The following is a 140,800-nucleotide window of genomic DNA, read 5'->3' as shown; positions in this document are numbered from 1 at the left end:
GCCGGGATGGTGCCGTTGAGGCTGTTGGCGGAGAGGTGGAGCTGCTGCAGCTTGGTGAGCTTGGTGAGGGACTCCGGGATGGGCCCGTCGAGGGAGTTGTGCGCGAGGCTGAGGAAGACGAGCTGGTAGCTCCCGGTGATGGCGTCCCTGTTGAGGCGCAGCTTCGAAGGCGAGCTGTAGGAGCCGGCGAAGGCGTCGGGGATGGGGCCCGAGAGGTTGTTGTAGGAGAGGTCGAGGAACATGAGCGAGGCGGAGGCGACGACCTCGACGGGTACTGCGTCGGAGAGCGCGTTCCGGCTGAGGTTGAGGCGCATGAGCCTGGTGGAGTTGGCGACGGCGGCGGGGACCGCGCCCGTGAGGCGGTTGTTGCTGGCGTCGAAGGCCTGCAGGGCGACGCACCCTCCGATGGAGGCGGGGAGGGTCCCGGAGAAGCGGTTGTTGAAGAGGTAGACGCCGCGGAGGTCCGGCAGGAAGCCGAGCGAGGACGGGACGGGGCCCGCGATGGCGTTGTCGTGGAGGCTGAGGCGGCGGAGGCGGACGAGCTGGCCGAGGCCGCGCGCGGAGAGCATGCCGCCGAGGCCGCGCCAGGGGAGCGTGATGGCCACGACGCTGCCTAGGACGCACTTGACGCCCGCCCACGCGCCCGAGCAGGCGGCGAGCCCGCTGTCGTTCCAGGAGCGCAGGAAGCCGTAGGGGTCCGAGAGGTCGTGCTTGATGGCTTGCAGGCCCTGGTAGTCGGCCTGGCTGATCACCACGCCGTCGCCCGTGGCGTGGTGGCGGTGGTGCTGGGCGATGGTAGGAGGAGCGGAGAGCAGCAGGAGGAGGAACAGGAGCGTGGACGCGGCGGCGATGCCACAGCGGCGGTGGGCGAGGCGCGGTGGAAGCCTCCGTGGCGGCGGCGGCATGGTGGGGGTGAAATGGAAGCGCAAAGCTTAGCTAATGAGCTAGGCGGCGATGGAGAGAGTGAGAGGAAGGGGAGCAGTAGAGATTGCTGCTTGCACGCAGTGAGAGTAGAGCTAAGTGTGCCTTTGCGAAGAAGATGAAGGAGGGAGCCGGGGAGGTGAAGGAATGGGCGCCAACGGCTAGTAGCAAGTGAAGAGCAGAAAAGGGAGGCACTGTCAGTCTCAGCGGTCAGCACTCACGGACGACGGGTGGTTTTAATTATTTGTTCTTCAACGGCTAGTTCCGAACCAGGCCAAGAGCGCTCTTGGACTGGCCCAATGATCCACTCCCAGGGTTGGGCTGGGTCGGGGAATGTCTCGGTCCGCAGGCCCACCTGGCCACTTCCGTGCTCCTCTCTCGGGAACCGCAACGGTTGCTAGACAACGTATTGCAAGTTTTGGCTTTGGATTATTACACGGCATCGAGCGAGCAGAAGTGAACCAGGAACCTTTTAGAACCCCATGATTTATAAAACTACAGAAATATATGGTAGATACTTACACGTACTGTAATTTTCAAAATGAACCAAATGAGTTTTTTTCATAATAAAATGGAGAGAGAGCAGTTGGAATGATCAATATTGCTCCTGTTGGCCATCTAGGATCCACAATGTTGCACTTAAATCAATACCAGCTGACATGCTGAATGGTTGCAATACTAAAAGTTGAAAGTTCAAAAACAAAAAAAAAGTTGTACATTTCAATCGAAAATGCTTAGGCCACAAGATGAATATGAGAGATGCACTACCTATCCATACTTTCAGATTTTAGCATTGCTAGATGTTAGTACAGACATCAGTTGCGCAACAGCTCTGGGCAATGTTTGATTAATCATACCTCACTGAAGCCATCTGACCATCACCATAAAGCAATTGCACTACAATATGCTTCAAACAAGTGACCCTTGATTAGGGTAGTCCGGTAGTAATGATACCTTTCTCGATCTTCCAATGGTGCAGAGAGAACTAGCATATTTCAAAAGCCAGCATGTATGGTCTGTTTTTACTAACTAGTAGCTCTGAGTAATAAACTACAAAGTCTGGTGCAATTTGGGCAACGGAAGAAGATCAGTGGAGATATATTGTATCACTGAGAGCACAGGATTGGTAACGAACAGCTCGAACCTTTCTCGCATCTCTTGATGATGCAGAGAAGGTATTAATCCTCTTTGCAGCCCTATTCAGCCCATCCAGCACATAATCCCTTCCAGTAGAATTTCCTCTTCATGGAACTGCATTGGCTTTTTGTCAGCTTAACTCCTCCAAGCCTCTTCAACAACATTAAGCCCCCCCCCCCCCCCCCCCCCCCCCCCCGAATTTCCAAGAAAATTCCTCACAGGACTGACTGTGGTGAAATATTAATCGAAGAAGTTGTTTCCTCAATTTTGACATCTCTTCCATCGTTTTCAGATGAAGTGAATTCACTCCACAGAATTCCACTGTATTTTCTGACAATTCAAACAACCACAGCGCATGAGCAACGGTTAGAGCATCACTGCTAGGATTGACAAATTGTGCACGGGAATCTCTAACCATTGCCTTGCGTTTCTTCGCCTGTCCCTTCCTTTCTTGTTGATCCTCATCATCAACACATCAGAAGACCAAGTGTTGTCGTACCCTTGCGTCATTACATGCAGTTAACAGATGCGAAAAGACAAAAATGTCCATGCAATTTATTATAATTTTATCCCTCATTTTATTATCTAATTGTGATTTTATCTCTGTTGGGGTTGCGCCCATATAGAATAGGAGGATAGTTCAAACCTTCCACCCATTTCTTTTCATATTTTTTTTATTTTAATCACTGATTCTGGTATTCACTAACGACGTTGAAGTTTTTTTTAAAACTTTTTTACATATACAGATTTTTTTGTTTTGTTTTTAATTTTTGTGTATACAAAACAATTATTTTTTGTTTGTAAACGTTTTTGCATATACAATGCATATTATAGCTTTTTGCATATACAAGATAATTGTTATTTTTAATCTTTTTGCATATACAAGATAATTATTTTTGTTTGAAAACCTTTTTGCATATACAACACATACTCACCTTTTTTTTCATTTACAAGACATGCTCTAGCTTTTTGCATATACAAGACAATATTTTTGTTTGACCTTTTTGCATATGCAAGACATACTCTGCCTTTTTCCATATACAAGACATGCTCTAGCTTAACTCCCTTTTCTGTTGCATTATTATGCTTCCAGAAACCTCCCTTTTTCTTGCACATATAAGGCATACTATTATCTTTTGGCAACAAAGCCAAAGACCAAATGCACACAAACGTTTTCTATGTTTTACATGTGTGAGCTGAAGCCGAATTCCGGGATGTTTACTGATTATTATCACAAGGGGTAATAAAAATACAAATATAATGCTACGAATAACAAGAATATATTTCTGCTCGATGATACATGGGAATAAACAAACTCCAGTTTACAGACGATGGCGCCTGTCCCTTCCTTTCTCGTTGATCCTCACTATCTGAATCCGATTATGATCTTTTGATGCACAACTGAATTCATTTTGCATGAGAAAAAGACATGGAAAACTCAAAGCAGATGCAGCAACAGATGCAAATCCCAATATGAAGTTAGGTCTGGTAAAGCATAGGGAAGGGAAATTTTAACTGCAACATGAACAGGAAAGGCAACACATCAGAAAACGATACAGTTAACAGATGCAAAAAGACAAAAATGTCCATACAATTTATTATGATTTTATCCCTTATTTTATTATGATTTTATCTATGTTAGGGTTGCGCCCATATAGAATAGGAGGATAGTTCAGACCTTCCACCCATTTCTTTTCCTATTTTTTTATTTTTTAATCACTGATTCTGGTATTCACTAACGACTTTGAAAGGGAGGGGTTTGTTAAAACGGAGGGGTAAAATCACAAAGTTAAAAAGAGAAGGGTAAATAACAATTGCAAGTCCAATCCCTTTTTAAAACTTTTTTACATATACAATTTTTTTTGTGTATACAAAACAATTATTTTTGTTTGTAAACATTTTTGCATATATAATGCATACTATAGCTTTTTGCATATACAAGATAATTGTTATTTTTAATCTTTTTTGCATATACAAGATAATTGTTATTTTTAATCTTTTTGCATATACAAGACAATTCCTTTTGTTTTTAAACCTTTTTGCATATACAAGACATACTCACCTTGTTCCATTTACAAGACACGCTCTAGCTTTTTGCATATACAAGACAATATTTTTTTTGTTTTTGTTTTTTGACCTTTTTGCATATGCAAGACATGCTCTACCTTTCTCCATGCACAAGACATGCTCTAGCTTAACGTACTCCCTTTTCTCCCGTTGCAATAATTTGCTTCCAGAAACCTCCTTTTTTTGCACATATAAGGTGGCATACTATTATCTTTTGGCAACAAAGCCAAAGACCAAATGCACACAAACGTTTTCTATGTTTTACATGTGTGAGCTGAAGCCGAATTCCGGGATGTTTACTGATTATTATCAAAACGTGTAATAAAATACAAATATAATGCTACGAATAACAAGAATATATTTCTGCTCGATGATACATAAACAAACTCCAGTATATGGTTTGATTTGTTGCTTTCCGTAGCTATATATAGTAGTATAATTTTTGAGCTGCATAAATAGTTCCGCGAAAATAATCGATCAAGAAAATGGCAGTGACCTCAAGCATAGCATCTATTACAGACTCATGATCAGACGCGGCCTCCGGTGGCGGAGGCGATGAGCGACAGCAGCGGGTTGCCGGTGCCGCCGGCAGCCTGGTCAACATCGTCGAGGAAGAGGTCCTCGGGCACGCGGCACGCGCCGTGCGCGCAGACGATGGCGGTCCCCAGCGCGAGCGCGGAGAAGATGAGCGAGCCCACCGACGTGAGGAAGACGACGAACGCGGAGGCGGCGGCGAGGCCTCCGAGCACCTCGCGGTCGGAGAAGGTGCGGCCGAACGCGGAGACGGGGGGCGCGTCGGCGGGGCGGAGCACGTAGAGGAGGCACCAGGCGGCGAGCAGCGCCAGCAGCGCGGCCAGGGAGAAGGGGTGCGCCAGGAGCGCCGCGGCGAGGCACAGCGCGGCCACGGCGGCGTAGTTGACGCGGAAGTAGGCCAGGTTCTTGCGCAAGCGGGACGTGGCCTCGGCGAGGGACTCCGGGCGGGAGAGAGCCGAGCGGTCCGCGAGCTCGGACCAGGGGCGGGCGCCCGACAGCGCGCGCCGGGTGGTGTCGAGGAGGCGGGAGAGGAAGGCCCGGATCGCCGCTGGGTTGGTGTCGGTGGCGTCCGCGGAGGATATGGCCGTGGGCGCGGGTGTCGGGGGTGCTGCGGCCGCCGGGACGACCGTGGTGGGGAGGAGCGGAGGCGATGCCGCGGCCATGGCGATCTCTCTGTCTCGGCGGGTTTGGCGGATCTGAGGAGGACCTGGACGACGCGGAGAGAGAGAGATCCGCGCGACGCGAATTAATAGAGAAATGGAGGTCCGCACCGCACCGACACAGCGGTCAACGGTTCACCACGGTGCACGTTTTCTTCTTGCCAAAAAAAAAAACCAGCACTAAAATCAGTTTTTTTTTGTTGGTTCCTGCAAGAGTTCCTCATTAGACTCAGAACTACAACCGGCTTATAATAATTGTGACAGCAGAAAAGAACGAGAGCAAATTGTGTACAAAATTCGTCGGTTATATTTGAGTACGTATAGTTTTTTTATACAAAAAATGCATACAGTTTGATATGGGATATGTGAACAATTTCAGCACTGTTGTGGGTTTTTTTAGACTAAAAAGCAATGGTTAGGTAGAGATGCAATGTTATTTTTGGTGTCATGCACGGGAAGAAATTCAATTCAATCAACAAGAAGCAGAAGGCCAGGATGCTGGGGAGCACTCCTTTTCCAGGTTAGGCAGCAACCAAGCCAACAAGAGTAGGTGCAGGTCTAATGTCACTACCTACAGCTAGCAGGTCTGCAAAGTTCTTGCAATTTGGATCTAGGAGAAGAAACATCCACATCCAGCACACCAACAAAGTTCTTGCATCATTCCTTGAATGTGGCCAAACCTACCTCGGTTCCTCCCCTTGCATCATTCCTTGAATGCATTCCACTACTACTAGGCCAGCAAATTTGTTTGAAACAACAAACAGTGTGGCTATGAAGAGGAATTTCAGTTAGCAGCCAATATCCCCTGTAACTGTAAGCCTATAGTAAAAACAACACTAGCTTTGGCAGATTTCCGCTAGGTTAACAGAGAACACACGGTTTGAAGATACAGTTACCAAACCCGAAGGACCAACCATAATAAATGATAATATAGACTGATATCAAGCCAATACCAATAACAAGATAGCACAGGCATGCTATGCTAGGTAGGAAGCAAGCACTCTGACACGCCAGCACCCCACTTCCAGTTCCACGACAACAGTTACTGTTTCTCAGTTCAGCACCGATTAAGACACATCTTATGACATTGTCCTTAATAGGCAATAGCCATGGGCATTAGGTACCATGATTCCACGAATTTCTTTTATTTCAGCTGCAGACCTCAAGTCTAGAAGGTGGAGCCGTTCCAACCGAAGTCCGAGCGCTGCATCATCAATCACAGAATTAATGTATCAGTGAGTGCTGACGAATAGCATGACACTGAGAATACCTAGCTAGCACCATCTAGGTAGGCAAGAAAGATGAAAAACTAAGAAGATGGGATGAAACAACAGGTGGTTATTTACATGATCTACTCTTGATGCAAAGCATGCAAACATTGAGCATTTTCTTGTGCAGGATGAGCCTAACAAACAGCAAAATTAATATGAGAACATTGGGGGAAGGTTCAAAATGAGCGAGATCACTCGAACAAGAAATACTGGCTGCGCTTACCTTCGAGTCATAGAACTTGAGGTAGAAGCGTGACTTGGGAACAGACAGCTTTGACTCCAGGATAGAAGCGATGCCAGCACTAAGCTTCTTGTTCACATCAGGGTTCAGGCCTCCGATGGAAACCAGCTCACCGTAAGCTGCTGGCTCCTGGGTACCTCCAAATGCCATAGGCACCGAACCCTTGAGAACAACCATCACGTACTGTGGGAGGATAACCGTTCAAGTTAGTTCCTCAAGAGGATAGTACTCAAAGAGAAACTGCTTTACCCAAATAGGTCAAGATCAGGGGAAACAATAAAAGCTCATGTGCAGTAATTTTGGCCTAGCACCACAGGTCAACAACCAGGAATTCAAACAGTGTTCATCGGTACCATGATTCCACGAATTTCTTTTGTACTTGGTAGTAGCAAAGCAGCTACCTGACTAACACTAAATGGGCTACACAGGTAACAGAAGATGAAAACATGTGACCTCTAGTACGGGGCATGAAAATTTGGGTACTGAACTACATAGCTAAGCAGCTGCCTGCGGAACACTAACACAAAGTACCGACGAACATGAGCAGCCAAATTTGATCTATATGTAAAATTGATGGATGTAGTACTAAGGTAACATAAAGGAAAAGCACATGCAGCCTATGGTCTACATATTTAACAGCCTACTTGATATTAGCGCTGAAGAATGTTATGCACTAGGGGTTGCTGGCTGATAGAAATCTAGTCCAGAAAAACTGTGAACATAAATTTTCATCAATGACTGAGCAAATTGTCAGGATAGTGTAGATGGTAGGTAAATGGTTTGGCATTTCTTGTACTGCATGGTTGCAATGGTCAGTATATCAGTTCTATATAGACAATAGGGATGCAGTCTCATACTTTGAGTTATCTAATTGTCTTCCTCAACGCTGAAACTATTAAAATGAAAAAAAATTACAGTTTAGTTATATACGAAGATATGAACTCAGTTTAAGCAATGGCTACTATGGTGCTGTTTGGTCGAGGACGGGCAACAGCAACGCTGTGAATGGATGGCGGGCTGTAAACGCTGAAATAAACAGCCTCTATATGCAGGAAACTGCGGTCCCATTCTAGGGACTGTAGGCTGTGCCATGTGAATATTAACAAGGGGTTAGGGATTGTAGGTAAAAATCCCCGTTGCAGTATTTTACCAAAACATGTGTACAGCTTATAGAGGTAAAAAAATCCTCATTGCAGTATTTACAGAAGACTAGAAATATTGGGAGATTTACTGATTCACACGAATTCTCTTTAAACTAACATCAACAGACACGATCAATTGATTGATAACGTGCAGAAAGGTGTCGTGGAGCGATGCACATCCTGCTCAAAACCCTAACAGATTGTCAAGTGCCAACTAAAAAAAGGAAGCATAATCTCCACCAACCAAATAGACCCACAGTCTACAAGAGCCTACACAAGCAACAAGATAAAAGGAACCAGCGGGGAAGAGAGAAGTCCGGGGGAAGGGGTCGTGGAAGGCGGAGGCTTACGGCCTCGGGCTTGCCGATGATGTTGGCGACGGACTTGGAGGCTTCGGCGAGGATGGCGGAGGTGTCCACCCCCTCCAGGTTCACGTTGGTCGACACGTTCAGGCACGGCATCCTCGCTCGCTGCCGCTTCTTCTTCCTCTTCCTCCTGTCCGCGACTGCCTTCTGCGCCTCTGGCCCTCTGCTATCTTCTGCTCCTCTCCCTCTCTATCCTGCTAACGGAAAGGGAAAGGAATCTCCTCTGCTGCTCTGCCTGCCTAGGCTAATAATGGGCCGTTTGGACCTGTTAGTTTCCCGTTCTCTATGGGCCCTAGCCCATTTTATGTCATATCCTCCTCTCTTTGCCCAGATCCCGTGGTTAAAAGTCATCATCACATCACGTCGTCGCAAATTTGCAACGTCCGATGATGATTCACTTGCACAATACTGGATCAGCCAAACACCATAGTAGACCCAAACGCAATAGCATTCACCGGCTCAGAAATAGTGACAAACTGCAAAAATTCAACAACTGTGACTATTCGATTTTACCAGAGTATTGTTCTCTAGTATTTTAACCTCCAGCCGTTTGCGAAAAGATGGGTGTTGACGCCTTTTCGCAGCGCCAAATACTCAAAAAGAATCGGCGGCGGTGCTCTCTGGTCAGGCGCGGACGGTCCGCGGCACAGGGCCGGACGGTCCGCGACCTGGCGTGAGGCGGCGGTGTTCTCTGGTCAGGCGCGGACGGTCCGCGGCACAGGGCCGGACGGTCCGCGACCTGGTGCAGGAGCTCGGGTTCCCTGCCTGACGGCCGGACGGTCCACGCCCTAGGGCCGGACGGTCAGCGCGTGCGCAGGGGCGGCGGAAGATCGCCGGCGGCGCCTAGATCTCGCTCCCGGGAGGGACCCGTCGGGGAGGAGAGATCCTAGGAGTTGTCTAGGCTCGGGCAGGCCGACCTAGACTCCTCTAATCGACGTAGAGTCGAGGAGAGGCGGAGAATTTGGGGATTGAGAGGCTAAACCTAAACTAGACTAGAACTACTCCTAGGATAAAAGGCGAAATAGAAGTGTTTGATTCGATTGATGATTACAAATCGGTCGTAGACCTCTCTTTTTATAGAGGAGGGGGGCTGGACCCTTTACACGACTGGATTCCGAGCTAATTCCGCAAATCTAGCCAACAAACATAGCACAAAACTCGGAACACTAAACTGTTCTGCGCATGCGCGGACTGTCTGGACCGCGGATCGTCCGGCCTTAGGGCCGGACCGTCCGCAAGGCTCAAAACGGTGCTCAACATATGTCCCCCTGCCTTTTGGTGGAGCTGAGCAAACCAAAAGCAACTAACTCGATGTGATTACATCGGTTCTCTTAGGCATCTTGCCACATACTAGGATGGTACTGTTTGAGGAAACGCCCATTCAAAGACTTAGGCAAATCCTTGCCTTGTAATGTTTGTAGCAAATAGGCGTTGCCAGACATCACATGTTTTACTTTATAAGGACCCTCCCAGCTTGGCGACCATTTCCCGAACCTCCGGTGTTTATTCCTTAGAGGCAGGATAGTCTTCCACACCAGGTCCCCTACTTGAAATGATTTTGCTTTGACCTTCTTGTTGTAGGCACTGGCTACCATGATCTTGTCCTTTTCTATTGCTCCCAAAGCTATCATCCTCTTGTCGGTCACCTCATCAATATTATCCATCATTGAATCATAATAATCAGTAGCAGTTAGATCATTTTGTCTGGCGAACCTGACAGCATTCAAACTTATTTCCACAGGCAACACTGCTTTCTGCCCATAGACAAGCTCAAAAGGAGACACTTTAGTAGCCCTATGTTTAGATATCCTATGAGCCCATAAAGCTTCAGACAAAATCTTATGCCAATTTTTAGGATTATCAGATATCTTCTTTTTTATCAAATTAATCAATGTCCTATTACTAGACTCGGTCTGTCCATTGTGTCGGGGACCATAATTAGGGGTACCCTCAAGACTCCTAATTCTCAGCTGGTAACCCCCATCAGCACAAAGCTGCAAAGGCCTGATGGGTGCGATTAAGTCAGGGATCGGTCCATTCGAGGGACTCGATCACGCCTCACCCGAGCCTAGCCTCGGACAAGGGCAGCCGACCCCGGAGGATCTCCGTCTCGCCCGAGGCCCCCCTCCAGCGACGAACATATTTCCGGCTCACCCGAGGCCCTGTCTTCGCCAAGAAGCAACCCTGACTAAATCGCTGTGCCGACCGACCAAATCGCAGGAGCATTTAATGCAAAGGTGGCCTGACACCTTTATCCTGACGCGCGCCCTTCAGTCGACAGAGCCGAAGTGACCACCGTCACTTCGCCGCTCCACTGACCGGCCTGACAGAAAGACAGCGCCGCCTGCGCCGCTCCGACTGCAGTGCCACTTGACAGAGTGAGGCTGACAGGCAGTTAGGCCCAGCCTCAGGCACCATAGGAAGCTCCGCTCCGCCCGACCCAGGGCTCGGACTCGGGCTAAGCCCCGAAAGACGGCGAACTCCGCTCCGCCCGACCCAGGGCTCGGACTCGGGCTAAGCCCCGGAAGACGGACCCAGGGCTCGGACTCGGGCTAAGCCCCGGAAGACGGCGAACTCCACTCCGCCCGACCCAGGGCTCGGACTCGGGCTAAGCCCCGGAAGACGGCGAACTCCGCTCCGCCCGACCCAGGGCTCGGACTCGGGCTAAGCCCCGGAAGACGGCGAACTCCGCTCCGCTCGACCCAGGGCTCGGACTAGGGCTCAGCCCCGGAAGATGATGAACTCCGCTTCGCCCGACCCCAGGGCTCGGATTCAGCCCTGGCCTCAGCCGACGGTCTCCGCCTCGCCCGACCCAGGGGCTCGGACTCGACCACGGCCACGGAAGACAGACTCGACCTCGACTTCGGAGGAGCTTCCACATCGCCCAACCTAGGGCGCGGACCGACCACGTCGACAGGAGGCGCCATCATCACCCTACCCCAAGCTGACTCAGGCTACGGGGAACAAGACCGGTGTCCCATCTGGCTCGCTCCACCAGATAGGCAATGATGGCGCCCCGCACGCTCCCTGACGACGGCGGCTCTCAGCCCCCTTACGGAAGCAAGAGGACGTCAGCAAGGACTCAACAGCCCCGACAGTTGTCCCTCCACCAGGCTCTAGCGCTCCTCCGACGGCCACGACACCATACGAACCGGGTGCCAAAACCTCTCCGGCTGCCACGATGGCATGTACTTAGGGCGCTAGCTCTCCTCCGCTAGACACGTTAGCACTCCGCTACACCCCAATTGTACACCTGGATCCTCTCCTTACGCCTATAAATGGAAGGACCAGGGCCCTCTTACAGAGCGTTGGCCGCGCGGGGATGAGGACGAGACAGGCGCTCGCGTGAGGCCGCTCGCTCCCTCTCCCGCGTGGACGCTTGTAACCCCCTACTGCAAGCGCACCCGACCTGGGCGCGGGACGAACACGAAGGCCGCGGGATTTCCACCTCGTTCACGCCCGTCTCCGGCCATCTTTCTCCCCCCTTCGCGCTTGGCCTCGCGCCGACCCATCTGGGCTGGGGCACGCAACGACATTTCACTCGTCGGCCCAGGGACCCCCCGGTCTCGAAACGCCAACAGTTGGCGCGCCAGGTAGGGGCCTGCTGCGTGTTGACGAACAGCTTCCCGTCAAGCTCTAGATGGGCAGTCTCCAGCAACCTCTCTAGCCCGGGACGGTGCTCCGTTTTGGGAGTCTTGAGTTCATGTCCCTCGACGGCGGCTACGACATGATACTCCTTCCCCTGCCGTGCGACAACAGCAATGGCGGCCGACAGCCCGCCCGCCGGCGGCGGAATCGACGACGTCTTCCCCGCATGGTGGAAGAACAACATTCAAGCTCACCCCGTCCTCTCCCCCGCCGACGGAGGAGGAGGCAGGGCAACCAAGGCCATGCAGGAGGCAGCGCCTCGTCGGTCGTCGAGCGAGTCGACAGCGCCAGCACCCCAACGGGGGGTGCGCCGGGCATCGACCTCGCGTTTGATACGAAGACAAGCGTCGTCTCCCCGCAACGCGCCAATTCCAAGCAAATGGACGACGCCAGCACGCTCGCGAAAGGCTTGCTGGGCGTCACCCTCGTACCAGAGACGACGGTGCAGTCAGTCCCTGACGTGACTTCATCACCGCCCGTCGACCAAGAGGTACCGACCGATTCTCATCTCACGCCCCCTGGATTCAGCCTCGACCCGCCAAGCGACCTCGCTTTGGTGGGCGCCCTCGTAGAGGCGAGTCCAAACCCTCTGGGGTTTCGTATGCGGTCACCTTGGGACCGGCTGAAGGACGTCTCGACCTACGGGCCCTCTAGGTCCGAGGAAGACGACGTGCCTGACTTCTGTTGGGATTTCTCCGGACTTGGCAACCCCAGTGCCATGCGGGACTTCATGACCGCATGCGACTACTGCCTTTCCGACTGTTCCAACGGTAGCCGCAGCCTTGGCGACGAGGACTGCGGCCCAAGCCGCGGATGTTTCCACGTCGATCTAGGGGGTCCCTCCGAAGGCGACCATCTTGGTATGCCGGAGGACGGTGATCTTCCTAGGCCGGTGCCTCGCGTTGACATCCTACGGGAGCTAGTTGTGGTCCCCGTTCAGGCGGGGGGTCATGACCCACAGCTCGAGCAAATCTGCGGGGTGCCGGCCAGGCTCGACGAGGGAGCAGGAGCACTTGAGCCGATCCGCCGGGACGTCGGGCAGGAATGGGCGGGCCAACCTCCGGCCGGGGAAATGCGTCATCTACCCCAGGGCTTCCAGCACCGCATCGTCGACGATGTCAGGATGAGGCCGCCGCCCGCTTCTAGTGGAGTCGGCCAGAACCTGGCTGCAGCAGCAATGCTTCTCCGCGCGATGCCGGAGCCATCAACCACCGAGGGACGGCGAATCCAGGGAGAGCTCAAGAATCTCCTGGAGGGCGCCGCGGTCCGATGGGCCGAAAGCTCCGCCTCCCGAAGGCAGGGGTACCCCTCGGAACATCGCGCCACGACTTCCCGATTCATGCGGGAAGCCTCGGTTCACACCAGGCGCACGCGCAACACAGCGCCTGCGGCCCCGGGTCGCCTCGGCAGCGAGCACCATCACCACGACCGTCAGGCCCACCTCGACGAGAGGGTGCGCTGAGGCTATCACCCCAGGCGTGGGGGGCGCTACGACAGCGGGGAGGATCAGAGTCCCTCGCCCGAACCACCCGGTCCGCAGGCTTTCAGCCGCGCCATACGACGGGCGCTGTTCCCAACCCGGTTCCGACCCCCGACTACTATCACAAAGTACTCGGGGGAGACGAGACCGGAACTATGGCTCGCGGACTACCGTCTGGCCTGCCAACTGGGTGGAACGGACAATGACAACCTCATCATCCGCAACTTCTCCCTGTTCCTCTCCGACACCGCTCGCGTCTGGTTGGAGCACCTGCCTCCGGGGCAGATCTCCAACTGGGACGACCTGGTCCAGGCCTTCGCCGGCAATTTCCAGGGCACGTACGCGCGCCCTGGAAACTCCTGGGACCTCCGAAGCTGCCGACAGCAGCTGGGAGAGTCTCTCCGGGACTACATTCGGCGATTCTCGAAGCAGCGCACCGAGCTGCCCAACATCACCGATTCAGATGTCATCGGCGCGTTCCTCGCCGACACCACCTGCCGCGACCTGGTGAGCAAGCTGGGTCGCAAGACCCCCACCAGGGCGAGCGAGCTGATGGACATCGCCACCAAGTTCGCCTCTGGCCAGGAGGCGGTCGAGGCTATCTTCCGGAAGGACAATGAAAGTCGCCTAGAGGGGGGGGGGGTGAATAGGGCGAAACTGAAATTTACAAATATAAACACAACTACAAGCCGGGTTAGCGTTAGTAATAAAGAAATAAGTCCGCGAGAGAGGGCGCAAAACAAATCGCAAGCAAATAAACAAGTGAGACACGCGGATTTGTTTTACCGAGGTTCGGTTCTCGCAAACCTACTCCCCGTTGAGGAGGCCACAAAGGCCGGGTCTCTTTCAACCCTTCCCTCTCTCAAACGATCCACGGATCGAGTGAGCTTTCTCTTCTCAATCACTTGGAACACAAAGTTCCCACAAGGACCACCACAAGTTTGGTGTCTCTTGCCTCAATTACAAGTGAGTTTGATCGCAAAGAAAGAATCAAGAAAGAAGAAAGCAATCCAAGCGCAAGAGCTCGAAAGAACACAAGCAAATCACTCTCTCTAGTCACTATGGCGTTGTGTGGAATTTGGAGAGGATTTGATCTCTTTGGTGTGTCTAGAATTGAATGCTAGAGCTCTTGTAGTAGTTGGGAAGTGGAAAACTTGGATGCAATGAATGGTGGGGTGGTTGGGGTATTTATAGCCCCAACCACCAAATGTGGCCGTTGGGAGGCTGTCTGTTCGATGGCGCACCGGACAGTCCGGTGCACACCGGACAGTCCGGTGCCCCTGCCACGTCATCACTGCCGTTGGATTCTGACCGTTGGAGCTTCTGTCTTGTGGGCCCGCCTGGGTGTCCGGTGCACACCGGACACGTACTGTTTACTGTCCGGTGTGCCAGTATGGGCGCGCCTGACCTCTGCGCGCACAGAGCGCGCATTAAATGCGCGGCAGAGAGCCGTTGGCGCGGAGATAGCCGTTGCTCCGGAGTCGCACCGGACAGTCCGGTGCACACCGGACAGTCCGGTGAATTTTAGCGGACTAGCCGTTGGCGTTTCCCGAAGCTGGCGAGTTCCTGAGGCCGCTCCTCCTTGGCGCACCGGACACTGTCCGGTGTACACCGGACAGTCCGGTGAATTATAGCGCGAGCCCCCCTAGAAATTCCCGAAGGTGGCGAGTTTGAGCTGGAGTCCTCTGGTCCACCGGACACTGTCCGGTGTACACCGGACAGTCCGGTGCTCTCAGACCAGAGGGCCTTCGGTTCCCACTATGCTCCTTTGTTGAATCCAAAACTTGGTCTTTTTATTGGCTGAGTGTGAACCTTTTACACCTGTATAATCTATACACTTGGGCAAACTAGTTAGTCCAATAAATTTGTGTTGGGCAATTCAACCACCAAAATTAATTAGGGACTAGGTGTAAGCCTAATTCCCTTTCAATCTCCCCCTTTTTGGTGATTGATGCCAACACAAACCAAAGCAAATATAGAAGTGCATAATTGAACTAGTTTGCATAATGTAAGTGTAAAGGTTGCTTGGAATTGAGCCAATATAAATACTTACAAGATATGCATGGATTGTTTCTTTCTTATATAACATTTTGGACCACGTTTGCACCACATGTTTTGTTTTTGCAAACTCTTTTGTAAATCCTTTTCAAAATTCTTTTGCAAATAGTCAAAGGTAGTGAATAAGAGTTTTGCAAAGCATTTTCAAGATTTGAAATTTTCTTACTCTGTTTCAAATGCTTTTCCTTTGACTGAACAAAACTCCCCTTAAAAGAGATCCTCCTCTTAGTGTTCAAGAGGGTTTTGATATATACTTTTGAAATACTATTTTTCTCCCCTTTTTGAGCACAATAGGATACCAATTGAAAATATTCAACACTAAGTTTTTGAAATTGAAATAGGTGGTGGTGCGGTCCTTTTGCTTTGGGCTCATTTCTCCCCCTTTTTGGCATGAATCGCCAAAAACGGAATCATTAAAGCCCTCGAAGTGCTATCTTCCCCTTTGGTCATGAAATAAATGAGTTAAGATTATACCAAAGACGAAGTTTGATCCTTTTGCTTTGGGCTCTTACTCTCTCCCCCAAAGACAAAGTCCTTTTGCTTGGAATTCTCCCCCTAAAGATGGAGAGAAACGCGGAGTGGCGGCGAAGGATGAGTTACGGAGTGGAAGCCTTTGTCTTCGCCGAAGACTCCAATTTCCTTTCAATATACCTATGACTTGGTTTGAGATAGGCTTGAAAACACATTAGTCATAGCACATGAAAGAGATATGATCAAAGGTATATAAATGAGCTATGTGTGCAATCTAGCAAAAGAAATTGCGTGAATCAAGAATATTGAGCTCATGCCTAAGTTTGGTAAAAGTTTGTTCATCAAGAGGTTTGGTAAAGATATCGGCTAATTGATCTTTGGTGTTAATGTAAGAAATCTCGATATCTCCCTTTTGTTGGTGATCCCTAAGAAAGTGACACCGAATGGCTATGTGCTTAGTGCGGCTATGCTCGACGGGATTGTCGGCCATTTTGATTGCACTCTCATTATCACATAGCTAAGGGACTTTAGTTAATTTGTAACCGTAGTCCCGCAGGGTTTGCCTCATCCAAAGCAATTGCGCGCAACAATGTCCTGCGGCAATGTACTCGGCTTCGGCGGTGGAAAGAGCGACCGAATTTTGCTTCTTTGAAGCCCAAGACACCAAGGATCTTCCCAAGAACTGGCAAGTCCCCGATGTGCTCTTCCTATTGATTTTGCACCCCGCCCAATCGGCATCTGAATAACCAATTAAATCAAATGTGGATCCCCGAGGGTACCAAAGCCCAAACTTAGGAGTATAAGCCAAATATCTCAAGATTCGTTTTACGGCCGTAAGGTGGGATTCCTTAGGGTCGGATTGGAATCTTGCACACATGCAAACGGAAAGCATAATTTCTGGTCGAGATGCACATAAATAGAGTAAAGAACCTATCATCGACCGATATACCTTTTGATCCACGGACTTACCTTCCGTGTCGAGGTCGAGATGCCCATTAGTTCCCATGGGTGTCTTGATGGGTTTGGCATCCTTCATTCCAAACTTGCTTAGAATATCTTGAGTGTACTTCGTTTGGCTTAGGAAGGTGCCTTCTTGGAGTTGCTTCACTTGGAATCCTAGAAAATACTTCAACTCCCCCATCATAGACATCTCGAATTTTTGTGTCATGATCCTACTAAACTCTTCACATGTAGACTCGTTAGTAGACCCAAATATAATATCATCAACATAAATTTGGCATACAAACAAGTCATTTTCAAGAGTTTTAGTAAAGAGTGTAGGATCGGCCTTTCCGACTTTGAAACCATTAGCAATAAGGAAATCTCTAAGGCATTCATACCATGCTCTTGGGGCTTGCTTGAGCCCATAAAGCGCCTTAGAGAGCTTATAGACATGGTTAGGATACTCACTGTCTTCAAAGCCGGGAGGTTGCTCAACATAGACCTCTTCCTTGATTGGTCCATTGAGGAAAGCACTTTTCACGTCCATTTGATAAAGCTTAAAGCCATGGTAAGTAGCATAGGCTAATAATATGCGAATTGACTCAAGCCTAGCTACGGGTGCATAGGTTTCACCGAAATCCAAACCTTCGACTTGGGAGTATCCCTTGGCCACAAGTCGAGCTTTGTTCCTTGTCACCACACCATGCTCATCTTGCTTGTTGTGGAAGACCCATTTGGTTCCTACAACATTTTGGTTAGGACGTGGAACTAAATGCCATACCTCATTCCTAGTGAAGTTGTTGAGCTCCTCTTGCATCGCCACCACCCAATCCGAATCTTGAAGTGCTTCCTCTACCTTGTGAGGCTCAATAGAGGAAACAAACGAGTAATGCTCACAAAAATGTGCAACACGAGATCTAGTAGTTACCCCCTTATGAATGTCGCCGAGGATGGTGTCGACGGGGTGATCTCGTTGGATTGCTTGGTGGACTCTTGGGTGTGGCGGCCTTTGCTCTTCATCCTCCTTGTCTTGATTATTTGCATCTCCCCCTTGATCTATGATGTTATCTTGAGGTGGTTCATTTGATTGATCTTCTTCTTCATCAACTTGAGCCTCTTCCTCATTTTGAGTTGGTGGAGATGCTTGCATGGAGGAGGACGGTTGATCTTGTGCATTTGGAGGCTCTTCGGATTCCTTAGGACACACATCCCCAATGGACATGTTCCTTAGCGCGATGCACGGAGCCTCTTCATCACCTATCTCATCAAGATAAACTTGCTCTACTTGAGAGCCGTTAGTTTCATCAAACACAACGTCACATGAGACTTCAACTAGTCCAGTGGACTTGTTAAAGACCCTATATGCCCTTGTGTTTGAGTCATAACCAAGTAAAAAGCCTTCTACAGTCTTAGGAGCAAATTTAGATTTTCTACCTCTTTTAACAAGAATAAAGCATTTGCTACCAAAGACTCTAAAATATGAAATGTTGGGCTTTTTACCGGTTAGGAGTTCATATGATGTCTTCTTGAGGATTCGGTGTAGATACAACCGGTTGATGGCGTAACAGGCGGTGTTGACCGCCTCAGCCCAAAACCGATCCGAAGTTTTGTACTCATCAAGCATGGTCCTTGCCATGTCCAGTAGAGTTCGATTCTTCCTTTCCACTACACCATTTTGTTGAGGGGTGTAGGGAGAAGAGAACTCATGCTTGATGCCTTCCTCCTCAAGGAAGCCTTCGATTTGAGAATTTTTGAACTCCGTCCCGTTGTCGCTTCTTATTTTCTTGATCCTTAAGCCGAACTCATTTTGAGCACGTCTCAAGAATCCCTTTAAGGTCTCTTGGGTTTGAGATTTTTCCTGTAAAAAGAATACCCAAGTGAAGCGAGAATAATCATCCACAATAACTAGACAGTACTTACTCCCGCCGATGCTTATGTAAGCGATCAGACCGAATAGATCCATGTGGAGTAGCTCAAGCGGCCTGTCGGTCGTCATGATGTTCTTGTGTGGATGATGAGTGCCAACTTGCTTTCCTGCCTGGCATGCGCTACAAATCCTGTCTTTCTCAAAATGAACATTTGTTAATCCTAAAATGTGTTCTCCTTTTAGAAGCTTGTGAAGATTCTTCATCCCAACATGGGCCAGTCGGCGGTGCCAGAGCCAACCCATGTTAGTCTTAGCAATTAAGCATGTGTCGAGTTCAGCTCTATCAAAATCTACTAAGTATAGCTGACCCTCTAACACACCCTTAAATGCTATTGAATCATCACTTCTTCTAAAGACAGTGACACCTATATCAGTGAAAAGACAGTTGTAGCCCATTTGACATAATTGTGAAACGGAAAGCAAATTGTAGTCTAAAGAATCTACAAGAAAAACATTTGAAATAGAATGGTCATGAGATATAGCAATTTTACCAAGACCTTTGACCAAACCTTGATTTCCATCCCCGAATGTGATCGCTCTTTGGGGATCTTGGTTTTTCTCATATGAGGAGAACATTCTTTTCTCCCCTGTCATGTGGTTTGTGCACCCGCTGTCGAGTATCCAACTTGAGCCCCCGGATGCATAAACCTACAAAACAAGTTTAGTTCTTGACTTTAGGTACCCAAATGGTTTTGGGTCCTTTGGCATTAGACACAAGAACTTTGGGTACCCAAACACAAGTCTTGGAGCCCTTGTGCTTGCCCCCAACATATTTGGCAACTACCTTGCCGGATTTGTTAGTCAAAACATAAGATGCATCAAAAGTTTTAAATGAAAGATTATGTTCATTTGATGCAGTAGAAGTTTTCTTAGGCAACTTTGCACGGGTTGGTTGCCTAGAGCTAGATGTCTCACCCTTATACATAAAAGCATGGTTAGGGCCAGAGTGAGACTTCCTAGAATGAATTCTCCTAATTTTGCTCTCAGGATAACCGGCAGGGTACAAAATGTAACCCTCGTTATCCTGAGGCATGGGAGCCTTGCCCTTAACAAAGTTGGACAATCTTTTAGGAGGGGCACTAAGTTTGACATTGTCTCCCCTTTGGAAGCCAATGCCATCCTTAATGCCCGGGCGTCTCCCATTATAGAGCATACTTCTAGCAAATTTAAACTTTTCATTTTCTAAGTTATGCTCGGCAATTTTGGCATCTAATTTAGCTATATGATCATTTTGTTGCTTAATTAAAGTCATGTGATCATGTATAGCATTGATATCAACATCTCTACATCTAGTACAAATAGTGATATGCTTAATGGTAGATGTAGTTGGTTTGCAAGAATTAAGTTCAACAATCTTAGCATGAAGAATATCATTTTTATCTCTAAGATCGGAAATTGTAGCTTTGCAAAAATCAAAATCTTTAGCCTTAGCAATCAAATTTTCATTCTCAATTTTAAGGCTAGCAAGAGAAATGTTTAATTCTTCAATCCTAGCAAGTAAATCATCATTATTATCTCTAGGATTGGGAATTGAAACATTACAAACATGAGTATCAACCTTAGCTAACAAATTAGCATTTTCATTTCTAAGGTTGTCTATAGTTTCATGGCAAGTGCTTAGCTCACTAGATAATTTTTGACACTTCTCAATTTCTAGAGCATAAGCATTTTTAACCTTAACATGCTTCTTATTTTCTTTAATGAGGAAGTCCTCTTGAGTATCCAAAAGGTCATCCTTTTCATGAATAGCACTAATCAATTCATTAAGTTTTTCCTTTTGTTGCATGTTGAGGTTGGCAAAAAGGGTACGTAAATTATCCTCCTCATCACTAGCATTATCATCACTAGAAGATTCATATTTAGTGGAGGAGTTAGATTTAACCTTCTTCTTTTTGCCGTCCTTTGCCATGAGGCACTTGTGGCCGACGTTGGGGAAGAGAAGTCCCTTGGTGACGGCGATGTTGGCGGCGTCCTCGTCGTCGGAGGAGTCGCTAGAGCTTTCGTCGGAGTCCCACTCCCGACAAACATGAGCATCGCCGCCCTTCTTCTTGTAGTACCTCTTCTTCTCCTTTCTTCTCCCCTTCTTGTCGTCGCCTCGGTCACTGTCACTTGATATAGGACATTTAGCAATAAAATGACCGGGCTTACCACATTTGTAGCAAACCTTCTTGGAGCGGGACTTGTAGTCTTTCCCTCTCCTTTGTTTGAGGATTTGGCGGAAGCTCTTGATGACGAGCGCCATTTCCTCATTGTCAAGCTTGGAGGCGTCTATTGGTTGTCGACTTGGGGTAGACTCCTCCTTCTTCTCTTCCGTCGCCTTGAATGCGATGGGTTGAGCTTCGGATGTAGATGGATCATCAAGCTCATTGATCTTCCTCGATCCTTCGATCATGCACTCAAAACTTACAAAATGCCCGATTACTTCCTCGGGGGTCATTTTAGTATATCTAGGATTACCACGAATTAATTGAACTTGAGTAGGGTTAAGGAAAATAAGTGATCTTAGAATAACCTTAACCACCTCGTGGTCGTCCCACTTTATGCTCCCGAGGTTGCGCACTTGGTTCACCAAGGTCTTGAGCCGGTTGTACATGTGTTGTGGCTCCTCCCCTTTGCAAAGCCGGAACCGACCGAGCTCCCCCTCGATCGTTTCCCGCTTGGTGATCTTGATGAGCTCGTCTCCCTCGTGCGCGGTTTTGAGTACATCCCAAACCTCCTTGGCGCTCTTCAACCCTTGTACTTTGTTATACTCCTCTCTACTTAGTGAGGCGAGGAGTATTGTTGTCGCTTGAGAGTTGAAGTGCTCGATTTGGGCCACCTCATCCTCATCATAATCCTTATCCCCTACCGATGGTACCTGTGCACCAAACTCAACAACATCCCATATACTTTTGTGGAGTGAGGTTAGATGAAATCGCATTAAATCACTCCACCTAGCATAATCTTCACCATCAAAAGTTGGTGGTTTGCCTAATGGGACGGAAAGTAAAGGTGCATGTTTAGAAATGCGAGGGTAGTGTAGGGGAATCTTACTAAACTTCTTACGCTCTTGGCGTTTAGAAGTTACGGAGGGTGCGTCGGAGCCGGAGGTTGATGTTGATGAAGTGTCGGTCTCGTAGTAGACCACTTTCCTCATCCTCTTTTGTTTGTCCCCACTCCGATGCGGCTTGTGGGAAGAAGATTTTTCCTTCTTCTCTTTGTGGTGAGAAGAAGATTTCTTCTCCTTCCCTTTGTTGGAAGAGCTCTTCTTCTTCTCCCTCCGTTTGGTGAGGGACTCTTCCGATGAAGTGCTCCCGTTGCTTGTAGTGGGCTTTTCGCCGGTCTCCATCTCCTTCTTGGCGTGATCTCCCGACATCACTTCGAGCGGTTAGGCTCTAATGAAGCACCGGGCTCTGATACCAATTGAAAGTCGCCTAGAGGGGGGGTGAATAGGGCGAAACTGAAATTTACAAATATAAACACAACTACAAGCCGGGTTAGCGTTAGTAATAAAGAAATAAGTCCGCGAGAGAGGGCGCAAAACAAATCGCAAGCAAATAAACAAGTGAGACACGCGGATTTGTTTTACCGAGGTTCGGTTCTCGCAAACCTACTCCCCGTTGAGGAGGCCACAAAGGCCGGGTCTCTTTCAACCCTTCCCTCTCTCAAACGATCCACGGATCGAGTGAGCTTTCTCTTCTCAATCACTTGGAACACAAAGTTCCCACAAGGACCACCACAAGTTTGGTGTCTCTTGCCTCAATTACAAGTGAGTTTGATCGCAAAGAAAGAATCAAGAAAGAAGAAAGCAATCCAAGCGCAAGAGCTCGAAAGAACACAAGCAAATCACTCTCTCTAGTCACTATGGCGTTGTGTGGAATTTGGAGAGGATTTGATCTCTTTGGTGTGTCTAAAATTGAATGCTAGAGCTCTTGTAGTAGTTGGGAAGTGGAAAACTTGGATGCAATGAATGGTGGGGTGGTTGGGGTATTTATAGCCCCAACCACCAAATGTGGCCGTTGGGAGGCTGTCTGTTCGATGGCGCACCGGACAGTCCGGTGCACACCGGACAGTCCGGTGCCCCTGCCACGTCATCACTGCCGTTGGATTCTGACCGTTGGAGCTTCTGTCTTGTGGGCCCGCTTGGGTGTCCGGTGCACACCGGACACGTACGGTTTACTGTCCGGTGTGCCAGTATGGGCGCGCCTGACCTCTGCGCGCGCAGAGCGCGCATTAAATGCGCGGCAGAGAGCCGTTGGCGCGGAGATAGCCGTTGCTCCGGAGTCGCACCGGACAGTCCGGTGCACACCAGACAGTCCGGTGAATTTTAGCGGACTAGCCGTTGGCGTTTCCCGAAGCTGGCGAGTTCCTGAGGCCGCTCCTCCTTGGCGCACCGGACAGTCCGGTGAATTATAGCGCGAGTCCCCCTGGAAATTCCTGAAGGTGGCGAGTTTGAGCTGGAGTCCTCTGGTCCACCGGACACTGTCCGGTGTACACCGGACAGTCCGGTGCTCTCAGACCAGAGGGCCTTCGGTTCCCACTATGCTCCTTTGTTGAATCCAAAACTTGGTCTTTTTATTGGCTGAGTGTGAACCTTTTACACCTGTATAATCTATACACTTGGGCAAACTAGTTAGTCCAATAAATTTGTGTTGGGCAATTCAACCACCAAAATTAATTAGGGACTAGGTGTAAGCCTAATTCCCTTTCAGACAAGCAGCCCCAGGGCCGCCCACTGGAAGATGCCCCCGAGGCGTCAACTCAGCGTGGCGCCAAGAAGAAGGGCAAGAAGAAGTCGCAAGCGAAACGCGACGCCGCCGACGCGGACCTTGTCGCCGCCGCCGAGTACAAGAACCCTCGGAAACCCCCCGGAGGTGCCAACCTCTTCGACAAGATGCTCAAGGAGCCGTGCCCCTATCACCAGGGGCCCGTCAAGCACACCCTTGAGGAGTGCGTCATGCTTCGGCGCCACTTCCACTGGGCCGGGCCACCCGCAGAGGGTGGCAGGGCCCGCGACGAAGACAAAAAGGAAGATCACCAGGCAGAAGAGTTCCCCGAGGTCCGCGACTGTTTCATGATCTACGGTGGGCAAGCGGCGAACGCCTCGGCTCGGCACCGCAAGCAAGAGCGCCGGGAGGTCTGTTCGGTGAAGGTGGCGGCGCCAGTCTACCTAGACTGGTCCGACAAGCATATCACCTTCGACCAAGCCGACCACCCCGACCACGTGCCGAGCCCGGGGAAATACCCGCTCGTCGTCGACCCCGTCATCGGCGACGTCAGGCTCACCAAGGTCCTCATGGACGGAGGCAGCAGCCTCAACATCATCTACGCCGAGACCCTCGGGCTCCTGCGTGTCGATCTGTCCTCGGTCCGGGCAGGCGCTCCGCCTTTTCATGGGATCATCCCCGGGAAGCGCGTCCAGCCCCTCGGACAACTCGACCTTCCCGTCTGCTTTGGAGCACCCTCCAACTTCCGAAGGGAGACCCTCACGTTCGAGGTGGTCGGGTTCCGAGGAACCTACCACGCGGTACTGGGGAGGCCATGCTACGCGAAGTTCATGGCCGTCCCCAACTACACCTACCTCAAGCTCAAGATGTCGGGCCCCAACGGGGTCATCACCGTCGGCCCCACGTACCGACACGCGTTCGAATGCGACGTCGAGTGCGTGGAGTACGCCGAGGCCATCGCCGAATCCGAGGCCCTCATCGCCGACCTGGAGAGCCTCTCTAAGGAGGTGCCAGGCGTGAAGCGTCACGCCGGCAACTTCGAGCCAGCGGAGACGGTTAAGTCCGTCCCCCTCGACCCCAGCGGCGACGCCTCCAAGCAGATCCGGATCGGCTCCGAGCTCGATCCCAAATAGGAAGCAGTGCTCGTCGACTTTCTCCGCGCAAACGCTGACGTTTTCGCGTGGAGTCCCTCGGACATGCTCGGCATACCGAGGGATGTCGCCGAGCACTCGCTGGATATCCGAGCCGGAGCCCGACCCGTCAAGCAGGCTCTGCGCCGATTCGACGAAGAAAAGCGCAGAGCCATAGGCGAGGAGATCTACAAGCTAATGGTGGCAGGGTTCATCAAAGAGGTATTCCATCCTGAATGGCTTGCCAACCCTGTGCTTGTGAGAAAGAAAGGAGGGAAATGGCGGATGTGTGTAGACTACACTGGTCTAAACAAAGCATGTCTGAAGGTTCCCTAACCTCTGCCTCGCATCGATCAAATCGTGGATTCCACTGTTGGGTGCGAAACCCTGTCTTTCCTCGATGCCTACTCAGAGTATCACCAAATCAGGATGAAAGAGTCCGACCAGCTCGCGACTTCTTTCATCACACCCTTTGGCATGTACTGTTATGTCACCATGCCGTTTGGCTTGAGGAATGCGGGTGCGATGTACCAGCGGTGCATGAACCATGTGTTCGGCGAACACATTGGCCGGACGGTCGAGGCCTACGTCGATGACATCGTAGTCAAGACGAGGAAAGCCTCTGACCTCCTTTCCGACCTTGAAGTGACATTCCGATGTCTCAAGGCGAAAGGCGTGAAGCTCAATCCCGAAAAGTGTGTCTTCGGGGTACCCCGAGGCATGCTCTTGGGGTTCATCGTCTCCGAGCGGGGCATCAAAGCCAACCCGGAGAAGATCACAGCCATCACCAGCATGGGGCCTATCAAGGACTTGAAGGGCGTATAGAGGGTCATGGGATGTCTTGTGGCTCTGAGCCGCTTCATCTCACGCCTCGGCGAAAGATGTCTGCCTCTGTACCGCCTCTTAAGGAAGGCCGAGTGCTTCACTTGGACCCCTTAGGCTGAGGAAGCCCTCGGGAACCTGAAGGCGCTCCTCACGAATGCGCCTATCTTGGTGCCGCCAGCTGCCGGAGAAGCCCTCTTGATCTACGTCGCCGCGACCACTCAGGTGGTTAGCGCCGCGATTGTGGTTGAGAGACGAGAAGAGGGGCATACATTGCCCGTCCAGAGGCCAGTCTACTTCATCAACGAGGTACTGTCCGATACCAAAACCCGCTACCCACAAGTTCAGAAGCTGCAGTACACGGTGATCCTGACGCGGCGGAAGTTGCGACACTACTTCGAGTCTCATCCGGTAACTGTGGTGTCATCCTTCCCCCTGGGGGAGATCATCCAGTGCCGAGAGGCCTCGGGTAGAATCGCAAAGTGGGCGGTGGAAATCATGGGCGAAACAATCTCGTTCGCCCCTCGGAAGGCCATCAAGTCCCAGGTCTTGGCGGACTTCGTGGATGAATGGGTCGACACCCAGCTCCCAACAGCTCCGATCCAGCCGGAACTCTGGACCATGTTCTTCGACGGGTCGCTGATGAAGACAGGAGCCGGTGCAGGCCTACTCTTCATCTCGCCCCTCGGGAAGCACCTACGCTACGTGCTACGCCTCCATTTTCCGGCGTCCAACAATATGGCCGAGTATGAGGCTCTGGTCAACGGGTTGCGGATCGCCATCGAGCTAGGGGTCTGACGCCTCGATGCTCGCGGTGACTCGCAGCTCGTCATCGACCAAGTCATGAAGAACTCCCACTGCCGCGACCCGAAGATGGAGGCCTACTGCGATGAGGTTTGGCGCCTGGAAGACAAGTTCTACGGGCTCGAGCTCAATCACATCGCCCGGCGCTACAACGAGACTGCGGACGAGCTGGCTAAGATAGCCTCGGGGCGAACAACGGTTCCCCCGGACGTCTTCTCCCGAGACCTGCATCAACCCTCCGTCAAGATCGACAACACGCCCGAGCCCGAGGCACCCTCAGCCCAGCCCGAGGTACCCTCGGCTCGGTCCGAGGTACCCTTGGCTCGGCCCGAGGCACCCTCCACCGGCCCGAGGCATCCTCGGTTCAGCCCAAGGTACCCTCGGCCCCCGAGGGTGAGGCACTGCGCGTCGAGGAGGAGCGAAGCGGGGTCACGCCTAATCAAAACTGGCAGACCTCGTACCTGCAATACCTCCACCAAGGAGAGCTCCCCCTCGACCGAGCCGAAGCTCGGCGGTTGGCGCGACGCGCCAAGTCGTTCGTCTTGCTGGGAGATGAGAAGGAGCTCTACCACCGTGGCCCCTCAGGTATCCTCCAGCGATGCATTTCAATCACCGAAGGTCGGGAACTCCTACGAGAGATACACTCGGGGGCTTGCGGCCATCACGCGGCACCTCGAGCCCTTGTCGGAAACGCCTTCCGGCAAGGTTTCTACTGGCCGACGGCGGTGGCCGACGCCGCTAGAATTGTCCGCACCTGCGAAGGGTGTCAATTCTACGCAAGGTAGACCCACCTGCCTGCTCAGGCTCTACAGACGATACCCATCACCTGGCCTTTTGCTGTGTGGGGTCTGGACCTCGTCGGCCCCTTGTAGAAGGCACCCGGGGGCTACACGCACCTGTTGGTCGCCATCGACAAATTCTCCAAGTGGATCGAGGTCCGACCCCTAAACAGCATCGGGTCCGAGCAGGCGGTGGCGTTCTTCACCAACATCATCCATCGTTTCGGGGTCCCAAACTCCATCATCACCAACAACGACACCCAGTTCACCGGCAGAAAGTTCCTGGACTTCTGCGAGGATCACCACATCCGGGTGGACTGGGCTGCCGTGGCTCACCCCATGACGAATGGGCAAGTAGAGCGTGCCAACGGCATGATTCTACAAGGACTCAAGCCTCGGATCTACAACGACCTCAACAAGTTCGGCAAGCGATGGATGAAGGAACTCCCCTCGGTGGTCTGGAGTCTGAGGACAACACCGAGCCGAGCCACGGGCTTCACGTCGTTCTTTCTAGTCTATGGGGCCGAGGCCATCTTGCCCACAGACTTAGAATACGGTTCCCCGAGGACGAAGGCCTACGCCGACCAAAGCAACCAAGCTAGTCGAGAAGACTCGCTGGACCAGCTGGAAGAGGCTCGGGACAAGGCCTTACTACACTCGGCACGGTACCAGCAGTCCCTGCGACGCTACCACGCCCGAGGGGTCCGGTCCTGAGACCTCTAGGTGGGAGACCTGGTGCTTCGGCTGCGACAGGACACCCAAGGGCGGCACAAGCTCACGCCTCCCTGGGAAGGGCCGTTCGTCATCGCCAAAGTTCTGAAGCCCGGAACGTACAAGCTGGCCAACAGCCAAGGCGAGGTCTACAGCAACGCTTGGAACATCCAACAGCTACGTCGCTTCTACCCTTAAGATGTTTTCAAGTTGTTCATATACCTCGCTCCCACGCAAAGTTTAGTCGTCAAGGAAGGGTCAGCCTTGCCTCGGCAAAGCCCGACCCTCCCTCGGGGGCTAAAAGGGGGGGAACCCCCTCTGCGTTGAATTTTTTCCTCGAAAAAAGATTCTTTCTGCCAGAATGTCTTTCGTGTTTTTCGACTACTTCGAAAGTGGAACCTGAAAACGACGGAGTACACATAAGCAGCCAAGGCTGACCGAGCCGAGGGACTCCTACGCCTCCGGGATACAGATACCTCACTCATCACCTTCTGCGATAAGTAACTCACGCTCGGATAAGTGATTCTGCGGACCGAACAAGTCTTCACGTTCGAAAGCTCCTCTGCCGAAGCGGTTCTTCGGGCCTTCTCGACTGCGTCGGTGACAGAACCCCATGGACAGGCAAGAGCGCGCGTAAGCGGCAAGGCCAACCGAGTCGAGGGATTCCTACGCCTCCGGGATACGGATACCTCACTCATCACCTTCCGTGAAAAGCAACTCTCGCTCACACAGACAATTCTGTTACCGACGAAAAAGTCCAGATACTCGAAACAAGAGGAAAAGAAGCGTAGCTTTACAACACGGCGAGGGTGTGTTTGGGCCTCGGCGGCCGCAGAAAACACACACTACAAGATAATCCGATCCTGCAGGCTCGGATCTTGACGGTTGAAGGGAGCAGCAGCACCCTCGGCGTCGGCTACACCTTCGGCGAGGTCCGACCTAGCCTCGGACGGCGACGCGGTCTGAGGATCTCCACTCTGAAGGACGACATCATCATCTCGCCCGGGCCATCGCCGCCAGGGTTTTCTTCGAGAATCCGTCCCGAGCAGGCGGCTCGGCTGTAACACCCTGAATTTGGGGGTATAAAATTTCTTTGCTCATATTCACAAATTCAGGTGTTACTTCCTTTTCTCATCCTTCCTAATTCTTTTCTCTCTCATTTCTATAGGAGCTAAGTACTTATTTTACTTGTAATTATAGTCTATTATGTTAAACCCTAGTGGAGTATGAATTGTTGCATCATGTTGAACCCTAGATTTCACTTTTGTTTGGTGCATAATTCTCAAAAGGTCTAATTTGAATTTGGGGCTCATTTGAGTTTGAATCAAATAGAATAAATAAAAGAAAAGGGAGAAACAATTCAGAATAAAAGAAAAAGGTAAAGCAGCCCAACCCAGCCGCCCCCTCGGCCTTTCGGCCCAGCCGGCCCATCTCTCGCGCGCGCGCCTCCCTCCCCTCCTCTCTCTGCGCAGCGGGCCCCACCTGTCGGCGCTCCCGCCTTCCGCGCACCCGCCCCCTTCTCTCTCTGCTCACCCGGTCCCACCTGTCGGCGCCCGCTTTCCTCGTGCGCGCTCGCTCCCTCGCTCTCTCTCTGCTCGCGGGCCCGGGGTGTCAGCCCCGTCTTCCTCGCGTAACCGCCGCCCGAGCTGCTCGCGCCCGCCTTCCCCGCGCCCACGTCGCGCGTGGAACTCGCCCCACCTCGCCCCTGGCCACTTGAGCCCCGAACCCCACTCGCCCTCACCCCCCTCCCCCATTTGCGCCCCAGCAGACTCTCTCTCCCCCTCGCTGCGCGCACGCAGAGCGCCGCCGCCACTAACCATCGCCGCCCGAGCCGTTTCCTCGTCGCCGGTGGAGCTCCGCCGCGCCCTTAGCCCCGGTGAGCTCCGCTCTGGCGTCCGCAACCCGGAACGCGCCCCAATTCCCTCTCCCCCTCCCTATTTCTCTCTGCCCGCGCTCACCCGTCGTTCGCCGTGCAGCCGCCACCGTCGACCCGAGTCTCCGTCGCGTCCCCGTCGCCGCCGAGGAGTCCCCGGAGCCCGCCTTGAGGTAACGGACCTCTCCCGCCCCTATCGCCCCTTGTTTTGCCCTCTGTTGCGCTTGATTGCTCGCCGGAGTAGAATAACCCCGCCGCCGAGCCGCCCCGCCGTGAACCGCCCCCCCTCCGGTGCCTCTGCCCCGACCCAAACCCTACCGGAGAACTCCCCGCGCCCTCCCCGACCTCCCCGACCACTCGGATGGCCCCAGAGCCCCGCCAGTCGCCCGTGCCCCTCGTCTCCGGCGAGCCCTCCGCCGCGGGGACGAGCGCCGCCGCCCCAGCTAGCCGTAGGGAAAGCCCAGGTCGGCCACCCGATCCCCACCGTCCATCCCAGATCGGGCGGCCTCGTTTTAATTTGGCCAGGCCCAATCCTGGCCGTCCGCCGGAGATCCAGCGGCCCAGGCCCGCTTCCCCCTCACCCCGTCTCTCTGCCGTTTGGGCCCAGCCTGTCAGCCCGCCCGCGCGCTCGCTCTGTCCGCCCGGCCCCGCCCGTCAGTCCGCCCGCGCGCTCTGCCCGCCCGGCCCCGCTTGCCAGTCGCCCGCGCGCTCGCTCTGTCCGCCCGGCCCCGCTTGTCAGTCGCCCGCGCGCCCGCGCTGTCCGCCCGGCCCCGCCTGTCAGCCGCTCCCGCCGCCGCGCGCTCGCGCGCCCGCCCGCAGGATCTAATCCTGGCCGTTCGCTTTAGATCTGACGGCCGTAGGAACCCGATACCCCTTCGCCCGCGCGTTTTCTTAAAGAGCCCCCCTGTTTTCTGGAAATTGCGCCCGCCGTCCCTGGTTTCTCGCAGTTAAGTCCCTGGCCCTTTTATTTAATTAAAAATAAGTCCTTAGGGCATAATTTTAACCCCTAAACTTGTAAAATTCATAACTTTGTCATATGAACTCCAAATTAGGTGCTTCAAATTGCAAAATGTTCATAATATTATTATCTATCTGTTTATGCAATGTTTCCCTGCTGTTTCCATGTATTAATTAATAGCTAATCACTAGGATAGGATTAAGACTATTGAAACCTTATTTAAGATAATTGGAAATGAGTAGTCTTTAATAATAGTTGGATTACTTATGTTTGTGGACTTAAACACTTAAGTTTAGAAACTCAAACCAGTTAATTATTTAATCCCACCACCAACTTAGGCCTGATTAGTGGTTAGTGAATCACTTTGTGTAACCCTCTACCCACAGACCTAGGGAACTTTAGAGTGCCTATCCCTTTTCTGTTATGAACTTGTGACCCCTCTCTGCTGCATACGTTTGGTATATTGTTTTTGTTTGTTATTTTCCCAAGTGCATAGTGTGAATGATTGCTTTGCGTAGACACCGAGCAGTCTGTGTTTCCCGAGGCAGTTGCAGAGGAAGTCCCTGATCAGCAGTTTGGTGAAGGCAAGTGTCCTCTGTCCCATTATGTCCTATTCATTTATAACTTACTACCCCGCATTACTTACTTGAAACCTAAGGATTGACTAGCTTTGCACTTTACTTTATCCTTGATGACCTTATGGGCTATTATGGTTAGCACTTTGCTACGGCTTTAACATAATCAATGAACATGATGTGGCTATTTATGATACTGTTATCCTGTTGATGTTGATGATCTTGTGATACTCTAGGGGGCTCAGGCTGTTTCCTGAGTACCTCTCCGTAAGGACTGGTTCGTTGAGAGACCACCCGGGATAACAGTGCAACCATGAGGGTGAAATGGGATGCCCTTAGCTGATTAATTAGATGAACTAGAGGTGTAGTTGCTTAGCCGTCGTGCCGTCAATGGGGTCCAGGCACAGTGCTTGCTCTGCCGAGGCGGAGTGCCGAGGTTCTTTCGTTTTGCTCTTTGTTAGTCACTCTCCTGCGGGGAGGGGTACTGTGTTTATCAAACTGGAGAAACCTAACGGGCAGCTACGATCTCTAGAGAATCTTTGTAAAGGCTACGTAGTGATACCCTGCCGGACCACCTAGGTAGTGGTCAATGGGGAGTAGCTCTCCCCGGGTAGAAAGGGAATCATGGCTCATGGGTAAAGTGTGCAACCTCTGCAGAGGGTAGTGAAACTGGTATATCAGCCGTGCTCACGGTTAAGAGCAGCCTTGGGATCCTCTTTGATTAGAGATACAGATGGTTCGAGATACAATGGTTATGATATGGTTTTGATTCGACTATGATGATGATGTTCCTCGATGAGGAAATGGTTTACGGATTGGTTAATGCTAAAATCTGGCTTCTACTAATGATAAATATTTGACCAACTAAAAGCAACTGCTGGAGCCTAACCCCACATAAAGCTAGTCCACTTCAGCCAAACGGGACATTTGCTGAGTACGTTGATGTGTACTCATCCTTGCTTTACCACAAAACACCAGGTTGTCCGCATTGTAACCACTGCTCAGGAGAAGGCGAAGCCGTGGAAGGAGACTTCCAGGAGTTCCAAGACTACGATGAATTCTAGGTGTGGGTTGGCGGCAACCCCCAGTCAGCTGCCTGTGAAGGCCTTATCTTTACTGCGTTTCGCTTAGCACTTTGATTTACTTGTTACGACAATGACTATGTGGATGTCTATGACTTTATGATGTAATAAGTACTCTTTTATGTTATTATTCGAGCATTGTGTGATGATGTTCATTTATGTAATCGCTGTGTACGTGAGTTCTGATCCTGGCACGTACATAGTTCGCATTCGGTTTGCCTTCCAAAACCGGGTGTGACATAAGTGGTATCAAAGCCCATGCTGACTGTAGGACCGCTGACCTAGAGTAGCACTGGTCGTACTAAGGACTATTGACCCTCCCCCTCACCTTGACATCTGATGTTACTTCAAAAAGTCGGTCACCTCGACCAACCCTATGTTTCACTATCTATCTATACTACACCTTGTTAAAATTTTTATCTTAGTCTGTCTTTGGTTTATTCACTTGTCATATTAGTTCTGCTCTTACTCTTTTGCTTACGGTGTCTTTTGTAGATGGCTCGTCTTAGACACACTGCACGTAAGTCGGTGATTCCTTTCCTGCCGTCTCGACTTGCGGAGCGTCCTCTGCACCGCACCGTGTCCGGACAGTCGAGTCACCTGGAGAGGCTGCACCACCGCCTGCGTGAGGAGCAGGAACGCCGGCGCCAGCACGGAGAGCAGCAGGGCTCTTCCTCCTCACCCCAGCAGGAGGTGGAGACCGTGAGGCCCCGTTCCTCTGTTGCCCAGCTGGAGGCGCCCCTTGTTCCACCGCGGGACGTCCCGGCTGTTGGAGGAGCTGTTGGAGGAGCTACTGGAGGAGACCCCGACGACGACGACTCAACCCACAGCACGGAGTCCTCTGAGCCGCAGGAGGCGGAAGGATGGGTCGCCCGACCCATCACCCGTGACGCCGCTCGCGGTTGTCACTTCCACGACGCGCTCGACACCTTGCTGCGCCAGGCTTTCGACCGGCACACCTGGTCGATCGAGTATCGTTGTGTAGTCTACCAGCACAGTCGCGGGAGGTACCCGGACCGCTGGGAGGCTACCTGCCTAGTTCGCCGTCCGGAGGATGACCTCCGGGGTGCGGAGGCCGTTTCGGAGCACTATTCCATCTCCGAGAGGGACACTGCAGAGGCGGCTATGCAGGATGCAGCACGACGTGCACTCTCTCAGTACTGTTCTTTGTTCGGTGGCGTGGCCGACGGTCTTAACCTTCGGTACTACCCTCGCCGCCCTACTGGCAGCACAGAGAGTGTGGTTGTTTCACCTGTTGGTGAGGCTAACCCTAGGTTGAGCAGCACAGTCAACCTAGTCGCAGTGCTTAACACGGAGCTGGATCACTCTCTGGACGAGCTAAGCAGGGCTCGAACGGAGATTGCGGAGTTGCGTGCTGAGTTGGCAGAGCGCCATCACCAGGAGGGTGGTTCTCCCGCACCTGTTGGGACTCAGCACCCATACCGCTCACCGCCACGTGGTCACCACACTTATGGTTCCCCTGTCTGTAAGACCAGGATAGATCTGGATCCTTAGGTCGTTAGCGTCGAAGTTTGTAATAATTCTTAAGTCAGATGTCTCAGTCTTAGGTAGTCAGTTTAGTTTGCTTATCAGTTGCTTCCATTTAGTTTAGTTTGCTTGTCAGTCGCTTGCATGCTTGTTATGATGAACTTGTGTTGGATTTGGATCTTTGTAATGACTGTAGCCAACATGTGGGTTTCCCCTGCAGTTTGGCTTAGCTAGTAATGTTAATGAAGTCAATTATTTAGTTGGGAAACCCTTTACTTCTACTTTCCTTTCTTATCCGAGAAGCTGTGTTGAATCATAAATGAGGATCAGTGAAGCTCTTTGTTCACTCAGTGTCATGAAGAATTCTGTATTCTCTTTTCTTATGCTGAAGGGTTGTAAGATCAATGCTGATGTATGAATGTATTCCACAGATGTCTAACAACAGGCGCCGATGCAACAGGCGTGCTCAGCAGGAGCAGCATGACCAGCAAGAGGAAAATCAGAGGCAGCCTCCCCCGCCACCCCCGATGTCAGTGGAGCAGATGTTCTTGATGCAAACCCAGGCAGTGCAGGCCATTGGACAGACTCTGGCAGCCATGCAGCAGGCTCAACAGCAGCCCCAACCCCAGTTGCAAGTGCAGATGCCCCAGATGCCACGAGATAAGCGTGGTGAGTTCATGAGAGGGCATCCTCCTACCTTCGCCCATTCTGCTGACCCCATGGATGCAGAAGACTGGTTGCGCGCAGTGGAGAGGGAGCTGCGCACCGCCCAATGCGACGACAGGGAGAAGGTTCTGTATGGTCCCCGCCAGCTGAGGGGAGCAGCCCAGTCCTGGTGGGAGTCCTACCTCGCCACCCATGCTGACCCCGAAGCCATCACCTGGGAGGAATTCAGCGAGAGTTTCCGTCGGTACCATGTGCCGGAGGGACTGATGATCGTGAAGAAGGAGGAGTTTCTGGCTCTGAAGCAGGGACCCATGTCTGTTAGTGAGTACAGAGACAAGTTTCTGCAGCTGTCTCGTTATGCACCCGAGGATGTCAACACTGATGCCAAGAGGCAGTACAGGTTCATGAGAGGTTTGGTGGATCCCCTACATTACCAGTTGATGAATCACACCTTCCCCACCTTCCAGCACCTGATCGATAGGGCAGTCATGACTGAGAAGAAGCGTAAGGATATGGAAGATCGGAAGCGCAAGATGAGTGGACCCCAGTCCGGAGGCATCAGCCGTCCACGTTTCTCAGGCAGTTCATCTCAGCAAGGCAGACCTGGTCACCCACAGGGATATCAGAATCAGAATCAGCGTCCGCATCAGCAGCAGTTTCAGAGGCAGTACCCGCAGCAGCAGCAGCAGTATCGTCAGCACAGCCAGCAAGGAGGTAATCAGTATCAGAAGCAGAACAACCAGGCACCTCGCCTTCCTGCCCCAGCAGCGAATGAGAGCAATCAAGCAGCCCCAGCACAAGGAGGAGGCAGAGGATGTTTCCACTGTGGAGATCAAGGCCACTGGGCGATGCAGTGCCCAAAGAAGATGGCTCAGCAGCAGACCAACCCCAATGCTCCAATAAGGCAAGGTGTACTGCAGCCGGCAGCAGGCAATCGTAACCAAGCGTACAACCATGGAAAGGTGAACCACTTGGAGGCCGAAGCGATCCAGGATGTACCAGATGTGGCAGTAGGTATGTTCTCAGTCGAATCTCATCCCGCAAAAGTGCTATTTGATACTGGTGCAACTCATTCTTTTGTCACTGCAACATGGGTAGAATTGCATAACATCTCAGTAGAGGCAATGGTGCCACCCATGAGGATTAATTCGGTTGGTGGCAAGGTGCAAACAGATAAAATATGTTCAAACATAATGGTGGAAATAAGGGGGATAGGATTCCCCAGTGACTTAATAGTAATAGGCACCCCTGGGATAGATGTCATTCTAGGGATGAACTGGTTGATGAAGTATGAAGCAAATGTTAGTTGTGACAAGAGGACCATAACATTGAAGTCCCCGTCAGGAGAAGAGGTAGTGGCCGAGCTAAGGATGCCTAAGTCAGAAGAAGGAGTCTGTCATCAGATTTCAGTTGATAGTAAGGAGCCCAACCCGCTCGAGGCTATCAAGGTTGTGTCGGACTTTCCGGATGTGTTTCCCGAGGAGCTAACGGGCATGCCACCCGAAAGGAAAGTCGAGTTTGCCATAGAGCTTATCCCTGGTACCGCCCCCATTTCAAAGAGAGCCTATCGAGTGTCTGGACCAGAATTGGTGGAACTCAAGAAGCAGATAGATGAGATGTTAGAGAAGGGTTACATCAGACCAAGTACCTCGCCTTGGGCCGCTCCAGTATTGTTTGTAGAGAAGAAAGATGGTACCAAAAGGATGTGCATAGACTACAGAGCCTTGAATGAAGTCACTGTCAAGAACAAGTACCCCCTGCCAAGGATAGAAGATTTGTTTGACCAGCTCAGAGGTGCCAGCGTATTCTCGAAGATAGATCTGAGATCTGGTTATCATCAACTCAGAATCCGACCCTCGGATATACCGAAGACGGCATTCATCACCAAGTACGGGTTATATGAGTTCACAGTTATGTCCTTTGGTTTGACAAATGCGCCAGCCTTCTTTATGTACCTGATGAACAGTGTGTTCATGGACTATCTAGACAAGTTTGTGGTAGTGTTCATCGACGACATTCTCATATACTCTCAAAGTGAGGAAGATCATGTAGAGCATTTGAAGATGGTATTGCAAAGGCTTCGAGAGCATCAGTTGTATGCCAAGCTGGGCAAATGCGAGTTCTGGATTCATGAAGTCTTGTTTCTGGGTCACATCATAAACCAAGATGGGTTGGCAGTGGATCCAAAGAAAGTAGCAGATATCCTGAACTGGAAAGCACCGAAGGATGTTCGTGGGATCAAGAGCTTCATTGGAATGGCTGGATACTATAGGCGTTTCATTGAAGGCTTCTCAAAGATTGCTAGACCAATGACAGCGTTACTAGCGAAGAAAGTTGAGTTTAAGTGGACTCAAAAGTGTCAGGAAGCATTTGAAGAACTGAAGAATAGACTGACTACAGCTCCTGTGCTAGTCCTGCCTGATGTTCACAAGTCATTCTCAGTGTATTGCGACGCTTCGTACACCGGATTGGGATGCGTGCTAATGCAAGAAGGAAGAGTTGTAGCATACTCGTCTCGACAGCTGAAGATCCATGAGAAGAATTATCCCACACATGACCTGGAATTGGCAGCAGTGGTTCATGCTTTGAAGACCTGGAGACATTACCTGTACGGGCAGAAGTGCGACATCTACACAGATCATAAGAGTCTGAAGTACATATTCACCCAGTCAGAGTTAAACATGAGGCAGCGAAGATGGTTGGAATTGATCAAAGACTATGAGTTGGAGATACATTACCATCCGGGCAAAGCCAATGTGGTTGCAGATGCTCTGAGCAGGAAGAGTCAAGTTAATATGTTGGCCTCGTACCCAATGCCATATGAGTTAGCCAAGGAATTTGACAGACTGAGTCTCGGTTTCCTGAATAGTACGCAAGGAGTGACAGTGGAATTAGAGCCCACCCTAGAGCGGGAGATCAAAGAAGGGCAGAAGGATGATGAAAACATCAACAAAATCCGGCAGCTGATCCTAGAAGGAAGAGGCAAAGACTTTCGAGAGGATGAAGAAGGGGTAATCTGGTTCAAGGACCGATTGTGTGTTCCCGACCTCAAACCTATTCGGGGACTGATCCTCAAGGAAGCTCATGAGACAGCCTACTCCATACACCCGGGAAGTGAGAAGATGTACCAGGATTTAAAAAGGAGGTTTTGGTGGTATGGTATGAAAAGGGAGATCGCAGAATATGTTGCCATCTGTGATAGCTGTCAGAGAACCAAAGCAGAGCATCAGAGGCCCGCCGGACTGTTGCAGCCATTGCGGATTCCTCAGTGGAAGTGGGATGAGATCGGGATGGATTTCATAGTTGGCCTACCTCGTACCCGGGCCGGTTATGATTCCATCTGGGTGGTCGTGGACCGCTTAACAAAGGTGGCCCACTTCATACCTGTGAAGACGACATACACCGGAGCAACGTTAGCTGAGTTATACATGTCACGGATAGTCTGCCTTCATGGTGTGCCGAAGAAGATAGTGTCAGATCGAGGAACGCAGTTCACCTCTCATTTTTGGCAGCAGCTACAAGAAGCTTTGGGCACACATTTGAACTTCAGCTCAGCTTATCACCCGCAGACAGACGGTCAGACTGAAAGAACTAATCAGATCCTAGAAGATATGTTGAGAGCCTGCGCGTTGCAAGACAAGTCAGGATGGGACAAAAGGTTACCTTATGCAGAATTCTCTTACAACAATAGTTACCAGGCCAGCTTGAAGATGTCACCGTTTCAGGCACTCTACGGACGGAGTTGTAGGACTCCGCTGCACTGGGACCAGCCTGGAGAGAGACAGGTGTTTGGCCCCGACATCTTGCGTGAAGCCGAAGAGAATATCAAAATGGTTCGGGAGAACCTGAAGACAGCCCAGTCAAGACAGCGAAGCTATGCTGACAGAAGGAGAAGGGAACTGAGTTTTGAAGTGGGAGACTACGTCTATCTGAAGGTGTCACCTATCAGGGGAGTCAGAAGGTTCGGAGTTAAAGGCAAGTTAGCACCCCGGTACGTCGGACCATATCAGATTCAAGCCAAGCGTGGAGAAGTGGCCTACCAGCTCGACCTACCAGAGAGTTTGTCAGCAGTGCACAATGTGTTCCATGTATCGCAATTGAAGAAGTGTCTGCGAGTACCAGAAGAACAGTTGCCAGTGGAGGGTTTGGAAGTCCAGGAGGATCTGACATACATAGAGAAGCCAACGCAGATTCTGGAGTTTGCAGACAGAGTCACCCGGAGGAACACCATCAGAATGTGCAAAGTCAGATGGGGTCACCACTCGGAGGATGAAGCAACCTGGGAACGAGAAGATGACCTGAAGGCCAAATACCCTGAACTCTTTGCTGACCAACCTTGAATCTCGGGGCGAGATTCTTTTAAGGGGGATAGGTTTGTAACACCCTGAATTTGGGGGTATAAAATTTCTTTGCTCATATTCACAAATTCAGGTGTTACTTCCTTTTCTCATCCTTCCTAATTCTTTTCTCTCTCATTTCTATAGGAGCTAAGTACTTATTTTACTTGTAATTATAGTCTATTATGTTAAACCCTAGTGGAGTATGAATTGTTGCATCATGTTGAACCCTAGATTTCACTTTTGTTTGGTGCATAATTCTCAAAAGGTCTAATTTGAATTTGGGGCTCATTTGAGTTTGAATCAAATAGAATAAATAAAAGAAAAGGGAGAAACAATTCAGAATAAAAGAAAAAGGTAAAGCAGCCCAACCCAGCCGCCCCTCGGCCTTTTGGCCCAGCCGGCCCATCTCTCGCGCGCGCGCCTCCCTCCCCTCCTCTCTCTGCGCAGCGGGCCCCACCTGTCGGCGCTCCCGCCTTCCGCGCACCCGCCCCCTTCTCTCTCTGCTCACCCGGTCCCACCTGTCGGCGCCCGCTTTCCTCGTGCGCGCTCGCTCCCTCGCTCTCTCTCTGCTCGCGGGCCCGGGGTGTCAGCCCCGTCTTCCTCGCGTAACCGCCGCCCGAGCTGCTCGCGCCCGCCTTCCCCGCGCCCACGTCGCGCGTGGAACTCGCCCCACCTCGCCCCTGGCCACTTGAGCCCCGAACCCCACTCGCCCTCACCCCCCTCCCCCATTTGCGCCCCAGCAGACTCTCTCTCCCCCTCGCTGCGCGCACGCAGAGCGCCGCCGCCACTAACCATCGCCGCCCGAGCCGTTTCCTCGTCGCCGGTGGAGCTCCGCCGCGCCCTTAGCCCCGGTGAGCTCCGCTCTGGCGTCCGCAACCCGGAACGCGCCCCAATTCCCTCTCCCCCTCCCTATTTCTCTCTGCCCGCGCTCACCCGTCGTTCGCCGTGCAGCCGCCACCGTCGACCCGAGTCTCCGTCGCGTCCCCGTCGCCGCCGAGGAGTCCCCGGAGCCCGCCTTGAGGTAACGGACCTCTCCCGCCCCTATCGCCCCTTGTTTTGCCCTCTGTTGCGCTTGATTGCTCGCCGGAGTAGAATAACCCCGCCGCCGAGCCGCCCCGCCGTGAACCGCCCCCCCTCCGGTGCCTCTGCCCCGACCCAAACCCTACCGGAGAACTCCCCGCGCCCTCCCCGACCTCCCCGACCACTCGGATGGCCCCAGAGCCCCGCCAGTCGCCCGTGCCCCTCGTCTCCGGCGAGCCCTCCGCCGCGGGGACGAGCGCCGCCGCCCCAGCTAGCCGTAGGGGAAGCCCAGGCCGGCCACCCGATCCCCACCGTCCATCCCAGATCGGGCGGCCTCGTTTTAATTTGGCCAGGCCCAATCCTGGCCGTCCGCCGGAGATCCAGCGGCCCAGGCCCGCTTCCCCCTCACCCCGTCTCTCTGCCGTTTGGGCCCAGCCTGTCAGCCCGCCCGCGCGCTCGCTCTGTCCGCCCGGCCCCGCCCGTCAGTCCGCCCGCGCGCTCTGCCCGCCCGGCCCCGCTTGCCAGTCGCCCGCGCGCTCGCTCTGTCCACCCGGCCCCGCTTGTCAGTCGCCCGCGCGCCCGCGCTGTCCGCCCGGCCCCGCCTGTCAGCCGCTCCCGCCGCCGCGCGCTCGCGCGCCCGCCCGCAGGATCTAATCCTGGCCGTTCGCTTTAGATCTGACGGCCGTAGGAACCCGATACCCCTTCGCCCGCGCGTTTTCTTAAAGAGCCCCCCTGTTTTCTGGAAATTGCGCCCGCCGTCCCTGGTTTCTCGCAGTTAAGTCCCTGGCCCTTTTATTTAATTAAAAATAAGTCCTTAGGGCATAATTTTAACCCCTAAACTTGTAAAATTCATAACTTTGTCATATGAACTCCAAATTAGGTGCTTCAAATTGCAAAATGTTCATAATATTATTATCTATCTGTTTATGCAATGTTTCCCTGCTGTTTCCATGTATTAATTAATAGCTAATCACTAGGATAGGATTAAGACTATTGAAACCTTATTTAAGATAATTGGAAATGAGTAGTCTTTAATAATAGTTGGATTACTTATGTTTGTGGACTTAAACACTTAAGTTTAGAAACTCAAACCAGTTAATTATTTAATCCCACCACCAACTTAGGCCTGATTAGTGGTTAGTGAATCACTTTGTGTAACCCTCTACCCCCAGACCTAGGGAACTTTAGAGTGCCTATCCCTTTTCTGTTATGAACTTGTGACCCCTCTCTGCTGCATACGTTTGGTATATTGTTTTTGTTTGTTATTTTCCCAAGTGCATAGTGTGAATGATTGCTTTGCGTAGACACCGAGCAGTCTGTGTTTCCCGAGGCAGTTGCAGAGGAAGTCCCTGATCAGCAGTTTGGTGAAGGCAAGTGTCCTCTGTCCCATTATGTCCTATTCATTTATAACTTACTACCCCGCATTACTTACTTGAAACCTAAGGATTGACTAGCTTTGCACTTTACTTTATCCTTGATGACCTTATGGGCTATTATGGTTAGCACTTTGCTACGGCTTTAACATAATCAATGAACATGATGTGGCTATTTATGATACTGTTATCCTGTTGATGTTGATGATCTTGTGATACTCTAGGGGGCTCAGGCTGTTTCCTGAGTACCTCTCCGTAAGGACTGGTTCGTTGAGAGACCACCCGGGATAAAAGTGCAACCATGAGGGTGAAATGGGATGCCCTTAGCTGATTAATTAGATGAACTAGAGGTGTAGTTGCTTAGCCGTCGTGCCGTCAATGGGGTCCAGGCACAGTGCTTGCTCTGCCGAGGCGGAGTGCCGAGGTTCTTTCGTTTTGCTCTTTGTTAGTCACTCTCCTGCGGGGAGGGGTACTGTGTTTATCAAACTGGAGAAACCTAACGGGCAGCTACGATCTCTAGAGAATCTTTGTAAAGGCTACGTAGTGATACCCTGCCGGACCACCTAGGTAGTGGTCAATGGGGAGTAGCTCTCCCCGGGTAGAAAGGGAATCATGGCTCATGGGTAAAGTGTGCAACCTCTGCAGAGGGTAGTGAAACTGGTATATCAGCCGTGCTCACGGTTAAGAGCAGCCTTGGGATCCTCTTTGATTAGAGATACAGATGGTTCGAGATACAATGGTTATGATATGGTTTTGATTCGACTATGATGATGATGTTCCTCGATGAGGAAATGGTTTACGGATTGGTTAATGCTAAAATCTGGCTTCTACTAATGATAAATATTTGACCAACTAAAAGCAACTGCTGGAGCCTAACCCCACATAAAGCTAGTCCACTTCAGCCAAACGGGACATTTGCTGAGTACGTTGATGTGTACTCATCCTTGCTTTACCACAAAACACCAGGTTGTCCGCATTGTAACCACTGCTCAGGAGAAGGCGAAGCCGTGGAAGGAGACTTCCAGGAGTTCCAAGACTACGATGAATTCTAGGTGTGGGTTGGCGGCAACCCCCAGTCAGCTGCCTATGAAGGCCTTATCTTTACTGCGTTTCGCTTAGCACTTTGATTTACTTGTTACGACAATGACTATGTGGATGTCTATGACTCTATGATGTAATAAGTACTCTTTTATGTTATTATTCGAGCATTGTGTGATGATGTTCATTTATGTAATCGCTGTGTACGTGAGTTCTGATCCTGGCACGTACATAGTTCGCATTCGGTTTGCCTTCCAAAACCGGGTGTGACATCGGCTGGTCACCCCGAGGCCTCGGCCAGCTGTCCCCCGAAGACATCAGCCCGGCCCGAGGCCTCGGCAGGTCAACTCCGGCGTCGGTCCCGCTAACGGACGACCCGGCCAGGCTCCGGCCGACCAAGTCTTCTTTTCGAGCCAACTCTGCCTTTGTCCATGCTGACACCGCTACCCCTGGCCTCCGCTCATCGAAGAGCGGCCGAGGGGTTCCTTTAACTAAGCAAGAGAAGCCTCGGACAACAAGGCTGACCGAGCTGAGGGACTCCTACGCCTCCGGGATACGGATACCTCACTCATCACCTTTACACGGGGCGACTCACGCTTGGTGAAGCGGTTCAGACAACCAACAGGCGAGTCTTAGTGCTCGAAAATGAGGAAAAAACACGGCTTCGTGCCAAAAATACATACATGTTCAGGCCTCGATAGCCACAACGAACAAAAACACTGGCATTCAAAGTGCCATTACAAATGGAACTCCGGTTCCACCTCCGCAGGTACGAACAACCCCACTTGATGGGGGGCCTGCGGAGCAACAGAAGACCGACGGGCGGCTCGCCGTCGCTCGTTCCGGCAGCAACGACAACGACCCCCGCTGACGTTGCTGCAGCGATAGCCTCAGAGCGGACGCTGCTGCAACCTTGCCCTCGCCCACGCCGACGCTCGAGGGGCGAGGACAAGTACAAAGAGCCGGAGGCCCGAAGCGCGGGTGGTGGCGGTGATCCCGTCGGCAACGGGGACTTCTCGAGCCGCCTCCACCTTGGCACCGACGACAGGGGCCATCAGCCCTCCGGCAGATCCCCACTCAGATCCTCTCGGACGAGTGGGGCAACGACCTCCGCGTGGAGGCGTCGTACCGGTGCAAAGGCAGGACCGCCCCAGAACACGAACGCCGCCCTGGCAGCACGCGATATCTTGGGCGGTCCTCCCGTGCACACGGCGCGGCAACCGCCTTCCGGCAGGAGGGGGCACCGGGAGCCAAGCCGACGAGCCCGACGCGCTGAGGCTGACGACGCCCGCCGTCGACCAGCCCCGCGTTGTCGAAGTCCGACCCGCCCGCAGGGCCAGTGAGCGCCCTCTCCCTCGAAAGCCGAAGGAGAGGCCGACCCACGGACCCGCGCGGGAGGTAGAGCTCCGGCTCAGCCCGGTCTCCACCCCAGCGAGGATGATGAACATCCTTGAAGCTGAGGGTGGGACCAAGATCGCAGCCCGGCTCGCTTCTCCCCACCCAGGGGCTGGTGGTCACCATCTCGGGTGACCGCCGGCGGAGGGGTGCAACCGGGCTGCATGATGAAAATCCTTGAAGCCGAACGATGGCTGAAAGGTACCAACTCCCACGGAGTTGCGTTCCCCCAACGACAAGGCGGAAGGGTTGCGGGCATCCCCCATCCGGGGGCTCGGAAGGTGGAAAGACACGATGCATAAGAGAGCACGAAGACATGGTCGCCTTTCAAGGGGGTCGCCCTCCTTTTAAAGGCGACTCTCCCTACTTGCGTCCCCAACCGTCGTGGGTTGAGTCTTCTCCAACACGCTCCAAGGTCCTCCCCTACGGCGCGGGGGTTGGGCCCCACGCGTCATGCAAGCCGGCCCAGGGCGGAAGAAGCCAAACCGCCGCGCGCGGTGCATGCAACCGTCCAGCGGTTACAAGCGTCCCTCCACTTTCGCCCAGACCAGCGGGTGAAAGGGCGGGCAGCCATGCAGGCGGCATGCAACCGCGCCAAGTGGGCGCACCTCTCCGACTTCCAGCGCGCCCAACATGGAGGCCCAGGCCCACGCGTCATGCAACCGGCGCGCCGGATGCTACGTGCGAGCAACTGCACCGCCACTCGCGCCACTGCCACGCCTCCTCGACTGCGGAACCAGTACCACGACTCGAGGCAACCCTACGCACGACCCAGCAGCGCCAGCCTGGCGCGACGGTCAATGCGGCCAAAAATGGGCCGGCAGTAATGGCGGTGGCAGGCGGGCAGGAGCAGCGGTCACGTCGTCAGCCAAGCTTACGTCCCATCCGGGGGCAGCGAGAGAACCCTCTCTCACGGCGTGAAGACGATGCGCCCGTGTTCCGTTCCTCGAACGGCTCGCGCACGCGCAACGGCCGCCCCACGAACCGCACGCCTCGTCGCATTAACTCCGCGGCGGGACAGGCGGCGCCCCTGGCAGGAGAAGCAAGCAACGCTTCGCCTTCGCCATAATGACCGCGTCAAAAAAGATACGCCGCGTCGTTCAATTTCGTATCCTTTTCCTCTTTCTCTCTCTTACAACAGGGACCGAGAAAGGGGGATACCCCGAAAAGGATCCTTCTCCGTGAAGGAACCAAGCTCCGAGCCTCCCTACTGATCAGAGGTTTGAAGGCTGGCCCCTCGGAAGGGTTCAACAGCCGCCTCAGAGCACGTGGGCTCCACACCCACTACTGGTCAGAGGTTCAAAGGCTGGCCCCTCGGAAGGGTTCAACAACCGCCTCAGGCTACTCGGGCTCCGCGCCCACTACTGATCAGGGGTTCGAAGGCTGGCCCTCGAAGGGTTCACAGCCGCCTCAGACACAGAGTGAGGGATGACCATGGGTACGTTCGATACAAAACCAAGGCTCGGGCTGCGCTCCCGAGGTACCCTAGGACATTTCCGAGACCAGCGGGAACGATCTTGTAACGGAATCCCATCAGAGGGAGGCATCGAGCCCTCGGACCCCGTCGACAGGGGACCAGGTCCGGCAGATCACCCGCAAGTACTTTTGGGCGCGCCTCTGGGCCTCTAGACGACCCCTAGCGAATGGGGCACGGACGTCCGCTCGGATTACCCGCCAGCAGCTCACCGGAGACACCATGTTCGGCGCCCTCCGAGGGCAACATGGCGCTTTCCCCCCTCCTCCTTGAGGAAAGGCGACGCAGGGGCGTATGTAAAAAAGTCGAGTCTGTCCCTGACCGTCCTCTCGCCCTGTGCAGAGGCTCGGGGGCTGCTCTCGCAAACCCGGCTCCAGCCAAACCGTTGACAGCGTCAACATACCAGCCCGAGAACTTGGGACCCGACCGTGCACCCGGGCTACGGCCAGTTCGCATGAGGGAACGACCAGACCAGCCAAAGCATTGCACGAGGCATTAAGACCTCGGAGGAGTCAAACCACTCCTCCGAGGCCTCGGGGGCTACACCCGGCGGGTGCGCTCGCGCGCACCCACCGGAACAAAACGCAACCGAGAAAGGCTGGTCCCCCTTGCAAAAAAGTGCGACAAAAGCCTCCAAGCGAGTGTTAACACTCCCTTCGAGGCTCGGGGGCTACTGTCGGGGACCATAATTAGGGGTACCCTCAAGACTCCTAATTCTCAGCTGGTAACCCCCATCAGCACAAAGCTGCAAAGGCCTGATGGGTGCGATTAAGTCAGGGATCGGTCCATTCGAGGGACTCGGTCACGCCTCGCCCGAGCCTAGCCTCGGACAAGGGTAGCCGACCCCGGAGGATCTCCGTCTCACCCGAGGCCCCCCTCCAGCGACGAACATATTTCCGGCTCACCCGAGGCCCTGTCTTCACCAAGAAGCAACCCTGACTAAATCGCCGCGCCGACCGACCAAATCGCAGGAGCATTTAATGCAAAGGTGGCCTGACACCTTTATCCTGACGCGCGCCCTTCAGTCGACAGAGCCGAAGTGACCACCGTCACTTCACCGCTCCACTGACCGGCCTGACAGAAAGACAGCGTCGCCTGCGCCGCTCCGACTGCAGTGCCACTTGACAGAGTGAGGCTGACAGGCAGTCAGGCCCAGCCTCAGGCACCATAGGAAGCTCCGCTCCGCCCGACCCAGGGCTCGGACTCGGGCTAAGCCCCGGAAGACGGCGAACTCCGCTCCGCCCGACCCAGGGCTCGGACTCGGGCTATGCCCCGGAAGACGGCGAACTCCGCTCCGCCCGACCCAGGGCTCGGACTCGGGCTAAGCCTCGAAAGACAGCGAACTCCGCTCCGCACGACCCAGGGCTCGGACTCGGGCTAAGCCCCAGAAGACGGTGAACTCCGCTCCGCCCGACCCAGGGCTCGGACTCGGGCTAAGCCCCGGAAGACGGCGAACTCCGCTCCGCCCGACCCAGGGCTCGGACTAGGGCTCAGCCCCGGAAGACGACGAACTTCGCTTCGCCCGACCCCAGGGCTCGGACTCAGCCCTGGCCTCAGCCGACGGTCTCCGCCTTGCCCGACCCAGGGGCTCGGACTCGACCACGGCCACGGAAGACAGACTCGACCTCGACTTCGGAGGAGCCTCCACATCGCCCAACCTAGGGCGCGGACCGACCACGTCGACAGGAGGCGCCATCATCACCCTACCCCAAGCTGACTCAGGCTACGGGGAACAAGACCGGCGTCCCATCTGGCTCGCTCCACCAGATAGGCAATGATGGCGCCTCGCACGCTCCCTGACGACGGCGGCTCTCAGCCCCCTTACGGAAGCAAGAGGACGTCAGCAAGGACTCAACAGCCCCGACAGCTGTCCCTCCACCAGGCTCCAGCGCTCCTCCGACGGCCACGATACCATACGAACCGGGTGCCAAAACCTCTCCGGCTGCCACGATGGCATGTACTTAGGGCGCTAGCTCTCCTCCGCTAGACACGTTAGCACTCTGCTACACCCCCATTGTACACCTGGATCCTCTCCTTACGCCTATAAAAGGAAGGATCAGGGCCCTCTTACATAGGGTTGGCCGCGCGGGGACGAGGACGAGACAGGCGCTCGCGTGAGGCCGCTCGCTCCCTCTCCCGCGTGGACGCTTGTAACCCCCTACTGCAAGCGCACCCGACCTGGGCGCGGGACGAACACGAAGGTCGCGGGATTTCCACCTCGTTCACGCCCGTCTCCGGCCATCTTTCTCCCCCCTTCGCGCTCGGCCTCGCGCCGACCCATCTGGGCTGGGGCACGCAGCGACATTTCACTCGTCGGCCCAGGGACCCCCCGGTCTCGAAACGCCGACACATTGGCCTGAGTATAATATGGAGATGAATTAAGCAGCTTAATTCTGTATAACTCAGCAAATTCACGTACCTCCTTTGACATAAAAGAAGTACCTTGATCTGTAGTCAAGGTCTGGGGAATGTTGAATCTATAAATAATATGCTCAGTTATGAACTCAATTATCTCCTTGTGTGTCATGTTCTTTAGAGCAACGGCTTCAGTCCATTTGGTGAAATAGTCAGTGGCAACTAACACAAACTGATGCCCCTTTGATGATGAAGGATGAATTTCTCCAATAAAGTCTAATCCCCATCCTTTGAACGGCCAAGGCTTTATGATAGGATGTAATTCGACTGCAGGGACTAACTGTAGGTCGCCGAATTTTTGACACACCTGGCAACCCTTGTAGTACTTGAAACAATCAGCTATCATACTAGGCCAATAAAAACCAGACCTTCGCAACAACCACTTCATCTTTGGAGCTGATTGATGAGTACCACAAATTCCTTCATGTACTTCGGTCATGGCTAATATAGCATCATCTGGGCCCAAGCACTTAAGCAGGACGTCATTAACTATTCGGCGGTAAAGTTCATCACTCATCAAAACATACTTGAAAGTTGTTCGCCGAATGTTCTTATCTGTCCTGATATTGGGATTTCGTAAATAATTAAGTATAGGTGTCCTCCAATCACCTGCATCGGCTTCATTGTCAGCCGAATCGATTAAGAGAACATTTCTGGTAACCCCGGACGGTCCGGCGTCATCACGCGGACGGTCCGCGACCTGGGAATTTGGCTCTGCACTGGTTATCAGATTTTTAGTTTTGTGAAATTTCCCTCTCTTTATCCGATAACCTGATGCATCTTGTGCCAAATTGTTAGCTCTATGATTCTCAACTCTAGAGATATGCCGAATACTGAATTCGTCAAAAGAATGGATTATGCTCCAACATTTCTCAAGGTAACTATTTAGAGTACCAGCAAAACATTGATATTCTTCTAACACTTGTTGGACAACCAGCTGAGAATCATCAAATACCTTCACATGTTTTACTCCCATACCATTTAAAAGTTCTAAGCCGAATAGGAGGGCCTCATATTCAGCTTGATTATTAGTGCAACAAGTTTTCAATCGGCTAGAGAAGTCAAAGGAGACATTACTTGGTGAAACAAGCACAATGCCAATTCCTTGCCCTTCATTGCAAACCGATCCATCAAAATATAAAGTCCAAGGGGTAATAGTGAGGTATGACATGTCTAGTTCATGAATATCATTAACCCGATGTTCTACAATGAAATCCGCTACGACTTGGCCTTTCATAGATTTCAATGGTTCATAGGCCAAGTCATATTCTATAAGTGCATAAGCCCACTTACCAATTCTACCACTCATAATTGGGTTATGCAACATGTATTTGATCACATTGGCTTGACCAGAAACAGTGCAATGACCAGACAATAAATAACATCTACATTTGGTGCATGCATAAAACAAGCATAAGCATAACTTTTCAATAAAAGTGTACCTTGTTTCAGCATCCACCAACCTTCGGCTTAGATATGTCACCACATGCTCCTTCCCCTCAGTTTCTTGTGTCAGAACATCCCCAATGACCTTATTCTCAGCTGCAATGTATAATCGGAATGGTACTCCTGCTCGTGGTGCTTTTAATACGGGAGCCGAAGATAAGTATTTTTTGATGAGATCAAATGCTTCTTGCTGTTTTGCCCCCCAAGCGAATTTGACATCATTCTTAAGCCGAAGAATAGGGGTGAACGCATCAATCTTCTCGGCTAGGTTAGAAATAAACCTTCGTAAATAATTCACCTTGCCGAGAAACCTCTGTACCTCGACCTTACAGGTCGGAGGTCCCACATTCCGAATAGACTTGATTCGGTCAGGGTCTATCTCTATACCATGTTCATGTATGACAAATCCTAAAAACTTACCAGCCGACACTCCAAAAGCACATTTACGTGGGTTCATTTTCAAACCATACTGACACATTTTATCAAAGGCTTTGCGCAAATCAGCTATATGAGAACTAAACTCAGCCGATTTGACTACAATATCATCAATGTAAACTTCCATAGCGTTTCCTAACAATTCATGGAAGATCAAATTCATAGCCCTCTGATAAGTAGCACCAGCATTTTTCAGACCAAATGTCATGACAACCCACTCAAATAAACCAATGAAGCCTGGACATATAAAAGTCGTTTTAGACGCATCTTCTTCGGCCATGAAAATCTGATTATATCCGGCATTACCATCAAGGAAGCTAATAATTCTATTTCCTGATGCATTATTGATTAATGTGTCGGCTATGGGCATGGGATATTCGTCTTTAGGAGTTGCTCTATTTAAATTGCGAAAATCAATGCATACTCTAAGTTTACCTGACTCCTCCTTCTCCACCGACACAATATTGGAGACCCATTCTGCGTATCTGCAAGGTCTGATAAAATCAGCTTCTAGCAGCCGGTGGATTTCGTCCTTGATGCGTGGGAGAAGATCTGGACGAAATGTTCTAGCTCTTTGCTTGAAAGGTCTGAAACCAGATTTAATAGGCAGTCGATGCTCTACGATCTCTCGGCTTAATCCAGACATCTCAGTGTAATTCCAAGCAAAGCAATCTGAATATTCCTTCAATAGACCGATCATCTCATCTCTAGGATCGGTCTCCCGGGTCTTGTTTACAAAAGTTGGCCTTGGAGTTTTACCATCTCCTATGTCAATCTCCTCCAAAGGATCGGTCGATGTAAACCCCTGTCCTAGTTTATCAAGATCTCTGAATTCCTCTATCATGTTCCCCATAGAGGAATTAGAAGATTTTTGTGTGACGGCGGACTTTCCGGTCTTGGGGACCGGATCATCCGTAATACTGTCCTTTTGTTGTGATATATGTTCGGTCTTAAAGTCCGAACCCTTTTGTGAAAGACCAGACCATCCGGCCTTGGAAGCCGAACTGTCCGTGACCAGAGACTCATGAACTTTGTGTGTATTCATCATTTAAACTTTATTTAGGATTTAGCCGATTCTCCATCGGCTCTAACATTACAGGAATGAAACCTTTCTTATCTATATTTATGAATTGATAATCAGAAAAATCTACTCCTGTGAGACATGTAGCAGTCTCATAAGTCCAGAGTACAGGGGCATCGGCCACAGCGATGCAGGCCGATACATCATCATGTACTTGTTCTATGTCATCGTCTACCCATTGTATTAGCATTTGATGTAATGTAGAAGGTATACATTGATTGGCGTGAATCCAATATTTGCCTAGGATTAAACTGTAATTTCCTTCTACATCAGCGACGAAAAATGCAGCAGCAAGGGTCTTAGTCCCGATGGTTAATTCAACGGACGTGACAACCCTGGCTTTGATTGAACTATCAGTTCCAACACCGCTGAGGGTCATGTTGGTCTTGACAAGTTCGTCATCTTGTTTACCTAATTTTCTGTACAATGAGTAAGGCATTAGATTTACAGCCGCCCCTCCATCTACCAACATCTTAGCAATCGGTATCCCATCAATGTGGCCGCGCACGAAGAGCGGCTTTAAATGATTTACCGACTCTTTTGGTTTAGTAAAGGCGGCTTATTTAGGACCAAAATCAAACTGGGCAACAACAGGTTCATCGTCGCCGATAATAGTACAATCGGCGGAAAATGTAATAATATTTACATCCATACCTGGGCGTTCTGGAGAAGCCTCGTAGTCGACCAGGTCTTCTCCCAGTAGGTCGTCCTCCTCCATTGATGTTGTCGTGTCGTTGGAGGCTTCCTGGTGAACGGCGGACGGTCCGCGTGCGGGGGCCAGACGGTTCGCGCCTGGTACATGTTGTCTAGACGCTTCCTGGTGAAGGCCGGACGGTCCGCGCGCAGAGGCCGGACGGTCCGCGCCTGGTGTAGATTGACCAGACGCTTCCTGGTGAAGGACGGACGATCCGCGCGCAGAAGCCGGACGGTCCGCGCCTGGTGCAGATTGTCCAGCCTTGCTGGTCGTGATATCTGCCATACCTGCAAGGTGTTGCGCAGGTGTTGTTTGATTTTCCATTTCTGTGGCTGTTTGTTTTTCCTCAACGGCCTTTGGTCTCCATTTCTTTTGCGGTGGCGGGTATAGTGGATGTGTGTCATTGAATATCTTTTCCGCCTCTTTCTCCTGGCTCTCCTTTACTCTTAGGCGCTGTAATTTTCTCTTTTGGGACCGTGTCAGTCCCGCTGGGCACCATCGAGGCATGGAGTATTTTGGATCGGCTGTTTTGATAGTGACCGTATCCTTTTTGGTTGTGTTGGCCGATTCACCAAAAATCATCGGCCCTTTATTGTTTCCCTGTATGACAACATCTGCAGTGCCTATTTTGATGATGTCCTTTTTTGTTGTTCTTTGAGTTTCTACAGGCATATGCCCCCTGCCGGATTGGTCGGCCTAGGAGGCCGAGTAGTCCGACAATCTTGTTGGGCCTGTGCCTGGTGACCGGATTCAGCAGCGCTCAATCGGTCTTGTACTGGCGGCGCCAACCTGTCAAAAACGGATGTTTGGGGTGCCCCCCAGGCGGGGTACTGTGGCATGCAAATGGATATGGTGGCATGCCCCATATTTGATTTGGAACATATGGTGGAGGTAAGTATGTGTATGGATATGGCATAGATGGATAAGGGGGTGGAGGTGTCCATGTCGGCATGTTAGGTCTCAATTGTACAATAGGACCTTTCATTTCTTCCGATTGGTGAGGTGGTCCAATCGGCCTGACCTGACGTTGCTCATGAATGGGTGAGCGGGGTCGCTTTGGTGGCCGGTCACTGGGGCCGGCCTTCTTTTTAACGTATTTAGAAAGCAATTGATCGAAAGTCGGGCCAGGCTTGATCAGCCGACCAGCTGCTTTAAATGTATTTGTTTTCCACGTACATATCTCTGGTCGTCGTGGTTTGAAGGTACGTGGCCGCTGCGAGTCCTGAGCATGGCCGGACCGTCCGCTGGAGTCCTCCGGACCGTCCGGAGAAGCGTCGGACCGTCCGCGCCTGGATGGCGGACTGTCCGTGATGCGCAGCACGGGTTCCTGCAACTGTCTCCCTGTCTGCGCTTGCCCCCTAGTGCTAGAGGCTGTGATGGTCACCTTCAGGGTCTCCCCTCCATCGGGAGTCTTCTCGGCCACCACTTTCCTGCAAGAAACTTTACAATCCCCATCGGCCTTTTTAGCATTGCCGATGATTGTTTCCTTGCCTTTGCCTTTATCGGCTGTATTTGGCCGAACCAGGACTTTCTTGCCCTCGAAGTCAATCATGTTCATCGGAAAGGGCTCTGTATCCACCTGCATTTCCTGAAATTTCAATCGTCCTTCGTTAATGGCCGATTGAATCTGTCGCCGAAATACATTACAATCATTAGTGGCATGAGAAAATGAGTTATGCCACTTGCAGTACGCACGACGTTTTAGCTCGTCGGCGGATGGAACAGTGTGATTTATTTTAATATTGCCATTTTTGAGTAATTCGTCAAATATTTTATCACACTTACCAACATTAAACGTAAACTTAACCTCCTCTTGTCGTTTCTTTTGAACCGGCTGTAAGGAGGAACAAGCCGAAGATTTGGTCTGTTTTGGCCAAACCATTTCAGCAGCGTACACTTCTGCTGATTCGTCATCTGAGCTACTTTGGTCGCATTCTACTATATGTACGTTGTGACACATTGTTTTAGCAGTTTCTTTGCTCCGGCTTTCGCAAGCCAAAGCTCTCTGGTGTAACTGTGCTAGTGTAAAAAATTGGATGCCTTCTAATCTTTCTTTTAAATAATATCGTAGACCATTAAAGGCTAATCCTACTAACTGTTTTTCTGCTAAATGAATTTGAAAGCATCGGTTTCTTGTATCTCGGAATCTCCGGATGTAATCATTAACCGATTCATCTTTTGTCTGTCGCAACGACACTAAATCTACCAAATCCAACTCATAGTCACCGGAGAAAAAATGATCATGAAATTTTTGTTCTAGATCCCCCATGATGAAATGGAATTAGGAGGTAAAGTGGCATACCATGCAAACACGGTTCCTATTAGAGATAATGAAAATAAACGCACGCGAAATGCCTCTGTGTCGGCCAATTCTCCCAATTGTGCTAAGAACTGGCCTATATGTTTGCGCGTGTTTTTCCCTTGATCACCCGAAAATTTTGCGAATTCGGGTATTCTAGTTCCCTGTGGGTACGGGTGGTGATCAAATCGGTTGTCATAAGGTTTCCGATATGATTGCCCCCCAGGGACCATGCTTACTCCGAGCTTATCTCGGAATGCCCTGGCTATTTCTTCCATCACTATATCAATGGCAGCCGGTGCAAGACCACCGGCTCTCTGGTCAAACATAGGTGGGGTTGGTTGTATGTTAGTATGTTGTCGTTCCCCCCATTGGTTTGAGCTACGTGGTGCATTTCCATTTGCCCTATATGGCTCATAGGTTTGATCGTTTCTTTCCGGCCTTCTAAGGTGGGGCCGGAAAGCTTTTCTGGGCTTTGGATCCTGAATTAATGGGCTGGTGCATTGCATAGTGTGATGGGAAGTGTTGCTGGGACGGGCGAGGATTTAGGTAATAATCCTCCTCAAAAGACTCATGCGCGGACTGTCCGGATACGTACCCGGACCGTCCGACTGGGTAGTTTGGGTTCTGTGTCATATGTGGTGGCTCGGGTGCGCGTCTGGGTACTTCATTAAAAATGGGCCCGGCCGTGACTGGCCCGGACATGTGCAGATCGGCTGTTTTGCTGCCGATTTGCGGTTGCTCAGGGTACGTGTCCATCGGCATCCCATAAAGGGGTGTGACTGGTCGTGGCAACCTACAGCCGATGTATTACGCATGTTACCCCCTAATTCTACCTCGTGTGATGGAAAATTTGCAATGCTAGATTTGTCAAATGCACGTGCTAATCTCCTATAGTCGTTTTGCATATCCCCTATGATGTTTTGCATTTATTCACGCTGTTTATCTACATAATTCTTAAGAGATTGCAGCTCGTTTGTATTACTTACATTAGGGATGTCTAGCGTGGGTCGCAGTGAAGCCGGATCTGTTGCCCGATGTCGGACGACCTTGTTGTTCCTGTCCACTTTGAAGTTGGCCAAGAACCTCGCTTTCGCCTCCTGGATCATCTGCTCCTTATGCTCCTCGAACTGGAGCTGTTCGTCAGCCGACAATGTATCCCAAGTCGGCTCTATGATGTTGCTTGGGGAAATATCAGAGCTATCCCTTGAACCGGCCATTGAGGGCCGATTTGATAGGTCTAAATATGTTGTCCCCAGCGGAGTCGCCAAAAAGTATGTTGACGCCTTTTCGAAGCGCCAAATACTCAAGAAGAACCGGCGGCGGTGCTCTCTAGTCAGGCGCGGATGGTCCGCGGCACAGGGCCGGACGGTCCGTGACCTGGCGTGAGGCGGCAGTGTTCTCTGGTCAGGCGCGGACGGTCCACGGCACAGGGTCGGACGGTCCGCGACCTGGTGCAGGAGCTCAGGTTCCCTGCCTGACGGCCGGACGGTCCGCGCGTGCGCAGAGGCGGCAGAAGATCGCCGGCGGCGCCTGGATCTCGCTCCCGGGAGGGACCCGTCGGGGAGGAGAGATCCTAGGAGTTGTCTAGGCTCGGGCAGGCCGACCTAGACTCCTCTAATCGACGTAGAGTCGAGGAGAGGCGGAGAATTTAGGGATTGAGAGGCTAAACCTAAACTAGACTAGAACTACTCCTAGGATAAAATGTGAAATAGAAGTGTTTGATTCGATTGATGATTACAAATCGGCTGTAGACCTCTCTTTTTATAGAGGAGGGGGGCTGGACCCTTTACACGACTGGATTCCGAGCTAATTCCGCAAATCTAGCCAACAAACATAGCACAAAACTCGAAACCCTAAACTGTTCTGCGCATGCGCGGACCGTCCGGCCCACAGGCGCGGACTGTCCGGACCGCGGACCGTCCGGCCTCAGGGCCCGGACCGTCCGCCAGGCTCAAAACGGTGCTCAACAATGGGTGAAAATGCGATGAATGACAGCAAAAAAAAACATCTGCAAATTTTGCCGGTGACACATTGAAACAGCGCCAGCTCTATTTAATACTGCTGACGACATCTGACGGCGAAATTGCCTACATAGCGCACATTGGTGGGGAACCACATTACATATTTAACAGGTAGGGATAAACCAAAAGAACACAAGGCGATGGTCACCCTGCGTGGTTCTCGTATGGGTTCTCACATGTTTTTGTTACATACTGAATGCTACTAGCAATTTTTTATGCTGATCTGAATTCTTGCAATGACAGCCTCATGGTCAGCATTTTTTTGTACTATACTTGAACATACAACAGCTTTGAACAGTATCAACTGTAAGGAAAAGATAAACTTGTTAGCAAAACACATCATACATACCAAAGGGCAAAGTAGTTCGGTGAAAGATATTAGCGAGGATGAGAGGTTAGGGAGGATACCATGTGTCAGTTTTAACCCAAAAGTTCAGAAGTCATATTTCGTCCGGCCACTTCTCAAGATTAGGCATAGCATATCAGACAGCTTAGAGGTTGAGCTGTAGAAATTCCATGCCTCAAGCATCAATCGCTTTCTGGAACCTTTGAAATGAACAACCTGAAAATGGTACAAGAATTACTCTGGATGTCACAGTAAATAGAAAGCATATACAACAATGTTACACAACATGCACATTTATTGAATTAGTATGATCCATATTTGCATGCTGACAAAGTGATCATCAATCGGAGCGGAGCATAGCTTATAACAAAAGAAAACATCATGGATCCACAATGCATGGCATTATCACAGTATCTAGAAATTTATTTGATTTTTTTTCCGAAAACGCAGGAGAGCTGCGTATCATTATATTAAGAGAAAAAAGGTGAGGATAGAAACCTCATACAAAGCCAAAACAAAACCCACACACCCACACACACTCTAGGATAGCTAGAAATTTATTTGAATTATAAATGACACATGCGAGAAAGGGTAGCGGTGAACCAATCTTCCTCGTTTTTACATCTATGTTAGCACCATGCATTCATGTGTAAGAAGCCTGCAGAATACTATTTTCTATTAACACTAGGCCATAATTTATTTCCATGAAGGAAAAGAGCAAAACACTGACCAATTAAGTTCTTTACAAGTAAGAAAAATGTTATACCTTAACATCCAAGGGTACACCATGAAACTGTCCAGCACCCTCAGGCGGGGTCCAATTATAAACAGCACAAGGCAAGAAGAGAACAGATGTTCCATTAACTTCACCAGTAAATGCTTCATTCTTAGAAAATTTTCCGAAAGCCGATGGTAGATGAGACTTGACAACCCATGCAAGTGCTAATTGGTCACCAAGCATACGAGAAGCCTTCATATATCTTAAACTGTAAGTTCCAAGGACTTGTTTCAAGAATTCCACAGCGCTGAAAAAACAGAGTTTATTTTGAAGTTTGCTGGTTGTGTATAATACGATCTATTCAATAGCTGTCAACTTACTTAGTGATGCCATCCCTGGTTCCCCTTACCGCAACAAACCCAGAATTCAACGGTTGCCCTTTGTTATTACGAAAAGTAACAGCCAGATGAAAATGAGGATATTTTTTGAATATATGTCCAAGATCACCAACCACTGCTATATCGGAATCAGTTAAAACAAAATGATTCAACCTCTCCATCCTATCAAATTCCACAAGCTTTTGCTCCAGAAATGCCTGGATATGAGGATAAGATAGATAAATATAATTCTTGCAGTTGAAAATAATGCATAAAGATGACGATAACAGTAATACATGAATCACATAAGTAATTTTGAGAAAGCATATGCACAAAATTTAATGATCTAAATGAAGCCGAATAGCCGATGGACTTACAATGTATGTCTTTATTCTCTGAAGCATCAAATTTCCTCGAGAATAGTTTCCTTCAACTGGCAATAGTGTAGCAGTCCCTTGATTTACTGAAATTTTTGAACCAGGATCAGTCAATATGATCAAGTCGCTTCTTGGCATTGATACCTGCAGGGTTCTACAGATATGATCAGGTAATAAACAACTCATGTCACAACTGTTGTTTTAAATAATGTAGCACACTGTATATTTTAAACTTCAAATAAGATGCAAAAGGGATATTTGTTATGGAGCATAGGTCACAACATCATGAACTCATAATCATTTCTAGAAAGGGTTATGATAGTGATGTTGGCATCCACATTCATTACATTACTTTCATGTTTTCCTACCACACAAAAAGGATAACAACCTCAACAATAGAAAGAAAGTACCAATTCTTTAGTAACTCCATAGCAACCACTCCCAACATGCAATAAGGCTATCTCCAGCAACGTCCTCTAAATTTCATCCTCTAAAAGAATATTCTCTGTCCTTTACAGACTACTCTAAAAGATTTCGTACTCTATATCTTTACTCTCTCCAGCAGTGTCATCTATATCTCATCCTCTATATTAAATAATCAATTAAAATCGCTATGCCAATGTCACCTCCACGTGGGTCCCTTATTTGTCTGGAGCCTGCGAAGAGCTATAGAGGAGCCTCCAAATGTAGAGGTCGTGGCGAGACTCCTGTATTTTACAGGTTCATTTAGCTTTTTCTCTGCTGGAGGCAAAAAGGTGCAAGTGAAACGCTATATTTAGGGTACAGGACCATTTACGGGTTGTTGCTGGAGTAAGCCTAATGCAAAACTTGGAACATCTTAGTTGAAATGCCGGATATGCTATCATAAATATAGGGATGGAACTAGAAATTCAACTGTAAGTCAAATATATGGGGTTCCTTGCAATCTATCATTCACAAGAGATAATTATTCAAGCCATCAAAATGTTAGTGTTAAACTTGCAACCAGTAAACAAAAGCCACATAAACTTAATAAAAAATGAAGAGGTACCTTTATGAAACTGATGAAAGTGTTCAGAATGGCCATGGATCTTTCTATTTTGCTATAAGAACTGTTTCCAACAGTTACAGAATCAGATGGAACATTGTCATCTCCAGCTGAGACAGAATTGTAGGTTGTGAATACAGTAGCAAAAGAAACATGTTCTCCAGAATAGTTCTCTTCACTTGATATGCCAATCTTGTTCAGAGCTCTAAGTCCTGAACAATGTGAGAGAAACACCATCAGTCATATGAACTCAATCACCAGGTTACATTGTGCCAACAAGGAGATACTGATTTGAGAAAGACAAAATGCACTCTACAATTATCAAGTTAAGATTACAGAACATCATCAGTAACTATAAGCAAATTAACAACTGTTTAAGATCTAAGTGGAACATCATTACATTAAGATTCTAGATTATCTAAAACACGCTGTTCAAGCAATGCATTACAGAAATTATTTTACTGCTCCTGATGGACTGATTTTTGCAAAAAACAACATTCGTATACTGATTTTGCCCTATGCATGTCACAGAAAAACAGAGGCTTCCAGTTTTTTAGGCAGTAAATCCAGCTCAACAATATCCAATATTACAATGGAAGAGCCACAATGGAGAATGAGCATGCAATCATGCCCCCATCATTTTCTCTCAGAAAGATAAATATTACCGTGTGATGGCATAGTAAAACGATTCCAGTGCACGATGAATAAACGAGCTCACTTTCAAAACTTTATTAGTTGGACATGGACTATCAAATGTTAAATTTGTACCCTCAGCACAAAACATTCCACTGCCACAATGGCATTGGTAACGGTTGCTGCATTTTCAAAGCAATCCTCCGTACCTAGACAGCCCGAAATGTCTCGAACTAAGATCTAAGCAGCTTCCATAAAGATCAGTAAATTCAGCATGGATGGAGCTTGCCAAAGCGAGAGTACTAACCTCGGCACTGTAGGCGGTCGGGGCGGTCCTGTCCGGCGGCGGGGCCGAGCACGAGATGGTCAGGCCGCTTCGGCGCGGTTGGGGGTGGCAGGCACACACCCTTTTCTGGAGCCCAGGGTTGCAGCCTGGACACTGGAGTGGATTGGATCGTCAGGGGGGCGTTTATTGCGAGGGGAACTGGACGAGAAAAAGGAGAGATTCGTACCAGAGTAGATGAGCGGGACAAGGAAGAGAAGCAGCGTGCCCCGACGTAGGGCACGGATTTGAGGCCTCGGGACCGCCATATAGGGGCGAAGAGGCGGCAGCGGAGCCCCGGTCCTGTCGGGGAATGAAATAGCGTCGGCTTCGCGCGACAACGGGGTGACCGGAGGGCAAATGATAAGCACTAGAAACTTGCCCGCGCTTTTAACATTATGATCAAATAGATGCTTTGATGAATATAGATAATAAGCAAAGCGATATAGCAGGTCTGTATAAACAGTTGGCAATAGATTAGATAAGTTTATAGCATTGGAAATTTGGAATATAAGAATGTAAAGCAGCAATCATGCTGCAGCTTACAGATGACAGATTAACAATATGATCAGCAATCATGTATATGTTTGTAGCAACATGGTTAGAATGTAAAGCACCAAGTATGGAGGGTTATACATTCTTATACATGATAGATTAACAACATGATCAGCAAGTATGCATATGTTTGTAGCATTGAAAAGTCGGAATATACAAACGTAGGACGATGGCCATATTAGATATTATATTACAATGGGTCGCAAACCAAAAGTACCTGACAATGTATTAGTCATATATACACATTTGTTGAAGCATCAAACTATCGGTCCTAAAGACTGTAAAAGATGGCAATTAGAAATCTAGAGATATGCCTTTTTGAGTACCTAGTTTGATTCTGCATAAAACATATATGCATCATGCATCAAAAGAGAGTTCAGAGGGACTTTGTCAGCAAAACGCGCTATACAGCTGATTACACCAAAGTTTACAAAAGATAGTGTGTTAAAAGTTCACAGCTGATTACGCCAAAGTTTACAGCTGAGGGGTAGCATGTAAGGTATGTGAATGTAGCTATAATGCATTGGTAGTAGCCGAGTATATTTATGTATGCATAGGTACAGGTATTTAGAAGTAGGCAAAATAGGAGTACTCAGTAAACAATCACAATACAAAAATAAATGAAGTTAAAGTAAGAGTTTGTTGTTTGCAAATTAAAGAAGTGACGATAATAGGAAACTAATGACGTCCTTATACATAAATAAGTATTCAGCATGTAAATGATGACATTTTTTGTTGACAGAGAAGAATGATATTATGTTGTATACTTGTATTCATTTGGAGAAAAGTGTACCTGTTTTTTGTCAGAAGTTGCACTTTTGTCAATTGATTTGCAACAATGGCAGTTACTAAGAGGAAGGTTATTAAAATGACGAAAACGTTGAAACGCTCAAACGCTCATGGGTGGAGTTTTGACTTTTAAACGTTTTAAACAAAGTTTAAGCGTACTTTTAAACAACATAGGAAAATTTCAATATATCATAATTTCAGACAATAACATAAAGTCAAATACCAAACAACCAACATAAGTTCAGTCATTCCCCCTCTAATTTACTCTACAAATATGTAATGCATATGCTCAAAACATCAAATCCTTCAACAGGCGAGCAACAGGGCCCTTTGGAGGTATGTTGGTAGGCAGTAGGATTACCAGATTACCACCGGTAGTCCAGGAATGAACCAGTAGAGGATTGTGCTATCGTGTGCTGTCCAGGAATCAACTCCTTCAACACGCGTGTGCAGACTGCACAGGAGATCAAACGACGTTGCAGAGGAGCAGTGGACGACACCAGCAAAGGAGCAGTGGACCATACGGTAGTGGTCTAGGATTTTGAGGCTGGGTATTAGAGATGTATAAGTGTATTAAACCAAAATTCACAAACAAAAGACTAATGTTGCACGACATAAATATAACATAAGATTGAGCATGACCATAAATTAAATCAGGAAACTAAGTAGTTTAGGGATAACCCAAACTGTGGCACTAAGTGATTCACAAATTGCTACTCCTATTCCTTAAGAAATTGAATCTGATTTATAAAACAAAACTACGGAAGCAGAGAACTAGAAGTTCGGCCTGACTCACGTCACGCTGCTGCTGCTGCTGTCTGGCTGTAGACCGACACCAGGTCCCGACCGCCTGCCCCCCGCCGGTTGCCGCTGGCCGCCGGATCCCGGCTGCAGTGGCGGTTGCCCTGCCCGCCGCCGCCTGCCCCTGCAAGCTGCGGCCTGGCGCTGCGCTTTGCCGGTGCGCGGTAGGGTAGTGGCAAATGGGGCGTTGGTGCTTACGGGTCGGAACTATTGGTGGCCGGAGATGGGAACTTGGACGACAGAGACCAAAGCGCCAGCGGGTTTCTGGCGAAGACGAGTGGGGGAAGTGGCACGTTGGCCCGTGGAATGGAGGCCTGGTACTATTAGAAAACCCACCACAGGAATGTTCATGCTTGTCGACACGTTTAGTTTTTTTCCCACATCAATCACTTTGAATATTTTGAATTAGCCTTAAAAATGATGGCACGGTATAAAAAATGGTACAATTAAAATATGTCGTCGTGGTACAACCAGAGTGTGTCCTTGAATGCTTTTTTTGGCTTTTCCTTTTTAGTCGAGATATGTATAAATAAATGATTAATATAAGAATAAATAAGTCGTAGTTGCATAGCACCAAAACAATAGAGTATTTATCATGTCCATAAGAGTTCGGGGTGATTATTTTTTCTTTATCCAAGTTTTAATCATCATCAGAGAATAATTTTTGGCAAACATAATTGTTAACTTCGGATTAAAACGATTGTTGGACTGCTGTAGTTGCACTATATAAAGACAAAAAAATGTAAAAGTAGAAATCGGTACTAAATTAAAGCTAAGTGAACATGCTAGTGTCAGAGTTGTATAAGCCATGTATGGTTTGCTACTCTGTTCTATTGGATATTGATTTCGGATTGCTCCGAAGTCGCCCTTGTCAACACCCGTAGGGAGTATCAGATTTTAGCTAGCATCACAAAACAGACGCTTTTATAGTGCTTTTGGTCGTAGAGTCAATTATAATGGACTGACTCCATTATAGTTTTTGAGAATAGAGCCATTTTATTCTGTGTTTGATAAGTAGAATAGAGTCACTCTAGCTTTTGTTTGAATAAAGAGTACAATAGAGCGGATCTTCTCCGTTATTTGTTTGGTTGGAGAGTCATATGAGTGTAGAGGGAAGAAGAGGAAGGAGAACTCACGTTCGGTCGTTTTGATGGAGCGAGAGCATCGCAACTATTTATGATAAATTTTTATATGAAGACCGGACAAGAGTCACTCCGCTTGGAAATAAAACATCCAGAAAATATGAATGAAGTCATTCAATTCTTCATTTCTCAACTAACCATACCCTTAGATTAGTTTGACATTGACTCTCATATTTATTGGTGGTAACGAACTTTAAATTTTACACCGTAAAATCAAAAGATTTTGTTCTATTTTTATTTTATTTTAAAATAAATTAATTAAGGGCTGAAACAAATCTGAATCGTGATCTATTACTGTTCATACTCATATTTTATATCTTCTGAGGCACGAGATGGCTATGCGCCTTTAGATTAGTTTAGCACTGACTCGACGACTCGTAGCCGCTACATAGTCCCTCGTCAAGAATTTGGTGAGTTGCTAGTTGATGACGATGGTAATGATTGCAAAATTAATGAAAACAAAGTTTGAAAATATATACTCCCATTTTTTTGCATATATTATTGGCAACACGAAATTACTGAGCTCTAACAATGTACTAGTGCATGACGCGCGCACGCGCGCGATGTACATAGAGAATAGAGTAGGTATCATTTCCTGCTTTAACAAAATATTTGAACGAATTGATGTTAGATGCACTTGCACTTGAAGATAGTTTTGATAAAAAATCATAGCTAACAGTAAAGATTATTTCGGTGTATATGAATTAAGGCATACATAGATGATCAAGAGGTAAAAAGACCTTTCCACATATCAAGCTAAGAACAACGAAACATATTTTATAATCACTCAATAGCAAGAGACTTGAATAGATGCACACATTTTTTTTCGAAAAGCACAGGAGAACTGCGCCCCACTATATTAAAGAGGAAGAATACAAAGGCCGAAAGATGCCTAGGGTACATACACTCCTTACGGAGGCCAACAACAGGAGCACATGAAAATATCCATGAAGGATCCAACCACCCTAAATTATATGGCTTGGAGCAACCAGAAAGGATAACCCCTTGGCTCCTGCATCTTGCCATTTCTCGATTTCCTCATTGGCAGACTCCAGAAGAAGAGTGAGGTTGGAAGAAACTCCATCGAACACCACTCTGTTTCTATGCTTCCAGACCATCCAGGCTCCTAGGATAATAAGAGAGTCCAAGTCATCATTTGGAGGGCCCGAAACAATAGTTGAAGATCTCTCCCACCATTGTAGACAATTGGAATCCCCATATTGGGGGGCTAAGCTGTGCACACATTATCATAAACATAAAGATCCATAGTTCGCTTAAAACATTTCTAAACTTTTGGGAAAAGAAAAATAATTGTGATTCTATAAATAATACAAAAGTGAAGGGATATAATTTTTTAATAGTAAAACACACATATTTTATGGCGCATTTTTAAATTAAATAGAACAACCAATGGAGTAAAAATGTTCATATGTCGAGAGCAAGGGGAGAAAAAGAACGAAACATAAATTTAGAATTAAGATTGAAATATGTACCTATCTTAAAGTGAGATCTTTTTTGTCAGAGTTAATAGGATGAGTAGTAGGGCAGTAAATTCTTCCTATGATAGAGAGGTGACGGGAAACACTTCCTGTCAGTTTTCAATTGTTTCTGGTGGGAAAAATACTAATCTAAGTGTCATACCTTTTCTTTTTTAAAAGAACAAATGGTATAAACTTACCTATTTTGTATATATAAATAAAGAAATATAAATCTAGAGGATTGAAATACATACCTGTCTTCAAGTGATATATATTTTTGTCAATGTTAATAGAATGAGCATTAGAGTAGTAAACTATTCCTATGACAGAGAGGTGATGTAAAACAGTAGTTTTCAATCGTCTGCACTGGAAAAATACTAATGGAAGTGGCACACCTTTGGGAAAATAAAGAAAACAATTAGTACAACATTACCTATTTTATATGAGACTGTAACTCTTCAAAGTTTTTCTGCGGTGTAGAAGATGCTTCAAGTACAACACAAATAGTTTTAAAGAAGTCAGTCACCAGTAGTTACTATTAAAATAAAAAACATCAGAAAATGTTCATTAGACGGTGTTGTCCAAACATTTCTACCTCTTGAGCATGATATTATTCTAATTTGGAAGTGAAAAGGTTTTAAAGATACCTGAATGTACCATTTTATTTGGTTAGTTGTATCATAGGAAAGGAACCGAGGGTAAGAAAAACAAGAATTTTTTTCTCGTCATTTCATTAAGTTATACCAACTGCTACCAAGAGCACCACCTGAATAACTGTGCTCTCTGCTATACTGTCTCAAGAATTCCACATGCCAATCTTTCTCCATCTGCATAATCTGTTGCATTCTTCCATAGTTACCAGCTCTGCCACATAGCAAGACTAATAAATAATCAGAATTCCAGGCAAATGTTCATTTCAATAAGAACTGGCAAGAATTCGAGATTATTATACCCTGTTGATCTCATTGATTTCATGGCACCATCCATGTTTGTTGGATTAAAAACTTCTTGAAATAGGTCAGCCATAGTTTGCTGGTTCTCATCTTTGTTCACCAAACTCAAGTGGTTTTGAGTAGCATCCTATTCCAGGATAAAAGAAAAATCTGTTGAGTATTTCAATTTTCAAGTAAATAATGACTAATATAAAGTGTCTGTGTTACCATACTTCCTCCTCGCTAGATGTTCCGTCAATTACATGCTCTAAGGGGTCCTCACTATCAATACTCCTGTCTCCTAGAATAGCTATTGTTTTCTTCTCGGAAGAAAGGAACTTTGGCTTCCAATGTTTAGCTCTGGTGTGTTGGTGTGACTGCAATAAATTATTTACAATATTCAGAGGCAAGCTATCTTGTCTCATAACCCCAAATCATGAAATGACATCACAAGAAACAAACCAAAGATGTTGTCTCAACATAAGAACCACTTCTACCCTGTAGGTCTTCTAGAAGTTCTGCAACTGAAAATTTTGGTCTCTTGATCGAGCAGGGGAGCTCTGATGGCAGTTCTTCAGTTTGTCCATTGACATTTTCAAATGGTTCATCCATCAAAGCTTGTGAAGCTTTAGTTGGTGGCACTCCGGATGAAACATTCTGCTCCCTGATTGATATGCTTGGAGCATGTTGGTGCAACTAGATTAAAATATTCAGAAGTAATATAAGTGTTATGTAAGAACTCCGATATGAAAAAAGAATGCAAGACAATACACACCAAAGATGGTGTCCTGACAAAAGAACCACCCCTACGCGTCGAGTAGAGTGTGCGCGGTGGCTACTGACTGGAGGAGATTCGACGCCGAGAGTTCAACTGAATAGCTAGCTATGTGTCGAAATGCAACGCCAAAAATTGCCACGACAGCTGACCTTCTGAAAACTATACGATGGCATCAAGCACAAACAATAGTTTTTGAGGCAATTTCCCCTCCCATTATGAGTTTTCGTGGATGCTTCGGTTGGGGCAGCTGCTGCCTCTGTCCGCGGTTTTGCTCATCATGCGCGACAGCGGAGGTGGCATCGCACCTCGGGCTGCTCGGCATGGATCATGCCTTCTTCGGCGTGATCCCGACGGTAACCCGAGCCTGTGGCACAAGAGTATGTGCAACGCGCCGATGATGATGTCGGAGCTGCTCACGGGCGATGGCGGCGTAGATGTCCCGCAGCAGACACAAGCATGGCGGTCTAGAGCCTCGGTGGGCGAGATGGGGCGGGCGCGCGCGCCCTAGCTAGCTTGTCCCCGACCACACCCCGGCATGGGTTGCAGATCTACCGCGTACCGACGTTTGAGAGGGAGATAGGACTCCAGCCCGCGACGGCACGATGACAGCGATGGTGTTTGAGAAGGAGAAGGGATGGGGTTTGTGGCCGTGGCCCACTCGCGCGCTCCTCCCCCTCCTCCTCTGGCCAGGACGACGCTTGGAAGAGAATGCCGCCGCGGTGGGCTGCACGCTTCTCTAGCGGCGCCACCACATGATACGCGGCCGCGCTGGCCAACACGTGCTTGCACGGGCGCATGGGTCGGTGTCACACCCGGATTTAAGGAACAAAGCCGGGTGCATCTCATACATGCGCCAAGAAGACAACATATATAATAACAGAGTGTATAGAGATAAATGTCATAAAACATCAGAGTATTTATTACATAGCGGAAGACTTATTACAAAATAAAATAATGAATATAAAACGAACTAAGGATCGTCGGCGCAAATGTCGACTGAGAAACGCCACCTAGATCAGATCATACTCCTCGCCTTGTGGCTCCTCCTAAACCACTTGTTCTTCTCCTGTGGGGGGGTGTGAGACAGCAAGAGTGAGCTCACATACGTTCATCGCTCAACAAGTTGTGGGGAATAATGTGACATGAACTCACCAAAGGTGGGAGTTCATGAAGTGTAAGGCTGATCAATGAAATAAAGGCTGAAGCTGAGCATTGCTTTTAGAAGTTGGTCAAAATTTTATTAGCAGTTACTAAGTGTAAGTGGATACCAATCCATAGTAATAATAAATAAAAGTAATAGTGAAATAATCCCAGATGCAATGAAATGACAAATTGAGTTTAAGTTCCATAATTTAATCATGTGAGTGTCCAAGCCGCTCATGACCGTGAGCACGGCTAGTATACCAGTTTTACACTCTGCAGAGGTTGCGCATCTTTACCCACAAGTCGTGTTACCCATTTGCCACGGAGTTGATCAGACTCCATACACCTCAACCGAGGAAGCGAGGCAGGGTACCACTACGAGGCCTTTACAAAGTTCCACTAGCTTCAGACTACCCGCTACAGTTTATAGGAAGCTCCAGTGCGGGGTTCTTGCCTGACCGCCATCGCAGCAAAATCAACCCAAGGACCTCCCTACACTGACCACTCCCCTACTGCCCTTGCCCCTTTCGGGTAAGGCAGCCCTCCACTAGCTTTCCTAGTTAATCAGCCAAGGGCGTCCCATTAAACACTTGTGGTAGCACTGTTTTCCCGGGTGGTTCTCCATGTTCCCATTAACATAATGATCTTATCATGAACATAAAATAATGAACAGATAATAGAAAGTGTAATCATGAGTCATAAATATCTTTATACCCAAATCCACATAAAGCAATAGCATGTACTACCCAAAAATTTAGTAAAACCAATGGTGAAACAAGGTATAAAGATAGTCAAATCTAGGGTAACCTATTGGGTCCCAGCAAAATTAACCTATGCAGATCATTATGATTAATAAGAATATGAATGGGTAAAAGAAGTGATCAAGGGCACAACTTGCCTGGCACTTGAGATTCCAGGTACCCACTTGCTTTTCAGATGACACGTGTCCTCGCGCTAGTCGTAGCAATACAAACAAACATGGTATAGATAAAATTAACATCACACCAAACATAAGAACAAACTGAGTAATAATAATCTACGTGTTGCTACGAGACTAACGCAACTTGAACGGATCAAATCGGAGTTAAAACGAAGGAATTATGATTTTCTGAAGATTCTATGTGTTTTGTACAAGATTAAATGGGATATAAATTTTAATGTGACTTTCATGTGAAAACACAGGTACTATGTGATAAAAATAATATTATAGAATTATAGAAACTAAAATGAATTAATTTGGAGCTATAATAGATTTTCTATGAATTAAATAAATTCTAGCTATTATTTTCATATTAAAATCCATTTCTAAATTAATTTCTCTAATTTCACAATTCCGTGGACTGCGCCTCAATTTCTATACAAGACAGGGGCCACGACACAATTAAACCCAAGACTCAGAGTGCTACGCGATGGATCGCGGGTTAATTCCCAAATTCTTCGAGGACTCTTAAGTAAAATGTCCGGTCAAAAGGGGTACGGGACGATACCCACCGTCCGATCCACAGTCGACGCCCCAGATTAGATCGGCGTTAGTTATAAACCCGCACACATTACCGGCCGTTGGATCGTCCACCAATGTCGCAGATTCATTCGTTCATAACCCTACACCAGTAAGCAACGCAGGCCATCGGATCAACGATCGGTGGCCAAGATTTAAAATTACCCGGTTGACTCTAGACCGCTTACTTTTAGATCAACGCTCTAGATCGGTTCACTTGAAACGCTACCATGACTTAATCCTATTCCTCCGTTGAAGATCTGACGGTCACCGAGGCAACCCCTCTAACTTCTAATCATGGCCGTTCGCCAACAGATCTACGCACCGGTTGCTTCTCCTCCGCCCGACATCGGCCAGCGGCAGCACCCAGGGCCACCACGGCGGTGACCATGGCTGGGGCACGGCGCAGAACGCAATTAGCGGCACGGTGGTAATCTCCCACGAATTCTAGGGCCTAACCGATGCGGCAGAGTCGACGAATGCCATAAAAGTGTCACATACCTGCGACTGGTAGTGGACGGCTCCGACCATGACCACACACGGTGCGCCGCCAACCCACGAAGTCCGGCGAGAAATCAACCGAGCTTTGGTCGCCAAACCCGCACGGGAGCGCGCCAAACACACACGACGCCACCATGCGGACACCCGAGGCTGGTTGAGGGGTTCAGAGCGCCGGTGGTAGGGTTTTCCACGACGCGGCGGACATTAATCCTCTGCCCGGTCTGGAGTAATGCGCAGCACGTGGTGCTTGTGTAATTCACGGATGAGATAATGATATGCGGAGGCGGGGAAGGGTGCGGACCGATTTATACGCGCCCGAAGTCAAGAATTCTGCGCGAGCTGTGGATCTGTACCGGATTGCAACGCATTGCGCGCGGTTTGTTGGAGCTTGCAGGTGCGGCTGAGGAAGACGACTAGTGGGTCCCGCGTTCAGGGGCACCGCGTGCCCATGCTCAGAGGCGTACATGGACCCGGTCGTGGATAGCTTGGCGAAAGGGCCGGGCGGTGGTCAAGTCTCCCACGCGAGATCCACGGCGCGCGCGAGATGCTCGGTGTTGACGCGTGAAGTCCGCCTGGGTTTGTTACGGGGAAGACGATTCTGACCAGCCGGGCCCACCCGACAGACACTCAAGGCGAATTATCTAAGCGCGCGAGGTAGGCTGCGCAGTGGAAGCAGGCCGGCGCGGGGGAGAAAAGAAGTTTGGGCCGCGGAGACAAGGGAAAAGGTGGGCCAAAATTTGGTTCTGCGGCCCAATACAGGGGTTTATCTCCTTTTTCTTTTTCCTTTTTATTTTCTTCTCCTTTGAATTTCAAATTTGAATCTTGTTATGAGCTTCACCTTTGAGTCAATGATACAAATTCAAACCCTAGTTTAGGAATCATTTATCTTTATTTACTTATTTTTCTCTACATAATATTTATTTTTTTCTTTTTTTTCTAAATTCTAGAATTTTTTTTAGATTCTAAATTCCACTTGGGCTTTAATATATTTCTTGTCCTTTTATGTTGTCACAAAATGCACACCAAAATGAAAACCAGCATGATACATATTTTTGTGGCTTTTAGGGTATTAATTATTTGTTTATACCTAGGGTGTACACATGTGATGATGCACAAAGGTTAAACTCACATAAGGAGAAATTGTTTTCTCCATTTGTATTATTTCTTACAATTTACAAATTGGGTATTACAAATCCTACCCCCCTTAAAAATAATCTCGTCCTCGAGATTTTAGGAAGGACTAGGGAAAAGATGAGGAAAATCTATGCGAAGCTCTTCTAATCTCTTCCAAGTAGCTTCATTTTCTCCGTGATCGCTCCATTTTACTCTGCTCATCTTTTATCACCTTATTTCTTGTAACTCGAGTCAGGGTGTCCAGAATCTTGATAGGGTACTCAGCATAAGTCAGATTATCTTGAATGCTAAGGTCTTCCATTGGTAGCTGCTCCTCAGGTACCCTGAGGCACTTCTTCAGCTGAGACACATGAAATACATCATGTACGTCTGATAGATGATCGGGTAACTTCAGTTGATATGCAACTTCTCCAACTCGTTTTAAGATCAAGAAAGGTCCAATGAAGCGAGGGGACAACTTTCCTTTAACTTTAAATCTCCTCATACCTCGGATCGGTGACACCTTCAGATACACGTGATCACCCTCCTTAAACTCCAGTAGTCTTCTTCTATTATCAGCATAGCTCTTCTGTCTTGATTGTGCAATTCTCAAATTTTCTCTTATCATTCGAACTTGTTCTTTTGCCTCTTGAATAAGCTCAGGCCCAAAGAACTGTCTCTCTCCAGTCTGATCCCAATACAAAGGAGTCCTGCACTTCCTCCCATATAAAGCTTCAAAAGGTGACATCTTCAGACTGGCCTGATAACTATTATTATATGAGAACTCAGCATAAGGTAGACTCTTGTCCCAACTGCTACTACGCTGAAGGGCACAAGCTCTCAACATATCTTCCAATACTTGGTTAGTCCTTTCAGTCAGTCCATCAGTCTGAGGTAGGCTGAACTAAAATTCAACTTTGTATCCAAGCTCTCATGCAACTTCTTCCAAAACCGAGAAGTAAATTGTGATCCTCGATCAGACACGATCTTCTTAGGCACTCCATGTAAACAAACTATCCGAGTCATATACAATTCTGCTAGCTTGGCTCCCGTGTAATTAGTCCTCACAGGTATGAAATGAGCCACTTTTGTCAATCTGTCTACAATTACCCAAATAGAGTCATATCCTGCTGGAGTGCGGGGTAGTCCAACAATAAAATCCATACCAATTTCTTCCCATTTCCACTCAGGAATCTTAAGCGGGTGCAATAGTCCGGCTGGTCTTTGATGTTCGGCCTTGACTCTTTGACACACATCACACTTAGCCACATGTGCAACAACATCTCTTTTCAGTCCATACCACCAGTACTTCTGCTTCAAATCTTGATACATCTTGGTACTCCCAGGATGAATAGAATAATCCGTGTCATGGGCTTCCTTTAAAATAGTCTCACGAAGGCTATCAATCTCTGGAACACATATCCGATCATTGAACCATATAGTACCTTGCTCATCTTACGTGAATTCCGGACCTCGACCATCCGTGATCAGATCCTTAATCTCTTGAATCTTAGCATCACCAACCTGACCTTTATGAATCTCTTGCTCCAAGGTAGGTTCCAACTCAATTGTAACTCCTTCAGTGTGAGTAACAACTCCCAAATTGAGTCTCTCGAAGTCTTTTGCTAATTCATCGGGTAGTTGGACGACAAAAGCGGAGTGAACATGCTCCTTCCGACTCAAGGCATCTGCAACCAAATTCGCCTTGCCCGGGTGATAGTGAATCTCCAAATCATAATCCTTAATGAGCTCCAACCAACGGCGTTGCCTAAGGTTGAGATCCTTCTGAGTGAATATATACTTCAAACTCTTATGATCCGTATATACTTGGCACTTAGTTCCCATAATGTAGTGTCTCCAAATCTTAAGTGCATGCACAACGACTGCCAGTTCTAAGTCATGAATGGGGTAGTTCAACTCTTGTTTCCGCAACTGTCGAGACGCGTAGTCGGTCACATGTCCTTCTTGCATGAGCACACATCTTAAGCCTTGGCAACATGCATCACAATAAATGTCAAATCCTTTCTGTAGATCTGGCATAACCAACATTGGTGGCGACATCAACCTCTTCTTTAATTGATCAAAGCTTTCTTGGCACTTCTCATCCCACTTAAATTCTCTTCCCTTCTCCAGAAGCGAGGTCATAGGCTTAGCGATCATAGAAAATCCTTCAATAAATCTCCGATAATATCCTGCGAGTCCCAAGAAACTCCGAATCTCAGTAACCGTAGTGGGCACTCTCCACTCCATTATCTCCTTCACTTTAGCAGGATCCACTGCTATTCCTCCATTAGAAATAATATGACCAAGGAATGGCACATTGTCAATCCAAAACTCGCACTTGCTGAACTTAGCATAGAGTTGATTATCTCGCAACTTCTGTAGCACCAACCTTAGATGTTGATCATGATCACTTTCATTCTTAGAATAGATAAGAATATCGTCGATGAACACCACGACGAATCTGTCCAAATACTCCATAAACACCTTATTCATCAAGTTCATGAAATAAGCCGGTGCATTGGTTAATCCAAATGACATAACAGTAAACTCATATAATCCATATCGAGTCGAGAAAGCCGTCTTGGGAATATCCGATGGCCTAATCTTCATTTGATGATAACTCGATCGGAGATCAATCTTCGAGAATACTCTTGCACCTCTTATCTGATCAAATAAATCTTCAATGCAGGGTAATGAATACTTGTTCTCCACAGTGACATTGTTAAGGGACCCATAATCCACGCACATCCCTTGCGATCCATCTTTCTTCTGTATAAATAGAACCAGCGCTCCACAAGGTGAAGAATTCGGACAAATGTACCCAGCCTCTTGTAATTCCATTAATTGCTTCTTAAGTTCCTTTAGTTCTTCTAAGAACGTCATGTATGGCCGTTTAGAAATAGGGGCAGTCTCAGGTAAGAGATTTATGACGAACTCAACTTCCCTATATGGTGGCATCCCTGGTAACTCTTCTGGGAAGACATCCGGAAAATCACTAACCACACGGATGTTGACACCAATAAACTTCCCACCTACTAAGAATGTCGCTAGTCTGGTGGCGGTAGTTACTGCAATTCCACTTCAGATCTTTCTCCTTTGGAACTGGTGAGTTATATGGTTCCTTTAGCACAGTGTACAAACTGCCTTTGTCTTTCTTAACCATGACATACCAAGGATCACATCTATAGTGCTCTCTTCTAACACTATAGGGGTAGCCCATCTGGGTTAGAAACACAGGGTAAGAAAGAAAGGATTGTAGACAAGGCATGTAATTACGAAGCATGTTATTGCGAGGGTTTTATTAGCTAAGTAGATTAGTGTGTCACCTACTAAAGCTAACACATTACCTTATGGTGGTACATGCTAAGATGCCCGTTTATACTATTTCAATCAATCAAAGAAGCAAATCAGACATTAATCATCAGAACAATCAACCAACATTTTTAAATAGAGAAAATAGTTTTGATTTTGTCTTAGGACTCCTATATCCTAAGAAGGTCATAAATGTAGGATTCCAAAGTGTGTAATCCATATTGTCTCAGAGTAGAGACGGTAAGAATAATCAGAATAGAACAGTAGAAGGTGAGAAAGGATCAAGATAAGTGTAGAGAAATCAGAGTAAGGTAAGTATAGAATGAATCAGAGTAAGGTAAGTAGGTAAGGGTTTTGTCCATTTCCATCTAGGTTTCGTCCTACAGTCAACATTTCCTCTGATACCACTTCTGTCACACCCGGATTTAAGGAACAAAGCCGGGTGCATCTCATACATGCGCCAAGAAGACAACATATATAATAACAGAGTGTATAGAGATAAATGTCATAAAACATCAGAGTATTTATTACATAGCGGAAGACTTATTACAAAATAAAATAATGAATATAAAACGAACTAAGGATCGTCGGCGCAAATGTCGACTGAGAAACGCCACCTAGATCAGATCATACTCCTCGCCTTGTGGCTCCTCCTAAACCACTTGTTCTTCTCCTGTGGGGGGGGGTGTGAGACAGCAAGAGTGAGCTCACATACGTTCATCGCTCAACAAGTTGTGGGGAATAATGTGACATGAACTCACCAAAGGTGGGAGTTCATGAAGTGTAAGGCTGATCAATGAAATAAAGGCTGAAGCTGAGCATTGCTTTTAGAAGTTGGTCAAAATTTTATTAGCAGTTACTAAGTGTAAGTGAATACCAATCCATAGTAATAATAAATAAAAGTAATAGTGAAATAATCCCAGATGCAATGAAATGACAAATTGAGTTTAAGTTCCATAATTTAATCATGTGAGTGTCCGAGCCGCTCATGACCGTGAGCACGGCTAGTATACCAGTTTTACACTCTGCAGAGGTTGCACATCTTTACCCACAAGTCGTGTTACCCATTTGCCACGGAGTTGATCAGACTCCATACACCTCAACCGAGGAAGCGAGGCAGGGTACCACTACGAGGCCTTTACAAAGTTCCACTAGCTTCAGACTACCCGCTACAGTTTATAGGAAGCTCCAGTGCAGGGTTCTTGCCTGACCGCCATCGCAGCAAAATCAACCCAAGGACCTCCCTACACTGACCACTCCCCTACTGCCCTTGCCCCTTTCGGGTAAGGCAGCCCTCCACTAGCTTTCCTAGTTAATCAGCCAAGGGCGTCCCATTAAACCCTTGTGGTAGCACTGTTTTCCCGGGTGGTTCTCCATGTTCCCATTAACATAATGATCTTATCATGAACATAAAATAATGAACAGATAATAGAAAGTGTAATCATGAGTCATAAATATCTTTATACCCAAATCCACATAAAGCAATAGCATGTACTACCCAAAAATTTAGTAAAACCAATGGTGAAACAAGGTATAAAGATAGTCAAATCTAGGGTAACCTATTGGGTCCCAGCAAAATTAACCTATGTAGATCATTATGATTAATAAGAACATGAATGAGTAAAAGAAGTGATCAAGGGCACAACTTGCCTGGCACTTGAGATTCCAGGTACCCACTTGCTTTTCAGATGACACGTGTCCTCGCGCTAGTCGTAGCAATACAAACAAACATGGTATAGATAAAATTAACATCACACCAAACATAAGAACAAACTGAGTAATAATAATCTACGTGTTGCTACGAGACTAACGCAACTTGAACGGATCAAATCGGAGTTAAAACGAAGGAATTATGATTTTCTGAAGATTCTATGTGTTTTGTACAAGATTAAATGGGATATAAATTTTAATGTGACTTTCATGTGAAAACACAGGTACTATGTGATAAAAAATAATATTATAGAATTATAGAAACTAAAATGAATTAATTTGGAGCTATAATAGATTTTCTATGAATTAAATAAATTCTAGCTATTATTTTCATATTAAAATCCATTTCTAAATTAATTTCTCTAATTTCACAATTCCGTGGACTGCGCCTCAATTTCTATACAAGACAGGGGCCACGACACAATTAAACCCAAGACTCAGAGTGCTACGCGATGGATCGCGGGTTAATTCCCAAATTCTTCGAGGACTCTTAAGTAAAATGTCCGGTCAAAAGGGGTACGGGACGATACCCACCGTCCGATCCACAGTCGACGCCCCAGATTAGATCGGCGTTAGTTATAAACCCGCACACATTACCGGCCGTTGGATCGTCCACCAATGTCGCAGATTCATTCGTTCATAACCCTGCACCAGTAAGCAACGCAGGCCATCGGATCAACGATCGGTGGCCAAGATTTAAAATTACCCGGTTGACTCTAGACCGCTTACTTTTAGATCAACGCTCTAGATCGGTTCACTTGAAACGCTACCATGACTTAATCCTATTCCTCCGTTGAAGATCTGACGGTCACCGAGGCTGAGAGCACCTAGAGGGGGGGTGAATAGGTGATCCTGTAAATCTTAAAAACTTAAGCCACAAAACTTTGATTAAGTGTTAGCACAGTTAATGCCAAGTGGCTAGAGCGAAGATCTTGCACAATATGATAGTCACAAGAAGATCAACACAGAGAGGACACGGTGATTTATCCCGTGGTTCGGCCAAGTACAAAACTTGCCTACTCCACGTTGTGGCGTCCCAACGGACGAGAGTTGCACTCAACTCCTCTCAAGCGGTCCAAAGACCCACTTGAATACCACGATGTTTTGCTTGCTTTTTCTCAATCCCGTTTGCGAGGAATCTCCACAACTTGGAGCCTCTCGCCCTTACACTTGAAGTTCACAAAGAAGCACAGAGCAAGGGGGGGAATGAGCAACGCACACAAGACTTCAAAAGATCAGAGCAACAACACGCACACAAGTAGCAACAAGAGCTCGCAACACAACTCAAAGAGTTCACAACTCCACAAGAGCTCTGTATGCTATCACAATGAAACGAATGCGCGAGATCGATGTCTTGGTGCTTAGGAATGTTGTAGGAATGCTTGGTATCCTCCTCCATGCGCCTAGGGGTCCCTTTTATAGCCCCAAGGCAGCTAGGAGCCGTTGAGAACAAATCTGGAAGGCCATCCTTGCCTTCTGTCGTCGGGCGCACCGGACAGTCCGGTGCACACCGGACACTGTCCGGTGCCCAATTTCCTTCCTTAAACAGCGCAGCCGACCGTTGCCGACCGTTGCAGATCTGGCGCACCGGACAATCCGGTGCCACTTCCCGACCGTTGGCCAGACCACGTGTCGCGCGCAGATTCCGCGGCCGACCGTTGGCTCGGGCCGACCGTTGGCTCACCAGACAGTCCGGTGCACACCGGACAGTCCGGTGCACACCGGACAGTCCGGTGAATTTTAGCCGTACGCCGTCGGCAAATTCCCGAGAGCAGCGTCTTCAGGTCGAGGCAGCCTGGCGCACCGGACACTGTCCGGTGCACCACCGGACAGTCCGGTGCCCCAGACCGAAACAGCCTGTTGGCTGTACACAGCCAACTCTTCTCTTCTTTTCTTCTTTCTGTTTCTAACACTTAGACAAGTATATTAGTACACAAAACCAATGTACTAAGGCTTAGAAACATACCTTTACTCATGATTTGCACTTTGTTCATCCATGGGCATAAATTCACATTTAAGCACTTGTGTTGACACTCAATCACCAAAATACTTAGAAATGGCCCAAGGGCACATTTCCCTTTCAATCTCCCCCTTTTTGGTGATTTATGCCAACATAACATAAAGCAACTAGAACAAGTGCAAAAACACTTCAAATAGAACTCAAATCTATTTTGATTCATTTTTGGCATATATGGATCATCCTTTGCCACCACTTGGTTTGTTTTTGTAAATCAAACTCAAATCTCTATTTCTAAGTCAAACACACATGTTGAAGCATAAAGAGAGTCATTCCAAAAGAGATTGATCAAAGATTTCAAAAACTCCCCCTTTTTCCCATAATCACTACTTCTCCCCACAAGAAGCCAACTTTTGACAAAAGAGACAATAAGAGAGTTTTGCCAAAACAAAAAGCTCTATTCTACTATTTTCAAAATCTCTCAAGTGGTAGCTGATCCATTTATTGCTTTGGCCTTTATTTTCTCCCCCTTTGGCATCAAGCACCAAAACGGGATCAACTTTGGCCCTATAACCCCATTGCCTCACCAAGATCTTCAATTAAGAGCAAATGGCAATAAGAGTTCATGAGATGGACTTGGAATAAGTTACCCTCTCATCGGAGTGCAGTGGAAGTCTTTCATGGTCCAAGTCCACCTTTTCCCTTTCAATTCTCCTTCGAGACTAAATCAAGCAAACTCAAGCATATGGTTAGTCTCAAAGGGTCAAGTTGTAACACAACTCCCCCTAAACATGTGCATCACTTTGCAACGGACTTGTGAAGTCCAGGGAGTGTCTGTACAACTTGAGCACCATAATAAGCAACAAAATGCAGAATGAACATGATCAAAGGCATAAACACATGTATGCTACAATTTAATCCAAGTTCCGCGAATCTATTACATTTAGCTCACTACGCAGCCTACAAAAGGTCTTCTCATCTAGAGGCTTGGTAAAGATATCGGCTAGCTGGTTCTCGGTGCTAACATGAAACACTTCGATATCCCCCTTTTGCTGGTGATCTCTCAAAAAGTGATGCCGGATGTCTATGTGCTTTGTGCGGCTGTGCTCAACAGGATTTTCCGCCATGCGGATAGCACTCTCATTATCACATAGGAGTGGGACTTTGCTCAGATTGTAGCCAAAGTCCCTGAGGGTTTGCCTCATCCAAAGTAGTTGCGCGCAACACTGTCCTGCGGCAACATACTCGGCCTCAGCGGTGGATAGGGCAACGGAGGTTTGTTTCTTAGAGTTCCATGACACCAGGGACCTTCCTAAGAATTGGCACGTCCCCGATGTACTCTTCCTATCGACCTTACATCCAGCATAGTCGGAATCTGAGTATCCAACCAAGTCAAAGGTAGACCCCTTTGGATACCAGAGCCCGAAGCAAGGCGTAGCAACTAAATATCTAAGGATTCGCTTCACCGCCACTAAGTGACATTCCTTAGGATCGGATTGAAATCTAGCACACATGCATACGCTAAGCATAATATCCGGTCTACTAGCACATAAATAAAGCAAAGATCCTATCATTGACCGGTATGCTTTTTGATCAACGGACTTACCTCCTTTGTTGAGGTCGGTGTGTCCGTCGGTTCCCATCGGAGTCTTTGCGGGCTTGGCGTCCTTCATCCCAAACCGCTTTAGCAGATCTTGAGTGTACTTCGTTTGGGAGATGAAGGTGCCTTCCTTGAGTTGCTTCACTTGAAACCCAAGGAAGTAGTTCAACTCGCCCATCATCGACATCTCGAATTTCTGCGTCATCACCCTGCTAAACTCTTCACAAGACTTTTGGTTAGTAGAACCAAATATTATGTCATCGACATAAATTTGGCACACAAACAAATCACCGTCACATGTCTTTGTAAAAAGAGTTGGATCGGCTTTCCCAACTTTGAACGCATTGACAATTAGAAAGTTTCTAAGGCATTCATACCATGCTCTTGGGGCTTGCTTAAGTCCATAGAGCGCCTTAGAGAGCTTACACACATGGTCGGGGTACCGATCATCCTCGAAGCCAGGGGGTTGCTCCACATACACCTCCTCCTTGATTGGCCCGTTGAGGAAAGCGCTCTTCACATCCATTTGGTACAATCTGAAAGAATGATGAGCGGCATATGCTAGCAAGATACGAATTGATTCTAGCCTAGCCACAGGAGCAAAAGTCTCCTCGAAATCCAAACCTGCGACTTGGGCATAACCTTTTGCCACAAGTCGAGCCTTGTTCCTCGTCACCACTCCGTGCTCGTCTTGTTTGTTGCGGAACACCCACTTGGTTCCCACAACATTTTGCTTAGGACGAGGCACCAGCGTCCAAACTTCATTCCTCTTGAAGTTATTGAGCTCCTCTTGCTTGGCCAACACCTAGTCCGGATCTAGCAAGGCCTCTTCTACCCTGAAAGGCTCAATAGAGGAGACAAAGGAGTAATGCTCACAAAAATTAACTAATCGAGATCGAGTAGTTACTCCCTTGCTAATGTCACCCAGAATTTGATCGACGGGATGATCCCTTTGAATCATCACTCGAACTTGGGTTGGAGGTACCGGTTGCGCTTCTTCCTCCATCACATGATCAACTTGTGCTCCCCCTTGATCACACGCTTCCTGTTGATGAACCTGTTCATCGTCTTGAGTTGGGGGATGCACCTTAGTTGAGGAAGAAAGTTGATCTTGCTCCAAGTGTTCATGTGGTCGCACATCACCAATCGCCGTGGTGCGCATAGCGGCCGTTGGAACATCTTCTCCATCTACATCATCAAGATCAACAACTTGCTCTCTTGGAGAGCCATTAGTCTCATCGAATACAACGTCGCTAGAGACTTCAACCAAACCCGATGATTTGTTGAAAACTCTATACGCCTTTGTACTTGAGTCATAACCTAATAAAAACCCTTCTACTGCTTTGGGAGCAAACTTAGAATTTCTACCTTTCTTCACTAGAATGTAGCACTTGCTCCCAAATACACGAAAGTAAGATACATTGGGTTTGTTACCGGTTAGCAGCTCATACGAAGTCTTCTTGAGAAGGCGGTGAAGGTAGACCCTGTTGATGGCATGGCAAGCCGTGTTCACGGCTTCCGACCAAAAGCACTCGGGGGTCTTGAATTCTCCAAGCATCGTCCTTGCCATATTGATTAGCGTCCTGTTCTTCCTCTCTACCACACCATTTTGCTGTGGTGTGTAGGGAGCGGAGAACTCGTGCTTGATCCCTTCCTCCTCAAGGTACTCCTTCACTTGAAGGTTCTTGAACTCGGACCCATTGTCGCTCCTTATCTTCTTTACTTTGAGCTCAAACTTATTTTGAGCCCTCCTGAGGAAGCGCTTGAGGGTCCCTTGGGTTTCAGACTTATCCTGCAAAAAGAACACCCAAGTGAAGCGGGAAAAATCATCTACAATAACCAGACCATACTTACTCCCTCCTATGCTCAGATAGGCGACGGGTCCGAAGAGGTCCATATGCAGCAGCTCCAGGGGTCTTGAAGTGGTCATCACATTCTTGCTGTGATGCGCTCCTCGCACTTGTTTACCTGCTTGACAAGCTGCACAAGGTCTATCCTTTTCGAATTGAACGTTAGTCAAACCTATCACGTGTTCTCCCTTTAGAAGCTTGTGAAGGTTCTTCATCCCCACATGTGCTAAGCGGCGATGCCACAGCCAGCCCATGCTGGTCTTAGCTATTAAGCATGCATCTAGACCGGCTTCTTCTTTTGCAAAATCAACTAAATAAAGTTTGTCGTCTAATACACCCTTAAAAGCTAGTGAACCATCACTTCTTCTAAAGACAGACACATCTACATTTGTAAATAGACAATTATATCCCATATTGCATAATTGACTGACCGATAGCAAATTATATCCTAGAGACTCTACTAAAAACACATTAGAGATAGAGTGCTCATTAGAAATTGCAATTTTACCTAACCCTTTTACCTTGCCTTGATTCCCATCACCGAATATAATTGAATCTTGGGAATCCTTATTCTTGACGTAGGAGGTGAACATCTTCTTCTCCCCCGTCATATGGTTTGTGCATCCGCTGTCGATAATCCAGCTTGAACCCCCGGATGCATAAACCTGCAAGGCAAATTTAGGCTTGGGTTTTAGGTACCCAACTCATGTTGGGTCCTACGAGGTTAGTCACAATTTCCTTAGGGACCCAAATGCAAGTTTTATCACCCTTGCATTTTGCCCCTAACTTCCTAGCAATTACCTTTCTATCCTTTCTACAAATTGCAAAGGAAGCATTCAAAGCATGATATATTGTAGAAGGCTCATTGACTTTCCTAGGAATATTAACAACATTTCTCCTAGGCATATTATAAACAACATCCTTTCTACCAATATTTCTATCATGCACATATGAAGAACTAGAAGCAAACATAGCATGAGAAAAATCATCGTACGCATTATAACTTCTATAAGCATTTCTAGTTTGTCTCCTATCATGATACAAAAGGCATGGTTCTTTTTAGCACTAGTAGCCATAGGAGCCTTCCCTTTCTCCTTAGCGGGAATGGGAGCCTTATGGCTTGTTAAGTTCTTGGCTTCCCTCTTGAAGCCAAGTCCATCCTTAATTGAGGGGTGTCTACCGATCGTGTAGGCATCCCTTGCAAATTTTAGTTTTTCAAATTCATTCTTGCTAGTCTTAAGTTGGGCATTAAGACTAGCCAATTCCTCAGTTAATTTGGAAATTGAAACTAAATGATCACTACAAGCATCAACATCGAAATCTTTACACCTAGTGCAAATCTCAACATGTTCTACACAAGAATTAGATTTACTAGCTACTTCTAGTTTAACATTTAAGTCATCATTAACACTCTTTAAAGTAGCAATGGTTTCATGACAAGAAGATAGTTCACTAGAAAGCACTTCATTTCTTTTAACTTCTAAAGCATAATATTTTTGTGCCTCTACAAATTTGTCATGCTCTTCATACAAAAGGTCCTCTTGTTTTTCTAAGAGTCTATCTTTTTTATTCAAGGCATCAATCAATTCATTAATTTTATCTACTTTAGTTCTATCCAATCCCTTGAACAAACTAGAGTAATCTATTTCATCATCACTAGACTCATCATCACTGGAAGAATCATAAGTGACATTGTTTTGATTACATACCTTCTTCTCCCTTGCCATAAGGCATGTGTGACGCTCGTTGGGGAAGAGGGATGACTTGTTGAAGGCAGTGGCGGCGAGTCCTTCATTGTCGGAGTCGGAGGAGGAGCAATCCGAATCCCACTCCTTTCCGATATGTGCCTCGCCCTTGGCCTTCTTGTAATGTTTCTTCTTTTCCCTCTTGCTCCCGTGTTCCTGGTCACTATCATTGTCGGGACAGTTAGCAATAAAATGACCAAGCTTACCGCATTTGAAGCATGATCGCTTTCCCTTGGTCTTAGTCTTGCTTGGCTGTCCCTTGCGACCCTTTAGTGCCGTCTTGAATCTTTTGATGATGAGGGCCATCTCTTCATCATTAAGACCGGCCGCCTCAATTTGCGCCACCTTGCTGGGTAGCGCCTCCTTGCTCCTTGTTGCCTTGAGAGCAATGGGTTGAGGCTCATGGATTGGGCCATTCAACGCGTCGTCCACGTACCTCGCCTCCTTGATCATCATTCGCCCGCTTACAAATTTTCCAAGAATTTCTTCGGGCGACATCTTGATGTACCTAGGATTTTCACGAATATTGTTTACCAAGTGAGGATCAAGAACGGTAAATGACCTTAGCATTAGGCGGACGACGTCGTGATCCGTCCATCGCGTGCTTCCGTAGCTCCTTATTTTGTTGATAAGGATCTTGAGCCGGTTGTATGTTTGCGTCGGCTCCTCGCCCCTTATCATCGCGAATCGTCCGAGCTCGCCCTCCACCAACTCCATCTTGGTGAGTAAGGTGACGTCATTCCCCTCATGAGAGATCTTGAGGGTGTCCCAAATCTGCTTGGCATTGTCCAAGCCGCTCACCTTGTGATACTCGTCCCTGCACAAAGAGGCTAGCAACACAGTAGTAGCTTGTGCATTTTTATGGATCTGTTCATTAATAAACGAAGGGCTATCCGAGCTATCAAATTTCATTCCACTTTCCACAATCTCCCAAATGCTTGGATGGAGAGAAAATAGGTGAGTACGCATTTTGTGACTCCAAAATCTGTAGTCCTCTCCATCAAAGTGAGGAGGCTTGCCAAGTGGAATGGGGAGCAAATGAGCATTTGAGCTATGCGGAATGCGCGAATAATCAAAAGAAAAGTTTGAGTTAACCGTCTTTTGTTTGTCATAGTCGTTGTCGTTGTTGTCCTTTTGGGAAGAGGAAGATTCGTCGCTGTCGTCGTAGTAGACGATCTCCTTGATGCGCCTTGTCTTCTTCTTCTTCCCTTCCTTCCGTCTATGGCCCGAACCGGAGTCGGTAGGCTTGTCATCTTTGGGCTCGTTGACGAAGGACTCCTTCTCCTTATCGTTGATCACGATTCCCTCCCCCTTAGGATCCATCTCTTCGGGCGGTTAGTCCCTTTCTTGAAGAGAACAACTCTGATACCAATTGAGAGCACCTAGAGGGGGGGGTGAATAGGTGATCCTGTAAATCTTAAAAACTTAAGCCACAAAACTTTGATTAAGTGTTAGCACAGTTAATGCCAAGTGGCTAGAGCGAAGATCTTGCACAATATGATAATCACAAGAAGATCAACACAGAGAGGACACGGTGATTTATCCCGTGGTTCGGCCAAGTACAAAACTTGCCTACTCCACGTTGTGGCGTCCAAACGGACGAGAGTTGCACTCAACTCCTCTCAAGCGGTCCAAAGACCCACTTGAATACCACGATGTTTTGCTTGCTTTTTCTCAATCCCGTTTGCGAGGAATCTCCACAACTTGGAGCCTCTCGCCCTTACACTTGAAGTTCACAAAGAAGCACAGAGCAAGGGGGGAATGAGCAACGCACACAAGACTTCAAAAGATCAGAGCAACAACACGCACACAAGTAGCAACAAGAGCTCGCAACACAACTCAAAGAGTTCACAACTCCACAAGAGCTCTGTATGTTATCACAATGAAACGAATGCGTGAGATCGATGTCTTGGTGCTTAGGAATGTTGTAGGAATGCTTGGTATCCTCCTCCATGCGCCTAGGGGTCCCTTTTATAGCCCCAAGGCAGCTAGGAGCCGTTGAGAACAAATCTGGAAGGCCATCCTTGCCTTCTGTCGTCGGGCGCACCGGACAGTCCGGTGCACACCGGACACTGTCCGGTGCCCGATTTCCTTCCTTAAACAGCGCAGCCGACCGTTGCCGACCGTTGCAGATCTGGCGCACCGGACAGTCCGATGCACACCGGACAGTCCGGTGCCACTTCCCGACCGTTGGCCAGACCACGTGTCGCGCGCAGATTCCGCGGCCGACCGTTGGCTCACCGGACAGTCCGGTGCACACCGGACAGTCCGGTGAATTTTAGCCGTACGCCGTCGGCAAATTCCCGAGAGCAGCGTCTTCAGGTCGAGGCAGCCTGGCGCACCGGACACTGTCCGGTGCACCACCGGACAGTCCGGTGCCCCAGACCGAAACAACCTGTTGGCTGTACACAGCCAACTCTTCTCTTGTTTTCTTCTTTCTGTTTCTAACACTTAGACAAGTATATTAGTACACAAAACCAATGTACTAAGGCTTAGAAACATACCTTTACTCATGATTTGCACTTTGTTCATCCATGGGCATAAATTCACATTTAAGCACTTGTGTTGACACTCAATCACCAAAATACTTAGAAATGGCCCAAGGGCACATTTCCCTTTCAGAGGCAACCCCTCTAACTTCTAATCATGGCCGTTCGCCAACAGATCTACGCACCGGTTGCTTCTCCTCCGCCCGACATCGGCCAGCGGCAGCACCCAGGGCCACCACGGCGGTGACCATGGCTGGGGCACGGCGCAGAACGCAATTAGCGGCACGGTGGTAATCTCCCACGAATTCTAGGGCCTAACCGATGCGGCAGAGACGACGAATGCCATAAAAGTGTCACATACCTGCGACTGGTAGTGGACGGCTCCGACCATGACCACACACGGTGCGCCGCCAACCCACGAAGTCCGGCGAGAAATCAACCGAGCTTTGGTCGCCAAACCCGCACGGGAGCGCGCCAAACACACACGACGCCACCATGCGGACACCCGAGGCTGGTTGAGGGGTTCAGAGCGCCGGTGGTAGGGTTTTCCACGACGCGGCGGACATTAATCCTCTGCTCGGTCTGGAGTAATGCGCGGCACGTGGTGCTTGTGTAATTCACGGATGAGATAATGATATGCGGAGGCGGGGAAGGGTGCGGACCGATTTATACGCGCCCGAAGTCAAGAATTCTGCGCGAGCTGTGGATCTGTACCGGATTGCAACGCATTGCGCGCGGTTTGTTGGAGCTTGCAGGTGCGGCTGAGGAAGACGACTAGTGGGTCCCGCGTTCAGGGGCACCGCGTGCCCATGCTCAGAGGCGTACATGGACCCGGTCGTGGATAGCTTGGCGAAAGGGCCGGGCGGTGGTCAAGTCTCCCACGCGAGATCCACGGCGCGCGCGAGATGCTCGGTGTTGACGCGTGAAGTCCGCCTGGGTTTGTTACGGGGAAGACGATTCTGACCAGCCGGGCCCACCCGACAGACACTCAAGGCGAATTATCTAAGCGCGCGAGGTAGGCTGCGCAGTGGAAGCAGGCCGGCGCGGGGGAGAAAAGAAGTTTGGGCCGCAGAGACAAGGGAAAAGGTGGGCCAAAATTTGGTTCTGCGGCCCAATACAGGGGTTTATCTCCTTTTTCTTTTTCCTTTTTATTTTCTTCTCCTTTGAATTTCAAATTTGAATCTTGTTATGAGCTTCACCTTTGAGTCAATGATACAAATTCAAACCCTAGTTTAGGAATCATTTATCTTTATTTACTTATTTTTCTCTACATAATATTTATTTTTTTCTTTTTTTTTTCTAAATTCTAGAATTTCTTTTAGATTCTAAATTCCACTTGGGCTTTAATATATTTCTTGTCCTTTTATGTTGTCACAAAATGCACACCAAAATGAAAACCAACATGATACATATTTTTGTGGCTTTTAGGGTATTAATTATTTGTTTATACCTAGGGTGTACACATGTGATGATGCACAAAGGTTAAACTCACATAAGGAGAAATTGTTTTCTCCATTTGTATTATTTCTTACAATTTACAAATTGGGTATTACAGTCGGCAAGCGCGAGACCGTGGCAGCCAAGATCTGTGGCGTAACACGGAGAAGCAGGTGGTCTCCGCCATCGCCGTCAGCTGCGGAGGAACTCCACTGGCTTAACATCGAAGCCGTAGGCCCGTAGCCTCGGGAGAGAGATGCCCAGAGGAAGGAAAGAAGAAGCGATTTCTGGAAACATCGTGTCATCTGTGGAGGATAGAAACGACATCGCGTTTGCTTGTCCTTCGATTGTGAATCTAACGGCTGAAAAAATAAAAGTCGACGTGGATAGCCCTAGAAGCCGTGTTTTGAACCGCGTTTCATATATAAGAAACTTGTACCATTTCGGTTATTCATAATTTTGGCAATGTGAGGCCTCTAAGCTTTGAGACCGTTAAACTTGGGCCGTTGTCGGGCCACATCATCCAAGTGTTACTGCATGGGCTGGGGCTGGCCTGGCCTTCCAGGTAGTAGCTGTAGCCTGTAACTGCGCGACGCGCCGGCGAGGGTGTCCGGTGGCCATGGCGGGGTGGTCCTGCACGCGGTGCGGCGGGCCGACGACAACTGGAACCTGTGGCGATAGCAGATTCAGGTTGCTCCTCTCTCCCTAACCTATATTACCCACCAATCAGATGTGGAATGTGCTTTTGTTGCCTGCCTGCCGGTATGACTGAATTGAATTGAACTGAACTGAATTTTAGGGGCATTCTTAAACTGTTCCTTTTTGCATGACAAATTTCTTCGAAAATTGCAAAATCATGTCGCCCTGTTAGATGTAAACAAATAGTACACTGATCCCATTAATAAGTGATGTACAGACAGACCCTTGCTTTTCTCCTTCTGTCTGTCTCTGCACTGCACGGGGTAAATGTAAGAGGTCCAACCATTCTCTGCACAAGAGAATGAGCGAGCATCCTAATCTAAATGGAGTATGCCATTTGTACATTATATATAAGGGGCAAAACGAACCTGACTGACAGTTTTGTACATCATTTTTGCACGAGGTAGCCATATAAAAACTCGTTCCAGACATCTGGAACTCCGGGGAGGCACCAGTGCGTGCAATCCGCGTAACTGGCTGGGTCTGCGATTTGCTCTTTCGTCAGAGGAGCAAACTGTTTCCTGTACACCGTAGGATGCCCGTCCTTGCGGTAGTCAGACAGCTCGGTGATGTTCAGTATCTGAACATGTATGCCTTTCGGCTCCAATGTTCGAAAGTAGTGCTTAGCTTTGGCCATCAAGCTGTAGTCTGTAGTTGCAGCTTTGTATCCGGTTTTGTAGATCGGCTCTGTTTCGTTAAGGCACTTGTTCTTGTCTTCTCCACCCCAGTTGCTAGCCCTGAAAGTAACATATGTGAACACTAGGATGTCATGTCATGGAGATGTTGGTACTGTAATATTCGTTCTGCAAACGATTCATGTGCTATCTGCCTATCTCTCTCTTACCAGGAATGTGTTGGTGACGATCCTGCGAAAAATATCCTAGTCTTGTTCTTGTCAATATTCTCCCCCAGCCATTCGGTTAGTTTCTTGAGAGCTATCTCGAAACCATCGACCATTTCCATCTCGTCTAACTTTGCATCACCATCTTCGAATGAACCATACCTGCACATGTATACAAGTGTTAATTACCTGTTCGCTGGTTGCATTTGGTAACTATGTTAGTGCATCTGAAATTACCAGTTCTGATATGCAAAACTGACGGTGCAATGTCTATGAGCTATATATGATTAGGAAGGGTAGAAATTGTACTTACATGACCTTCATCCTCATGTCATCCTTCTGCTTCCTCCACCACAGGTAAGAATTGAAGACAATGATGTCGGCATCCCTCCAGACACTGGCATGCTTCTCAATTCTGTCTGCCCTTATGATCCGGTACTCCACCCGGTGGATAATGGGGTTGTCGCTGTTAGATTCCACCAGTAGTGGTGACCAGTAGAAATCTATCGTTGCGTTGTATTCCTGAAAATGATTATATGTTCAAACAGGCTAACCAGATAAAACCGTTTTTTTTTTGTATCCTGCAGATCTGTGGAGGGAAGCATACCAATGCCTTGAAGGAGATGAGTGAGCCATTGAAGGTGCGTATCTTGAGCCTGTCGTCAGGTATTGAGGCCTCCACCATGCACACGAGAGAGACCCATTGGTTCCTGTTGACTGAGTCGCCCACAAACACCATTCTCTTGTTTCTCAGATTTTCAAGCAGCTTGATGGCATCAAATCTGTTTTGGAAAAAAGGTAAAATTCAGACATCACCTCAAAAGTTCCATGCAAAGCTTTGGTCTCCTTTCTACTCTTACATACAAGCTTTTGAGATGGTACAGATGGTAAAATAAAAGGTAGGAAGGGGCCTTTCACTGTCAATTAGTTGCCATGCATGTTTAATTAGTTTCTTGTTGGCCTCCAGCTAACAACTATGAATGAGACCAGTTTTGCAATCTCGGTACTGTTGTTTATTCCTCTCTGCTGTGCTATCCTGTGCTTTTATTCAGTTACAAATTATCTCTGTGTTTTTATGCTTCCATAGAACAAAAAACATCTACTACCCCTTGGAAAATTCTTGACTGATACTGACAGAGAGTTTATCATTCGAGAGCTACACCTTCAGATATGCTGGAATTCTTGGGCTTGGGCTGAAAATATATACTTGGGAAATCTGTAGTAATCATCATACCTTGGGAGGTCGCATCCATGACCATGAGGCTGCCATCTCCAGTGCTGGTACATGGCATCCTTCCTGCCATACTTGTCACAGGCCACCTCGGGGAAGATGAAGGAGCACTTGAGCCCGCTGTACAATGGGCGGGACACGTTGTCGTACACCCACCTTCCCCTGGACCAGTTGCACTCCTCGTTGCTGGCGTCCCCCTCTTGGGTTGTCCCTCTTATCGCCGGTTCTTGCAGCCCGGATTCCAGCTTCACCTGCACTTCTTGGCGTCCATGCTCGACTGCCACTTGCACTTGCTCTTCCTGGCCTCTGTCGAGGAGGAACACGATGGAGCTGGCTAGGATGAAGAAAGCCACCAAGGAGGTCACGATGCTCCTAACTCCAACCGGAGAGTGGAGCACCGTCATCTTGCCACCACCTGCTGCTATCGCCTTGTGACTGGCCTCTGTCTTCATCCTCTCTTCAGGCGCCATTGTGCTTATTGGCTCTCCTCTTTTATGGCCACCTATCGAGTCTGTAGTACACTGGCAGGGCTACTAGCAACACTCCTGCCTGCACATGGCTATGTGGCCCAGCTCTAGGAAAAGTAGTGATACTGAAGCAACCAACCTAGAACACTGACCCTTGCGCTAACCACAAAAAGTAGGGCAGTGTCGGAGTATTCGGATTGGAATGTCGTTGTACCCCTTGTACGGAAATCAGAAACGGAAAGTTTTTTTTTTGTGTGTGTATACAGTATACGTCGGTGCTACAGTTACTGTCTGAATTTGCAAAATCATCTATAGATGTGAGTATCATGAGTTCTCCAGATACTATCTACCTGTCACTAGTATTTTCTTTTTCAAAAAAGAAAGGACAAAAATGTTAGAATATCATAATGTAGAAGTGCTTGTTTCTGTCACCGACGGCTAGCTGTGCCAATCCACCCACACCAACCATTATAGATAGGACTGTAGCATGCCAATAAACAAAGGACTGAAACACTACTGGGTGTGTCACCTCCAAAAGACCACTGAGTGCATCTCAAGCAACGAGAAAAAAGGTGGTGGGCTGATGGCCAGCACCCTCGCCTAGCATGAATGATGATTAGCCTAAAGCTATTAAGCTCCTGAATGCAAAGAACACTAATGTTCGAATTCGAATAAGTCATAATAATCATCTATTTCTGGTTATGCTCTAGTAAACCATCTTTGTTTCCCTGAAAAATAAAACTTCGAGCTTTCCAGAATTCTTAAGAAGGGATTATCGCTGTGGATATGAATCCAACACAGTACATTAGTGAATAGTCTAAGTTTGTCATGGTCCCCTTCTGCGTACCTAAATATGAAGCATATATTGTTGCTAAGCCCATAATACGGTCTGTGGTCCTTTTTTTTTTTGTGTGTGTGTGGTAGGAACCATATTAAAAAGGGGAATTTGTCATGATGAATTTGGCCTTTCTGTTCATGTACTTAGATTAAATTGAGCATTCCATTGTAAGCTGCATAGTTACACTCTCTCTCTCTGCTTCTGTCTTCATCTTCTTTTAAGAATAAACTGGAAAGTCTACATGTTTTGCACAAGCCACATGTGTGCACACTTGAGATTAATTCAGTAAGTCAACCACGGGAGACTTGTGTCCAAATCTGTGCACATGGCATCATAGTGGCCTATATATCAGGGAATCAACACAGATAAGTGAGATACGATAGCAATGCGTTGCTTTTGAAGACAGTGCGCGGGTGGGAACTCCTTGAAAGCAAACCTGCTGAAAAAAACTTTGAGTTGTGCAAACACCTCCATCAATGATTAGCCTTGCCTTTTGTTTGCCTCCCCTTTCCGCCCAGAAAAAGGAGTAAGGTCGACCCTCACTATTATTGCAGTTGTTTGGGGTGGTTATTTAATCTGGGGGGGCAAGTGCCTAGAAGAGGTAGTACACCATAAATCAACATATTCTATCTTAAATTTGGTTCGGTATCTTAAAATGACCCTACTCGTTGCTAAACCACAGGCCCTTTTCTGCGTTATTATTCCTTATCTAAAAGCATACTAATTAACAAGAAATGAGTGGCTCCAAAGACTAGAAAGAAAGGGTTAGGTGAAAATCCCTGTGGGGGTCGTCACATTTGCTTTATGGCGTATTTCCTGTCTTCCTATCCCTGTGGGGTCTAAATGAGAGAATGCTTTTTGCGTTTTTGAAGGAAAACTATTCTGTCCGGTACGTACATCCAGTCTGAAAAGATTAGCAGAGAAGAAAGGATGCCGGCGGGGAGACGAGACATGCTGGAGAATGGGTACAATTATTACTGGAATGTGCACCAGCTGAAGCTGATTGATTGAGTCTTTAAATAAATAAATAAATAAAAAGGCTGGTAAAATTAAACCTGTATCAGTGGTTGCAATCGAATGGTGGTCCACGTGATTCCCTGCAGGATGAGGCACCTAGCTAGCTGTTGGATTCCTGCACGAGGCCAAGAAGAAGCCGTGCGGACGGTAAGTATATATTTGTTCGTTAATAGCAGCATGTTAGAGTGCAAGTCACGTAGTAGTAGTTGGAAGGGTTTGCGTACGTTCTAATTGCTTGCCATGCTAACGGCAGATCAGATGCACCGAACGAATGCTCGCATGAAATTGAATGAACGCACACACAGGGAATGAAGGAAGGAAGCTCCGGTATTGATCCGCCGGCCGACAGATGCTGGTAAGCAGTCTCTTCTTTCTGCAGTCACTCCTAGATTGAGGTTCTGAATGTCCTGGGCCGGATCTTATTATTTCTTTGCTTGCATGCATGATTCTTCATCAGTCTGATCAACACTACACTATGATGAGTCTATGACATGAGTGGAGTGGAGGGACGGTGCACATGCATCTTGGGCAGTCTGCAGTGTGCAAGGACGAGAGCATGCGGTTTGCTTTTGGCGGCTCTATTCTACCTGCAACTCATCAGCAGGGAGGGAAGGTAGAAGAGGAGCAACGTGTAGGAGGTACAGTAACAACAAGCTAGCATGCCAAGTAACACACTACTGTTCCTGTCGCGTACAGTACGTCCATTTTACGTACTGGGATCTGGGAATGGGATGCTGGTGCAGCAGTACGTAGCAGAGAGCCAGCAGCACCGGGGGTCCAGTCCAGGGGCCTGCCTACCCTCCTCTCTATACCGTCTGCATCAAGACGTGCATCTAAAGGTCAACAGAAAGAAAGGTACCCATGCTGTGCTAGCAGACACAACCACCGCACCACCAACCATGTTTTTTTTGTTTAGTCGATCCTAATGGCAAATCAAACCGTGGGGCTCAACGACATGCATGATGCAGATGCATGCAGCTAGCATCGTCGGGCCACCGACGGTTTGACAATGTGCTCCATGTTGGAGAGAGACTGATTAATAATGTATGCGTGCCTTCTCACCCTGACTTTATTATTCTTAGCATTTAAATCATGTACTGTAAAAAATCACCAATATATAGTACCCTTTTTATGTCAAGGCACACCTGTGATGATATGCAATGTCTGAGGGTTTTATTATAGGATTTGGAACGAAATTGACGTTTTACTACGACTGGTATATGCACCGAAAAAGAAGTTCATTTTCGTCCTAGTACGCGAGATATATATATGCTGGATTGTTCATCATTTCCCTCAGGTCAAAAGGTGAACAACACAACTGGGGAGGGGACCGACTACGACCTACAACACACACTGTGCAAGGATTCGGGGACAAGGAAAAAAAAAGGACCAAGCTTTAGATGCTGACGAGCGAGAACGTGTAATTTTAATCACTCTCTACACCGTACGTACATCTCAACAGCTAAAATCCCGATAAAAGAAGAGAAGCAACTTTCTCGTCCAAAACAAGTGATCAAATGAACTTGTTTGGGCTACATGCCTTTGGAGCTGCGGCCCGTTTATTTTTCGTCGGTTGTTAATTTTTTTTTTACTTTTTAAAAGGTCGAAATAAAAAAAATCTCCCCGGCCTGCCAGTGCTAGTGCCTCTGCCGTTTCCGTATACTCCAGCCCGGCCCATTCAGTTCAATTCCAATCAATCAGCCCACGCCCACCACAAACAAACAAACAAACAAAAAAATCCTCCCCATTTCCATCCCATTCATCTCCGCCAGAGGAGGGAGGCGAGCCGCGTTTTTCATTTCGAAATCAAACCACGACGATGCCGCAGGCGATGGCGGACGCCGCGACGCTCTCCGCCCTCGCTCTCTTTGCCTCCCGCCTCTCCTGTCGCAGGTACCACACCCCGTGGCCGCGCGCCTGCCCCAACCCACCCACCCACCTGCCCCCCCTCACTCGGTGCCAGTGCGCTGCAGGTTCGGGGACGAGGACCTCCGGGTGCTGGAGGCCGCGCTGTCCGCCGGCGCCGACGTCCCCGCGCTGCTCGCCACGCGCTCGGCGGCCCGGCGCCTGCTGCGATCGAGCGCGGCGGAGGCACTCGCGTTCACCGCGGCGGGTGCATCGCTGGATGGTGGGGATGAGAGACGGAGCCTCGCCGTCGCCGACTTCTTCTCACGCGCCTTCGCGCTTGTAGGCGATGTCGAGGTCAGCACGGCACCCCAGCGAAATTAGTTGTTGCCGCATATGGTTTCATGTGCTGCAGATTATGCACTGCTATAGTGCTAGTCAGTGCGCCCTACCTGGGGTTGCGGTTCAGTTCACTATATATACACTCCTAATTTCAGGACTGCAACATCTTATCTTGCATGATTGCAGCATGTTTCATAGCGCATACACACTAGCAAGCGAACACTCATCTTTCATCAACCAACTTGAATGCGTCCTTTTTAGTTTCACTTATGCAGTGCATCGCCTGCGTTCTTCTCTGCTAATACTGTTACCCTTCATGTGCACTGACAGAGCTGCCTTGCCATGAGATACGAGGCACTGTTGCTTCGAGACGCTAAATACTGCAACGACCTTCACTTGCAAGTGTCCCGTCAGGAGTGGCTAACTTTTGCAACGGATTGTCTTGATAATGGCTTCTACACCATTGCCTCCAAGGTACTTCTATTCAGCTTTAACTTTGTTGTAGGTATTGCCCCTTTACTGTTCTTATCGATTAGCATGTTGGCACTTAAGCGATTCGGTTAAATGGTGCGACGGACACGATCCAATAGTATTGAAGTTTGAAACAGAAGCTTACTGTATTTCGTTTAACCTGAAGATCTATCCAGGATTGTACTTTATATATTGCTACTAATACACTAATGTTTATTGTTGTACATCTGAATAGAGAACTGTGGAGAATGACATCGTCTTACACTGTAACTAATTCAGGCTTTTGCAAATGCTCTTGTGCACATTCATCCAAGCCACACAGGGCACTTGGACTCTGCTAATTCCATTGAGGAGAAGGACAAGATCATTGAAATAAAAGGACTCCAGAACTTGGCCAAGTCATTATCTGCACAGCATTGTGGTGAGTTTTCAGTGCTATGGATTGCTTAAATTGCAGGCAGAGAAACTGAGTTTGCTTTAACTTCTCAAGTAAAATAAGTGCAGAGAAACTAAACTTGTCTTCATCTTCTAAAGTTGAGTAAATGAAAGAAAGATACTTGTTTAATCAACAGAGATCCAATCTGACTGAATGCATGTCTTCCTCTATGTTTGAGTAACTACTAATGCCTTTTTTTTCTGTATATCAAACATGACGTCTGTTATGTGGGAGATTTGGAGACGTATTGTGACACCAAATCTTCTCTTGTATGTTCCAACTGTTTGAACATATTTTTGATATAGCTTTCTAATGACATTTACTTGTGCGGCGACAGTTCAGATAAAGTCTGCTGAATACATGGAAAGGAGAGCTTCAGGTGTTCACGAGAAGTATAATTTGCAATCAGGAAAACCAAAGTTAACAGGAAGTTCAATGTTCAGGCTAGGGATTAAAACGAGGAACATAAAGAAATTGCTTCGTAGCCAGGAAAGGAACTTGGGGGATTTAAAGCAATCTTAGCGTTGCATCTTCCAACCGAGAGGAATGTTGTAAAAAGGTGAGTTTTATGCCTTTCACAGTTTCACTTATTTCCTTCTAAGTTGCCACCAGTTAATATTCACTTCAATGTCTTATATGCCAAATTCAACATATGCAGTACCAGCTCAAACGAATATCTGCAGTGTCAATTACATTAATCTTATTGTTGAAATTGGGTATGTGGGAGTGCCATTGGTGATGGAATAAGTCTTGAGCATCTAGAGGACAGCCTGCTTTTGACTGTCCTCTGTAGTCCTTTAGCATCTAGAGGACAACAGTCGCTTTTTGACTGTCCTCTATAGTCGCTTTAGCATCTAGAGGACAGCAGTCGCTTTTTGACTGTCCTCTGTAGTCGCTTTAGCATCTAGAGGACAACAGTCGCTTTTTGACTGTCCTCTGTAGTCTCTTTAGCATCTAGAGGACAATCCTGTTGTGTAGTGTGTGTGAGAAGGTGTGGTAGTGCAGCCCCTAGGGCTATAAATATGTGTCCCCAACCCCTCTAAGGGTATGACATTGTGTAGTGTTTGAGGAAATAAACAGAAAATTGCCCCAACTCATAGTGTCATCCTCTTGATGAGAGTTAGAGTCCCTCTACTTACAATTGGTATCAGAGCCAAACTATCCTGCAGCCTAAACATCTCGTGCTCATCTCCTTCCCGCGCCTCTACCCACACTCAGTCGGCAGCAAGAGCTCCAACTGTTCCTTCCTCCCCTGCTCAGACGAGCAGCCTTTCGTCTGAGACAGCCTCTTCCACACGCAGCGACCCCACACTAGCCCACCATGTCCCTACGCTCGGCCACTTCGAGTGCGCGGCGCCAGCAGGAGGCCGAGGTCGCCGCGGCACAAGAACGCGAGCGAGCAGCAGCAGCGGCTGCAGCGACAGCGGCGAGGGCAGCACGGTTGGCGGCGGCGGAACTGGCAGCGGCGAGAGCGGAAGTAGAAGCAGCGGAGGCGGCGGATGCTGCACGTGCGGCGGCAACAGAGCTCGAGGTTCTGCGCGGCAGTAGAGCTGGCAGGTCTGCTTCTGTCGACGACAACACCGACGAAGAGCTCAGGCTGGCGAGGGAAGCAGCGCGAGAGCAGGCGGCACAGTGGGCAGCCGCGCATCCCCATGGGGGCGCGCGTGGCGGCAGCCCGGATAGGCGCCGCCGCGCTGACGGCGCTCCAGGCGGGGGCGCACGCGGCGGCAGCCCAGACGGGCGTAGACGCGCCGGCGGTGCTCCCGGCGGCGGCGACAGAGTCGACGGAGATCGCGGCCTCTACAGGCGGCGCGGTTCTCCCTCCCCGGATCGGTACCATGGTCGCCGCATGGCCCAGGCCATTGTCAGGGACATCGGTCCCGGCTAGGGCTGGAAACGAGCCGAGCCGAGCCAGGCTCGGCTCGGCTCGGTGAGGCTCGGTGGAATAGCGAGCCGAGCCAGGCTCGGCTCGGTCACTTAGCGAGCTCGGTAATGAGGCTCGGCTCGGCTCGGTATAGGCTCGCGAGCCGGCTCGGCTCGGCTCGCGAGCCTGTACACTCAAGTACTCAACAACATTAATTATAGTCATTAGCTCAAATTTGAAGCACAATATGTTCCATGTAATAAAAAATTATGTCCCTTCACTCTAGTTCCTTGTGAGTTGTGACCAAAACAGCACAATTACACACTGGTCAACGGAGATTCGAGTAAGCAGTAGTTTGGACCGAGCCTCGAGCCGGCTCGCGAGCCTCACCAAGCCGGCTCGGCTCGGCTCGTTAGTGTAGCGAGCCGCAGAATTAGGCTCGGCTCGGGCTCGTTTAGGCTCGCGAGCCTCACCGAGCCGAGCCGAGCCTGATCGAGCCCGAGCCGGCTCGCGAGCCTCGAGCTTTTTTTCCAGCCCTAGTCCCGGCGGTGGGTGGCCTACCCTCACCAAGACCAACTACGTCGAGTGGGCCGCGGTGATGAGGGTACGACTCCAGGTTCGCCACATGTGGGAAGCAGTTCGTTACGACGACGTCGACTACCACGAGGATCGGCGGGCGCTGGATGCCCTCATTGCTGCAGTCCCGCCCGAGATGCAGTTTTCGCTTTCCCAGAAGCGGACTGCCAAGGAGGCCTGGGACGCCATCGCTGCGACCCGCATCGGTAGCGATCGTGCCTGCAAGACCACACTGCAGGCACTTCGCAAGGAGTGGGAGAACCTGGCCTTCAAGCCAGGTGAGGATGTTGATGACTTTGCTCTCCGCCTCAACACTCTGTTGCAGAAGATGGTGCAGTTCGGCGACGACACCTACGATGAGGAAAGAGCTGTTGAGAAGCTCTTCCGCTGCATCCCCGAGAAGTACAGGCAGATTGCTCGCTCGATCGAGTCTCTGCTAGACCTCTCCACGATGACGATCGAAGAGGCGATTGGTCGCCTCAAGGTGGTCGACGGCGACGAACCACAGGCTCTCTCTGGGCCTATCACTATCGGCGGGAAGCTACATCTCACTCAGGAGCAGTGAGAGGCCTGCCAGGGTGACAAGAAGAAGGGGGAGTCCTCCTCGACACGAGGCCGCAAACGCGGCAAGCCGCGCAAGGCGCGTGGAGACGCCCAGGCCGGGGCGCGAGGACATGCTGAGGGTGGTGCACGTGGAGGTGCCCAAGGCGGCGCCGTCGGCAACAAGAAGCCGGCACGAGACGACGGCTGCCACAACTGCGGCAAGCTTGGCCACTGGGCTAGGGATTGTCGGCAGCCACGACGTGGCCAGGCCAACGTCGCACAGGCGGAGGCGGAGGAGGAGGCCCTGCTCCTGGCACATGCAAGCATCGAGCCATCTCCAGCAGCACCGGCCGCAGCGGCACTCCTCCACCTTGATGAGTCGAAAGCACGCGCTTTCCTCGGCGATGGCTCCAACAAGGACATGATCGAAGGATGATGCCTCGACACCGGCGCCACTCATCACATGACCGGCCGACGGGAGTTCTTCACCGAGCTTGACTCTAGCGTACGAGGCTCCGTCAAGTTTGGGGACGCCTTCGGCGTAGAGATCAAGGGCGCCGGCTCAGTCGTCTTCACCGCCGCGTCTGGTGAGCACAGGCTGCTCACCGGAGTCTACTACATCCCCGCGTTGAGGAACTCTATCATCAGCTTGGGACAGCTGGATGAGAACGGTTCGCGCGTGGAGGTCGAGCACGGAGTCATGAGGATCTGGGATCCCTCTCGTCGCCTTCTTGCCAAGGTACACATGAGTCTAAATCGACTATACATCCTCAATGTGAAGGTGTCACAACCTTGCTGCCTTGCTGCTCGTCGAGACGACGGGGCATGGCAGTGGCACGAGCGCTTCGGGCACCTTAACTTCGAGGCCCTGAAGCGGCTCAGTGCCAAGGAGATGGTACGAGGCCTGCCGTGCCTTGACCATGTGGAGCAATTCTGCGATGTCTGCGTGTTGACAAAGCAGAGACGGCTCCCCTTTCCCCAGCAGTCGAGCTTCCGAGCCAAGGAGAGGCTCGAGCTCGTGCATGGGGACTTGTGTGGCCCGGTGACACCAGCCACACCAGGAGGACGACGCTACTTCTTGCTGCTCGTCGACGATCTCTCCCGCTACATGTGGGTGATGATCCTGGGCAGCAAGGGAGAGGCTGCGAACGCCATCAGGCGTGTGCAGGTCGCTGCGGAGGCGGAGTGCGGCCGCAAGCTGCGCGTGCTGCGCACCGACAACGGCGGCGAATTCACGGCGGCTGAGTTCGCGTCGTACTGCGCGGATGAGGGCGTTCAGCGCCACTACTCCGCGCCGTACAGCCCGCAGCAGAACGGCGTCGTCGAGCGGCGCAACCAGACGGTTGTGGGGATGGCTCGGGCTCTCCTCAAGCAGAGAGGAATGCCAGCTGTCCTCTGGGGAGAGGCGGTGGTGACAGCGGTTTACATCCTCAACCGCTCGCCCACCAAGGCTCTCAACGGGATGACACCGTACGAGGCTTGGCATGGGCGCAAGCCGGCGGTCTCTCACCTACGGGTCTTCGGCTGCCTCGCGTTCACCAAGGAGCTTGGCCACATCAGCAAGCTCGACGATAGGAGCACCCCGGGGGTGTTCATTGGCTACGCGGAGGGCTCGAAGGCCTACCGCATCCTTGACCCAAGAACACAGCGTGTGCGCACGGCGCGCGACGTAGTGTTCGACGAAGGGCGAGGATGGGCGTGGGACAAGGCGGTGGACGACGGCACGACTCCGACGTACGACTTCACCATCGAGTACGTCCACTTTGAGGGAGCTGGGGGAGTAGGCAACTCTTCTCCGAGCAGGTCTACCCCAGCCCCCAAGTCTCCACCGACTCTAGCGCCACACTCTCCAGCTCCTGCTACAACGAGCTCTTCACCACCACGCACTACAGCCACGACTCCGGCTACAGCGAGCTCTTCGCCACCACGTACTCCAGCACCGACGGTACCCTCTCCGGGAACGTCCTCTCCGACACCAGCTCGTGTCGAGCACGACCCAGTGGAGCTCGTGACCCCTCTGTCCCGCGACGAGGAGCGCGTCGACGCGTGCTACGACGGCGAGCCGTTGCGGTATCGAAGGGTGGAGGGCCTTCTCATCGACCCGTCGGTGCCAGGCCCTGCATCTCGCATTCTGGCAGGAGAGTTGCATCTTGCATGCGACGATGGTGAGCCTCGGTCTTTCGCGGAGGCCGAGAAACATGCGGCTTGGCGTGCCGCGATGCAGTCGGAGATGGACGCGGTTGAGACGAACCGCACTTTGGAGCTCGCTGATCTCCCTCATGGTCATCGCGCGATCACCCTTAAGTGGGTGTTCAAACTGAAGAGGGATGAAGCCGGCGCCATCGTCAAGCATAAGGCTCGCTTGGTGGCACACGGTTTCTTGCAGCAGGAGGGGATCGACTTCGACGATGCCTTCGCCCCTGTAGCACGGATGGAATCTGTGCGACTCCTCGCGCTGGCAGCCCTGAAGGGCTGGCATGTTCATCACATGGATGTCAAGTCGGCGTTTCTTAACGGCGACTTAAAGGAGGAGGTCTATGTACACCAGCCGCCAGGTTTTGCGATCCCTGGCAAGGAGGGCAAGGTGTTGCGCCTGCGCAAGGCTCTCTACGGCTTGCGTCAGGCACCAAGGGCGTGGAATGCCAAGCTGGATTCCACGCTCAAGAGGATGGGCTTCATGCCAAGCCCGCACGAGGCGGCCATCTATCGGCGGGGCAATGGAGAAAATGCCCTGCTGGTGGGTGTCTACGTCGACGACTTGGTGATCACCGGCGCCAAGGATGCAGAGGTGGCAGCGTTCAAGGAAGAGATAAAGGCCACCTTCCAAATGAGTGACCTGGGGCATCTCTCCTTCTACCTGGGGATTGAGGTGCACCAGGGAGACTCCGGGATCACACTTCGCCAGACCGCCTATGCCAGGCGCATTGTTGAGCTGGCTGGGCTCACCGACTGCAACCCAGCTCTCACTCCGATGGAGGAGAGGCTGAAGCTGAGTCGCGACAGCACGACGGAGGAGGTGGATGCTACTCAGTACCGGCGTCTTGTGGGGAGCCTTCGCTACCTCGTCCACACACGGCCTGACTTGGCATACTCCGTCGGCTACGTTAGTCGGTTCTTGCAGCGACCGACGACGGAGCATGAGCAGGCTGTGAAGAGGATCATCCGCTATGTTGCGGGGACTCTCGACCACGGTCTCTACTACCCGAGGTGCCCTGGGGAGGCACACCTTGTCGGGTACAGCGACAGCGACCACGCCGGCGACATCGACACTAGCAAGAGCACAAGCGGGATCCTCTTCTTCCTCGGCAAGTGCCTCATTAGCTGGCAGTCGGTCAAGCAGCAGGTGGTGGCCATGTCCAGCTGCGAGGCCGAGTACATAGCGGCGTCCACTGCTTCGACTTAGGCGCTCTGGCTGGCTCGACTGCTCGGTGATCTCCTCGGGAGAGACACTGGAGCGGTGGAACTCAGGGTGGACAGCCAGTCCGCTCTGGCATTGGCCAAGAACCCCGTGTTCCATGAACGGAGCAAGCACATCCGGCTGAGATACCACTTCATCCGAGACTGCTTGGCAGAAGGGAGCATCAAGGCACGCTACATCAACACCAAGGATCAGCTTGCAGACCTGCTCACCAAGCCCCTTGGGAAGATCAAGTTTGTTGAGCTTTGCTCCAGCCTCCAGGTCCGGGATGGCTCAACTTTCTCACAAGACGACGCCCAAGACTTAGGGGGAGAATGATGGAATAAGTCTTGAGCATCTAGAGGACAGCCTGCTTTTGACTGTCCTCTGTAGTCCTTTAGCATTTAGAGGACAACAGTCGCTTTTTGACTGTCCTCTGTAGTCGCTTTAGCATCTAGAGGACAGCAGTCACTTTTTGACTGTCCTCTGTAGTCGCTTTAGCATCTAGAGGACAACAGTCGCTTTTTGACTGTCCTCTGTAGTCTCTTTAGCATCTAGAGGACAATCCTGTTGTGTAGTGTGTGTGAGAAGGTGTGGTAGTGCAGCCCCTAGGGCTATAAATATGTGTCCCCAACCCCTCTAAGGGTATGGCATTGTGTAGTGTTTGAGGAAATAAACAGAAAATTGCCCCAACTCATAGTGTCATCCTCTTGATGAGAGTTAGAGTCCCTCTACTTACAATTGGCAGCATGTGCATGCCAGCCGTCCTCGTCCACGATCTCTGTTCACAAACTCTCCAAAACAGTGTAAGTAGAGGGACTCTAACTCTCATCAAGAGGATGACACTATGAGTTGGGGCAATTTTCTGTTTATTTTCTCAAACACTACACAATGCCATACCCTTAGAGGGGTTGGGGACACATATTTATAGCCCTAGGGGCTGCACTACCACACCTTCTCACACACACTACACAACAGGATTGTCCTCTAGATGCTAAAGAGACTACAGAGGATAGTCAAAAACGACTGTTGTCCTCTAGATGCTAAAGCGACTACAGAGGACAGTCAAAAAGCGACTGCTGTCCTCTAGATGCTAAAGAGACTACAGAGGACAGTCAAGCTGTCCTCTAGATGCTAAAGGACTACAGAGGACAGTCAAAAGCAGGCTGTCCTCTAGATGCTCAAGACTTATTCCATCATTCTCCCCCTAAGTCTTGGGCGTCGTCTTGTGAGAAAGTTGGGCCATCCCGGACCTGGAGGCTGGAGCAAAGCTCAACAAACTTGATCTTCCCAAGGGCTTGGTGAGCAGGTCTGCAAGCTGATCCTTGGTGTTGATGTAGCGCGCCTTGATGCTCCCTTCTGCCAAGCAGTCTCGGATGAAGTGGTATCTCAGCTGGATGTGCTTGCTCCGTTCATGGAACACGGGGTTCTTGGCCAATGCCAGAGCGGACTGGCTGTCCACCCTGAGTTACACCGCTCCAGTGTCTCTCCCGAGGAGATCACCGAGCAGTCGAGCCAGCCAGAGAGCCTGAGTCGAAGCAGTGGACGCCGCTATGTACTCGGCCTCGCAGCTGGACATGGCCACCACCTGCTGCTTGACCGACTGCCAGCTGATGGGGCACTTGCCGAGGAAGAAGAGGATCCCGCTTGTGCTCTTGCTGGTGTCGCCGGCGTGGTCGCTATCGCTGTACCCGACAAGGTGTGCCTCCCCAGGGCACCTCGGGTAGTAGAGACCGTGGTCGAGAGTCCCCACAACATAGCGGATGATCCTCTTTACAGCCTGCTCATGCTCCATCGTCGGTCGCTGCAGAAACCGACTAACGTAGCCGACGGAGTATGCCAAGTCAGACCGTGTGTGGACGAGGTAGCGAAGGCTCCCCACAAGACGCCGGTACTGTGTAGCGTCCACCTCCTCCGTCGTGCTGTCGCGACTCAGCTTCAGCCTCTCCTCCATCGGAGTGAGAGCTGGGTTGCAGTCGGTGAGCCCAGTCAGCTCAACAATGTGCTTGGCGTAGGCGGTCTGGCGAAGTGTGATCCCGGAGCCCCCCTGGTGCACCTCAATCCCCAGGTAGAAGGAGAGGTGCCCCAGGTCACTCATTTGGAAGGTGGCCTTTATCTCTTCCTTGAACGCTGCCACCTCTGCATCCTTGGCGCCGGTGATCACCAAGTCGTCGACGTAGACACCCACCAGCAGGACATTGTCTCCATTGCCCCGCCGATAGATGACCGCCTCGTGCGGGCTTAGCGTGAAACCCATTCCTTTGAGCGTGGAATCCAGCTTGGCATTCCACGCCCTCGGTGCCTGTCGCAGGCCATAGAGAGCCTTGCGCAGGCGCAACACCTTGCCCTCCTTGCCAGGGATCGCAAAACCTGGCGGCTGGTGTACGTAGACCTCCTCCTTTAAGTCGTCGTTGAGAAACGTCGACTTGACGTCCATGTGATGAACGTGCCAGCCCTGCTGGGCTGACAGCGCAAGGAGGAGTCGCACGGATTCCATCCGTGCCACGGGGGCGAAAGCATCGTCGAAGTCGATCCCCTCCTGCTGTAGGAAACCGCGTGCCACCAAGCGAGCCTTGTGCTTGACGATGGCGCCGGCTTCATCCCTCTTCAGTTTGAACACCCATTTAAGGGTGATCGCGCGATGACCATGAGGGAGATCAGCGAGCTCCCAGGTGCGGTTCGTCTCAACCGCGTCCATCTCCGACTGCATCGCGGCACGCCAAGCCGCATGTTTCTCGGCCTCCGCGAAAGACTGAGGCTCACCATCGTCGCATGCAAGATGCAACTCTCCTGCCAGAATGCGAGATGCAGGGCCTGGTACCGACGGGTCGATGAGAAGGCCCTCCACCCTTCGATACCGCAACGGCTCGCCGTCGTAGCACGCGTCGACGCGCTCCTCGTCGCGGGACAGAGGGGTCACGAGCTCCATTGGGTCGTGCTCGACACGAGCTGGTGTCAGAGAGGACGTTTCCGGAGAGGGTACCGTCGGTGCTGGAGTACGTGGTGGCGAAGAGCTCGCTGCAGCCGGAGTCGTGGCTGGAGTGCGTGGTGGTGAAGAGCTTGTTGTAGCAGGAGCTGGAGAGTTTGGCGCTGGAGTCGGTGGAGACTTGGGGGCTGGGGTAGACCTGCTCGGAGAAGAGTTGCATACTCCCCCAGCTCCCTCAAAGTGGTCGTACTCGATGGTGAAGTCGTACGTCGGGGTCGTGTCGTCGTCCACCACCTTGTCCCACGCCCATCCTCGCCCTTCGTCGAACACTACGTCGCGCGCCGTGCGCACACACTGTGTTCTTGGGTCAAGGATGCGGTAGGCCTTCGAGCCCTCCGCGTAGCTAATGAACACCCCCGGGGTGCTCCTATCGTCGAGCTTGCTGATGTGGCCAAGCTCCTTGGTGAATGCGAGGCAGCCGAAGACCCGTAGGTGAGAGACCGCCGGCTTGCGCCCATGCCAAGCCTCGTACGGTGTCATCCCGTTGAGAGCCTTGGTGGGCGAGCGGTTGAGGATGTAAACCGCTGTCACCACCGTCTCTCCCCAGAAGACAGCTGGCATTCCTCTCTGCTTGAGGAGAGCCGAGCCATCCCCACAACCGTCTGGTTGCGCCGCTCGACGACGCCGTTCTGCTGCGGGCTGTACGGCGCGGAGTAGTGGCGCTGAACGCCCTCATCTGCGCAGTACGACGCGAACTCAGCCGCCGTGAATTCGCCGCCGTTGTCGGTGCGCAGCACGCGCAGCTTGCGGCCGCACTCCGCCTCCGCAGCGACCTGCACACGCCTGATGGCGTTCGCAGCCTCTCCCTTGCTGCCAAGGATCATCACCCACATGTAGCGGGAGAGATCGTCGACGAGCAGCAAGAAGTAGACTCCGCCTCCGCAGCGACCTGCACACGCCCGATGGCGTTCGCAGCCTCTCCCTTGCTGCCAAGGATCATCACCCACATGTAGCGGGAGAGATCGTCGACGAGCAGCAAGAAGTAGCGTCGTCCTCCCGGTGTGGCTGGTGTCACCGGGCCACACAAGTCCCCATGCACGAGCTCGAGCCTCTCCTTGACTCGGAAGCTCGACTGCTGGGGAAAGGGGAGCCGTCTCTGCTTTGTCAGCACGCAGACATCGCAGAATTGCTCCACATGGTCAAGGCACGGCAGGCCTCGTACCATCTCCTTGCACTGAGCCGCTTCAGGGCCTCGAAGTTAAGGTGCCCGAAGCGCTCGTGCCACTGCCATGCCCCGTCGTCTCGACGAGCAGCAAGGCAGCAAGGTTGTGCCACCTTCACATTGAGGATGTATAGCCGATTTGGACTCCTGCGTACCTTGGCAAGAAGGCGACGAGAGGGATCCCAGATCCTCATGACTCCGTGCTCGACCTCCACGCGCGAACCATTCTCATCCAGCTGTCCCAAGCTGATGATAGAGTTCCTCAACGCGGGGATGTAGTAGACTCCGGTGAGCAGCCTGTGCTCACCAGACGCGGCGGTGAAGACGACTGAGCCGACGCCCTTGATCTCTACGCTGGAGGCATCCCCAAACTTGACGGAGCCTCGGACGCTAGAGTCAAGCTCGGTGAAGAACTCCCGTCGGCCGGTCATGTGATGAGTGGCGCCGGTGTCGAGGCACCATCCTTCGATCATGTCCTTGTTGGAGCCGTCGCCGAGGAAAGCACGTGCTTTCGACTCATCAAGGTGGAGTGCCGCTGCGGCCGGTGCCGCTGGAGATGGCTCGATGCTTACATGTGCCAGGAGCAGGGCCTCCTCCTCCGCCTCCGCCTGTGCGACGTTGGCCTGACCACGTCGTGGCTGCCGACAGTCCCTGGCCCAGTGGCCAAGCTTGCCGCAGTTGTGACAACCGTCGTCTCGTGTCGGCTTCTTGTTGCCGACGGCGCCGCCTTGGGCACCTCCACGTGCACCACCCTCAGCATGTCCTCGCGCCCCGGCCTGGGCGCCTCCACGCGGCTTGCCGCGTTTGCGGCCTCGTGTCGAGGAGGACTCCCCCTTCTTCTTGTCATCCTGGCAGGCCTCCCACTGCTCCCGAGTGTGATGTAGCTTCCCGCCGATAGTGATAGGCCCAGAGAGAGCCTGTGGTTCGTCGCCGTCGACCACCTTGAGACGATCAATCGCCTCTTCGATCGTCATCGTGGAGAGGTCTAGCAGAGACTCGATCGAGCGAGCAATCTGCATGTACTTCTCGGGGATGCAACGGAAGAGCTTCTCAACAGCTCTCTCCTCATCGTAGGTGTCGTCGCCGAACTGCACCATCTTCTGCAACAGAGTGTTGAGGCGAAGAGCAAAGTCATCAACATCCTCACCTGACTTGAAGGCCAGGTTCTCCCACTCCTTGCGAAGTGCCTGCAGTGTGGTCTTGCGGGCACGATCGCTGCCGATGCGGGTCGCAGCGATGGCGTCCCAGGCCTCCTTGTCAGTCCGCTTCTAGAAAAGCGAAAACTGCATCTCGGGCAGGACTGCAACAATGAGGGCATCCAGCGCCCGCCGATCCTCGTGGTAGTCGACGTCGTCGTACCGAACTGCTTCCCACATGTGGCGAACCTAGAGCCGTACCTGAAGCGTCCCAATCCTCTGGGACTCAAATGTGATACAATTACTAGTCCCAGGAGGCTAGTAAACACATTTATACATCAGATGATTCCAGATCTGCTTAAACGAGACAAACCTATAAAGGTGGCGAACAACTTTAAGAGTTGGTCCACAACTCGGGACATATCATCAGAGTGGGGCTGAAGCAGCCCGATATACGCAGTGAAGCAATTCAGCGGTCCAACAGCCACAGGCAAGGTTGGGAACAGTCGTAACTCTTACCCGATCTCCTTTCTCTGAAAACAACAAATAAGCAAGGGTGAGTACAAACGTACTCAGCAGCCCACCTTCACCCGCGGAATGGGGAAATCAGATATAATGTATGGAATATGTGGAGCTCAGGATATTTTGCAGAAACAACAATATTTTATGCAGAGTTGTTTTGAAAAACATTTTGTATTTTTGCAAAGCGCATCCTCTCCAAAAGGAGCAGGAAGTTTTTCAGTATTATAACAAAATCCCTTGGACTAAACCATCCAGGTATCTCAGCAGTTACCACTGGTTTTCATTTTCAAAAACAGCTACTGGACTTCCCGTCCACCATAGCTCACGGCTCAACCGCCGAACCTTTTTAAAAACCACTTTTCAAAAGCATCTTTTTTTTTGGAAAACAAAACATTAATTGCCATACCATACCAGACTCGTCCATTCCTGTGGACACAGACTATTCGAATAGGTTTGAACTCTGCGCAGAGGGGTACACTTTACCCACTAGTTCGGCTCTGCGATCTCATGGCCAATGAGACCCGAATCCGACTCTCTTTCTTTCCTCGCACGTCCTAACCTTAACGGTTATCCGGAAGGAGTCAGGCCACCACTATGTCCAAACCGGACAAAACTTTCCCCCTCCTTATCCTCCCGGTGCTCCCCAGCCTTCATAACCCTGGGGTTGGACCGTGCGAGTTCAGATTGAGTGACTGCCCACACAGTCTCGAGTGGTTGTACTATTAAAGAGTACAGGTAGTGAAGATGACAAACCGGTCCTTATATGAGTGGACAATCCTTCTGCTCACGCCTAAACTAGCTGAGCCAACACCTTAGGCCCTCCCCTAAACCAGGGAGTCCCTGATTATCCCACTCACAAGGTGATAAGGGTGAAAACCCTTCATCACACACATTTTGAAAAGCATTTTCTTTTGAAAACTCACACCTGTTCTCAAATCATTTGGAACATATATATCAGGGATTGATTGCGGCAAGCGGCTGGGTGGCCATAATAACTTGTCTCAAAATCATATCATGCATAAAATAACAGGCTGAGGGTTGTGGTTGAAAAATCATAGGTATTTTATGCATCAAAGGGATCCAGTGAGCTTGCCGTGCTTATTCGGCGAAGGGGGAAGGGGAGCTCGCGGAACTGGCTTCTAGCTCCACTGCCTGGCGTAGACTTGCAGGTCTGGCCTCCACGAGACGACATGAACGCTCCGATAACTATGCAACATGAATAAGCAAACATACAAACAGGCAAGTATACCAACAAATATTTAGTATAGTGGTCAAAATAGCGATACATGGATGGGTAGAGTCTTGAGTAGAATATGTGTCATGTGGTGTTGAGATACTACTAGTGGTGGAGCGGAGGTGCTTACCAGGAGGGTGGACTGGAGGCGAAGCGACACTATGCGTGTAGCCGACAGAGCAGAGTAACTGAGTGGGTGGGGTGTTTGCCTAGGCTGAGGGTGTTGAGTGTGTGTGGAGAGGGAGAGGGTAGCTAGGTGTATTTATAGCTGAGTGGATGTGGTGTAGCACAGTGAAGTTCACTGTTGGTGAGAATAGTGACGAATGAATCGTCTGACTTGGTATGAACAGGAGAGTTATAGGCAGAATATGAGACAAGAGTATTTTGGGAGTTTTCTGGAACATGAACCATGCTTAAGGGATGACATGGTTGGATAGAGAATAGTTTGATAAGAATTTAGAAACGAGAATTATTGGAATATGAGTTTGGAATCCTGGTTCGAAGGAATCTTAAAGTTAAGCGTGCTCAACTTGGAGAAACCTGGGATGGGTGACCAGATGGGAAGTTCCCTACTGGAAGGAAAATCACAGTCACCGGAGTTCGTATGACTGGAATATGGGTCTGGCTGGTCTTAGGTGGACTGGATAGCATGATGTATGAGTAGTTGAAATTTGGGGTGATCGGCTAATCGATGAATAGTAATGATGAATAGTGACGACGAAAAAGTTACTAGATATCATCGATGAGTAGTAACGATGATGAATAGTAACGATGATGAATAGTAACACTGAATAGTAACGATGGTGAATAGTAATGATGAATAGTAACGGTGAATAGTGATGGTGAATAGTTCGCATGCACGAACGATGAACGATGAATAGGAACTATGAACGAACGAACGAACGATCGAATGATCGGACGAACGAACGATCGGAATTTCGGCAGCATAACGACAGGACAAAGATTATCTGGAAGAACGATGAATGGGGACTATGTACGAACGATGAACGATGAATAGGAACTATGAACGAACGATGAACGATCGAATGATCGAACGAACGAACGATCGGAATTTCGGCAGCATAACGGCAGGGAAAAGATTATTTGGATGAACGAACGGACGAACGATCGAATGATCGGACGAACGAACGATCGGAATTTCGGCAGCATAACGGCAGGACAAAGATTATCTGGAAGAACGATGAATAGGGACTATGAACGAACGATGAACGATGAATAGGAACTATGAACGAACGATGAACGATCGAATGATCGAACGAACGAACGATCGGAATTTCGGCAGCATAACGGTAGGAAAAAGATTATTTGGACGAACGAACGGACGAACGATCGAATGATCGGACGAACGAACCATGAACGATCGGACGAACGATCGGACGAACGAACGAACAAACTAAGAACATGGGACGAACGATCGAACGATCCTTGTGCTAGTGTGTGCTTGTGTGGAACATGGAGTGGGTGTGTGGGGGGGAAGAGAGTTGCCATGAAATGGCTTGGGGTGGGATGAGAGGAGGCCCTTGCCCCTCTATTTATAGCCATGGTGGGGGGATTAGGGGGAGGGATGAGAGGATTAGTGGGAGGATGAGATGATTAGTGGGAGGTTAGCATGTATTTGTCTTGTATAAGTGAGATTTGCTTGTAGAGCTCACCGTATGACACTGGAGGCATACGTATACGTATGAGCATGAGGAAAATTATGAAGAAAATATTTGTAGGGACTTGAAAAATGATTCTGAAGGTATTTCTTAGGAAGAAAATACTTGGAGATATATCGGTGGAATATTTGGACAGTATTTCTGGAAAGAACTTGAAGGGGATCACTCGGGAAATATCTGGGCGGTATTTCTGGAAGAATTTGAGGGGGATCACTGGGGAAACATTTGTAGGATATTTGAGGAGGATTTTGGAGAGAATATAGACCACTATATTTTATTTGCTGATATCAACTCGCAAACAAACATTTTGAAATGAAATTTGAAATTCATTTTAAGAAAATGCCAAGATTTGAATTTTGGGATGCTACAGTACCCTCATCACCGCGGCCCACTCGACGTAGTTGGTCTTGGTGAGGGTAGGCCACCCACCGCCGGGACCGATGTCCCTGACAATGGCATGGGCCATGCGGCGACCATGGTACCGATCCGGGGAGGGAGAACCGCGCCGCCTGTAGAGGCCGCGATCTCCGTCGACTCGGTCGCCGCCGCCGGGAGCACCGCTGGCGTGTCTACGCCCGTCTGGGCTGCCGCCGCGTGCGCCCTCGCCTGGAGCGCCGTCAGCGCGTCGGCGCCTATCTGGGCTGCCGCCACGCGCGCCCCCATGGGGATGCACGGCTGCCCACCGTGCCGCCTGCTCTCGCGCTGCTTCCCTCGCCAGCCTGAGCTCTTCGTCGGTGTTGTCGTCGACAGAAGCAGAGCTGCCAGATCTACTGCCGCGCAGAACCTCGAGCTCTGTTGCCGCCGCACGTGCAGCATCCGCCGCCTCCGCTGCTTCTACTTCCGCTCTCGCCGCTGCCAGTTCCGCCGCCGCCAACCGTGCTGCCCTCGCCGCTGTCGCTGCAGCCGCCGCTGCTGCTCGCTCGCGTTCTTGTGCCGCGGCGACCTCGGCCTCTTGCTGGCGCCGCGCACTCGAAGTGATCGAGCGTAGGGACATGGTGGGCTAGTGAGGGGTCGCTGCGTGTGGAAGAGGCTGTCTCAGACGAAAGGCTGCTCGTCTGAGCAGGAGAGGAAGGAACAGTTGGAGCTCTTGCTGCCGACTGAGTGTGGGTAGAGGCGCGGGAAGGAGATGAGCACGAGATGTTTAGGCTGCAGGATAGTTTGGCTCCGATACCAATTGTAAGTAGATGGACTCTAACTCTCATCAAGAGGATGACACTATGAGTTGGGGCAATTTTCTGTTTATTTCCTCAAACACTACACAATGCCATACCCTTAGAGGGGTTGGGGACACATATTTATAGCCCTAGGGGCTGCACTACCACACCTTCTCACACACACTACACAACAGGATTGTCCTCTAGATGCTAAAGAGACTACAGAGGACAGTCAAAAGCGACTGTTGTCCTCTAGATGCTAAATCGACTACAGAGGACAGTCAAAAAGCGACTGTTGTCCTCTAGATGCTAAAGAGACTACAGAGGACAGTCAAGCTCCTCTAGATGCTAAAGGACTACAAAGGACAGTCAAAAGCAGGCTGTCCTCTAGATGCTCAAGATTTATTCCATCAAACAGATCACAGTATTTTTCAGCTTAATGTTATGACATTGGATCCATGAAAAAATAAATAAATAAACCGTGACTAGATCAACATGTCTTGTTTCAGCTCAAAAAGTTTAACTAAAAGTCAACTGCGTAGAAATGAGATGCTCACATGAATCATGCCATTTGTCATTGGCATATTTAATACAAAAAGTTTGCTGATTACATTACTAAAATCCTTAACCACATATTGCAGCATGGTTGCATGCTCTGCTCAATCTGATCGCAGGAAGTATTGCTAGCTATACATAGTCGCGCTTACTAAATTTGGAAAGCCTTAATTTGCTTTATTTACATGCAGATCAGTTAGGTGACAATTTATGCAAATGGAGACATGAAGTGGAGTTATGGATGGGTCTTTGATTCAACATTAAGACAAATACGTTGAAGAGTAGTTGCATCCTTTGGTAGCATACTCACTGTGCAAGTAAGTTGCTATCTTCAATGTCTGCAGACTGTTTTTCATGTGTTGAACAATAATAAAATAGTAACTCCGCCTGTCCGCCATGATCGACATATCGCCTTATAATAATATGAAACTGGAATTTGTTGCTGACTGTTGAATTGAGTGTTGGAGAACAATGCGGGAATCACTGTATTTTTTAGACTACTGCTTCGGAAATGACCCACCATTAGGGTTGACAATGGGCTCTAAATTTTACACTATAATATTTAAGGAGGGTCCTATTTCTATTCATTTTTGAAGTAAATTTTATTTAGGGTCCTAACATTAACATTTTGTGAAGAACCATTTGGATCATGATCCATTATCGTCTTTCTTTAAAAAAACGAAAAAGGGGCAAGTTTATGTTTTTTCTGTGGAAATGTGCTATTAGGCACAAATGCACAGGAGAAACAGTTGTCACAACTCACAAAATTTGTCCCGTTTCCGTTAAACAAACACTTGGTGGTTTCCTTTTTGATATATGCTCTTGGAAACACCTGGAAATCTAGAAGGTCTGTAGCTGGAAGTAATAAGCATTGGCTTTATACCTTTGAACGTCAGCTACTTAACATGTGGCAGTGGAATATTCTGACTATGATCCCAGAGCACATGCTACGGGAAAATTGTTACTTGCCCAGGTCTATCCTGGTAGAGTTGATCCTGGATCCTCCATCTGAGTCTAAAGTGCTCAGCTGGGGATCACGTTGTCGTGTTTCAAAAAAAAAAGGACACCCGCTGCTTATTCCAGCGAGGAGACTTTGGATGCTAATGTAAAAGGGTAGATGTGGGTGGTCATAGCCATGTCGGTGAGCACTCGGTGGCCGTTCGAATTTTGACTTGGAAAGATCTGAAGACTTTTACACAGGCTGTGAAACTAACACTGTCGGCAGAGCTTAATGTTGTAGTGGTAGGGGCCTGGGCTGGGCAGGGCAGCCGCAGTTGTACTTGAATGGCATGGCATCCGTCCATATTAGGGACCAATCAAACCTCGGGAAGGTTTGCTTTTGACAGCAGTCGCATGTGCACTCACGCATGGCTGCAACCTCTGTTTAGAATTCCTGCCTCCTGGTCTGGACTATGGAGGTCACTTGATCATGTGGTGTCGTACGCCATTCCGTCTCATGGATGGATTCATGCGTTCGGTGAGAAAATTAGAAAGCCGATGCTCTGTAAGAGACAGGGAGTCAATTAAGGCGTCTTGTCCGAAAGATCAATCGTCGCAGAGACCTTGTTCTGTACTTCTGTTCCGTTTGATTTTCCATTTTCATAGTAGCAGGAAATTAGTTAAGATTAATGCACGGGTAGAGACGTCACTGTAAGCTGATATTGTACGTGCATGAATTTGTTCTGTCATGTAGATTGGGAACAAGTGTGGGTAAAATATAGTGAGATTGTTGTGGAGTCCTCATCCGACTGCTGGTACATGTGTCACCCCTCTATCTTGTACACATGTCACCACTACTACTGCATGCTGCATGCATATGGTCGATGTATGTAGGTATAGCATACTTGTCTTGTCTCCTGCTACAACTTTAGTTCCTAGTTAATACACGAATGCCTGCTAATATGGTGGACAACATATACTCCACTGTCCACTGTTGTGATGCTAATGCATGCGACAAATCCCTAATCTTGCTGTTGTCATGGCCTCATGCATGGCATGGGTAGCCAGCCACTCCTCCTCACCTACTGCTTACAGTACATACGTGTCAACTTTCTCCTTCATCTTTGCTACACTAATACTCTGTCGTCTTCTGCTATGCAATGTTTAGTGACCCTTTAATTTATGTGGGTTAGATTGAACCTATCATGATGTGGCCGTGTCTAATATTTAAAATTGAATTGGGGTGGAGCAATGATCCACAGGGAGACAGCTGACCACGTGAATACAATGCCAAGAGAACATTACAGAGGCATCCTTTGGATTGACCCCCCCGCCGATTCCCTGCCCTGTTCTAATTTCATAAGAGGTTTAGCTAGTCGCAATGCATGTGAGCCATTTACATGGAACATGGGTTTTAATTTTTCATCTCTGACAATCAACAATGCAGTAGTCTTGGGTTCTTTTTTCTTTCTTCTTGGCAGAGTTTGAGGTGTCAACTCTCAAGTGATGCATACATGCACTTCATATTGCCGACTGCTGCAGCAAGTGGAAAACGGAGGTAGAAATTCCATGCCACAACTGTACTGATTGGGAGACGTATAGAATAGTCCATGGACCCTGAACGCGTACATATAGACTCTCTATGCATGTTTAGCTTTCTTTCTTGTTTCTAGTTAATTATTTGGAGATAAAGACTTTCTGCTGCGACCAACCAACCTCGTTGATCGTGGCTGCTAAATACACAGACAAAGAAAAAAAAACAAGCATATACAAGAACCATTACACACTGTACTGGTACAGCACTACACATCCACAACAGGCTTGATGTGCCTGTGATCTAGCTGGAAGCTAAGGGAAGGTCACTAGCTGATAGATCAGCATGACAATAATAGAAAACTAAGCAAAAATCTATACTCTATCATGTTTGTCCTGACCTGGTACTCTGCTAGTTATTAATGCAAACTATCTGATCTCGCCCATCTCCACGCCAATCATCTCCAAGTTCCAACCTATCGTCAACCTGCTTTGTTCCTCTCTCTAGCCTGGCCTGGGTGTATAAAAGAGGAGGCTCTGCACCCGGCAGTCTCCCCCCTTCCCTTTGCAACCATCCTCTCTGCACTCTGCTCGCTCTAAAACCTTGTGAGGACCAGAACGCTGCAGGTTACACCATGGCCGGCAGCGGCAGCGGCAGCCCGCCCTGCGCATCGTGCAAGCTGCTGCGGCGGCGGTGCACGCAGGAGTGCGTGTTCGCACCCTACTTCCCTCCCGATGACCCCCACAAGTTCGCCATCGTCCATAAGGTCTTCGGAGCCAGCAATGTCAGCAAGATGCTGCAGGTCCGTTCTATTTCGACCCTCCTCCTTCGTTACTGTCATCCACGGATCATTCAGCAGCTGCTGACTCCATTTCCAGGAGCTGCCTGCTCAGCAGAGAGCGGACGCCGTGAGCAGCCTGGTGTACGAGGCCAACGCGCGCATGAGGGACCCCGTGTACGGCTGCGTGGGCGCCATCTCCTACCTCCAGCAGCAGGTCTCCCAGCTCCAGGTGCAGCTCGCCCTCGCCAAGGCCGAGATCCTCTGCGTCCAGATGCAGCACGACGAGTCAGCTGCAGCTTCTGCCGCGCCAGCACCGGCAAAGCAACAACAACTCTATCACCACCACCAGCAGCAGCAGACGATGGAGTGCGAGGCTTACGGCAGCCTGCTCGTGCAGAATGGTCTGATGATGAACACGTTGGGCAGCGCTGGTGCAGCTCATCAGCAGCAGCAGATGCTGGGTGGCTTCGGCTCTGCGGGGAACACTGCAATGGCGCTGCAGGAGGCGTGCCTCAAGAAAGAGACCCTTTGGGCATGAGTGGGTACCTCCATTTGTCGTCGACAAGCAAGACAGAACAAAACTAGCTGTCCGCCGCTGTAATTCTATGAAAAAAGATCATCCGAAACAATAATCTCTCAGCATTTCTACTTGAAAACTAAGAACAAGACCATTCAAAAGAAATAGAAACTAAGAACCAAGACGAAGCTAGCTGAGGGATCTTGATGTGAAGTAGAGTTTTTTGCACAACGGCTGCTACAGAAGTTTGAGAGGTTCACCTTTTGGTAGAGCTGGGATGAGCTGAGAGTCAGCTATTTGGACGAGTTTGGATTCACATGGTGTGCACATCAGTAGAACTGTTTTGTTCGTTGACAACTGGACACTAATAAATAAGCATAATAAAACTCTTAAAAATTTCCCAAACCGCTGGATCGGAGCTGTGCTATTATATGTATATATGACTGCTGCTACATCCAATCGGAAGACCTGACCTAACAGATTCCTAAGCTTTCTGCATGAGACGTGTGTCCTTCATCATATCATATGGGATTATGGGTCGCACAAGCTTGGTCTGACCTGGCTTCACAAATATTCTACCTGTGTAACCCTACATTGTTAGATAAATAACTACAAGGCATTATAGCCTAATAGCCGCTGGATGCAAAGGTACATAGTAGTTTGCATGTGCTAGCTAAATTCGTGCCATCAAGGAAAGGAACCAACAAAGCCAAACCCAATCGTTTCTTCGTTCAGAAAAGAATCGAGTTCCAAGCAATGGCCTTTTGGTGGATCTACTGGGAATGGTTCGTGCATGTAGGCTAAGTGGTTTCAAAGATAGACGTTCTTACAAGTTATGATCAACCATACTTATTTTTTAAAGGAAAAAATTAAAAAATACTAGCAACTAAAAAAAGATTGTCGTATAGTTACTGAGTCAATAACTTCTGATCCTATCGACCTATTTTACTGCTTGTTCGCTTGACTTTACTCTGTACCGGCTTCTACTGTTTCTACAACATTTTGTATTTATGGATTGCAGCTGCAGCAGTTCAAACAACCGACTTTAATCTGAAACGAATAACTTCAACTTTGGGACTCACCTCTATGACCCATTGGCCTTATTTTGAGGGTTGAGTGAACTACCCAACAAGTAAACCGGACTTATTCTCGTTCCTATGGCCTCCTTTGGTAGAGTTTTCAGAGCCGCACTATAAATTTTTGGAGTGTCTCTTTTGCTGCTCTAAAAACCCTAAGAAAGCAACCCAGACGTGGAGTTTGGATTTATTTACCCGCCACCGCCACTAGTTATGAGAAAACCGTTTAATCTGAAGCAGAACTGCTCTATCTAGAGTTTTGGAATGGAGCTGCTCTGAAGTGAAGCAGAGTCATGCCAAGGGCGTGTTTGGAGGGTGCCCAACTTTGTGAATGGACTAGCTAATGCAGGATCTTGTGTTTGGTTGCATGCATTTACGTTTGTTTGCCGCCATGCCATGTGAATGTTATATGTCAAACATGACACCGTGTATTGCACAAGCCATTCTACACTAGTACATGTCTTATTCCAACCCATATTTCAGTTAATATTGAGTTTCAAACAGGCCCTAACTTGCTCTGAAGACAGATATGACCAAGGGAGGCTCATGACACTAATACAGAGCGCTAAGCACATTAGAGTGACACGAACAAGAATACAAATGAAGGAATAGCAACACGAGTAGAGTATAGCAAAGCAATAGTAAGTGGGAATGGAATCATCCTGTATGTAAGAGAAAAAAATATTGACTAATCCTCCATCTCCATGAAATTTACTATATACAAACGTGGGAGCAAAGCAAAGCTGTGCCGCTTTTCCTGTTATTAGGTTTAATGCATGGTAAAGTTTAGATTAAGACTTATGTGTTGCCTTATGATTGCTTGATACTTGAGTCAGAGCTATTTAATTGTAAAAGGCGTGCTTGTGATCACGGTTGTAGAGTAGTCACGTCGTGTGAAGGTTAGGTTTAGATGTTTATTATGCAATGAATATGTGGGTAAACTATGTGAGGTATGATTGAGTTAGTAACGTGAAAGTTTAGATTACGACTTATGTAATGAATTGTAAAAGGCCGTAGCATTTCTTCAACTCCGGATTGGGCCATTTCTTTGAGCTCGTACAGCACTAAAAGGTCCGAAATAAACAACACCCTCAAACACCGTTGAGATGTCTGTGAATGTGAGGGCCGGATCTGGGCATGCTGCTGCTGCCTGCTCGTACCCAGTTGCATGTTCGTTAGCTTTATGCCACTGGCTCATCCAATTATAATTCTTTTATTTGTGGTTTGTGCTGCACTGAATTAAAAATTTTTGTTAATGTATGAGTGAGTTTGAATGTCGTATTGAATGTGTAGTATTCTGTTTGAGCGTCAATGACCAGTTATTAACTTTGTCAGCTCTGTGCAGTGTGTTACTGTGAAGCTTTTTTCCCCTGGATTCATTGAGGAATTGAATTGTACTCCCTCTGTTTTTTTTAAATATTTGACGTGTTTTAGTGTAAAGTTATATTAGACAGCGTCAAATAAAAACAAATGGATGTAGTAATATCCTTTTGATGCATTGCGACCTTGATTAATGTTCCAGAACGTAACTAGGCAATGAATCTATCAAGCTGTTCAAAAAGACATGGAGCTCGATCCGGGCCTCCGGCTGGTGAAGAGAGACAAGGCTGTGTCCAGCCCACATGTGACCTTGGAGTTTTGTGTGTGTTGTCTGCGACCACGAATCTCACCACCCTCATCTTATCTCTTGGTCACTGGATCTTTCTTGCATGCGATCTCTAGACGATGGACGGAGGATATGCATGCTGTTTCACCTTGTATGCAGAGCAGAAGGTGCTAGATATTACTACCTATAAAATAAGGCGACTATGTTTTTAGAAAAGTCAACGTTTTTAAACATTGACCAACAATTTAGCAAAAAAAAAACATATATTTTTAGTGTACACATGTTATGTATATTGAATTCGTAATAAAAACACATTAATATGATATTTAATTTGCATATGTAGATTTCATATTTTAAAAGAAATTAATGGTCAAAGTTTTATTTCAAAGACTTTTCTTAAAAAAAATATAAGACTTTTTTTTTGACAGAGGCAGTATCATATATGTGGGTGTAGGCGTGTGCCCGCCACACGACTCTTCTCCTCGCTGGAGTACTAGTAGTCAATTAAATGACAACGTCTTTAAATGTGTCACTAGCACGATGTTTATTTTATTACCCTCGGTCTACAAATGTTTGTCAATATAGTATTCATATTGGTCAAATTTTATCAAGTTTCATTATATTTATAGAATATAGTAGTAACATTTTTATCTTCAAATAATTTTACTACAAAAAATAGATTCAAAGATCTATCTTGGTACTAATTATGTACTACAAATATGAATATTTTATTATATAAATGTAGTTAAAGTTAAAAATGTTTGACTTTCCGAAAAATGAGAACGACCAACATTTGTAGATGGAGGGAGTATTTAGTAAAAGTAAGGTGCATACCCCTCTCTCAATTTTTAATTGTGATTGTGTCTCGTTTTTCAATTTTATGATTTCACCCTCTCTCATGCCTCGGCACTGTTATATGCAATTGACAATGTTAAATTTAATACAAAAAATGACAAAACTGCATCTACAATTTATTGTGATTTTACCTCTCGTTATACTATGCAATTGTGATTTTACCCCTGTTGAGGTTGCGCTAGTACGACATAGAAAGAGAGTAGTTCGTATCTTTCGTCCATTTATTCTCACATTTTTTATCACTAATTATGATTTTCACTAACCTCGTTAGGAGGGAGAGATAAACGATAGCTTTGTTTTTGAAACAAGGGGTAAAAACACACAAAGTTAAAAATGAGGAGTAAAATTCGTGTCGAGCCTTGTTGTGCTTGGACCCAGGGCTGTTCCTGACTTTTAGGGGCCTGATGCGAAATCTGAAATGGAGGCCCCATCCACACACAATATATATAATATTCAACGTATACAAATTATTATGCACTATTTTCAAGTTTATAAGATGACAAATATAAAATATAGCAAAAACACATACTTGTTATCCGATGTCATTAAAAATATCTTCTAACATTTTGTGATACAAATCATCGCTTATACCATTAAGATCAATCACATCCAACAACTTATTTTAGATACATATAATCGCCAAACCATTTAACCTCTCTTAAGTCATTGTTGACCTTAAATAGTTCAAAAAATATTTCAATTTTAAAAATCTTCTCTCCGTCGATGCAACCATCATGTGTATAGTAAATACTACTCTCTCTGTATCAAAATAGAATTTATTTTGCTTCTCTAGTTGATTCCTCATCATCTAATTGAATATAGACATAAAAATCCAGAGTTAAAACAAATACTATTTTAGAACGAAGTGAATATTAGATAAGTAATCGAGACATTAGTTTAACAATTTAAACGAAACTGATTGATAGTGCATTGCTCTTGCGTATTTATGTCTAGAGTAGATATGCTTAGCGGGAAAAAAAATGCTAACGTCCAGTGGCCAAAGGGCCCTCTGTTTTTGGGGGCCCGGTGCGGCCGCACCCGCCGCACCCCCCTCAGGGCCGGCCGTGCCTGGAACGGGCCGGTCCGCCTGGCCCATTGGACATCTATAACTGTACTACAAATATGAATATTTTCTTATATAAATGTAGTTAAAGTTAAAAATATTTGACTTCCCGAAAAATGAGAACGACCAACATTTGTAGATGGAGAGAGTATTTAGTAAAAGTAAGGTGTATTTGTGATTGTATCCCTCTCTCAATTTTTAATTGTGATTTTGTGTCTCGTTTTTCAATTTTATGATTTTACCCTCTGTCATGCCTTTGCGCTGTTATATGCAATTGATAATGTTAAATTTAATACAAAAATACAAAAAATGCACCTGCAATTTATTGTAATTTTACCCCTCGTTATACTATGCATTTATGGTTTTACCCCTGTTGATGATGCGCTAGTACAACGTAGAAAGGGAGTAGTTCGTATTATGATTTGCACTAACCTCGTTAGGAGGGAGGGATAAACGATAGCTTTGTTTTCGAAATAAGAGGTAAAAACACAAAGTTAAAAATGGAGAGTAAAATTCGTGTCGGGCCTTGCTGTGCCTGAACCGAGCCGGCCCGTCTGGCCCATTTGACATCTATAACTGTACCCAACAGCTAGTTGATGAACAGAGACAAGGCGTGTGTCCACATGCAGACGTGGATGACGAGGACGGGTGTGGTGGTAGGCACCGGGCCAATCTGGTTCAGAGCGCGCGTGAGGTCGCCACGCGCTAGTGAGCTGAGTCATCAGTTGCTAGCGAGATCTGAAGGTACAGCCAACAACCATTCAGACGGGTGCGGTGGTCCTTCACTCCAACAAACAGCCTTGGAATTCTATGTGTGTCCTGTCGCAACCACGAATCTTCATCTTATCTCCTCCATCCTTGCTCGGGTCATCATCAGAGGCGTGTGCCGGCCGCACGACCACTTTTTTTATTTTATTTTATTTTAAATATACGTCAGGTTTGTTGAAATAATAACGTGCTGCCGTTAATTAGATGAACTGGACGATATAAATTCCAACACCTACAAGTCTCGTGGTTATCCTTTGCTGCTCTGCATTTACATTGAATACTAGGGGTCTGTTTAGTTTAGCTTCCTAGACCGGATTCGTTGTAAAAAATCTGAATTAACTATACAACAGAATAGATTTTTCATATTCATCTCTTCCATCTTACAAAAATGTCACGTTCTTATAAAATCTATAGTTGACAGTTATTTCAATCAAACAAAATAAAGATTTTCCACAATTGTTAATGTTCGAGGAGATTTTCAACATTCTCAACCAAAGGGGTGGTGTCTGTATGCACCACTTCTCCACCACCAAATTTAAAGCCATTCAAAAAAAATTATGTCTGTGACTGCACAAAGTTTGGTGAAATTGATGAAACGGGCCATCCGAAGCTTCGGAAACTATGAAACTGAAGTTGCAAACTTTAAAACATTTTGATAAGTCATTTTTATTTAAATTATTTTTAAAAACTATTTAAATTTATATTATACACCACGGCTTCACGTCAAAACTAGAACCTAGAACAATGCCAGACTCCTTATGGTATCCCTGCCTCATGGGAAAATAAGTTCTAGGACAAGGGGAAATTTGAGTTTATTTAGGGCTAGTTTGGGAACACTAATGTTTCATGAGATTTTCATTTTTCCAAGGGAAATTAATTTATTTTCCATTGGGAAAATGAAAATCCCATAGGAAATTAGTATTCTCGAACTAACCCTTGTAGTAACGGCGTATACCAAAGGAAAAGCTCAAAAAAAATGGACGCCTCCACCATCCAGAAATATCTCCCCAGTCCCCCGCCCGCCACGAGCCCTCCACGCGCTCCCTCCGCCTTCTCCAAATCTCAGCCGTCCACGTGTCTCCAATCTGCTACCCCCACGCGCCTATATTTATCCCTTTCGTTCCTCCAAGGCACAGCCGCACAATCCATCCATCCATCTATTCTCCAGTCCACCCATTCCATTCCACTACCCACGCGCAGAATTCACGCGAACGCACACGCACCCACACGACACATCCAGATGATGCTTAGGGTTTCCCCGTCCCCGGCCGCCGCGGTGCCAACCCAGCTCTCCGGTGCGCCCGCGACCCCTGCTCCCGTCGTCAGGGTGGCGGCGCCGCGCGGCGTCGCCTCGCCGGCCGCTGGCGCCGCGTGCAGGGCCGCGGGCAAGGGGAAGGAGGTGCTCAGCGGGGTCGTGTTCCAGCCCTTCGAGGAGATCAAGGGGGAGCTCGCCCTCGTGCCCCAGTCCCCAGACAAGTCGCTCGCGCGCCACAAGTTCGTCGATGACTGCGAGGCCGCCCTCAACGAGCAGATCAAGTAAGTGCTACTGTTACCGCACACTGCTCTGCTCTGCTATGCTCCTGCTTGCGTTCAGATTTTAGGATTTATGTGTGCTGTCTGTTAAGATGCTCTTACCATATTAGGCTATTTTTTGGGTGTTATCTGTCAGCCATTCCATCCATCTGTGAGATTTGATTTCGATTCAGCTCCACTAACCGAATAACAAATGTCTCCATACGACACCAATTTGACTCTGGAACCTCTCTCTCTGGCCGTGCAGCGTGGAGTACAACGCCTCGTATGCATACCACTCCCTCTTCGCCTACTTCGACCGCGACAACGTGGCTCTCAAAGGATTTGCCAAGTCAGTCGTCGCCTCTCGCCACCAAGTTCGGCTATCCATACCGATTTTACGTTTTCCTCTCTAACGATGATGTGGTTCTTCCAGGTTCTTCAAGGAATCCAGCGACGAGGAGAGGGAGCACGCTGAAAAGCTCATGGAGTACCAGGTATCATTTGACCCTCTGGTCCGTTCCATTCTGCTACATGCCAATACGTGCTGTGCGGTACTGACGGGACAATGCGCCTGCCAGAACAAACGTGGAGGCAGGGTGAGGCTCCAATCGATTGTGACGCCTTTAACCGAGTTTGACCACCCTGAGAAAGGAGATGCTCTGTACGGTAAGTTGCCGCTCATTTTCTTGCTTCTTGTTTGCCGGTTCTGACCTCTGGTTTAGGATAGGATCTGAATGCCCAAGTGCCTCAGAGGAGAGTCTGCGTGTGTGGTACTGGTAGTCTGGTAATGGTAGAGCAAGGAAAGTAACAAAAGCTCGCGGTTGTCCAGAACTGGAATTTATTCTGCGTCTGAACATAGTTGTATGACTGTATGAGTTGAAGCTTTCAGTATGTGCATCGATGGATGATGATAGATTCAAAGACTGGTAGCAATTCTACAAATTTAGGACGACTTATATAGAATAGAAGGCTAGCTATTGTTAGTAAATGTTTGGTTATGTATCAAGCTATGTTGTAGTTATGTTCATGCTTGAGCTTGACATAGTTGGAAGCTAATAATCTGTTGTCTATTTCTGATATGTGCCTCTCTTTTTTATTGATTTCAGCTATGGAGCTGGCTCTGGCCCTGGAAAAGCTGGTCAATGAGAAGCTGCACAACCTGCATGGTGTAAGTTGCATTCTTGCAGAGAAATATATATTGCGTGCTTTGCTCAAGGCATACATAGAAAATCTATGGGCAAATATAAGTTGAATAACTGTTGAGTCACTGCATGCTGTTGTAATTAACAGGTGGCAACAAGGTGCAATGATCCTCAGCTGACAGACTTCATCGAGAGTGAGTTCCTCGAGGAGCAGGTAAATGCAACCAAGCATATGATGTGTATAGTTTACGTTGTATTCTTAGCTGAACGAAAATTTCGGATTTTTTTTCTTTCGAAAGGTGGAAGCCATAAACAAGATCTCCAAGTATGTCGCCCAGCTGAGGAGAGTGGGCAAGGGGCACGGTTAGTCTGTTGCTGAACTTGGTTTAATGTGCTATGTCTCAGTGCTCGAAGTTACCCCTAGTTGATATTGTTGAGATGTGATACTTGCGTACAGGGGTGTGGCACTTCGATCAGATGCTGCTTGAGGAAGAGGCCTAAAAAGAAGAACGGACAGATGAATGAAGGAAACAAGTGTGTAATGTTGATCAGGCGGAGGAATAATAATGGGTCAACTGACAACTCTGGGTCGGTGGATTTGTAGTTGGTTTGGGTTTTTTAGTTGTAGAACGGTGTTGCCCTCCTAGAGAGGGATGAACACATTATGCATGCGATGTGTCAGTTCGGTCGGTGCTATGCTCGTTGGGATTTGATTGTCGGAAATAAAACATGGGTGATGAATGTGTACCCTCCCTAATCTATGAAGTTGAGAAAGCCCTGCGGGTGTAGGTGGATTTGTAGAGGTTTTTCTTCAGTTGGTTAGGTTCGCTGTTGCCTACCTCATTTGCCCCTAATCATCATCGCCGTAATTTATTTATAATAAAAAAGATCCAGCTTTTCCCCCTCTCATGGCTGATTTGTAGAGGCCGCGCTGTAGTCGGAGACTCGAGGAGGAGCCCGAAGCGGTCAGGGAGCTCGTGTAGGACTGTAGGGATGAAAATCATCGAAAACATATATTTATTCAGTTTATTTATAGAATCTGCAATATAATTTTATGTTCTTGTAATGATTCACAAAAGGTAATCCTTAAAATTTTCAAATATCTTCTTAAATTATAGATATAAAATTCGAATATTTTTTGAAACATCTTATAATCAGTTTCTTAATCGTAGTTCAGCACAATCTCATTTATTTAGTGAGCCATTGTATATGATGCTATTTTTTGAAACTTATAGACATACATGGATCCATATTTTCAATTAGTAATTAAATTCTATAAGTTTACTTTGCTAAACTGTCATTGTATAATGGCGTACAAGTCTTTATATGAATACAAACTTTAGTACATTTTAAAATATACATGTGTTAAATGTTGAACATAAAAAATTAGTATAAATATTAAGTTTTTTCATTATTGATAAGTATTTACTATGTGACGCTAAATTATTGGTTCTCACGCGCTTTGCTATAGCATATTTTTTTAAAAAATAAAAAATATAGAATTATTGTACATTTCATTTAAAAAAAATATGTGCACCTCAACTATAGAACTTATTTGCGGTTTCATTTTTCTATTATTGTATGTTCTGGTTTTCAATAACATATTTAACATTTAAGAAATGTTCAAACTTACAACTAGGTCTTGTATCTTTTTGATTGATGAGTTTTGAAATATCCTTAAATTCCTCTCGGATACTCTTTGCGGCCCATCCTGTATTGTGGCCCGTCTCAGTCCCTGCTAAAATACGAAGATAACACCATAGTTGAGACCAGATCGACGTTTGAAGACGAGACGACCACCAATGATGCCGCCAACGTGAAGCATTCCCTCGCGGACAAATCGCCATTCACGCTGGTTGACATCAAGCGAGCCATCTCGCTCTGTCCGTGCTTTGGCCGCCGTTGGCAAGAGGCCACGTCTGGAGCTTGCTGACCTTGTCTTGGGCGGCCACCACGTCGGGCACTTGGCTACCTCTACACTGATTGCCTCAGGTTGTCACCGTAGTTAACGGGGGACGAAGGAAGTCAGGGGAAGGTTTTTAAAGTGGTTTTGCGGCTGGTGCGAGGTAGCCATACTAGAGATAGCAATGGGGACCCGATCCCCGATTCCCCGCGGGGAATGCCTCTATTAGGGGATGAGGATAGGACGTTTCTTCCCCCACGGGGATGTAAACGGGGAGAAATTCTCCCCCGACGGGTAAACGGAGACGGGGATGGAGAAGCATTCCCCATCCCCGTTCCCCGCGGGGACCCGTTAAACGTACATGTGACAATGATTTCATGTAATAGTTAATGATAAAAAATAAAGAATTACCTTGTCAAGAGATTACCCGTTGTACAAATACATTGATTTTAATGTGCACAAAATGATTTTTACATCTAACAATGTGTATAAGTGATAATGTTTTACATTAATAACAATAAAGTACAGTTTAATTATAATTTAAGCGGGGATGGGGATCCCGACGGGGATTTATCCCCGCGGGGAAGGGGATGAGGAAGAAATGTCCCCCGCAAGCGTTCGTGGGGATCCCCGCGGGGAATTTTTTTCGTCGCTGGGATGGGTTTGGGGAGCTAAAACCCGACGGGGAATTCCCCGTTGCCATTCCTAAGCCATACACACGGAGGATGCGGTGCCCAACTCCATGCAAATGCGGAGGATGCGGTGAGGAGTTAGACCTTGTGGATGGCGTGGAAGCAGGCACGGAGGTCTCAGTTGGCACGGAGCCAGGCGTTCACCCAAAGACCTGCACGTCCTCCTATCGCTGGGGTGGAGAGGGGGCATCGAGGTTGGCGGCGGCTGTGGAACAACGTCGCGTGATGTGGCGGCTGCTGCAAACCGGTGGGAGGGACGAGGGAATACGGCGTGCACGAAAGTGGGAGGGTCGGGGCTGGTGGGCGGGATCGGGGACTTCACGACCGGGGCTGGTGGACGGGATCAAACGGCTCATAGCAGAATGGTAGAACGGACGACTAAGATTGTAGAACGGCGGAATGACAGAACAGCAGAACATTAGCCTACTCCTTAAAGTCTTAATAAGTAGTATATATATATATATATATATATATATATATATATATATATATATATATATATATATATATATATATATATATATATATATATATATATATATATATATATATATATATATATATATATATATACGACTAAGATTGTATAAAGGCGGAATGACAGAATAGCAGAACGTTAGCCTACTTCTTAAAGTCTTAATAAGTAGTATATATATATATATATATATATATATATATTGAGTAGTTTATACGAGGGATATATGTTTTTATAAAAATTGCATGGATAGTTCATGTTAATCTCTACTACTCTATAAGCCTGTAGTGTAGACGTCCACACCCCGTGCACCGTGGTTCTGCCTTCGCACCCGCGACACCTTGCCCCCACACCACTTCCGTCAATCACGCAGCGCTCACACCCCGTCCGCCCCAGATCCAGATCCCGCCCCCATCATCAGCGCCTCCTCCCCCGCCCGCCCCAGACCCAGATCATGTCGCTCCCCCGTCAAGCTCCCTAGTCTCCCCCATTCCCCATCTCTCCTCACCTTCCTTCCCTCTCCCTCCCTGCTCGGTGCTCGCACACGCTCGCCACCGCCGCCGCCATACGGACCCACTCGTCCTTTGCCCTGGTTCGAGCAGGCTTCGGCAGCAAACCCCACAGGCTGCTCTCGGACGAGGGAGAACGCGCAGGTCTGGGCTAGCCGCTAGCCAGGGGGCCGGGGGCAGAGGCAGCGAGGAGGTACACATGGACAAGTACGAGGTGGTGCGCCGCCATAAGTGAAGCGTCAAGGCGACGGTCGCGTCGTCGCCGAACCCTAGCATCTTCTCCCCCGGCGTCGGCGGGGAGAGGGAGAAGGCGGCCATCCAGGAGCACGCGCTGTACGAGCCCCTCCTGGAGGCGCACATCCCCTGCCTACGCGTCGCCACCCCCGTCGACCAGCTCCCCCGCATCGACGCGCAGATCGCCGCGCGCCCCCCGCCGCTCGCCACGGCCGCCGGGGCCGCGACCGCGGGAGGGCCGTCCGGCGGGGAGGAGCTCGACCTCTTCATGGTACGACTCGACCCCCCTACAAGCTCCTTCCTATCCCGCCTGCTCTGTAGCTGTGCGCTGCAGTTGAACTGCTATAGGTTTGCGGATTTAGGGTGTGGGGAATTTGGGATTTGGGATTCAAGGAAGGTTTGGTTTACTGAGTCTGGGTGACGTGTACCTGGAACCGCTTTGGCTATAAGTTTCCCAGTTCCCCCATTTTTTGCCCCATGGATTTGGAGAACTGAGAGAATGAATCCCAAGCTAACTGTAAAGTTGTGATAGTACCTGCTATGTAGGATTGGGAGGTCGTGGCCCCATGGCTGGAGCCGTTTCGTGGTCATGCTATTGACTGCAATAGCTGACTGGATTGGATTGTCGTAGTTGACCTTATGGCTCAGTCACTTTTGGAGAATTGCATCATATCAATGGAACCCTTACTTCTATCTGTTTCAAGCAACAGAGGGAAATTGCCCCTTTCACCTTTCATGTCGCTATCGCTGTTATGTGATCGATGGTCATATGCTGCAGTGCCTGTTTGCTATTGTACGTGTGCTGATTCAATGTCGTCTAATTTGAGTTTTGGTCTATTGTCATTAACTATTTTTTATAGCTGATGTTTCCTTGGTCTTTGTGCAAGTATGCTTGGACTAATATTCTATTTCTTGAGTAGACTATAAGCTATTATCTTCTCTAGAAACATTCTTAGCATTTTACTGCTATTTTTAAACATTTCAGTGCTTCGTGTGTGGGATGTTCATCTCTTTGAGGAAAACCGTGTGATGCTGTTCCGGACAGCTCTTGCACCGATGGAGTTGTATGGTAATGGGGTCCCTCCTTTTCTTATTAATGTCAAACTGCCCAAGTATCTTAGAAGTTACATTCTGGATAGAGGCTTCTGACCACTATAAATTGCAGGTCCTGCACTTGTGACAACAAAAGATGCTGGGGATGCAGTAACCCTTTTGCAGTCTTTAGCTGGTTCCACTTTTGACAGTAGCCAGCTTGATTTAACAGCTTGCATGGGATATCAAGCTGTAGGTGAAGCAAGACTGCAAGAATTGAGAAATAAACACCGACCATCTTTATCTCCTTAATGGAACAGAGAGCAAAAGGTCTTCGTGTCTAGAGGGATACGAACAGACTTGCATCTAGGCTATATAATTTGAAGCGTGACACTAAATCATTGGTGTCGTCATCAGAAGAACAGTCAAATGACTTGACAGATGGCGATAAGAACCAAGAAGCCAATTGTAGTAATGTGGATGATATGTATCATGGCCTCACTGTCAACTCTGAGATTGATTCTCTGCCTGATCCTAAAGACCAGGTATCCTTCTCAATATGCTATTTTTTCATTCATTTCCAAATCATAAGTCAGTAGTTACATTGCTCTGTTTCTGGTGTTCGGGATATTTTAAGGTCTCATTGCCATGATACTCTGTCTAATTTTTATGAGCAATTCTGGTTTCTCCACTATGGTAGAAATCTAGAATGCATCACTGTATTATTGAAAGGGAAATGTGCCCTTGGGCCATTTCTATTATATTTTGGTGATTAAGTGACCAACACATAGTGAGTGAGTTAATATGTGCCAAATGAAGAGAGAAGTGCAAATCATGTAACAAGGTACGTTTCTAGACTTAGTACATTGTTTTGAGTACTAATATATGTTGTCTAAGTGCTAGAAACAGAGAAAAGAGAAGGAGAAAAGGACTTGGCTCTGATCAGCCAATACTCAGCTCAGTCTGGCACACCGGACTGTCCGGTGGTGCACCGGACAGTGTCCGGTGCGCCAGGCTGGCTTCCGGCGAACTGGCCACTCTTCGCAATGTTTGGCGGCGTACGGCTATAATTCACCGGACTGTCCGGTGGTGCACTGTACTATCCGGTGAGCCAACGGCCGCCAGCGCAACGGTCGGCCGCGCAATCCACGGGCGACGCGTGGCCCGTGCCAACGGTCGGCAGGGGGCACCAGACTGTCTGGTGTGCACCGGATAGTGTCTGGTGCGCCAACTGCCACGGCGCTGCAACGGTCATCTGCGCCAGATTAGGAAGGAGATCTGCACCTGACATGCTACAGTGACTGTCCGGTGGTGCACCGGACTGTCAGGTGCACCACCCGATAGAAGGAAACTTTGGCCTTCCTTATTGGCCTCCAACGGCTCCTAGCTGCCTTGGGGCTATAAAAGGGACCCCTAGGCGCATAGAGGAGTCACCCAAGCACACTCTAAGCATTTCAAGACTTCTAGTCCTCACTTTCACGCAATCGTTCATCGTTCTTGAGATTGGAGCACTTTTCGAGTTGTAAACTCCCCACGTGTGTTTTGTGTGCTCATCTTCTCACTTGTGTGCGTGTTTGCGGTGTGGATTTAATTCTAGTGTGCGTTGCTCTTCCCAACCTTACTCCATGCTTTCACTGTGATCTTTGTTGTAAGGGTGAGAGACTCCAACTTGTGGAGATTCCTCGCAAACGAGAAAAAGAGATAAGCAAAGAAAAGCCGTGGTATTCAAGTTGATCATTGGATCACTTGAAAGGGGTTGAGTGCAACCCTCGTCCATTAGGATGCCACAACGTGGAAGTAGGCAAGTGTTACTTGGCCGAACCACGGGATAAAATCGCGTGTCTCTTGTGTTGATCTATTTGTGATTGTCTTGGTCACAAGAACTCGCTTCACAACTACTTAGTCACACTAACATTTGTATAACCAAGATTTGTGGCTATTAGTTGTTGAATTTTATAGGATCGCCTATTCACCCCCTCTAGGTGCTCTCAATTGGTATCAGAGTCGTTCTCTTCACTTAAGGGACTAATCGCCCGAAGAGATGGATCCTAAGGGAAAGGGGATGGTGGTCAACGATAAGGAGAAGGAGTCCATCTTCAACGAGCCAAGGGACGACAAGCCCACTGACTCTGGCTCGAGTCACAAGAAGAAGGACGGGAAGAAGAAGAGGCGCATCAAGAAGATCGTCTACTACGACAGCGACGAATCTTCTTCTTCACCAAGAGACGACGACGACGACGAGAAAAAGAAATCAGTTAATTCAAAATTTTCATTTGATTACTCTCGTATTCCTTTTAATTCCAATGCTCATTTGCTTTCAATTCCTCTTGGTAAACCTCCACACTTTGATGGAGAGGACTACTCTTTTTGGAGTCATAAAATGCGTAGTCACCTATTTTCTCTCCATCCTAGTATATGGGAGATAGTTGAAAATGGAATGCAATTTGATAATACAGATAACCCTGTGTTTATTAACGAGCAAATTCATAAAAATGCACAAGCTAACACTGTTTTGCTAGCATCTTTGTGCAGGGATGAGTACAACAAGGTGAGCGGCTTGGACAACGCCAAACAAATCTGGGACACCCTCAAAATATCACATGAGGGAAACGACGCCACCATGATCACCAAAATGGAGTTGGTGGAAGGCGAGCTGGGAAGGTTCGCTATGATCAGGGGAGAGGAGCCAACACAGACGTACAACAGGCTCAAGACCCTGGTCAACAAGATTAGGAGCTATGGGAGCACGAGATGGACGGACCACGACGTCGTCAGACTTATGCTCAGGTCCTTTACTGTTATTGACCCTCATCTTGTGAACCTCATCCGTGAAAATCCCAGGTACACAAAGATGACACCCGAGGAGATACTCGGAAAAATTGTGAGCGAGCGCATGATGGTCAAGGAGGCAAGGTATGTTGATGATGCATTAAACAGCCCCATGCCCATCTATGAGCCGCAGCCCGTTGTGCTCAAGGCAACAAGCAGCAGGGAGGCGCTACCAAGCAAGGTGGCACAAGTTGAGGCTGCCGGGCTAAACGAAGATGAGATGGCTCTAATCATCAAGCGTTTCAAGACCGCGCTAGAAGGACGCAAGAAGTATCCCAACAATAGCAAAGCAAAGGGAAAGCGCTCCTACTTCAAATGCGGTAAGACTGGTCACTTTATTGCAAACTGTTCTGATAATGATAGTGACCAGGGACAAGAAAAGAGCGGCAAGAGGGAGAAGAAGAAGGCCTACATGAAGGCGAAGGGCGAGGCGCATCTTGGCAAAGAATGGGATTCAGAATGCTCTTCCTCCGACTCCGACGACAAAGGACTTGCTGCCTCAGCCTTCAACAAGCCCTATTTCTTCCCCAATGAACGCCATACTTGCCTCATGGCAAAAGAGAAAAAGGTAAGCGTTCGAAAAACCCCTAAGTATACTACTTCAAGCGATGATGATTCTAGTGATGATGAAGTAGATTATACCGATTTATTTAAGGGTTTATAAAATTAATGAGTTAATTGATGCTTTAAATGAAAAAGGATAGACTTTTAGAAAAGCAAGGGGATATTCTGTATGAAGAACATGATAAGTTTGTTAGTGTGCAAAAATCTCTTGCTTTAGAGGTTAAAAGGAATGAAATGCTATTTTCTGAATTATCTGCTTGTCATGAAACTGTGTCTAGCTTAAAGAGTGTTAATGATGATTTAAATGCTAAGCTAGAAGTAGCTAATAAATCTAGTTCATGTGTGGAACATGTTGTAATTTGCAATAGATGCAAGGATCTTGATATTAATGCTTGTAATGAACATCTTGCATCCATTACTAAATTAAATGATGAAGTGGTAAGTCTTAATGCTCAACTTAAGACTTGCAAGATAGATTTTGATAAATTAAAGTTTGCTAGGGATGCCTACACAATTGGTAGACACCCCTCAATTAAGGATGTACTTGGCTTTCGAAAGGAAGCCAAGAACTTAACAAGCCAAAGGGCTCCCATTCCCAACAAGGAGAAAGGGAAGGCCCCTATGGCTAGTAGTAATCAAAAGAATCATGCTTTCATGTATAATAGGAAAATTGCTAGTCATAATAGGAGATATGATCATGATGCATGTGATTCACATGCTATGTTTGCTTCAAGTTCTAATTTTAATGGTAGGCCTAGGAGAAATTTTGTGTCTCATGCTCCTAAGAAAATGTGTAATAAACCTACCACTGTCTTTCATGCTTGCAACACTACGTTTGTACTTTCATGTAAAAATGAAAAAGTGGTTGCTAGAAAATTGGGATCCAAATGCAAGGGAGATGAGACTTGTATTTGGGTTCCAAAGGCTATTGTGACTAACCTTGTAGGAACCAACAAGAGTTGGGTACCTAAAACCCAAGTGTAAATTGCCTTGCAGGTTTTTGCATCCGGGGGCTCAAGCTGGATTATCGACAGCGGATGCACAAACCACATGACGGGGGAGAAGAATATGTTCACCTCCTACGTCAAGAACAAAGATGCCCAGGACACGATTATTTTTGGAGATGGGAACCAAGGCAAGGTTAAAGGCTTGGGAAAGATAGCCATCACAAGTGAGCATTCTATATCCAATGTATTCTTAGTAGAGTCATTAGGATATAATCTCCTGTCTGTAAGTCAATTGTGCCACATGGGCTACAATTGCTTGTTTACAAATGTTGATGTTTCTGTCTTTAGAAGGAGTGATGGTTCATTAGCATTTAAGGGTGTATTAGACGGCAAACTCTACTTAGTTGATTTTTCGAAAGAGGAGGTCGATCTAGATGCATGCTTAATAGCTAAGAATAGCATGGGCTGGCTGTGGCATCGCTGTCTAGCACATGTTGGGATGAAGAACCTTCATAAACTTCTAAAGGGAGAACATGTGTTAGGACTAACCAATGTCTGCTTCGAAAAAGATAGACCTTGTGCAGCTTGTCAAGCAGGGAAACAGGTGGGAAGCACTCATCACAACAAGAATGTGATGATTACATCAAGACCACTGGAGCTTCTCCATATGGACCTCTTCGGACCCGTCGCCTACCTTAGCATCGGGGGAAGTAAGTATGGTTTAGTAATTGTTGATGATTTTTCCCGCTTCACTTGGGTATTCTTTTTGCAGGATAAATCAGAAACCCAAGGGACCCTAAAGCGCTTTCTAAGGAGGGCTCAAAACGAGTTTGAGCTCAAGGTGAAAAAGATAAGAAGCGACAACGGGTCCGAGTTCAAGAATCTGCAAGTGGAGGAGTACCTTGAGGAGGAAGGCATCAAGCACGAGTTCTCCGCTCCCTACACACCACAGCAAAATGGTGTGGTAGAGAGGAAGAACAAGACACTTATCAACATGGCGAGGACGATGCTTGGAGAGTTCAAGACACCTGAGCGGTTTTGGTCGGAAGCTGTGAACACAGCTTGCCACGCCATAAACCGGCTCTACCTTCATTGCCTCCTCAAGAAGACCTCGTATGAACTTCTTACCGGTAACAAACCCAACGTCTCATACTTTCGTGTATTTGGGAGCAAATGTTACATTCTAGTGAAGAAAGGTAGAAATTCTAAATTTGCTCCCAAAGCTGTAGAAGGGTTTTTACTAGGGTATGACTCAAATACAAGGGCGAATAGAGTCTTCAACAAATCATCGGGTTTGGTTGAAGTCTCTAGCGACATTGTATTTGATGAGACTAATGGCTTTCCAAGAGAGCAAGTTGATCTTGATGATGTAGATGAAGATGATGTTCCAACGGCCACAATACGTACCATGGCGATTGGAGATGTGCGACCACAGGAACAACAAGAGCAAGACCAACCTTCTTCCTCCACGATGGTGCATTCCCCAACTCAAGATGATGAACAGGTGAAGCGTCCCGATCCTTTGGGACTCAAATGTGATGCAATTACTAGTCCCAGGAGGCTAGTAAACACATTCCTTACTTCAAATAGTACAGAGTTTAGATAAATTTATTACAATACCGGGGTACAAGCTCGAGAGAGAGCCAAATAGAGAAGCGTAGTAGGAAAATACACTAGCCCAAACCACAGGCAGAACTGGGTGCAGACACAGCCCTCTTAATCAAGCATAGCAGAAAAGAAGTCCTCGGCTGCTGAAAAACATAAATAAATCTGGGTGAATACACTAGGTATTCCGCAAGCCCACCCCGCTCCCGTAGAGAGAAAGAGACCTACGATGTACATGCTCAATTTGGTGGAGTTGTAGTCGCTCATCATTTTCTTAGAGAGAGGCAGTTGCTTGAAGGTTTTCCCGTGGTATTACCAGTAACCAAAAACTCAACCACCACTGAGCTTCCTGCTCCCGTGGTTTCATTTTCTTTTTCAGAACCCATTTAAACACACCTTTTCCTTGATAAGAAACTTAGAGAAAAAGTGCTAATTGTCATACCACACCAGACTCATCCATACCAGTGGACACGAACTATTCGAATAGGTTTCAACTCTGCGCAGAGGGGTACACTTTACCCACTAGCCCGGTTTCTGCGATCTCACCGTCGCGAGACCCGAATGCCGGATCTCTTTCCTTACTCGTGATCCTAACCTTAACGGTTATCCGGAAGGAGTCAGGCCACCACCATGCCCAAACCGGACAAAACTTTCCCCCTCCTTATCCTCCCGGTGCTCCCCAGCCTTCTTAACCCTGGGGTTGGACCGCACGAGTTCGGATTGAGTGACTGCCCACACAGTCTCGAGTGGTTGTACGATAAAGGAGTACAGGTAGTGAAAAAATGACAAACCGGTCCTTATATGAGGGGACAATCCTTCTGCTCACGCCTAAACCAGCTGAGCCAACACCTTAGGCCCTCCCCTAAACCAGGGAGTCCCTGATCATCCCACTCCCAAGGTGATGAGGGTGAGTACCCTTCATCGTATAACTTTTCAGAAAGAGGTTTTATTTGAAGAAACACTTTGCCCTACTTCCAGATCCACATTTCGTAATCGGAAATAATATGTTAATGCGGGCCATCTCTTACTCACAATGCAATATTCCCCCATAGCTCCCGGCCTAGGCAGTGGTAGAGAGAATAGGTAATTTATGCATCAAGGGAAGGATGGACTTGCCTTCGTCGAAGCTTTCCTGGCACAGAAGACCTACTTCCGGAAGTTCGGGCTCTGGTCCCTCTTCCGGGGCTACGGGTTCCGGATCAACGATCCCCGCTTCTTCTAGGAAAACAGGCAATAAAACAATACATCAACAGGGATTTACAAATTATAGTGTGTCATTTTCTAACATCAATGTTGTATGAGATCTTTAGAAATTCTTTGGATAATGTTTGGTGCATAAAATATTGAAGAATACTAATTAAATGGGAAAAAGGGGTGGAAAAGAAAAAGGAGAAGGGATTTCCCCTTATCTGGGCCGGGGGCATGAATTTTGGCCCACCCCGGGCGCGAGCGCGCGCGCTGAGGCGCTTTCGGCCCAGCGGCGGCCCACGAGCGGGGAGAACGGCGCGGCCGTGGGAGGGGGTGACGGCGTCGCATAGGGCCCACTTGCCAGCGAGAGGGGGGGGGGGGAGAGAAGGAACAGCGTTACGGTTGACGGGGGGGGGGGGGGGGGGGTGAACCGGCCGTCCGCGGGGAGGACTGGCCGCCGGTGAGCTCGGCGGCGGTTCGCCGCCGGTGGCCCGGTTCTTGGACAATGCGCAGGTGTCTTAGCACGGGGAGGGGATGGCGGACCTAGAGGTGGGCTCAATTTGGTCAGAGGAGGTCGGGAGGGGGCTGCCCGCGGGGAGGTGGCGGAGCTCCGCGGCGGGGATCGCCGTCGGTGAGCTCTGGGTGAGCAATCGGGGTGGGGGAGTGATGTATTGTGTTTGCGGCAAAGAGAGGAAGCTGCTAGGCTAGCTTAATCGCTTGCTGGGCCAACCGAGAGGGAGAGAGAGGAGAGGGGAGGAACTCACCGGAGAGAAGGAAGACGACGGCGCTTCCCGAATTGGGCTCGGGCGAGGGGGGGAGGGTAGTGGTCGAGGCTGGTGCGAGGAAGACGGGGTTCGGGGCGAGCTTTTTATAGGCGCGCGGGGGCGAGGGGAGCGGTGGAGCTCCCTGACTCCGGCGAGCTTCCCGGTGCCGCCATTAATGGCGCACAGCGCCGCCGAGGGGACGCTACGGCGGGGCGGTACCGGCGAGGACGCTGGTCAAGGGGAGGAGGACGGAGCGGTGCCAAACTTTCCTGTGCGGCGAGGAGACGGCGGTGAAGAGACGGCGGTGAAGGACGGCGGTGAAGGGACGGCGGGGCGTCGTATGCGGAGAGGATGACGAAGCGGCTGACCGGTGGGCCGGTCTGCCAGTGGAAGCGAGCGCGTGAGAGAGAGTGACTGGCAGGTGGGGTCGGCCTGTCAGCGAGAGTGAGAGAGGGAGCGCGGAGCAGCTGCGCGCGCGCGGGAGCAGGCCGGTAATGGGCCGGAGGGGGGGGGGGAGCGCGGGCGTGAGGGAGGAAAGGCGGCCGCGGCATGGGCTGGATTCAGCCCAGCTAGGAGGGGGGGTTTCTCTTTTTCCTTTTTATTTTCTAATCCCTATATCCAAATCTTTTTATATTCTTTTCTTTTGAACAATTAATTTAATAGATAATCTAGGTGCTGAAAAATAAAATTTAAGTGAGGTGCTCATATTCAAACAAGGTGTATGCATATGTTGGGAAGAATCTAAGGGAGTTTTGGGATAGATAAAAAGAAGGGGGGGTTAGATTAGGGTTTCAAACCTGGGTTAGAAATTGGGATGCTACAAACCTACCCCACTTAAAGGAATCTCGCCCTCGAGATTCAGACGGGGCTCGAGAAAAGGTAAGGGTATTCCTTCCTCAAAGAGTCCTCACTTTCCCAGGTGGCTTCCTCTTCCCCATCTCTGCCCCATTGAACCTTACAGAGCTTCACTTTTGAATTGCGGGTCCTTCTGACTGCTGAGTCGAGAATCTTCACTGGCTTTTCCCGGTACTGGAGATCTTTTTGAATCTGAATTGCTTCTGCCTCAATACGGGTTTCTGGTACTTTTAGACATTTGCGCAGTTGAGACACATGGAACACATTGTGAATATCTGACATGGATTCTGGTAGCTCAAGACGGTAAGCCACAGGTCCTATTCGGGAGATGACCGGGTAAGGACCGACGAAACGGGGTGCTAGCTTTCCTTTCATCTGAAACCTCTTGACACCACGCATTGGGGAAACCTTGAGATAAACAAAATCTCCTTCCTCAAATCTGAGTTCCCTTCGCCTATTGTCTGCGTAACTCTTCTGTCGACTCTGAGCTTCAAGTAACCTTCTGCGGATCAAAGCAACTTTTTCTTCGGCTTCTTTAACAAAGTCGGGTCCTTCTAGTGTTCTTTCCCCTACATTGGACCACATTAGGGGAGTCTGGCATTTTCTTCCCTACAGTGCTTCGAATGGTGACATTTTGATGCTGGCCTGATGGCTGTTGTTGTATGAGAACTCGGCGTACGGTAAACTAGACTCCCAATCTCTGTCGAAGGCTAATACGCAGGCTCTGAGTAAATCTTCAAGGACCTTGTTGACTCTTTCTGTTTGACCATCTGACTGGGGGTGATAAGCAGTGCTGAAATCCAGCTTGGTGCCCATTGCTTGCTGAAGGCCCTTCCAAAATTTTGAAGTGAACTGCGTTCCTCTATCTGATACTATCTTCCGTGGAATGCCATGTAGCCTGACTATCTCCTTAAGGTATAATCGGGCGAGGGCTGCTCCTCCAAAGGTGGTCTTTACTGGAATGAAATGGGCCACCTTGGTGAGACGGTCGATGATTACCCAAATGGAGTCATTTCCTTTTTGTGATCTGGGCAGTCCGGTGACGAAATCCATGCCTATTTCTTCCCATTTCCATTCGGGTATTGGGAGGGGTTGAAGCAGGCCTGCAGGCTTCTGATGTTCGGCCTTTGTTCGCTGGCAGGTGTCACATCGGGCCACATACTGTGCTATTTCCCTCTTCATCCCTTTCCACCAATATCTGGCCTTAAGGTCTAGGTACATCTTGGTGGTCCCTGGGTGGATAGAGTAAGCTGAGTTGTGGGCTTCATTGAGCAGGGTTTCTCGTGTTTCTCCCACTGGCACGCATAGGCGATCCCTGAACCAGAGGGTTCCTTGATTATCTGCCCTGAGGTCCGGAAGTTGCTCCTTTCGTGCTCTTTCCATAAGCTTGGTTGTTTCTGCGTCCATGCATTGGGCCTTGCATATGAGATCTTCTAGATTTGGCTTGACTTCCAGGCTACCGTTGTCTCCCAGACATGCATTTAGCTGAGCAGATTCTTTCTTCCAATCTTCCAGAAAGTTTGCTCCCTTAATCCCAAAGGGTTTTCTGCTGAGGGCGTCAGCTACCACGTTGGCCTTTCCGGGGTGGTAGTGGATTTCGAGGTCATAATCTTTGATCAATTCGAGCCACCTTCTTTGACGGAGGTTGAGGTCCGGCTGCGTGAAAATGTACTTTAGACTCTTGTGATCAGTGAAGATGTGGCATTTGTTCCCAATCAGATAATGCCTCCAAATTTTTAGGGCGTGCACTATGGCTGCCAATTCCAGATCGTGGGTAGGATAGTTCTGTTCGTGCGGCTTGAGTAAGCGAGATGCATAAGCAATGACTTTCTCATTTTGCATTAAGACACACCCCAAGCCTTGCTTGGAAGCATCACAAAAGATGACGAAATCCTGGTGTATGTCTGGCAGAGTCAGGACTGGTGCAGTTGTAAGTTTCTCTTTAATGATTTGGAAACTTTCTTCACGCTTGGGAGTCCACACAAACTTATTGTCCTTTTTGAGAAGTTCGGTCAAGGGCTTTGCTATGCTGGAGAATCCCTTGATAAAACGGCGGTAATACCCTGCCATTCCCAGAAAGCTTCGTACTTCGCTGACATTGGATGGTTGCTTCCAATTTGAGACAGCTTCTACCTTGGATGGGTCCACTTCTATCCCTTCTGCAGTCAAGATATGCCCTAGGAAAGCTATCTTCTCCAACCAAAACTCACACTTGCTGAGCTTCGCATAAAGTTGATGCGCTCTGAGTCTTCCGAGGACGATTCGAAGGTGATGCTCATGGTCCTTGCGATTCTTTGAATAAATAAGGATGTCGTCGATGAAGACCACGACAAACCTATCCAATTCTTCCATAAACACCTTATTCATGAGGTTCATGAAAAAGGCGGGTGCGTTGGTTAGTCCAAATGGCATCACTGTGAACTCATATTGCCCATATCTGGTGACGAATGCAGTTTTCTGAATGTCTGCCTCTTTGATTCTCAGTTGGTGATACCCTGACCTGAGGTCTATCTTGGAGAAGTATTTGGCTCCTTGTAGTTGGTCGAAGAGGTCATCGATCCGAGGAAGAGGGTACTTATTCTTGATTGTAACCTCGTTCAAGGATCGATAATCAATACACATCCTCATACTCCCATCCTTTTTGGTAACGAAAAGAACGGGTGCTCCCCAGGGAGACGAACTGGGACGGATGTACCCTTTTTGTTGTAGTTCCGAATTCTGAAGCTTCAATTCTGCCAACTCAGTGGGGGCCATGCGGTATGGTCTCTTTGCGATGGGTGCGGTGCCGGGAATGAGATCTATGTAGAACTCTACTTCTCTTTCTGGTGGCATCCCGGGCAGCTCTTCTGGAAATACATCTTCAAATTCCTTGATTACAGACATGCTTTCTACTGCCAGATTAAATATCATTGGATCATTTGCGGGCGGTTGGGCTTGACAGGAAACTGCCTTTCCTTGGTGATCTATAAGAAGAACAGTCTTGCTTGCGCAGCTGATAACACCCTTGTGCTTAGCTAGCCAATCCATTCCTAGGATTACATCAATTCCTTGGGATGGCAAGATGGTTAAGTCTGCCAGGAACACTACCCCACTTAAAAGAATTCTGACTTGGGAACACCTGAGTTTGCACAGAAGGTCTGACCCCGGGGTTCGGGTGACCAAAGGGATAGCTAGAGGTGTAGAGGGTATGCCATGTTTCTCCACAAACTTAGCGGCTATAAATGAGTGGGATGCTCCTGAATCAAAAAGCACAGAAGCGGGAGTAAATTCAACGAGGAACTCACCGAGCACTACTCCCGGGGCTTGCTGGGCCTCCTGCGCGTCGACGTGGTTGACCCGGGCCCTGCCCTGGTACTGAGTCCTGCTCTGCTGGCTGTTGGAGGGGAGCGCCTTGGGGGTGGGTGCTGATGGAACCTTGGGGCCATTCACCGAGTTGGAGTAGGTTGGCCCTGGTGCCTTCAACTGGGGGCAGTTGTTTTTGAAATGACTGGGGTCCCCGCAGTGCCAACAGGCGTTTGCTGGCGGCTGGTTGCTTGCAACGGAAGGTGCCTGATGGGAGCTCTGACTCTGCTGACTGTAGCGTGATGGAGAGGGTCCAGATTGTTTATGAAAGCTTGGACCCCTGGGTGGGAGCCCAAAGGGTCGAGCTCTCTGGTGACGTTCTTGCTGTTGTGCTCGGAGGACCTGGAACTTTCTCTTGATGTGCCCTTTTTCTTCCTCTTTTGCTCTCTCCACTTGAATAGCTTTGTTGGAAAGGTGAGAGAAGCTGTGGAAGTCCTGGCTGGCGAGGATGGTCTTAAGCTCGGGTCTTAACCCTCTCAGAAAACGAGCCATCTTTCTGGCCTCGGTGCTGACATCCTCGGGCGCGTAGCGGGCCAACTCTGTGAACTTGTGCACATATTCACTGACTGTTCTTCCGCCTTGGGTTAGCTCCCGGAACTCATCTTCCTTGAGTTGCACTATCCCCTGGGGTACGTGGTGCTCACGGAAGGCTGCTTCAAATTCTGCCCATGTAGCGTCTCTGATGGCTTCACTGAAAGTGTCCCACCATGCTAAAGCCATTCCTGAAAGCTGATGAGCTGCCAGCTGAACACGTTGATTCTCAGGACAAGCGATGGCTTCCAACTTCCTCTTGATTGTGCGAAGCCAGTCATCTGCATCGAGGGGATTGCTGGACCCCACGAACGTGGGCGACTTCAGTCTCAGGAATTCTCCCATCCTGTCCTGGGGCCTTCCACCGCCTGGGCGCTGGTTCTCCAGACTTCGAGTGAGGACTTCAATGAGTCTG

At 48.7% G+C, this 140,800-nt stretch overlaps 9 protein-coding genes across 18 annotated transcripts in view; 3 read left to right on the top strand and 6 right to left on the bottom strand.

Moving 5' to 3' along the window:
• LOC100281413 (brassinosteroid LRR receptor kinase) overlaps positions 1-1,017 on the bottom strand; it is a 3,427-nt gene extending 2,410 nt beyond the window's left edge. The window contains exon 1 of the mRNA NM_001154331.1: positions 1-1,017. This exon is cut by the window's left edge and continues 860 nt beyond it. Within this exon, the coding sequence (NP_001147803.1) occupies positions 1-905 (905 nt within the window). The 5' untranslated portion in view covers positions 906-1,017.
• Positions 1,018-4,463: 3,446 nt separating this feature from the next.
• Positions 4,464-5,380, bottom strand: LOC100285355 (prenylated Rab receptor 2). Its single transcript, NM_001158247.1, has one exon. It carries the CDS (start codon positions 5,319-5,321, stop codon positions 4,653-4,655), a length of 669 nt encoding a protein of 222 aa, NP_001151719.1. The 5' UTR covers positions 5,322-5,380; the 3' UTR covers positions 4,464-4,652.
• An 857-nt stretch (positions 5,381-6,237) lies between these two features.
• Positions 6,238-8,557, bottom strand: LOC100284350 (uncharacterized). The gene is made up of 4 exons (NM_001157245.1): positions 8,323-8,557; positions 6,813-7,013; positions 6,665-6,723; positions 6,238-6,522 (listed from the first exon to the last, which is right to left on the bottom strand). Exons 1-3 carry the CDS (start codon positions 8,431-8,433, stop codon positions 6,670-6,672), a joined length of 366 nt encoding a protein of 121 aa, NP_001150717.1. The 5' UTR covers positions 8,434-8,557; the 3' UTR covers positions 6,238-6,522; positions 6,665-6,669.
• A 46,900-nt stretch (positions 8,558-55,457) lies between these two features.
• LOC100383899 (uncharacterized) lies at positions 55,458-61,727 on the bottom strand. Of its 7 annotated transcripts, none has more exons than XM_008679434.4 (10): positions 61,432-61,727; positions 60,997-61,168; positions 59,482-59,594; positions 59,277-59,408; positions 58,340-58,548; positions 57,310-57,453; positions 56,936-57,150; positions 56,604-56,862; positions 55,900-56,053; positions 55,473-55,795 (listed from the first exon to the last, which is right to left on the bottom strand). In XM_008679434.4, exons 2-9 carry the CDS (start codon positions 61,155-61,157, stop codon positions 55,925-55,927), a joined length of 1,362 nt encoding a protein of 453 aa, XP_008677656.1. In that variant the 5' UTR covers positions 61,158-61,168; positions 61,432-61,727; the 3' UTR covers positions 55,473-55,795; positions 55,900-55,924.
• A 3,054-nt stretch (positions 61,728-64,781) lies between these two features.
• On the bottom strand, positions 64,782-65,791 carry LOC103654274 (uncharacterized). The gene is made up of 4 exons (XM_020552260.2): positions 65,451-65,791; positions 65,222-65,365; positions 65,009-65,136; positions 64,782-64,920 (listed from the first exon to the last, which is right to left on the bottom strand). Exons 1-4 carry the CDS (start codon positions 65,598-65,600, stop codon positions 64,782-64,784), a joined length of 561 nt encoding a protein of 186 aa, XP_020407849.1. The 5' UTR covers positions 65,601-65,791.
• A 20,389-nt stretch (positions 65,792-86,180) lies between these two features.
• LOC103654273 (protein trichome birefringence-like 34) lies at positions 86,181-91,332 on the bottom strand. Of its 2 annotated transcripts, XM_008681109.4 has the most exons (6): positions 88,899-91,332; positions 88,272-88,446; positions 87,978-88,186; positions 87,668-87,826; positions 87,192-87,560; positions 86,181-87,077 (listed from the first exon to the last, which is right to left on the bottom strand). In XM_008681109.4, exons 1-5 carry the CDS (start codon positions 89,363-89,365, stop codon positions 87,212-87,214), a joined length of 1,359 nt encoding a protein of 452 aa, XP_008679331.1. In that variant the 5' UTR covers positions 89,366-91,332; the 3' UTR covers positions 86,181-87,077; positions 87,192-87,211. The 2 variants fall into 2 exon arrangements, with proteins under 2 accessions (XP_008679331.1, XP_035823365.1); XM_035967472.1 differs by having other exon boundaries at positions 86,541-87,560; positions 88,899-91,327.
• On the top strand, positions 86,695-111,614 carry LOC100194299 (uncharacterized). 2 transcript variants are annotated; one of them, XM_035966685.1, is made up of 12 exons: positions 86,695-86,814; positions 88,022-88,099; positions 88,252-88,305; positions 88,419-88,462; positions 91,073-91,364; positions 91,471-91,572; positions 91,675-93,110; positions 93,191-93,419; positions 93,735-93,878; positions 94,155-94,296; positions 94,649-94,870; positions 111,311-111,614. In XM_035966685.1, exons 7-11 carry the CDS (start codon positions 93,037-93,039, stop codon positions 94,831-94,833), a joined length of 774 nt encoding a protein of 257 aa, XP_035822578.1. In that variant the 5' UTR covers positions 86,695-86,814; positions 88,022-88,099; positions 88,252-88,305; positions 88,419-88,462; positions 91,073-91,364; positions 91,471-91,572; positions 91,675-93,036; the 3' UTR covers positions 94,834-94,870; positions 111,311-111,614. The 2 variants fall into 2 exon arrangements, with proteins under 2 accessions (XP_035822578.1, NP_001296824.1); NM_001309895.1 differs by lacking the exons at positions 86,695-86,814; positions 88,022-88,099; positions 88,252-88,305; ... (1 more) ...; positions 91,073-91,364; positions 91,471-91,572 and having other exon boundaries at positions 92,969-93,110; positions 111,311-111,565.
• LOC103654272 (uncharacterized) lies at positions 111,353-115,295 on the top strand. Of its 2 annotated transcripts, XM_035967101.1 has the most exons (3): positions 111,353-111,436; positions 114,209-114,394; positions 114,471-115,295. In XM_035967101.1, exons 2-3 carry the CDS (start codon positions 114,227-114,229, stop codon positions 114,909-114,911), a joined length of 609 nt encoding a protein of 202 aa, XP_035822994.1. In that variant the 5' UTR covers positions 111,353-111,436; positions 114,209-114,226; the 3' UTR covers positions 114,912-115,295. The 2 variants fall into 2 exon arrangements, with proteins under 2 accessions (XP_035822994.1, NP_001354488.1); NM_001367559.1 differs by lacking the exon at positions 111,353-111,436 and having other exon boundaries at positions 114,143-114,394; positions 114,471-115,052.
• Positions 115,296-121,392: 6,097 nt separating this feature from the next.
• LOC542553 (ferritin 1) lies at positions 121,393-123,819 on the top strand. The gene is made up of 8 exons (NM_001112093.2): positions 121,393-121,794; positions 122,039-122,122; positions 122,207-122,267; positions 122,352-122,439; positions 122,880-122,941; positions 123,064-123,129; positions 123,215-123,278; positions 123,373-123,819. The coding sequence occupies exons 1-8, from the start codon at positions 121,499-121,501 to the stop codon at positions 123,414-123,416; spliced, it is 765 nt and encodes a 254-aa protein (NP_001105563.2). The 5' UTR covers positions 121,393-121,498; the 3' UTR covers positions 123,417-123,819.
• Positions 123,820-140,800: the final 16,981 nt, after the last annotated feature.

The sequence above is a fragment of the Zea mays genome, chromosome 4, assembly GCF_902167145.1.
Source record: "Zea mays cultivar B73 chromosome 4, Zm-B73-REFERENCE-NAM-5.0, whole genome shotgun sequence".
Classification (NCBI taxonomy): domain Eukaryota; kingdom Viridiplantae; phylum Streptophyta; class Magnoliopsida; order Poales; family Poaceae; genus Zea; species Zea mays.
The sequence above is the reverse complement of the archived record's forward strand: the minus strand, read 5'-3'. Positions and strand labels throughout refer to the sequence as shown.

Excerpts from the sequence above, each read along its gene's own strand:
- LOC103654273 (XM_008681109.4), bottom strand. The coding sequence starts at position 89,365 with ATGGCGCCTGAAGAGAGGATGAAGACAGAGGCCAGTCACAAGGCGATA. Across the intron at positions 88,187-88,271 it reads TCATCTCCTTCAAGGCATTG|GAATACAACGCAACGATAGA; the intron begins GTATGCTTCCCT and ends AATCATTTTCAG. Across the intron at positions 87,827-87,977 it reads GACATGAGGATGAAGGTCAT|GTATGGTTCATTCGAAGATG; the intron begins GTAAGTACAATT and ends ATACATGTGCAG.
- LOC100285355 (NM_001158247.1), bottom strand. The coding sequence starts at position 5,321 with ATGGCCGCGGCATCGCCTCCGCTCCTCCCCACCACGGTCGTCCCGGCG.
- LOC542553 (NM_001112093.2), top strand. The coding sequence starts at position 121,499 with ATGATGCTTAGGGTTTCCCCGTCCCCGGCCGCCGCGGTGCCAACCCAG. Across the intron at positions 122,123-122,206 it reads GCTCTCAAAGGATTTGCCAA|GTTCTTCAAGGAATCCAGCG; the intron begins GTCAGTCGTCGC and ends TGGTTCTTCCAG. Across the intron at positions 122,942-123,063 it reads AGCTGCACAACCTGCATGGT|GTGGCAACAAGGTGCAATGA; the intron begins GTAAGTTGCATT and ends TGTAATTAACAG.
- LOC100284350 (NM_001157245.1), bottom strand. The coding sequence starts at position 8,433 with ATGCCGTGCCTGAACGTGTCGACCAACGTGAACCTGGAGGGGGTGGAC. Across the intron at positions 7,014-8,322 it reads TCATCGGCAAGCCCGAGGCC|TACGTGATGGTTGTTCTCAA; the intron begins GTAAGCCTCCGC and ends ATCCTCCCACAG. Across the intron at positions 6,724-6,812 it reads TCAAGTTCTATGACTCGAAG|GCTCATCCTGCACAAGAAAA; the intron begins GTAAGCGCAGCC and ends GCTGTTTGTTAG.
- LOC100383899 (XM_020551703.2), bottom strand. Across the intron at positions 59,409-59,481 it reads TGTCCCGCTCATCTACTCTG|TGTCCAGGCTGCAACCCTGG; the intron begins GTACGAATCTCT and ends AATCCACTCCAG. Across the intron at positions 57,151-57,309 it reads AGAGAATAAAGACATACATT|GCATTTCTGGAGCAAAAGCT; the intron begins GTAAGTCCATCG and ends CCTCATATCCAG.
- LOC103654272 (XM_035967101.1), top strand. The coding sequence starts at position 114,227 with ATGGCCGGCAGCGGCAGCGGCAGCCCGCCCTGCGCATCGTGCAAGCTG. Across the intron at positions 114,395-114,470 it reads ATGTCAGCAAGATGCTGCAG|GAGCTGCCTGCTCAGCAGAG; the intron begins GTCCGTTCTATT and ends CTCCATTTCCAG.
- LOC103654274 (XM_020552260.2), bottom strand. The coding sequence starts at position 65,600 with ATGGATGAACCATTTGAAAATGTCAATGGACAAACTGAAGAACTGCCA. Across the intron at positions 65,366-65,450 it reads ATGTTGAGACAACATCTTTG|TCACACCAACACACCAGAGC; the intron begins GTTTGTTTCTTG and ends AATTTATTGCAG. Across the intron at positions 64,921-65,008 it reads AAATCAATGAGATCAACAGG|AGCTGGTAACTATGGAAGAA; the intron begins GTATAATAATCT and ends GCTATGTGGCAG.
- LOC100194299 (XM_035966685.1), top strand. The coding sequence starts at position 93,037 with ATGCCGCAGGCGATGGCGGACGCCGCGACGCTCTCCGCCCTCGCTCTC. Across the intron at positions 93,111-93,190 it reads TCCCGCCTCTCCTGTCGCAG|GTTCGGGGACGAGGACCTCC; the intron begins GTACCACACCCC and ends AGTGCGCTGCAG. Across the intron at positions 94,297-94,648 it reads ATTATCTGCACAGCATTGTG|TTCAGATAAAGTCTGCTGAA; the intron begins GTGAGTTTTCAG and ends GTGCGGCGACAG.